Below are 122,205 nucleotides of genomic sequence, written 5' to 3'. Positions count from 1 at the left end.
GGAGCCCCCCGCCCGCTCCCCTGCCCGGGGAGGGGCCGGACACCGGGCCCAGGGGGCCCACGGGGCCGCCCGAGCCCCGCGCCCGGACGGGACGGAGCGGCGGCACCGGCCGGCACCGGCGCAGCGCCCGCGCCGCCTCTCCCGCCCGCCGGCCGGCAAAGCTCCCCTCGGTCCGCACACGCTCGCTCCGGCGCGGCTCCGGCAGTCCCGCGCCAGCCCGGCCGCGCCCCAGTCCCTTCACCTCGGAGCTCCCCCGGGCAACGCCAGCAGCTCCCGCGCCCAGCCTGGCTGCCGGGCCAGGGGCACAAGAAGCGCCCTCCAATGCAGCGGCACAGCCCCATTCCAACCCTTCAAACGCGCGAGAGCTGCAGCCTCTTCAATTCAACCCCCGGAACTGACGCCACACTCAGGTGCTCGGCCTCACTTCAACAAGGGCAAATTAAATGTGGTTCTCCCCTTCAGTTTCAGCCCCTGTAAGAGCAGAAAAGAAGGGCTTGTCCTCAAATGAAATCCCTCAAGTTGTGGAATCTTTCAAACCAGAGGGTTTGGAAAGCTGCAAAAGGCAGGCCTCAGAAAACAGCAGAACTGCGATTCGAGCTAAGCATAAGATTTGTCAGCAGAAAAATTATATAAGAAGTAGAGGTGAACTACAAATAGAACAATGGGCTGTGTATTGTCGATTCCCTGACACCCCTGGGATACCCCTAACATCCTGGAAAAGGCAGGTTTTCCTTCAATCAATACCCTCAAAACCACACGTGAAAGGGATCCCCACCAGTTCAGACACGGTCAATAATGGAAGACAAGTCGCTACCCTCAATTTGAATTTCTTTCCTACTCAAAATACTTTTTTTTCTTTTCTTTTTTTCTTTTTTTTTTTTTTTCTGGGAGCACGGGGAGGGATTGGCAAGATGAAATTTAAAAGGGAAAGGAGAAATGTCCCCGCTACAAATGCACATGGGCTCACCTGTTTGGCTGCCGCTACCTGGCACAAAGGTTTGTCCCTCGGCACCTCCTCTGAGCAATGCTCCAGGTATCCAAGTGCGTATCCAGGTGATCCCCCAGACCCTGTCCGAAGCTGTCACCGTCCTTCCAAGGACAGCCCCAGGAGCCGCCATAAACTCCTCTTCTCCAGCAGCTCCCTGTAAAATCAGCTGAGGCAAAGCCCCTAAAACAGCCGCCGGCAGGAGCCGGCCCCTCCTTATCCTCACAGTTCACACCTGGGGCTGCTCTGGCTTTCTTTCCAAATGAATTTAGAGACAAATTCCTATTTTTACCAATACCTATAAAAACGAAGCACTTGACAGGATGTAGTATTCTACACACCCCCCTCGGGGGGACGGCACCCGGCATGACCCCCCTCATTCGCCACCCACCTGCTCCTCCGCCGCAGCGTGCCTCCCTCTCCTAGGGACCTTAGGGTGCCCCAAATGACACCAGAGCCCCGAGTCTTCACCCCTTTTTCCTGGCCCCCAAAGAAGGCACAGAACGAGTCTTAACTGCCCTGGACAGCAGCCCAGCACTTGCTTCCATCCCTTTCCACATGTACATTCCCCGCGAAAGGGACTCTGCCGCAACAAGAAAAGGGGGCAGCCCCCAGAAGGGTCGAAGCTCCTGCCCAGCCTCGCTGTCACGGGCGAGGGGCAGAGAGAGGGAGCGGCAGAGACGGCGGGGACGCGGCACGGACGGCACGGCACAGAGCGGGGGCCGCTCTCAGCGCGATGCCGGCAAAGCCGCAGGTCCGGCGGGGCCGGGCGGGGTTTGACCGGCACGGGGGGATCCGCCGAGAGCCTCCGGCCCCGTGCGGGACTCCCGCAAGGGCCCAGGGGCGCCGGGCTCCGGCCCTCTGGGCTTTATTCTCCGGCGCCCCCCGGCCCCGCGGCTGCGGGGAAAGAAGGAACGGGGCGACGGGAAGAGAAGAGGGCTAGCAGGGCATGAGAAAGGGTAGGGAGGGAGGTCGGGCTGTGGAGGAAAGCGGGAGGGCAAGGGAAAGGCCGGGAGCGGGGAAGAGGGATGGTGCACAGAGGAGGGAGAGAAGAGGAATAGAACGGAGGAGCGGGATAGGGACAGAGCAGGAAGGAGTGGGGGGGGGGGGGGCGCGGGGTGTCGGGTTTGCGAGGGAGAGGAGGGGAGGGTCTGCGGACAAAGAACAGGAATACGGGGAGGAGGAAGGAAGGATGGAGGGGGGGACGAGAGGGGAGGCCGAAAAGGGAGAGAAAGGGGTCGGCTTTGGGGAGAGCGGGAAATGGGGGAAAGAGAGAAAGAAGAGGAATACGGGGAGGAAGAAGGAGGGGTAGAGAGCGGGACAGGACGGGGAGCCTCAGAGAGCCCCGACTCCACCCGAGCCCGCCCCGGCGGCCCGCCCTGCTCGGGATGCTGCGCTCGGCGGAGCTCGGCTCGGTTCGGCCCCGCTCGGCTCCTCCCCTACACTCGGGCTGTTCTCCGCTAGACTCGGCTGGATTCGCCTCTTCGGCGCAGCTCGGCTCGGCTCAACTCGGAGCCGCTCGCTCCGTTCGCCTCCATTCGCCTCGGCTCGGCTCCATTCACCTCCGCTCGGCTCCGCTCGGCTCCGCTCGACTCGGCTCCGCTCGGCTCCGCTCGGCTCCCCGCGGCAGCGCGCCTCCCGCGCACGCGCACAGCTCGCCGCTCTCCTGCCGCCGAGCCCCGCGCCCGGCCCGGCCGGCGCACGGAAACCCCCGCGCCACATTAGACCCAGCAGTTTCTGCGCTAAACCCTTTCTGTCCTAGAAGGAGATAACTTCTCTACCTCCTTCGTCTCCTCACTTTTCTTCTTTGATTTCAAAATCAGAGTTACAAAAACCTACTCACAACTACAAGATTTAGTAAGTAGCCAATAATGTAGTCCCGTCAATTTCATAACCTACAGAACACGTTATACTTATGTTTCCACAATTAAAAAAAAAAAAAAATCATCACACAAGAGTCCTACTCACTGTGTCAAGCCTCATTTAAAACACACCAAAGAAAAAAAAAAAAAAAAAAAACCCAACCCCGAAAGAAATAGTTCCACAACCAAAACAGAACAAACAAGTAACACTAACTAAAACCCCACGTCCAAATACGCTCTGTTTATCAGTCACCAACCCGAAAAATCTCTTTTCTACGTAGCTCGTTTGTATACCTCCTCACAACTAACCTTATCCTTTACAAACACTAAATTGCAAATCAAAAAACTTACACGTAACATAAACTCTTCAAATAACATTTATACACTCATACCCCAAATGACAGGTAAACCACCAAAAGTAAAATTACTCAAATCATTACAAACAAATACTTGTACAATATTTAGTTACAAAACAACCCCCAAACCACACCAAACCACAAAGAAGTTACCTCAAAACAGCAAACCTACAATTTAAAACAATTAACCCACTAAGACCAAACATAACAATAATACATATAAAAAAAAAAAAAAAAAAAACACCAAAAAAAAAGAACACCCACCCAAAAATACCCAATCACTCCAACACAAATTTACTTCTCAGGATCAAAATCGTACAACCTTTTAACAACCTAATTCTATTAGTTCTACATCTCTTTTAACACCTAAAATAACTACAACTCACACTTGAAGCACATCAAATGAACTTACTTATTAACTAACCAAATCAAACAATAACACATGTATAACGTTAAATAAATTACTGCCAAATATGAACATCTTTAAACATACTACCTTACAAAATAAAACAACTGTTCATTTTTTATTATTCACACACAATCATAAATAGAAAACATTTTTAAAAATATATAAATTGATGAAATCACAAGAAATCAATTTACAAAAACATTACTAATTTTTTTTTAAAAAATTAATCAATCACACATAAAAAATAACTAAATAATATTTTCAAAAATTAAAACATCGCTGAATAACTTAAATCATTATTAAAAACTAAAATACTCATCTTATTAATAATTACTGCTTTTTATCTCCCCTACCGATTTAAATTTTTACATAGAACTCTACAAAAATCCTTAACAAGTAGATTTATAACTTACATTTTAAAACATATATAGATAAACATACTTAACAGGAGTGATCTACACACCAAACAAGTAAACTAACCAAAAAAACCCATAATAAAATACTAATATATTCATAACACAAAACCCAAAATCATTAACATAAAAACCCGTACGAACACATGAAAATACCTACAGTAAAAAAAAGACGTACCTTAATGAACAATATTCACACCTTAATAATTCATTATAAACTCTTACCAATTAATGATTAACATGACTTGATACCAATAAAATACAAGAAAATGTTACTTTAGCCAATAAGCAGAATAAAATGTTATACCTAATAACTTAAAATCACACTTTATTAAAAATAGAAGACAGTAAAGCAACGTATCATAAAAACTCCCATTATTATCACTACACAGATATACAGAGATACGCATATATCTATATACAGGTAGATCATATACCCATCTCAACAGCAGCATCTGGGACCGATTCCTGTTTTCTCTCTTGTCTCCTAAATTTATTAGCCACAGAGGATGGAGTAAGGAAATCATTTTATTTATCACCTTGTTCTCCAGAAACCTGAAAAACAAAATGAAACAGAACAAAAAGAAAAAAAAAGAAAAGAAAACCACATTTGAAAGGCAGATCCTCACCAGCAGCTGCTCCATCTCCTACGGGGGACCATATTCTAGGGCACTTTTGGTGCACTTGCCTGAACCTGTCAGGGCACTCTGTGCTTGCAGAAGAGATTTTTTTGTCAGGGAGAGGCAAGGGGAGGAGAAGTAACGTTCTAGACAGCTCAAATCCATTGCTGTGCCACTTCCTGTGCAGCAGGTCCTGTGACAGGATGGGAACTGAGGCTGCTTGAAATTTCAAAGCTAAAGACACCAGCACAAGGTGTCCTTTTGCTTTGTCAAGGAAGTGATTCCCAAATCACACAGCCCCCCCACCATCGTCCCTCCCACCACCACCTGAAAGCCTCTTGATTCTCTTCTCAAAAACACAAGGGACACCTCAGCGTTCAGCAAGTTCTGCCAGTGCAGCCCTCGGTGCCCCCGTCTCCAGGTCTGTCCCCCTTGCTTTCATCCTCAGCCACGTCATTCTTCAGCCGTGGACAGGAAATTGTCCCCATGTCTCCCGTACTTGGCTGGTTACCTTTTCTCTAAGCCGTGCAGGACCCACGAGAGGAGGCTGTGATCCTCTATCGGCTCATGGGCAGCTCTAGAGGTGACACGGGCAGCACTCTGTCGTATCTCCAGAATGCGACTCTGAAACAGAAAATGCAACTTGTTCTTTTACAGCCAAGATCTGATTATCTAACTTAAAATGAGCAATTTGGCTGGTACCCGATCAACTTCCAGCTAAAATGAACACCGCCTGTTCTCAGCAACTCCAGAGAAGGAAAGACATTCTCCCTTCAACGCTTCACACCACTGGTGCTGCTCTTACAAGAAGTATTCAGGTAGCAAGACAATTTTCTCTTTTTGTCCGAGGTTTTGATACCTGAAATCCTCAGGGTGGATGCTCCCAAACCTGAGAGCTCCCGGCAGGCGAGTTTCCCTCCTGCCGAAGCACTGTGCAGGTGACAAACGTGCTGGCTGGGGAAATAGAGACCTCAAAAAGAAAAGGCCCCGACTGCAGGAGCAAAACCACGGCACCCACGTGAGGCTCCACGACGGCAGGAACCGGTCCCAGTTTCAGGGGATAAGGATGGGACTGGTTTAGACACAACCTAAATTATTTCCCCCTCCACACATCCACAAAACCAACAAGGAACAGATTTTCAAGAGGACCAAGGCAGAATCAGCTGCTCCTTTCTGCTTTGTACTTGAGATCTTGAGGCCATACAAGCTTTTGTGGTTTGGGGTATTTGGGAACTGTTCTTTTTCAATTCTTACCTGGGAGCCCTGGTCACACAAAGGACTGCTGAGAAAGGAAAGAATGACCCGGAAAATCCTCTGGTAGACATAGAGCTCACAGCAATGTTTGTCACGCAGCCCTTCCCCAAGAAATCTGAGGATCCACTCGTGCTGTTTTGTACTGGAAGCCATAAAGAAAAATACCACCGTCAGACATTCAGACATTTCCAAAGGATACATGCTCCTAAGAGCACAAAACCCCGGTTCCCTCTGAGTGCCAGCTCAGGAATTACCACAGCTTCTTCTGGACTTCTCAATTTTCCATTCCTATCAAATTTAATCGCTAACATCCATTGGGAACAGTCAGTCTGCAGCCCAAACATGCAGTGGAAATGGAATTTTAGAAGTTGCTGTTTCTAAAATACTTCAGTTGAACTCCAAGTTACTCACCTAAACTCAAAGAGGAATTGTAGCTAGCCGGGGCAGAACATTCTTTTCTTGTGCTCACAGAGCATACGCAGCACAACTCCTTGTGCGCTAGTATTAAGAAGACAACAAAAACCCCACAGAAATAACATTTTGAATTCCTACATGAAACATAAGAAAGACGCTTCTAATTAACTACCCGTGGGAGAATGAGGTTTCATTGTATTTTTGCGGCTGTTTCTAATACATTTCTGAAGAATTACTGGGTACCTAAAGTGGGACTCTTACCTCAAAATCAAAACTGTAGAAAAGCTGGAGAAAACCTGGTACCTTCCTCAGGTCCAAATACCGGTGTGACAGAAGGAATCTCTTTACCCTTATGTACACGTGCTCCTCTGTAAAGAGAAAAGGTTGGCATGGTGGAGGAGGACAGCGCTCCCAATCCACAAGCACGGACGACAATTCCTGGAAGCTGCAGTCAGTGAGCGTGCAGCGCTCCGAGCTGGGAGAACAGCCCGGCAACTGCAGAAGGCCTTTGCTCTGAGGCGCATTCCCATTGCTGCCCACCCTCCCCTTCTCTTGCCCAGGAGGAAAAGCTCAGGCAAGAGCGCACGAGCACAGAGCAGGTGAGGGGATCGACACTCCCCAGGGCTCTGTTTTTCACCCCAGCAGTGACACACGCAGCACATCCCAGTACCTGGCTTCAGGATCTGCTGTGCCACACGAGCAGCGCAGAGGGTGAGGGAGAAGGCGAACCTGAGGCTTGGCTGCCTGATTCCGTTCTGCACGGCATCCAAGAGATACGGCAACGGCAAGGGCCCAGGGAGAGAAGCCTGAAGCACAGCCCAAATGAACACAGCGGGAGCAGGAAGACATCGATCAGCTTCCGGGACATTTCACGGGTCACACAGGTAAGAGCCCCAATTCAGCAAACCTGAGGCTTTGGCGACGTCAGGATCAAAACACCCGGAAACCTGTGAGAAAGAAACCGAACTGCAGCCGGCTAAAAGCCGTCCCTGCCTCAAACTCCTTCAAACAACTTGCTCACGAGGAGGCAGGGATTGATTCAATACTCACCAGCCCATCTGGCCGAGGTCAGAGCTCTGTGCCCACCCAGGACACGGCAGCCAGCAGGGACCCTTCTCCCACTCTCCAGCACGGACCTGTGAAGCCAGGGAGAAGTTTACAGAACAGAAGCAGCCAGAAGATGCTCTCTACTTCCATACGCTCTCTGATCGATCACTCCCAAGGAAAGTCCCCACGGATCGGAAGCAACCACCTCTCATTTCTCCTCCGCAATCATCACTGCCTTGCCTTTCTGTGCGTTTCCTCCCGTGCCCGTCCCCAGAGCACCTTTAGTCCATCTTTTGTTCCCAACCGCAGCTCTCCAGCACAAATGCCACTCCTCACACACACAAAGCAAACGGTCATCTGCTTCAGCTTTTGGCTTAGAAAGTAAAAACCTCAGCGCGTCCGGCTACGTGATTAAAACACAGAGACGCACGGGTGGACATAGATGGAAAGCTTTTCAGGAGAGAAAAGAGCTGATTCGCTAGCACGCTTCCATACAGCTTCAGAAAAATCAGAATCCATAGCAACTCCTAAGACCCCTGCTGAGGAACCCAGCCCTCCTGGGGACACCCAATGCAGCAGCTACGGGAAAAGCATGGGAAAAGCCAAACTCGGGGTGAAAAAAAGATGACATCAATACAGCAGCCTGTAAAAAGCCTTCACACAGCAACAGTGGGAACCAGTCCCATTTGCTCCGTCCCTGCTTTTTGGGATGACACAAACAGGAAATGAGAACACGTGAAACACAAGGCACACCTATAGGGTGTACCAGGTGCTCCTTTTGGCAGCGTGGATGACAAAGGTCTCTCTGCGCACTTACAGGCAGCCCGGTTGCAATCCATCCTTAGCCCAAGCCTTCCTCGCCTCCCATTCGCCAGCGCTCTGCTCTGGCCTTTGGAGCGCTGGCCCCGTCCTCCCGCAGCAGCACGGCACCGGAACACAGCGAGGCAAAGCGTGTGCCGGAGCCGCCCGTGCTGTCAGCGTACCTGTCAGCTGCCGGCGGTGGGCAACTCCGGCCCTGCGGGCAAGGGGGAGACGGCTCGGGCACCTCCAGCGGCTGCTCTGCCCCGATGCTTTCGCGTTCTCCTGCATTTCCCTGCAGCGGAGGGGGTCCGGGACGGGGGCGGATCGTGTCAGAGTGGAGACGGCGGGGAAGCACGGGGAGGCGGCGGGAACGCGGCGGGACGAGACAGCGACGCGGCGGGACGGGGACGGCTCGCTTGACCTTCCAAAGATGGCGGCAGGAGGGGCGGGGAAAGCCGGGGCCCCGCTCCGCCGCCTGCGCGCCGCCCCGGCGGCATTTTCCGGCACGCGGTCGCTTCCAGCGTCTAGAGAGGGACGCGCGCGGGGATCGGGAAAGGGGAGTGCAGCCCTGTTCCGACGCCGCTCGCCCCCCGCCCGCCGCCCCCGGCCCGTGAGCGCTGCGACCGCGCCTCCGCCGCCCGCCGAAAGCGGCCCCGCCGGGCCGCCCTCGCCGCTGCCGTTCTTCTCAGTCATCGGGTCCCTTTGCTGTCCCGAATCTCCTTCACCCCTCCCCTCTATTTACAGACACCGCCCCGCTTGCCGCTCGCTCGCTCCCGCGCCTCGCCCTTCCCACGCTCGGCAGCCGTCCGTCCCCCCTCAGCCGGCACCCAGCGGCGAGGGGCAGGGCGCTGGCTGGGGGGGGCTGCAGTACCGCTCTCTGTCCACAAGGCGGCAGCACCGCCGCCGGCCACAGCCGGGGGCTGCCGCTCGCCCGGGGGGAAGGGAGGCAGAAAAGAGCAGGGGCGATCCCCTTGGAAAAATCCTGAAAAATAAATGGCCCAAAAACACCCGCACACAAACTAAAACACACTGCCTCTAACCCAATAAAACCCCTCCAAAATCCTTTTCTTTTAAACTCTCTAGAACTATCTTTCATATTTATACTTTTCACATTCCCATTTATCATGTATATTGATGCATGATGTTATTTCGATTCTATATTAAATATCTTCTTCCTATGACTTCTATTTATTTATATTTTATCTTTTTATATATCCAGATATATGAATATACATTTCTATATTTCTATTGCAAAAATAGTTCTGTTATTTAAAATAAAAGCCCTGCCTGTAAGCAAATTCTAGCTCTATGATATTAATATTAACGATCTCTTATTTAAAAGAAAAATGCTGCCTGAAACCCACCCGCCCGCGGCGCAAGTGCGGCAACAGCCCGTGTCCGCAGTACTGGCAAGGCCGCGGGAAATCCCGGCGGGGCGGCCCCTGCGTGGCGCGCGGGCAGTGCAGCACGCGGACCACGATTTTCCCGCGCTTTTTTTTTTTTTTTTTTTTCCTATCCGCCATATTGAGAAGGTCAAGAGTGTCCCGGCCGCCGCGACACTTTCAAGATGGCGGCCGCGTGAGGCCCTCGGAAGGGAGAGGCGTTTTTGCCGATGCCTGTCGGCGCCCGCTCAAAACCTGACCGCCCGCGCAGCCGCTGAGCTCACAGTCCGTGGCCACGACACGGGAAAAAGCGAAAAAAAATCCCGCGGGGCGGCGCCGGCGTCAGGGTACCGTGCAGGCAGTGCAGTAGACAGACCGAGGTCCTCCTTTTTCCCGCCTTTTTTGCCGCCATATTGGGAAGGTCAAGCGAGTCCGCGACAACCCACTCCCAAGGTGGCGGCCGCGGGAGGACCTCGGGCGAGGGCTGCAGTACTGCACTCTGGCCACAAGGCGGCGGCACTGCCGCCCGCCCTGGGGCTGCAGGCGGGGAAGGCGCGCAAAGAAGAACAGGCGCGACCCCCTTCAAAACATCCTCTGCAATAAATGCCCCTAAACATCCCGCACGAAACCGAAAAACACCGACAAAAAAAAAAAAAAAAAAAAAAAAAACCTGCCTCTAACCCAATAAGAACCAAAATAAAAAATCTTTTCTTTTAAGCTATATTTCAATCTATATTATTTTTATATTTTTTATATTTATATTCACATTTTGATTTAAAATGTATACTGATGTATAATGATAATTTGATAACTTCTTACATTCATTCATATTACTTAAAGTTTATTTTATTTTCTATTTTTATGCATGTCTTAATATATTGATTACATATTTCTATATTTAGATTGATATTTCTAAAAGGTTTATGTTGTTTATAATAAAACCCCTGCCTCTACCCAAGTCAAAACCTAAAAAAAAACCCCTTTCTTCTAAACTGTGTTTAAATTTATCTATGTTTTTCGCATTTCTATTGAAATTTGCATTGTAAATGTAGATTGATGGATGGTGTTATTTATATTCTATATCTTCCTATTACTTATTTTTATTTACACTTTATATTTTTTATCTATCTTTATACATTGATTATCTATTTCTATTTTTAGAATTATATCAAAATAAAATGTATATTCATATTTTTTAAAATAAAAACCCTGCCTCTAACCAAATAAAAACCAAAGAAGCCCTTTCTAATTTATTTTATTTCTATTTTTAATTTTTATAATAAAAGCCCTGCCTACTACCAAATAGAAAATTTTTAAAAACCCCTTTATTTTAAACTATATTTGAGTATTTTTCTATTTATGCTTTTGATATTTACATTTATAGTTTCTTACATATTATATTACAGTATATTGATGTACTATATTTAGATATATAAAATATATGACATGTCATGTGGTATAATAAGACATATACAGTATCATATCCATTATGTATTGTATCAATTTCTATGATTTTGGATTTTATATCTATCTACATATATTAATTATACATTTCTAGATTGATATTTTCTATGGATTTGATTTATATGTATAATCTATGTTCAGATGTACTTATATAAACGTACTCTAAAATACTCTATAGAGTATAAAATACTCTATATCAAACATTAGAACATCTTACGGTGATAGATAATATTATTTATGTTACATGTTCTATTTATATGTATTCTATTTATATTTAAAATGGAAATTTTATAGTCCCATTTTTATATTTCTAGATTTGTTTTCTTACATTATAGTTATAGTTATAATTTTGCATTTAAGATCCAATACCTAAAACTAAAATGCCAATACAAACAGCAACAAATTCCCACCCATACCGTCCAAAAATATTAGAATGGCTCCACCAGCCAACCAACTACCAGCAAAAAAAAACCCACACTACACTCTTTTCACTAACAATTCTTATCACATCACAAAAATTAAACAAAAATGAAAAAAAACCCTATACAAACCCACACAGCAAATCACAAAAACCACAAAAAAAAAAAAAAAAAAAAATCCAACTAACTTACTAAACTCCAAACCCTACAACAGACCCTGAACGTTACTAAAAAAAAAAAAAACCAAAAAAAAAACTCTACCTCAACACTAACTCATAAAGAGAACCCAATACGCTATAAAATAAACTTAAAAAACCACCAAACCAATTACCGATATAAAAAAATCTAAACCACTAAGAAACAAAAAAATCACCACCCAAATAAAATAACTACCAAAAAAAATCCACCATATAAACAACCATGTTCCCAAAAATAAAACGAATAAAAACCAGCAACCAAATACATCAAACTACAAAAAAAAAAAAAAAAAAAAAAAAAAAAAAAAAAAACTTCAATTAACAACAACAAAAAAATGATTCCTAACTCAATAAACCCATAATGCCTCAAACCATCATCAAAACTAAAATACCACCTGGAAATAAACACCAAGCCAAAAGATAAATGGAACCATAAACAATATCTCCCAGATTCTCTGCAACAACAAAACATACACGACAATCAAACATACCAAATGAATAAAACCTCTATAATACAATCAACAATAATGCAATGACCAATATTACAAAAACCTCACTAATTAACTACAGGACACTGCCTCAAACCCACCAAAACGAACACTACATACTCACGCTAATAAAAGCCACCACAATCCAATTAAAAACCTAACCGCTACTTCATGCCACGACCCATAAAAAACATTGTAAACCTTAAAATATAGAATTTTAAATTATCTTTTTATAATATAAAAATATTATTTAAAAACCCAACCAAAAAAATCAAAACAAACCAAATCAAAACCAAAAAAAATCCAACAAATTCCACAAAAATGAAATCCAACAACAAAACTCAATCCAAATAAATCCTTGCCATCAGCACCTGAACCAAGAACCATAACATTCAAGAAGTACACCATGTCCCTTAGCATACACCAAGCACGAACAAAAGAAAACGATACAATCAATTCCTAAGAACCACCTCCAAAGCGCTACACCAAGGACCTTCGGAAAATGAAAAGCCGCGCTGCCGGCACCGGGCGGAGCGCGGCTCCCGGCAGGAAAAGCGGCTCCTGCGGCAGGCAGAGGCGGCGCCGCGCCGGGAGCCCCCCGCCCGCTCCCCCTGCCCGGCGGGGCCGGCACCGGGCCCAGGGGGCCCCGGCGGCGCCCGAGCCCCGCGCCCGGAGCGGACGGAGCGGCCGGCACCGGCCGGCACCGGCGCAGCGCCCGCGCCGCCTCTCCCGCCCGCCGGCCCGGCAAAGCTCCCCTCGGCTCCGCACGCCTCGCTCCGGCGCGGCTCCGGCAGTCCCGCGCCAGCCCGGCCGCGCCCAAGTCCCCTTCCACCTCGGCAGCTCCCCGGGCAACGCCAGCAGCTCCCGCGCCACAGCCTTGGCTGCCGGGCCAGGGGCACAAGAAGCGCCCTCCAATGCAGCGGCACAGCCCCATTCCAACCCTTCAAACGCTGCGAGAGCTGCAGCCTCCTTCAATTCAACCCCCGGAACTGACGCCACACTCAGGTGCTCGCCTCACTTCAACAAGGGCAAATAAATGTGTTCTCCCCTTCAGTTTCAGCCCCTGTAAGAGCAGAAAAGAAGGGCTTGTCCTCAAATGAAATGCCTCAAGTTGTGGCAATCTTTCAAACCAGAGGGTTTTGGGAAAGCTGCAAAAGGCAGGCCTCAGAAACAGCAGAACTGCGATTCGAGCTAAGCATAAGATTTGTCAGCAGAAAAATTATATAAGAAGTAGAGGTGAACTACAAATAGAACAATGGGCTGTGTATTGTCGATTCCCTGACACCCCTGGGATACCCCTAACATCCTGGAAAAGGCAGGTTTTCCTTCAATCAATACCCTCAAAACCACACGTGAAAGGGGATCCCCCACCAGTTCAGACACGGTCAATAATGGAAGACAAGTCGCTACCCTCAATTTGAATTTCTTTCCTACTCAAGATACTTTTTTTTCTTTTCTTTTTTTTCTTTTTTTTTTTTTTTCTGGGAGCACCGGGGAGGGATTGGCAAGATGAAATTTAAAAGGGAAAGGAGAAATGTCCCCGCTACAAATGCACATGGGCTCACCTGTTTGGCTGCCGCTACCTGGCACAAAGGTTTGTCCCTCGGCACCTCCTCTGAGCAATGCTCCAGGTATCCAAGTGCGTATCCAGGTGATCCCCCAGACCCTGTCCGAAGCTGTCACCGTCCTTCCAAGGACAGCCCCAGGAGCCGCCCATAAACTCCTCTTCTCCAGCAGCTCCCTGTAAAATCAGCTGAGGCAAAGCCCCTAAAACAGCCGCCGGCAGGAGCCGGCCCCTCCTTATCCTCACAGTTCACACCTGGGGCTGCTCTGGCTTTCTTTCCAAATGAATTTAGAGACAAATTCCTATTTTTACCAATACCTATAAAAACGAAGCACTTGACAGGATGTAGTATTCTACACACCCCCCTCGGGGGGACGGCACCCGGCATGACCCCCCTCATTCGCCACCCACCTGCTCCTCCGCCGCAGCGTGCCTCCCTCTCCTAGGGACCTTAGGGTGCCCCAAATGACACCAGAGCCCCGAGCCTTCACCCCTTTTTCCTGGCCCCCAAAGAAGGCACAGAACGAGTCTTAACTGCCCTGGACAGCAGCCCAGCACTTGCTTCCATCCCTTTCCACATGTACATTCCCCGCGAAAGGGACTCTGCCGCAACAAGAAAAGGGGGCAGCCCCCAGAAGGGTCGAAGCTCCTGCCCAGCCTCGCTGTCACGGGCGAGGGGCAGAGAGAGGGAGCGGCAGAGACGGCGGGGACGCGGCACGGACGGCACGGCACAGAGCGGGGGCCGCTCTCAGCGCGATGCCGGCAAAGCCGCAGGTCCGGCGGGGCCGGGCGGGGTTTGACCGGCACGGGGGGATCCGCCGAGAGCCTCCGGCCCCGTGCGGAGACTCCCGCAAGGGCCCAGGGGCGCCGGGCTCCGGCCCTCTGGGCTTTATTCTCCGGCGCCCCCGGCCCCGCGGCTGCGGGGAAAGAAGGAACGGGGCGACGGGAAGAGAAGAGGGCTAGCAGGGCATGAGAAAGGGTAGGGAGGGAGGTCGGGCTGTGGAGGAAAGCGGGAGGGCAAGGGAAAGGCCGGGAGCGGGGAAGAGGGATGGTGCACAGAGGAGGGAGAGAAGAGGAATAGAACGGAGGAGCGGGATAGGGACAGAGCAGGAAGGAGTGGGGGGGGAGTGGGGGGCGGGGTGTCGGGTTTGCGAGGGAGAGGAGGGGAGGGTCTGCGGACAAAGAACAGGAATACGGGGAGGAGGAAGGAAGGATGGAGGGGGGGACGAGAGGGGAGGCCGAAAAGGGAGAGAAAGGGGTCGGCTTTGGGGAGAGCGGGAAATGGGGGAAAGAGAGAAAGAAGAGGAATACAGGGAGGAAGAAGGAGGGGTAGAGAGCGGGACAGGACGGGGAGCCTCAGAGAGCCCCGACTCCACCCGAGCCCGCCCCGGCGGCCCGCCCTGCTCGGGATGCTGCGCTCGGCGGAGCTCGGCTCGGTTCGGCCCCGCTCGGCTCCTCCCCTACACTCGGGCTGTTCTCCGCTAGACTCGGCTGGATCGCCTCTTCGGCGCAGCTCGGCTCGGCTCAACTCGGAGCCGCTCGCTCCGTTCGCCTCCATTCGCCTCGGCTCGGCTCCATTCACCTCCGCTCGGCTCCGCTCGGCTCCGCTCGACTCGGCTCCGCTCGGCTCCGCTCGACTCCGCTCGGCTCCCCGCGGCAGCGCGCCTCCCGCGCACGCGCACAGCTCGCCGCTCTCCTGCCGCCGAGCCCCGCGCCCGGCCCGGCCGGCGCACGGAAACCCCCGCGCCACATTAGACCCAGCAGTTTCTGCGCTAAACCCTTTCTGTCCTAGAAGGAGATAACTTCTCTACCTCCTTCGTCTCCTCACTTTTCTTCTTTGATTTCAAAATCAGAGTTACAAAAACCTACTCACAACTACAAGATTTAGTAAGTAGCCAATAATGTAGTCCCGTCAATTTCATAACCTACAGAACATGTTATACTTATGTTTCCACAATTAAAAAAAAAAAAAAAAAAATCACACAAGAGTCCTACTCACTGTGTCAAGCCTTATTTAAAACACACCAAAGAAAAAAAAAACCAAAAAAACCCAACCCCGAAAGAAATAGTTCCACAACCAAAACAGAACAAACAAGTAACACTAACTAAAACCCCACGTCCAAATACGCTCTGTTTATCAGTCACCAACCCGAAAAATCTCTTTTCTACGTAGCTCGTTTGTATACCTCCTCACAACTAACCTTATCCTTTACAAACACTAAATGGCAAATCAAAAAACTTACACGTAACATAAACTCTTCAAATAACATTTATACACTCATACCCCAAATGACAGGTAAACCACCAAAAGTAAAATTACTCAAATCATTACAAACAAATACTTGTACAATATTTAGTTACAAAACAACCCCCAAACCACACCAAACCACAAAGAAGTTACCTCAAAACAGCAAACCTACAATTTAAAACAATTAACCCACTAAGACCAAACAGAACAATAATACATATAAAAAAAAAAAAAAAAAAAAACACCAAAAAAAAGAACACCCACCCAAAAATACCCAATCACTCCAACACAAATTTACTTCTCAGGATCAAAATCGTACAACCTTTTAACAACCTAATTCTATTAGTTCTACATCTCTTTTAACACCTAAAATAACTACAACTCACACTTGAAGCACATCAAATGAACTTACTTATTAACTAACCAAATCAAACAATAACACATGTATAACGTTAAATAAATTACTGCCAAATATGAACATCTTTAAACATACTACCTTACAAAATAAAACAACTGTTCATTTTTTATTATTCACACACAATCATAAATAGAAAACATTTTTAAAAATATATAAATTGATGAAATCACAAGAAATCAATTTACAAAAACATTACTAATTTTTTTTTTAAAAATTAATCAATCACACATAAAAAATAACTAAATAATATTTTCAAAAATTAAAACATCGCTGAATAACTTAAATCATTATTAAAAACTAAAATACTCATCTTATTAATAATTACTGCTTTTTATCTCCCCTACCGATTTAAATTTTTACATAGAACTCTACAAAAATCCTTAACAAGTAGATTTATAACTTACATTTTAAAACATATATAGATAAACATACTTAACAGGAGTGATCTACACACCAAACAAGTAAACTAACCAAAAAAACCCATAATAAAATACTAATATATTCATAACACAAAAACCCAAAATCATTAACATAAAAACCCGTACGAACACATGAAAATACCTACAGTAAAAAAAAGACGTACCTTAATGAACAATATTCACACCTTAATAATTCATTATAAACTCTTACCAATTAATGATTAACATGACTTGATACCAATAAAATACAAGAAAATGTTACTTTAGCCAATAAGCAGAATAAAATGTTATACCTAATAACTTAAAATCACACTTTATTAAAAATAGAAGACAGTAAAGCAACGTATCATAAAAACTCCCATTATTATCACTACACAGATATACAGAGATACGCATATATCTATATACAGGTAGATCATATACCCATCTCAACAGCAGCATCTGGGACCGATTCCTGTTTTCTCTCTTGTCTCCTAAATTTATTAGCCACAGAGGATGGAGTAAGGAAATCATTTTATTTATCACCTTGTTCTCCAGAAACCTGAAAAACAAAATGAAACAGAACAAAAAGAAAAAAAAGAAAAGAAAACCACATTTGAAAGGCAGATCCTCACCAGCAGCTGCTCCATCTCCTACGGGGGACCATATTCTAGGGCACTTTTGGTGCACTTGCCTGAACCTGTCAGGGCACTCTGTGCTTGCAGAAGAGATTTTTTTGTCAGGGAGAGGCAAGGGGAGGAGAAGTAACGTTCTAGACAGCTCAAATCCATTGCTGTGCCACTTCCTGTGCAGCAGGTCCTGTGACAGGATGGGAACTGAGGCTGCTTGAAATTTCAAAGCTAAAGACACCAGCACAAGGTGTCCTTTTGCTTTGTCAAGGAAGTGATTCCCAAATCACACAGCCCCCCCACCATCGTCCCTCCCACCACCACCTGAAAGCCTCTTGATTCTCTTCTCAAAAACACCAGGGACACCTCAGCGTTCAGCAAGTTCTGCCAGTGCAGCCCTCGGTGCCCCCGTCTCCAGGTCTGTCCCCCTTGCTTTCATCCTCAGCCACGTCATTCTTCAGCCGTGGACAGGAAATTGTCCCCATGTCTCCCGTACTTGGCTGGTTACCTTTTCTCTAAGCCGTGCAGGACCCACGAGAGGAGGCTGTGATCCTCTATCGGCTCATGGGCAGCTCTAGAGGTGACACGGGCAGCACTCTGTCGTATCTCCAGAATGCGACTCTGAAACAGAAAATGCAACTTGTTCTTTTACAGCCAAGATCTGATTATCTAACTTAAAATGAGCAATTTGGCTGGTACCCGATCAACTTCCAGCTAAAATGAACACCGCCTGTTCTCAGCAACTCCAGAGAAGGAAAGACATTCTCCCTTCAACGCTTCACACCACTGGTGCTGCTCTTACAAGAAGTATTCAGGTAGCAAGACAATTTTCTCTTTTTGTCCGAGGTTTTGATACCTGAAATCCTCAGGGTGGATGCTCCCAAACCCGAGAGCTCCCGGCAGGCGAGTTTCCCTCCTGCCGAAGCACTGTGCAGGTGACAAACGTGCTGGCTGGGGAAATAGAGACCTCAAAAAGAAAAGGCCCCGACTGCAGGAGCAAAACCACGGCACCCACGTGAGGCTCCACGACGGCAGGAACCGGTCCCAGTTTCAGGGGATAAGGATGGGACTGGTTTAGACACAACCTAAATTATTTCCCCCTCCACACATCCACAAAACCAACAAGGAACAGATTTTCAAGAGGACCAAGGCAGAATCAGCTGCTCCTTTCTGCTTTGTACTTGAGATCTTGAGGCCATACAAGCTTTTGTGGTTTGGGGTATTTGGGAACTGTTCTTTTTCAATTCTTACCTGGGAGCCCTGGTCACACAAAGGACTGCTGAGAAAGGAAAGAATGACCCGGAAAATCCTCTGGTAGACATAGAGCTCACAGCAATGTTTGTCACGCAGCCCTTCCCCAAGAAATCTGAGGATCCACTCGTGCTGTTTTGTACTGGAAGCCATAAAGAAAAATACCACCGTCAGACATTCAGACATTTCCAAAGGATACATGCTCCTAAGAGCACAAAACCCCGGTTCCCTCTGAGTGCCAGCTCAGGAATTACCACAGCTTCTTCTGGACTTCTCAATTTTCCATTCCTATCAAATTTAATCGCTAACATCCATTGGGAACAGTCAGTCTGCAGCCCAAACATGCAGTGGAAATGGAATTTTAGAAGTTGCTGTTTCTAAAATACTTCAGTTGAACTCCAAGTTACTCACCTAAACTCAAAGAGGAATTGTAGCTAGCCGGGGCAGAACATTCTTTTCTTGTGCTCACAGAGCATACGCAGCACAACTCCTTGTGCGCTAGTATTAAGAAGACAACAAAAACCCCACAGAAATAACATTTTGAATTCCTACATGAAACATAAGAAAGACGCTTCTAATTAACTACCCGTGGGAGAATGAGGTTTCATTGTATTTTTGCGGCTGTTTCTAATACATTTCTGAAGAATTACTGGGTACCTAAAGTGGGACTCTTACCTCAAAATCAAAACTGTAGAAAAGCTGGAGAAAACCTGGTACCTTCCTCAGGTCCAAATACCGGTGTGACAGAAGGAATCTCTTTACCCTTATGTACACGTGCTCCTCTGTAAAGAGAAAAGGTTGGCATGGTGGAGGAGGACAGCGCTCCCAATCCACAAGCACGGACGACAATTCCTGGAAGCTGCAGTCAGTGAGCGTGCAGCGCTCCGAGCTGGGAGAACAGCCCGGCAACTGCAGAAGGCCTTTGCTCTGAGGCGCATTCCCATTGCTGCCCACCCTCCCCTTCTCTTGCCCAGGAGGAAAAGCTCAGGCAAGAGCGCACGAGCACAGAGCAGGTGAGGGGATCGACACTCCCCAGGGCTCTGTTTTTCACCCCAGCAGTGACACACGCAGCACATCCCAGTACCTGGCTTCAGGATCTGCTGTGCCACACGAGCAGCGCAGAGGGTGAGGGAGAAGGCGAACCTGAGGCTTGGCTGCCTGATTCCGTTCTGCACGGCATCCAAGAGATACGGCAACGGCAAGGGCCCAGGGAGAGAAGCCTGAAGCACAGCCCAAATGAACACAGCGGGAGCAGGAAGACATCGATCAGCTTCCGGGACATTTCACGGGTCACACAGGTAAGAGCCCCAATTCAGCAAACCTGAGGCTTTGGCGACGTCAGGATCAAAACACCCGGAAACCTGTGAGAAAGAAACCGAACTGCAGCCGGCTAAAAGCCGTCCCTGCCTCAAACTCCTTCAAACAACTTGCTCACGAGGAGGCAGGGATTGATTCAATACTCACCAGCCCATCTGGCCGAGGTCAGAGCTCTGTGCCCACCCAGGACACGGCAGCCAGCAGGGACCCTTCTCCCACTCTCCAGCACGGACCTGTGAAGCCAGGGAGAAGTTTACAGAACAGAAGCAGCCAGAAGATGCTCTCTACTTCCATACGCTCTCTGATCGATCACTCCCAAGGAAAGTCCCCACGGATCGGAAGCAACCACCTCTCATTTCTCCTCCGCAATCATCACTGCCTTGCCTTTCTGTGCGTTTCCTCCCGTGCCCGTCCCCAGAGCACCTTTAGTCCATCTTTTGTTCCCAACCGCAGCTCTCCAGCACAAATGCCACTCCTCACACACACAAAGCAAACGGTCATCTGCTTCAGCTTTTGGCTTAGAAAGTAAAAACCTCAGCGCGTCCGGCTACGTGATTAAAACACAGAGACGCACGGGTGGACATAGATGGAAAGCTTTTCAGGAGAGAAAAGAGCTGATTCGCTAGCACGCTTCCATACAGCTTCAGAAAAATCAGAATCCATAGCAACTCCTAAGACCCCTGCTGAGGAACCCAGCCCTCCTGGGGACACCCAATGCAGCAGCTACGGGAAAAGCATGGGAAAAGCCAAACTCGGGGTGAAAAAAAGATGACATCAATACAGCAGCCTGTAAAAAGCCTTCACACAGCAACAGTGGGAACCAGTCCCATTTGCTCCGTCCCTGCTTTTTGGGATGACACAAACAGGAAATGAGAACACGTGAAACACAAGGCACACCTATAGGGTGTACCAGGTGCTCCTTTTGGCAGCGTGGATGACAAAGGTCTCTCTGCGCACTTACAGGCAGCCCGGTTGCAATCCATCCTTAGCCCAAGCCTTCCTCGCCTCCCATTCGCCAGCGCTCTGCTCTGGCCTTTGGAGCGCTGGCCCCGTCCTCCCGCAGCAGCACGGCACCGGAACACAGCGAGGCAAAGCGTGTGCCGGAGCCGCCCGTGCTGTCAGCGTACCTGTCAGCTGCCGGCGGTGGGCAACTCCGGCCCTGCGGGCAAGGGGGAGACGGCTCGGGCACCTCCAGCGGCTGCTCTGCCCCGATGCTTTCGCGTTCTCCTGCATTTCCCTGCAGCGGAGGGGGTCCGGGACGGGGGCGGATCGTGTCAGAGTGGAGACGGCGGGGAAGCACGGGGAGGCGGCGGGAACGCGGCGGGAACGCGGCGGGACGAGACAGCGACGCGGCGGGACGGGGACGGCTCGCTTGACCTTCCAAAGATGGCGGCAGGAGGGGCGGGGAAAGCCGGGGCCCCGCTCCGCCGCCTGCGCGCCGCCCCGGCGGCATTTTCCGGCACGCGGCCGCTTCCAGCGTCTAGACAGGGACGCGCGCGGGGATCGGGAAAGGGGAGTGCAGCCCTGTTCCGACGCCGCTCGCCCCCCGCCCGCCGCCCCCGGCCCGTGAGCGCTGCGACCGCGCCTCCGCCGCCCGCCGAAAGCGGCCCCGCCGGGCCGCCCTCGCCGCTGCCGTTCTTCTCAGTCATCGGGTCCCTTTGCTGTCCCGAATCTCCTTCACCCCTCCCCTCTATTTACAGACACCGCCCCGCTTGCCGCTCGCTCGCTCCCGCGCCTCGCCCTTCCCACGCTCGGCAGCCGTCCGTCCCCCCTCAGCCGGCACCCAGCGGCGAGGGGCAGGGCGCTGGCTGGGGGGGGCTGCAGTACCGCTCTCTGTCCACAAGGCGGCAGCACCGCCGCCGGCCACAGCCGGGGGCTGCCGCTCGCCCGGGGGGAAGGGAGGCAGAAAAGAGCAGGGGCGATCCCCTTGGAAAAATCCTGAAAAATAAATGGCCCAAAAACACCCGCACACAAACTAAAACACACTGCCTCTAACCCAATAAAACCCCTCCAAAATCCTTTTCTTTTAAACTCTCTAGAACTATCTTTCATATTTATACTTTTCACATTCCCATTTATCATGTATATTGATGCATGATGTTATTTCGATTCTATATTAAATATCTTCTTCCTATGACTTCTATTTATTTATATTTTATCTTTTTATATATCCAGATATATGAATATACATTTCTATATTTCTATTGCAAAAATAGTTCTGTTCTTTAAAATAAAAGCCCTGCCTGTAAGCAAATTCTAGCTCTATGATATTAATATTAACGATCTCTTATTTAAAAGAAAAATGCTGCCTGAAACCCACCCGCCCGCGGCGCAAGTGCGGCAACAGCCCGTGTCCGCAGTACTGGCAAGGCCGCGGGAAATCCCGGCGGGGCGGCCCCTGCGTGGCGCGCGGGCAGTGCAGCACGCGGACCACGATTTTCCCGCGCTTTTTTTTTTTTTTTTTTTTCCCATCCGCCATATTGAGAAGGTCAAGAGTGTCCCGGCCGCCGCGACACTTTCAAGATGGCGGCCGCGTGAGGCCCTCGGAAGGGAGAGGCGTTTTTGCCGATGCCTGTCGGCGCCCGCTCAAAACCTGACCGCCCGCGCAGCCGCTGAGCTCACAGTCCGTGGCCACGACACGGGAAAAAGCGAAAAAAAATCCCGCGGGGCGGCGCCGGCGTCAGGGTACCGTGCAGGCAGTGCAGTAGACAGACCGAGGTCCTCCTTTTTCCCGCCTTTTTTGCCGCCATATTGGGAAGGTCAAGCGAGTCCGCGACAACCCACTCCCAAGGTGGCGGCCGCGGGAGGACCTCGGGCGAGGGCTGCAGTACTGCACTCTGGCCACAAGGCGGCGGCACTGCCGCCCGCCCTGGGGCTGCAGGCGGGGAAGGCGCGCAAAGAAGAACAGGCGCGACCCCCTTCAAAACATCCTCTGCAATAAATGCCCCTAAACATCCCGCACGAAACCGAAAAACACCGACAAAAAAAAAAAAAAAAAAACAAAAAAACCTGCCTCTAACCCAATAAGAACCAAAATAAAAAATCTTTTCTTTTAAGCTATATTTCAATCTATATTATTTTTATATTTTTTATATTTATATTCACATTTTGATTTAAAATGTATACTGATGTATAATGATAATTTGATAACTTCTTACATTCATTCATATTACTTAAAGTTTATTTTATTTTCTATTTTTATGCATGTCTTAATATATTGATTACATATTTCTATATTTAGATTGATATTTCTAAAAGGTTTATGTTGTTTATAATAAAACCCCTGCCTCTACCCAAGTCAAAACCTAAAAAAAAAACCCTTTCTTCTAAACTGTGTTTAAATTTATCTATGTTTTTCGCATTTCTATTGAAATTTGCATTGTAAATGTAGATTGATGGATGGTGTTATTTATATTCTATATCTTCCTATTACTTATTTTTATTTACACTTTATATTTTTTATCTATCTTTATACATTGATTATCTATTTCTATTTTTAGAATTATATCAAAATAAAATGTATATTCATATTTTTTAAAATAAAAACCCTGCCTCTAACCAAATAAAAACCAAAGAAGCCCTTTCTAATTTATTTTATTTCTATTTTTAATTTTTATAATAAAAGCCCTGCCTACTACCAAATAGAAAATTTTTAAAAACCCCTTTATTTTAAACTATATTTGAGTATTTTTCTATTTATGCTTTTGATATTTACATTTATAGTTTCTTACATATTATATTACAGTATATTGATGTACTATATTTAGATATATAAAATATATGACATGTCATGTGGTATAATAAGACATATACAGTATCATATCCATTATGTATTGTATCAATTTCTATGATTTTGGATTTTATATCTATCTACATATATTAATTATACATTTCTAGATTGATATTTTCTATGGATTTGATTTATATGTATAATCTATGTTCAGATGTACTTATATAAACGTACTCTAAAATACTCTATAGAGTATAAAATACTCTATATCAAACATTAGAACATCTTACGGTGATAGATAATATTATTTATGTTACATGTTCTATTTATATGTATTCTATTTATATTTAAAATGGAAATTTTATAGTCCCATTTTTATATTTCTAGATTTGTTTTCTTACATTATAGTTATAGTTATAATTTTGCATTTAAGATCCAATACCTAAAACTAAAATGCCAATACAAACAGCAACAAATTCCCACCCATACCGTCCAAAAATATTAGAATGGCTCCACCAGCCAACCAACTACCAGCAAAAAAAACCCACACTACACTCTTTTCACTAACAATTCTTATCACATCACAAAAATTAAACAAAAATGAAAAAAAACCCTATACAATCCCACACAGCAAATCACAAAAACCACTAAAAAGAAAAAAAAAAAAAAACCAACTAACTTACTAAACCCCAAACCCTACAACAGACCCTGAACGTTACTAAAAAAAAAAAAAAACCAAAAAAAAAAACTCTACCTCAACACTAACTCATAAAGAGAACCCAATACGCTATAAAATAAACTTAAAAAACCACCAAACCAATTACCGATATAAAAAAATCTAAACCACTAAGAAACAAAAAAAATCACCACCCAAATAAAATAACTACCAAAAAAAATCCACCATATAAACAACCATGTTCCCAAAAATAAAACGAATAAAAACCAGCAACCAAATACATCAAACTACAAAAAAAAAAAAAAAAAAAAAAAAAAAAAAAAAAAAAACTTCAATTAACAACAACAAAAAAATGATTCCTAACTCAATAAACCCATAATGCCTCAAACCATCATCAAAACTAAAATACCACCTGGAAATAAACACCAAGCCAAAAGATAAATGGAACCATAAACAATATCTCCCAGATTCTCTGCAACAACAAAACATACACGACAATCAAACATACCAAATGAATAAAACCTCTATAATACAATCAACAATAATGCAATGACCAATATTACAAAAACCTCACTAATTAACTACAGGACACTGCCTCAAACCCACCAAAACGAACACTACATACTCACGCTAATAAAAGCCACCACAATCCAATTAAAAACCTAACCGCTACTTCATGCCACGACCCATAAAAAACATTGTAAACCTTAAAATATAGAATTTTAAATTATCTTTTTATAATATAAAAATATTATTTAAAAACCCAACCAAAAAAATCAAAACAAACCAAATCAAAACCAAAAAAAATCCACCAAATTCCACAAAAATGAAATCCAACAACAAAACTCAATCCAAATAAATCCTTGCCATCAGCACCTGAACCAAGAACCATAACATTCAAGAAGTACACCATGTCCCTTAGCATACACCAAGCACGAACAAAAGAAAACGATACAATCAATTCCTAAGAACCACCTCCAAAGCGCTACACCAAGGACCTTCGGAAAATGAAAAGCCGCGCTGCCGGCACCGGGCGGAGCGCGGCTCCCGGCAGGAAAAGCGGCTCCTGCGGCAGGCAGAGGCGGCGCCGCGCCGGGAGCCCCCCGCCCGCTCCCCCTGCCCGGCGGGGCCGGCACCGGGCCCAGGGGGCCCCGGCGGCGCCCGAGCCCCGCGCCCGGAGCGGACGGAGCGGCCGGCACCGGCCGGCACCGGCGCAGCGCCCGCGCCGCCTCTCCCGCCCGCCGGCCCGGCAAAGCTCCCCTCGGCTCCGCACGCCTCGCTCCGGCGCGGCTCCGGCAGTCCCGCGCCAGCCCGGCCGCGCCCAAGTCCCCTTCCACCTCGGCAGCTCCCCGGGCAACGCCAGCAGCTCCCGCGCCACAGCCTTGGCTGCCGGGCCAGGGGCACAAGAAGCGCCCTCCAATGCAGCGGCACAGCCCCATTCCAACCCTTCAAACGCTGCGAGAGCTGCAGCCTCCTTCAATTCAACCCCCGGAACTGACGCCACACTCAGGTGCTCGCCTCACTTCAACAAGGGCAAATAAATGTGTTCTCCCCTTCAGTTTCAGCCCCTGTAAGAGCAGAAAAGAAGGGCTTGTCCTCAAATGAAATGCCTCAAGTTGTGGCAATCTTTCAAACCAGAGGGTTTTGGGAAAGCTGCAAAAGGCAGGCCTCAGAAACAGCAGAACTGCGATTCGAGCTAAGCATAAGATTTGTCAGCAGAAAAATTATATAAGAAGTAGAGGTGAACTACAAATAGAACAATGGGCTGTGTATTGTCGATTCCCTGACACCCCTGGGATACCCCTAACATCCTGGAAAAGGCAGGTTTTCCTTCAATCAATACCCTCAAAACCACACGTGAAAGGGGATCCCCCACCAGTTCAGACACGGTCAATAATGGAAGACAAGTCGCTACCCTCAATTTGAATTTCTTTCCTACTCAAGATACTTTTTTTTCTTTTCTTTTTTTTTTTTTTTTTTTTTTTCTGGGAGCACCGGGGAGGGATTGGCAAGATGAAATTTAAAAGGGAAAGGAGAAATGTCCCCGCTACAAATGCACATGGGCTCACCTGTTTGGCTGCCGCTACCTGGCACAAAGGTTTGTCCCTCGGCACCTCCTCTGAGCAATGCTCCAGGTATCCAAGTGCGTATCCAGGTGATCCCCCAGACCCTGTCCGAAGCTGTCACCGTCCTTCCAAGGACAGCCCCAGGAGCCGCCCATAAACTCCTCTTCTCCAGCAGCTCCCTGTAAAATCAGCTGAGGCAAAGCCCCTAAAACAGCCGCCGGCAGGAGCCGGCCCCTCCTTATCCTCACAGTTCACACCTGGGGCTGCTCTGGCTTTCTTTCCAAATGAATTTAGAGACAAATTCCTATTTTTACCAATACCTATAAAAACGAAGCACTTGACAGGATGTAGTATTCTACACACCCCCCTCGGGGGGACGGCACCCGGCATGACCCCCCTCATTCGCCACCCACCTGCTCCTCCGCCGCAGCGTGCCTCCCTCTCCTAGGGACCTTAGGGTGCCCCAAATGACACCAGAGCCCCGAGCCTTCACCCCTTTTTCCTGGCCCCCAAAGAAGGCACAGAACGAGTCTTAACTGCCCTGGACAGCAGCCCAGCACTTGCTTCCATCCCTTTCCACATGTACATTCCCCGCGAAAGGGACTCTGCCGCAACAAGAAAAGGGGGCAGCCCCCAGAAGGGTCGAAGCTCCTGCCCAGCCTCGCTGTCACGGGCGAGGGGCAGAGAGAGGGAGCGGCAGAGACGGCGGGGACGCGGCACGGACGGCACGGCACAGAGCGGGGGCCGCTCTCAGCGCGATGCCGGCAAAGCCGCAGGTCCGGCGGGGCCGGGCGGGGTTTGACCGGCACGGGGGGATCCGCCGAGAGCCTCCGGCCCCGTGCGGAGACTCCCGCAAGGGCCCAGGGGCGCCGGGCTCCGGCCCTCTGGGCTTTATTCTCCGGCGCCCCCGGCCCCGCGGCTGCGGGGAAAGAAGGAACGGGGCGACGGGAAGAGAAGAGGGCTAGCAGGGCATGAGAAAGGGTAGGGAGGGAGGTCGGGCTGTGGAGGAAAGCGGGAGGGCAAGGGAAAGGCCGGGAGCGGGGAAGAGGGATGGTGCACAGAGGAGGGAGAGAAGAGGAATAGAACGGAGGAGCGGGATAGGGACAGAGCAGGAAGGAGTGGGGGGGGAGGGGGGTGCGGGGTGTCGGGTTTGCGAGGGAGAGGAGGGGAGGGTCTGCGGACAAAGAACAGGAATACGGGGAGGAGGAAGGAAGGATGGAGGGGGGGACGAGAGGGGAGGCCGAAAAGGGAGAGAAAGGGGTCGGCTTTGGGGAGAGCGGGAAATGGGGGAAAGAGAGAAAGAAGAGGAATACAGGGAGGAAGAAGGAGGGGTAGAGAGCGGGACAGGACGGGGAGCCTCAGAGAGCCCCGACTCCACCCGAGCCCGCCCCGGCGGCCCGCCCTGCTCGGGATGCTGCGCTCGGCGGAGCTCGGCTCGGTTCGGCCCCGCTCGGCTCCTCCCCTACACTCGGGCTGTTCTCCGCTAGACTCGGCTGGATCGCCTCTTCGGCGCAGCTCGGCTCGGCTCAACTCGGAGCCGCTCGCTCCGTTCGCCTCCATTCGCCTCGGCTCGGCTCCATTCACCTCCGCTCGGCTCCGCTCGGCTCCGCTCGACTCGGCTCCGCTCGGCTCCGCTCGACTCCGCTCGGCTCCCCGCGGCAGCGCGCCTCCCGCGCACGCGCACAGCTCGCCGCTCTCCTGCCGCCGAGCCCCGCGCCCGGCCCGGCCGGCGCACGGAAACCCCCGCGCCACATTAGACCCAGCAGTTTCTGCGCTAAACCCTTTCTGTCCTAGAAGGAGATAACTTCTCTACCTCCTTCGTCTCCTCACTTTTCTTCTTTGATTTCAAAATCAGAGTTACAAAAACCTACTCACAACTACAAGATTTAGTAAGTAGCCAATAATGTAGTCCCGTCAATTTCATAACCTACAGAACATGTTATACTTATGTTTCCACAATTAAAAAAAAAAAAAAAAAAATCACACAAGAGTCCTACTCACTGTGTCAAGCCTTATTTAAAACACACCAAAGAAAAAAAAAACCAAAAAAAACCCAACCCCGAAAGAAATAGTTCCACAACCAAAACAGAACAAACAAGTAACACTAACTAAAACCCCACGTCCAAATACGCTCTGTTTATCAGTCACCAACCCGAAAAATCTCTTTTCTACGTAGCTCGTTTGTATACCTCCTCACAACTAACCTTATCCTTTACAAACACTAAATGGCAAATCAAAAAACTTACACGTAACATAAACTCTTCAAATAACATTTATACACTCATACCCCAAATGACAGGTAAACCACCAAAAGTAAAATTACTCAAATCATTACAAACAAATACTTGTACAATATTTAGTTACAAAACAACCCCCAAACCACACCAAACCACAAAGAAGTTACCTCAAAACAGCAAACCTACAATTTAAAACAATTAACCCACTAAGACCAAACAGAACAATAATACATATAAAAAAAAAAAAAAAAAAAAAACACCAAAAAAAAAGAACACCCACCCAAAAATACCCAATCACTCCAACACAAATTTACTTCTCAGGATCAAAATCGTACAACCTTTTAACAACCTAATTCTATTAGTTCTACATCTCTTTTAACACCTAAAATAACTACAACTCACACTTGAAGCACATCAAATGAACTTACTTATTAACTAACCAAATCAAACAATAACACATGTATAACGTTAAATAAATTACTGCCAAATATGAACATCTTTAAACATACTACCTTACAAAATAAAACAACTGTTCATTTTTTATTATTCACACACAATCATAAATAGAAAACATTTTTAAAAATATATAAATTGATGAAATCACAAGAAATCAATTTACAAAAACATTACTAATTTTTTTTTTAAAAATTAATCAATCACACATAAAAAATAACTAAATAATATTTTCAAAAATTAAAACATCGCTGAATAACTTAAATCATTATTAAAAACTAAAATACTCATCTTATTAATAATTACTGCTTTTTATCTCCCCTACCGATTTAAATTTTTACATAGAACTCTACAAAAATCCTTAACAAGTAGATTTATAACTTACATTTTAAAACATATATAGATAAACATACTTAACAGGAGTGATCTACACACCAAACAAGTAAACTAACCAAAAAAACCCATAATAAAATACTAATATATTCATAACACAAAAACCCAAAATCATTAACATAAAAACCCGTACGAACACATGAAAATACCTACAGTAAAAAAAAGACGTACCTTAATGAACAATATTCACACCTTAATAATTCATTATAAACTCTTACCAATTAATGATTAACATGACTTGATACCAATAAAATACAAGAAAATGTTACTTTAGCCAATAAGCAGAATAAAATGTTATACCTAATAACTTAAAATCACACTTTATTAAAAATAGAAGACAGTAAAGCAACGTATCATAAAAACTCCCATTATTATCACTACACAGATATACAGAGATACGCATATATCTATATACAGGTAGATCATATACCCATCTCAACAGCAGCATCTGGGACCGATTCCTGTTTTCTCTCTTGTCTCCTAAATTTATTAGCCACAGAGGATGGAGTAAGGAAATCATTTTATTTATCACCTTGTTCTCCAGAAACCTGAAAAACAAAATGAAACAGAACAAAAAGAAAAAAAAGAAAAGAAAACCACATTTGAAAGGCAGATCCTCACCAGCAGCTGCTCCATCTCCTACGGGGGACCATATTCTAGGGCACTTTTGGTGCACTTGCCTGAACCTGTCAGGGCACTCTGTGCTTGCAGAAGAGATTTTTTTTGTCAGGGAGAGGCAAGGGGAGGAGAAGTAACGTTCTAGACAGCTCAAATCCATTACTGTGCCACTTCCTGTGCAGCAGGTCCTGTGACAGGATGGGAACTGAGGCTGCTTGAAATTTCAAAGCTAAAGACACCAGCACAAGGTGTCCTTTTGCTTTGTCAAGGAAGTGATTCCCAAATCACACAGCCCCCCCACCATCGTCCCTCCCACCACCACCTGAAAGCCTCTTGATTCTCTTCTCAAAAACACCAGGGACACCTCAGCGTTCAGCAAGTTCTGCCAGTGCAGCCCTCGGTGCCCCCGTCTCCAGGTCTGTCCCCCTTGCTTTCATCCTCAGCCACGTCATTCTTCAGCCGTGGACAGGAAATTGTCCCCATGTCTCCCGTACTTGGCTGGTTACCTTTTCTCTAAGCCGTGCAGGACCCACGAGAGGAGGCTGTGATCCTCTATCGGCTCATGGGCAGCTCTAGAGGTGACACGGGCAGCACTCTGTCGTATCTCCAGAATGCGACTCTGAAACAGAAAATGCAACTTGTTCTTTTACAGCCAAGATCTGATTATCTAACTTAAAATGAGCAATTTGGCTGGTACCCGATCAACTTCCAGCTAAAATGAACACCGCCTGTTCTCAGCAACTCCAGAGAAGGAAAGACATTCTCCCTTCAACGCTTCACACCACAGGTGCTGCTCTTACAAGAAGTATTCAGGTAGCAAGACAATTTTCTCTTTTTGTCCGAGGTTTTGATACCTGAAATCCTCAGGGTGGATGCTCCCAAACCCGAGAGCTCCCGGCAGGCGAGTTTCCCTCCTGCCGAAGCACTGTGCAGGTGACAAACGTGCTGGCTGGGGAAATAGAGACCCCAAAAAGAAAAGGCCCCGACTGCAGGAGCAAAACCACGGCACCCACGTGAGGCTCCACGACGGCAGGAACCGGTCCCAGTTTCAGGGGATAAGGATGGGACTGGTTTAGACACAACCTAAATTATTTCCCCCTCCACACATCCACAAAACCAACAAGGAACAGATTTTCAAGAGGACCAAGGCAGAATCAGCTGCTCCTTTCTGCTTTGTACTTGAGATCTTGAGGCCATACAAGCTTTTGTGGTTTGGGGTATTTGGGAACTGTTCTTTTTCAATTCTTACCTGGGAGCCCTGGTCACACAAAGGACTGCTGAGAAAGGAAAGAATGACCCGGAAAATCCTCTGGTAGACATAGAGCTCACAGCAATGTTTGTCACGCAGCCCTTCCCCAAGAAATCTGAGGATCCACTCGTGCTGTTTTGTACTGGAAGCCATAAAGAAAAATACCACCGTCAGACATTCAGACATTTCCAAAGGATACATGCTCCTAAGAGCACAAAACCCCGGTTCCCTCCGAGTGCCAGCTCAGGAATTACCACAGCTTCTTCTGGACTTCTCAATTTTCCATTCCTATCAAATTTAATCGCTAACATCCATTGGGAACAGTCAGTCTGCAGCCCAAACATGCAGTGGAAATGGAATTTTAGAAGTTGCTGTTTCTAAAATACTTCAGTTGAACTCCAAGTTACTCACCTAAACTCAAAGAGGAATTGTAGCTAGCCGGGGCAGAACATTCTTTTCTTGTGCTCACAGAGCATACGCAGCACAACTCCTTGTGCGCTAGTATTAAGAAGACAACAAAAACCCCACAGAAATAACATTTTGAATTCCTACATGAAACATAAGAAAGACGCTTCTAATTAACTACCCGTGGGAGAATGAGGTTTCATTGTATTTTTGCGGCTGTTTCTAATACATTTCTGAAGAATTACTGGGTACCTAAAGTGGGACTCTTACCTCAAAATCAAAACTGTAGAAAAGCTGGAGAAAACCTGGTACCTTCCTCAGGTCCAAATACCGGTGTGACAGAAGGAATCTCTTTACCCTTATGTACACGTGCTCCTCTGTAAAGAGAAAAGGTTGGCATGGTGGAGGAGGACAGCGCTCCCAATCCACAAGCACGGACGACAATTCCTGGAAGCTGCAGTCAGTGAGCGTGCAGCGCTCCGAGCTGGGAGAACAGCCCGGCAACTGCAGAAGGCCTTTGCTCTGAGGCGCATTCCCATTGCTGCCCACCCTCCCCTTCTCTTGCCCAGGAGGAAAAGCTCAGGCAAGAGCGCACGAGCACAGAGCAGGTGAGGGGATCGACACTCCCCAGGGCTCTGTTTTTCACCCCAGCAGTGACACACGCAGCACATCCCAGTACCTGGCTTCAGGATCTGCTGTGCCACACGAGCAGCGCAGAGGGTGAGGGAGAAGGCGAACATGAGGCTTGGCTGCCTGATTCCGTTCTGCACGGCATCCAAGAGATACGGCAACGGCAAGGGCCCAGGGAGAGAAGCCTGAAGCACAGCCCAAATGAACACAGCGGGAGCAGGAAGACATCGATCAGCTTCCGGGACATTTCACGGGTCACACAGGTAAGAGCCCCAATTCAGCAAACCTGAGGCTTTGGCGACGTCAGGATCAAAACACCCGGAAACCTGTGAGAAAGAAACCGAACTGCAGCCGGCTAAAAGCCGTCCCTGCCTCAAACTCCTTCAAACAACTTGCTCACGAGGAGGCAGGGATTGATTCAATACTCACCAGCCCATCTGGCCGAGGTCAGAGCTCTGTGCCCACCCAGGACACGGCAGCCAGCAGGGACCCTTCTCCCACTCTCCAGCACGGACCTGTGAAGCCAGGGAGAAGTTTACAGAACAGAAGCAGCCAGAAGATGCTCTCTACTTCCATACGCTCTCTGATCGATCACTCCCAAGGAAAGTCCCCACGGATCGGAAGCAACCACCTCTCATTTCTCCTCCGCAATCATCACTGCCTTGCCTTTCTGTGCGTTTCCTCCCGTGCCCGTCCCCAGAGCACCTTTAGTCCATCTTTTGTTCCCAACCGCAGCTCTCCAGCACAAATGCCACTCCTCACACACACAAAGCAAACGGTCATCTGCTTCAGCTTTTGGCTTAGAAAGTAAAAACCTCAGCGCGTCCGGCTACGTGATTAAAACACAGAGACGCACGGGTGGACATAGATGGAAAGCTTTTCAGGAGAGAAAAGAGCTGATTCGCTAGCACGCTTCCATACAGCTTCAGAAAAATCAGAATCCATAGCAACTCCTAAGACCCCTGCTGAGGAACCCAGCCCTCCTGGGGACACCCAATGCAGCAGCTACGGGAAAAGCATGGGAAAAGCCAAACTCGGGGTGAAAAAAAGATGACATCAATACAGCAGCCTGTAAAAAGCCTTCACACAGCAACAGTGGGAACCAGTCCCATTTGCTCCGTCCCTGCTTTTTGGGATGACACAAACAGGAAATGAGAACACGTGAAACACAAGGCACACCTATAGGGTGTACCAGGTGCTCCTTTTGGCAGCGTGGATGACAAAGGTCTCTCTGCGCACTTACAGGCAGCCCGGTTGCAATCCATCCTTAGCCCAAGCCTTCCTCGCCTCCCATTCGCCAGCGCTCTGCTCTGGCCTTTGGAGCGCTGGCCCCGTCCTCCCGCAGCAGCACGGCACCGGAACACAGCGAGGCAAAGCGTGTGCCGGAGCCGCCCGTGCTGTCAGCGTACCTGTCAGCTGCCGGCGGTGGGCAACTCCGGCCCTGCGGGCAAGGGGGAGACGGCTCGGGCACCTCCAGCGGCTGCTCTGCCCCGATGCTTTCGCGTTCTCCTGCATTTCCCTGCAGCGGAGGGGGTCCGGGACGGGGGCGGATCGTGTCAGAGTGGAGACGGCGGGGAAGCACGGGGAGGCGGCGGGAACGCGGCGGGAACGCGGCGGGACGAGACAGCGACGCGGCGGGACGGGGACGGCTCGCTTGACCTTCCAAAGATGGCGGCAGGAGGGGCGGGGAAAGCCGGGGCCCCGCTCCGCCGCCTGCGCGCCGCCCCGGCGGCATTTTCCGGCACGCGGCCGCTTCCAGCGTCTAGACAGGGACGCGCGCGGGGATCGGGAAAGGGGAGTGCAGCCCTGTTCCGACGCCGCTCGCCCCCCGCCCGCCGCCCCCGGCCCGTGAGCGCTGCGACCGCGCCTCCGCCGCCCGCCGAAAGCGGCCCCGCCGGGCCGCCCTCGCCGCTGCCGTTCTTCTCAGTCATCGGGTCCCTTTGCTGTCCCGAATCTCCTTCACCCCTCCCCTCTATTTACAGACACCGCCCCGCTTGCCGCTCGCTCGCTCCCGCGCCTCGCCCTTCCCACGCTCGGCAGCCGTCCGTCCCCCCTCAGCCGGCACCCAGCGGCGAGGGGCAGGGCGCTGGCTGGGGGGGGCTGCAGTACCGCTCTCTGTCCACAAGGCGGCAGCACCGCCGCCGGCCACAGCCGGGGGCTGCCGCTCGCCCGGGGGGAAGGGAGGCAGAAAAGAGCAGGGGCGATCCCCTTGGAAAAATCCTGAAAAATAAATGGCCCAAAAACACCCGCACACAAACTAAAACACACTGCCTCTAACCCAATAAAACCCCTCCAAAATCCTTTTCTTTTAAACTCTCTAGAACTATCTTTCATATTTATACTTTTCACATTCCCATTTATCATGTATATTGATGCATGATGTTATTTCGATTCTATATTAAATATCTTCTTCCTATGACTTCTATTTATTTATATTTTATCTTTTTATATATCCAGATATATGAATATACATTTCTATATTTCTATTGCAAAAATAGTTCTGTTCTTTAAAATAAAAGCCCTGCCTGTAAGCAAATTCTAGCTCTATGATATTAATATTAACGATCTCTTATTTAAAAGAAAAATGCTGCCTGAAACCCACCCGCCCGCGGCGCAAGTGCGGCAACAGCCCGTGTCCGCAGTACTGGCAAGGCCGCGGGAAATCCCGGCGGGGCGGCCCCTGCGTGGCGCGCGGGCAGTGCAGCACGCGGACCACGATTTTCCCGCGCTTTTTTTTTTTTTTTTTTTTTTCCTATCCGCCATATTGAGAAGGTCAAGAGTGTCCCGGCCGCCGCGACACTTTCAAGATGGCGGCCGCGTGAGGCCCTCGGAAGGGAGAGGCGTTTTTGCCGATGCCTGTCGGCGCCCGCTCAAAACCTGACCGCCCGCGCAGCCGCTGAGCTCACAGTCCGTGGCCACGACACGGGAAAAAGCGAAAAAAAATCCCGCGGGGCGGCGCCGGCGTCAGGGTACCGTGCAGGCAGTGCAGTAGACAGACCGAGGTCCTCCTTTTTCCCGCCTTTTTTGCCGCCATATTGGGAAGGTCAAGCGAGTCCGCGACAACCCACTCCCAAGGTGGCGGCCGCGGGAGGACCTCGGGCGAGGGCTGCAGTACTGCACTCTGGCCACAAGGCGGCGGCACTGCCGCCCGCCCTGGGGCTGCAGGCGGGGAAGGCGCGCAAAGAAGAACAGGCGCGACCCCCTTCAAAACATCCTCTGCAATAAATGCCCCTAAACATCCCGCACGAAACCGAAAAACACCGACAAAAAAAAAAAAAAAAAAACAAAAAAACCTGCCTCTAACCCAATAAGAACCAAAATAAAAAATCTTTTCTTTTAAGCTATATTTCAATCTATATTATTTTTATATTTTTTATATTTATATTCACATTTTGATTTAAAATGTATACTGATGTATAATGATAATTTGATAACTTCTTACATTCATTCATATTACTTAAAGTTTATTTTATTTTCTATTTTTATGCATGTCTTAATATATTGATTACATATTTCTATATTTAGATTGATATTTCTAAAAGGTTTATGTTGTTTATAATAAAACCCCTGCCTCTACCCAAGTCAAAACCTAAAAAAAAAACCCTTTCTTCTAAACTGTGTTTAAATTTATCTATGTTTTTCGCATTTCTATTGAAATTTGCATTGTAAATGTAGATTGATGGATGGTGTTATTTATATTCTATATCTTCCTATTACTTATTTTTATTTACACTTTATATTTTTTATCTATCTTTATACATTGATTATCTATTTCTATTTTTAGAATTATATCAAAATAAAATGTATATTCATATTTTTTAAAATAAAAACCCTGCCTCTAACCAAATAAAAACCAAAGAAGCCCTTTCTAATTTATTTTATTTCTATTTTTAATTTTTATAATAAAAGCCCTGCCTACTACCAAATAGAAAATTTTTAAAAACCCCTTTATTTTAAACTATATTTGAGTATTTTTCTATTTATGCTTTTGATATTTACATTTATAGTTTCTTACATATTATATTACAGTATATTGATGTACTATATTTAGATATATAAAATATATGACATGTCATGTGGTATAATAAGACATATACAGTATCATATCCATTATGTATTGTATCAATTTCTATGATTTTGGATTTTATATCTATCTACATATATTAATTATACATTTCTAGATTGATATTTTCTATGGATTTGATTTATATGTATAATCTATGTTCAGATGTACTTATATAAACGTACTCTAAAATACTCTATAGAGTATAAAATACTCTATATCAAACATTAGAACATCTTACGGTGATAGATAATATTATTTATGTTACATGTTCTATTTATATGTATTCTATTTATATTTAAAATGGAAATTTTATAGTCCCATTTTTATATTTCTAGATTTGTTTTCTTACATTATAGTTATAGTTATAATTTTGCATTTAAGATCCAATACCTAAAACTAAAATGCCAATACAAACAGCAACAAATTCCCACCCATACCGTCCAAAAATATTAGAATGGCTCCACCAGCCAACCAACTACCAGCAAAAAAAACCCACACTACACTCTTTTCACTAACAATTCTTATCACATCACAAAAATTAAACAAAAATGAAAAAAAAACCCTATACAATCCCACACAGCAAATCACAAAAACCACTAAAAAGAAAAAAAAAAAAATCCAACTAACTTACTAAACTCCAAACCCTACAACAGACCCTGAACGTTACTAAAAAAAAAAAAAAAACCAAAAAAAAAAACTCTACCTCAACACTAACTCATAAAGAGAACCCAATACGCTATAAAATAAACTTAAAAAACCACCAAACCAATTACCGATATAAAAAAATCTAAACCACTAAGAAACAAAAAAATCACCACCCAAATAAAATAACTACCAAAAAAAATCCACCATATAAACAACCATGTTCCCAAAAATAAAACGAATAAAAACCAGCAACCAAATACATCAAACTACAAAAAAAAAAAAAAAAAAAAAAAAAAAAAAAAAAAAAAAAACTTCAATTAACAACAACAAAAAAATTATTCCTAACTCAATAAACCCATAATGCCTCAAACCATCATCAAAACTAAAATACCACCTGGAAATAAACACCAAGCCAAAAGATAAATGGAACCATAAACAATATCTCCCAGATTCTCTGCAACAACAAAACATACACGACAATCAAACATACCAAATGAATAAAACCTCTATAATACAATCAACAATAATGCAATGACCAATATTACAAAAACCTCACTAATTAACTACAGGACACTGCCTCAAACCCACCAAAACGAACACTACATACTCACGCTAATAAAAGCCACCACAATCCAATTAAAAACCTAACCGCTACTTCATGCCACGACCCATAAAAAACATTGTAAACCTTAAAATATAGAATTTTAAATTATCTTTTTATAATATAAAAATATTATTTAAAAACCCAACCAAAAAAATCAAAACAAACCAAATCAAAACCAAAAAAAATATCCAACAAATTCCACAAAAATGAAATCCAACAACAAAACTCAATCCAAATAAATCCTTGCCATCAGCACCTGAACCAAGAACCATAACATTCAAGAAGTACACCATGTCCCTTAGCATACACCAAGCACGAACAAAAGAAAACGATACAATCAATTCCTAAGAACCACCTCCAAAGCGCTACACCAAGGACCTTCGGAAAATGAAAAGCCGCGCTGCCGGCACCGGGCGGAGCGCGGCTCCCGGCAGGAAAAGCGGCTCCTGCGGCAGGCAGAGGCGGCGCCGCGCCGGGAGCCCCCCGCCCGCTCCCCCTGCCCGGCGGGGCCGGCACCGGGCCCAGGGGGCCCCGGCGGCGCCCGAGCCCCGCGCCCGGAGCGGACGGAGCGGCCGGCACCGGCCGGCACCGGCGCAGCGCCCGCGCCGCCTCTCCCGCCCGCCGGCCCGGCAAAGCTCCCCTCGGCTCCGCACGCCTCGCTCCGGCGCGGCTCCGGCAGTCCCGCGCCAGCCCGGCCGCGCCCAAGTCCCCTTCCACCTCGGCAGCTCCCCGGGCAACGCCAGCAGCTCCCGCGCCACAGCCTTGGCTGCCGGGCCAGGGGCACAAGAAGCGCCCTCCAATGCAGCGGCACAGCCCCATTCCAACCCTTCAAACGCTGCGAGAGCTGCAGCCTCCTTCAATTCAACCCCCGGAACTGACGCCACACTCAGGTGCTCGCCTCACTTCAACAAGGGCAAATAAATGTGTTCTCCCCTTCAGTTTCAGCCCCTGTAAGAGCAGAAAAGAAGGGCTTGTCCTCAAATGAAATGCCTCAAGTTGTGGCAATCTTTCAAACCAGAGGGTTTTGGGAAAGCTGCAAAAGGCAGGCCTCAGAAACAGCAGAACTGCGATTCGAGCTAAGCATAAGATTTGTCAGCAGAAAAATTATATAAGAAGTAGAGGTGAACTACAAATAGAACAATGGGCTGTGTATTGTCGATTCCCTGACACCCCTGGGATACCCCTAACATCCTGGAAAAGGCAGGTTTTCCTTCAATCAATACCCTCAAAACCACACGTGAAAGGGGATCCCCCACCAGTTCAGACACGGTCAATAATGGAAGACAAGTCGCTACCCTCAATTTGAATTTCTTTCCTACTCAAGATACTTTTTTTTCTTTTCTTTTTTTTTTTTTTTTTTTTTTTCTGGGAGCACCGGGGAGGGATTGGCAAGATGAAATTTAAAAGGGAAAGGAGAAATGTCCCCGCTACAAATGCACATGGGCTCACCTGTTTGGCTGCCGCTACCTGGCACAAAGGTTTGTCCCTCGGCACCTCCTCTGAGCAATGCTCCAGGTATCCAAGTGCGTATCCAGGTGATCCCCCAGACCCTGTCCGAAGCTGTCACCGTCCTTCCAAGGACAGCCCCAGGAGCCGCCCATAAACTCCTCTTCTCCAGCAGCTCCCTGTAAAATCAGCTGAGGCAAAGCCCCTAAAACAGCCGCCGGCAGGAGCCGGCCCCTCCTTATCCTCACAGTTCACACCTGGGGCTGCTCTGGCTTTCTTTCCAAATGAATTTAGAGACAAATTCCTATTTTTACCAATACCTATAAAAACGAAGCACTTGACAGGATGTAGTATTCTACACACCCCCCTCGGGGGGACGGCACCCGGCATGACCCCCCTCATTCGCCACCCACCTGCTCCTCCGCCGCAGCGTGCCTCCCTCTCCTAGGGACCTTAGGGTGCCCCAAATGACACCAGAGCCCCGAGCCTTCACCCCTTTTTCCTGGCCCCCAAAGAAGGCACAGAACGAGTCTTAACTGCCCTGGACAGCAGCCCAGCACTTGCTTCCATCCCTTTCCACATGTACATCCCCCCGAAAGGGACTCTGCCGCAACAAGAAAAGGGGGCAGCCCCCAGAAGGGTCGAAGCTCCTGCCCAGCCTCGCTGTCACGGGCGAGGGGCAGAGAGAGGGAGCGGCAGAGACGGCGGGGACGCGGCACGGACGGCACGGCACAGAGCGGGGGCCGCTCTCAGCGCGATGCCGGCAAAGCCGCAGGTCCGGCGGGGCCGGGCGGGGTTTGACCGGCACGGGGGGATCCGCCGAGAGCCTCCGGCCCCGTGCGGAGACTCCCGCAAGGGCCCAGGGGCGCCGGGCTCCGGCCCTCTGGGCTTTATTCTCCGGCGCCCCCGGCCCCGCGGCTGCGGGGAAAGAAGGAACGGGGCGACGGGAAGAGAAGAGGGCTAGCAGGGCATGAGAAAGGGTAGGGAGGGAGGTCGGGCTGTGGAGGAAAGCGGGAGGGCAAGGGAAAGGCCGGGAGCGGGGAAGAGGGATGGTGCACAGAGGAGGGAGAGAAGAGGAATAGAACGGAGGAGCGGGATAGGGACAGAGCAGGAAGGAGTGGGGGGGGAGGGGGGTGCGGGGTGTCGGGTTTGCGAGGGAGAGGAGGGGAGGGTCTGCGGACAAAGAACAGGAATACGGGGAGGAGGAAGGAAGGATGGAGGGGGGGACGAGAGGGGAGGCCGAAAAGGGAGAGAAAGGGGTCGGCTTTGGGGAGAGCGGGAAATGGGGGAAAGAGAGAAAGAAGAGGAATACAGGGAGGAAGAAGGAGGGGTAGAGAGCGGGACAGGACGGGGAGCCTCAGAGAGCCCCGACTCCACCCGAGCCCGCCCCGGCGGCCCGCCCTGCTCGGGATGCTGCGCTCGGCGGAGCTCGGCTCGGTTCGGCCCCGCTCGGCTCCTCCCCTACACTCGGGCTGTTCTCCGCTAGACTCGGCTGGATCGCCTCTTCGGCGCAGCTCGGCTCGGCTCAACTCGGAGCCGCTCGCTCCGTTCGCCTCCATTCGCCTCGGCTCGGCTCCATTCACCTCCGCTCGGCTCCGCTCGACTCGGCTCCGCTCGGCTCCGCTCGGCTCCATTCACCTCCGCTCGGCTCCGCTCGGCTCCGCTCGACTCGGCTCCGCTCGGCTCCGCTCGACTCCGCTCGGCTCCCCGCGGCAGCGCGCCTCCCGCGCACGCGCACAGCTCGCCGCTCTCCTGCCGCCGAGCCCCGCGCCCGGCCCGGCCGGCGCACGGAAACCCCCGCGCCACATTAGACCCAGCAGTTTCTGCGCTAAACCCTTTCTGTCCTAGAAGGAGATAACTTCTCTACCTCCTTCGTCTCCTCACTTTTCTTCTTTGATTTCAAAATCAGAGTTACAAAAACCTACTCACAACTACAAGATTTAGTAAGTAGCCAATAATGTAGTCCCGTCAATTTCATAACCTACAGAACATGTTATACTTATGTTTCCACAATTAAAAAAAAAAAAAAAAAAATCACACAAGAGTCCTACTCACTGTGTCAAGCCTTATTTAAAACACACCAAAGAAAAAAAAAACCAAAAAAACCCAACCCCGAAAGAAATAGTTCCACAACCAAAACAGAACAAACAAGTAACACTAACTAAAACCCCACGTCCAAATACGCTCTGTTTATCAGTCACCAACCCGAAAAATCTCTTTTCTACGTAGCTCGTTTGTATACCTCCTCACAACTAACCTTATCCTTTACAAACACTAAATGGCAAATCAAAAAACTTACACGTAACATAAACTCTTCAAATAACATTTATACACTCATACCCCAAATGACAGGTAAACCACCAAAAGTAAAATTACTCAAATCATTACAAACAAATACTTGTACAATATTTAGTTACAAAACAACCCCCAAACCACACCAAACCACAAAGAAGTTACCTCAAAACAGCAAACCTACAATTTAAAACAATTAACCCACTAAGACCAAACATAACAATAATACATATAAAAAAAAAAAAAAACAAAAAACAAAACAAAAAAAAAAAAAAAAAAACAAAAAAAAACAAAAAAAAAAAAAAAAAAAAAAAAAAACAAACAAAAAAAAAAAACCAAAAAAAGAACACCCACCTAAAAATACCCAATCACTCCAACACAAATTTACTTCTCAGGATCAAAATCGTACAACCTTTTAACAACCTAATTCTATTAGTTCTACATCTCTTTTAACACCTAAAATAACTACAACTCACACTTGAAGCACATCAAATGAACTTACTTATTAACTAACCAAATCAAACAATAACACATGTATAACGTTAAATAAATTACTGCCAAATATGAACATCTTTAAACATACTACCTTACAAAATAAAACAACTGTTCATTTTTTATTATTCACACACAATCATAAATAGAAAACATTTTTAAAAATATATAAATTGATGAAATCACAAGAAATCAATTTACAAAAACATTACTAATTTTTTTTTTAAAAATTAATCAATCACACATAAAAAATAACTAAATAATATTTTCAAAAATTAAAACATCGCTGAATAACTTAAATCATTATTAAAAACTAAAATACTCATCTTATTAATAATTACTGCTTTTTATCTCCCCTACCGATTTAAATTTTTACATAGAACTCTACAAAAATCCTTAACAAGTAGATTTATAACTTACATTTTAAAACATATATAGATAAACATACTTAACAGGAGTGATCTACACACCAAACAAGTAAACTAACCAAAAAAACCCATAATAAAATACTAATATATTCATAACACAAAAACCCAAAATCATTAACATAAAAACCCGTACGAACACATGAAAATACCTACAGTAAAAAAAAGACGTACCTTAATGAACAATATTCACACCTTAATAATTCATTATAAACTCTTACCAATTAATGATTAACATGACTTGATACCAATAAAATACAAGAAAATGTTACTTTAGCCAATAAGCAGAATAAAATGTTATACCTAATAACTTAAAATCACACTTTATTAAAAATAGAAGACAGTAAAGCAACGTATCATAAAAACTCCCATTATTATCACTACACAGATATACAGAGATACGCATATATCTATATACAGGTAGATCATATACCCATCTCAACAGCAGCATCTGGGACCGATTCCTGTTTTCTCTCTTGTCTCCTAAATTTATTAGCCACAGAGGATGGAGTAAGGAAATCATTTTATTTATCACCTTGTTCTCCAGAAACCTGAAAAACAAAATGAAACAGAACAAAAAGAAAAAAAAGAAAAGAAAACCACATTTGAAAGGCAGATCCTCACCAGCAGCTGCTCCATCTCCTACGGGGGACCATATTCTAGGGCACTTTTGGTGCACTTGCCTGAACCTGTCAGGGCACTCTGTGCTTGCAGAAGAGATTTTTTTTGTCAGGGAGAGGCAAGGGGAGGAGAAGTAACGTTCTAGACAGCTCAAATCCATTACTGTGCCACTTCCTGTGCAGCAGGTCCTGTGACAGGATGGGAACTGAGGCTGCTTGAAATTTCAAAGCTAAAGACACCAGCACAAGGTGTCCTTTTGCTTTGTCAAGGAAGTGATTCCCAAATCACACAGCCCCCCCACCATCGTCCCTCCCACCACCACCTGAAAGCCTCTTGATTCTCTTCTCAAAAACACCAGGGACACCTCAGCGTTCAGCAAGTTCTGCCAGTGCAGCCCTCGGTGCCCCCGTCTCCAGGTCTGTCCCCCTTGCTTTCATCCTCAGCCACGTCATTCTTCAGCCGTGGACAGGAAATTGTCCCCATGTCTCCCGTACTTGGCTGGTTACCTTTTCTCTAAGCCGTGCAGGACCCACGAGAGGAGGCTGTGATCCTCTATCGGCTCATGGGCAGCTCTAGAGGTGACACGGGCAGCACTCTGTCGTATCTCCAGAATGCGACTCTGAAACAGAAAATGCAACTTGTTCTTTTACAGCCAAGATCTGATTATCTAACTTAAAATGAGCAATTTGGCTGGTACCCGATCAACTTCCAGCTAAAATGAACACCGCCTGTTCTCAGCAACTCCAGAGAAGGAAAGACATTCTCCCTTCAACGCTTCACACCACAGGTGCTGCTCTTACAAGAAGTATTCAGGTAGCAAGACAATTTTCTCTTTTTGTCCGAGGTTTTGATACCTGAAATCCTCAGGGTGGATGCTCCCAAACCCGAGAGCTCCCGGCAGGCGAGTTTCCCTCCTGCCGAAGCACTGTGCAGGTGACAAACGTGCTGGCTGGGGAAATAGAGACCCCAAAAAGAAAAGGCCCCGACTGCAGGAGCAAAACCACGGCACCCACGTGAGGCTCCACGACGGCAGGAACCGGTCCCAGTTTCAGGGGATAAGGATGGGACTGGTTTAGACACAACCTAAATTATTTCCCCCTCCACACATCCACAAAACCAACAAGGAACAGATTTTCAAGAGGACCAAGGCAGAATCAGCTGCTCCTTTCTGCTTTGTACTTGAGATCTTGAGGCCATACAAGCTTTTGTGGTTTGGGGTATTTGGGAACTGTTCTTTTTCAATTCTTACCTGGGAGCCCTGGTCACACAAAGGACTGCTGAGAAAGGAAAGAATGACCCGGAAAATCCTCTGGTAGACATAGAGCTCACAGCAATGTTTGTCACGCAGCCCTTCCCCAAGAAATCTGAGGATCCACTCGTGCTGTTTTGTACTGGAAGCCATAAAGAAAAATACCACCGTCAGACATTCAGACATTTCCAAAGGATACATGCTCCTAAGAGCACAAAACCCCGGTTCCCTCCGAGTGCCAGCTCAGGAATTACCACAGCTTCTTCTGGACTTCTCAATTTTCCATTCCTATCAAATTTAATCGCTAACATCCATTGGGAACAGTCAGTCTGCAGCCCAAACATGCAGTGGAAATGGAATTTTAGAAGTTGCTGTTTCTAAAATACTTCAGTTGAACTCCAAGTTACTCACCTAAACTCAAAGAGGAATTGTAGCTAGCCGGGGCAGAACATTCTTTTCTTGTGCTCACAGAGCATACGCAGCACAACTCCTTGTGCGCTAGTATTAAGAAGACAACAAAAACCCCACAGAAATAACATTTTGAATTCCTACATGAAACATAAGAAAGACGCTTCTAATTAACTACCCGTGGGAGAATGAGGTTTCATTGTATTTTTGCGGCTGTTTCTAATACATTTCTGAAGAATTACTGGGTACCTAAAGTGGGACTCTTACCTCAAAATCAAAACTGTAGAAAAGCTGGAGAAAACCTGGTACCTTCCTCAGGTCCAAATACCGGTGTGACAGAAGGAATCTCTTTACCCTTATGTACACGTGCTCCTCTGTAAAGAGAAAAGGTTGGCATGGTGGAGGAGGACAGCGCTCCCAATCCACAAGCACGGACGACAATTCCTGGAAGCTGCAGTCAGTGAGCGTGCAGCGCTCCGAGCTGGGAGAACAGCCCGGCAACTGCAGAAGGCCTTTGCTCTGAGGCGCATTCCCATTGCTGCCCACCCTCCCCTTCTCTTGCCCAGGAGGAAAAGCTCAGGCAAGAGCGCACGAGCACAGAGCAGGTGAGGGGATCGACACTCCCCAGGGCTCTGTTTTTCACCCCAGCAGTGACACACGCAGCACATCCCAGTACCTGGCTTCAGGATCTGCTGTGCCACACGAGCAGCGCAGAGGGTGAGGGAGAAGGCGAACATGAGGCTTGGCTGCCTGATTCCGTTCTGCACGGCATCCAAGAGATACGGCAACGGCAAGGGCCCAGGGAGAGAAGCCTGAAGCACAGCCCAAATGAACACAGCGGGAGCAGGAAGACATCGATCAGCTTCCGGGACATTTCACGGGTCACACAGGTAAGAGCCCCAATTCAGCAAACCTGAGGCTTTGGCGACGTCAGGATCAAAACACCCGGAAACCTGTGAGAAAGAAACCGAACTGCAGCCGGCTAAAAGCCGTCCCTGCCTCAAACTCCTTCAAACAACTTGCTCACGAGGAGGCAGGGATTGATTCAATACTCACCAGCCCATCTGGCCGAGGTCAGAGCTCTGTGCCCACCCAGGACACGGCAGCCAGCAGGGACCCTTCTCCCACTCTCCAGCACGGACCTGTGAAGCCAGGGAGAAGTTTACAGAACAGAAGCAGCCAGAAGATGCTCTCTACTTCCATACGCTCTCTGATCGATCACTCCCAAGGAAAGTCCCCACGGATCGGAAGCAACCACCTCTCATTTCTCCTCCGCAATCATCACTGCCTTGCCTTTCTGTGCGTTTCCTCCCGTGCCCGTCCCCAGAGCACCTTTAGTCCATCTTTTGTTCCCAACCGCAGCTCTCCAGCACAAATGCCACTCCTCACACACACAAAGCAAACGGTCATCTGCTTCAGCTTTTGGCTTAGAAAGTAAAAACCTCAGCGCGTCCGGCTACGTGATTAAAACACAGAGACGCACGGGTGGACATAGATGGAAAGCTTTTCAGGAGAGAAAAGAGCTGATTCGCTAGCACGCTTCCATACAGCTTCAGAAAAATCAGAATCCATAGCAACTCCTAAGACCCCTGCTGAGGAACCCAGCCCTCCTGGGGACACCCAATGCAGCAGCTACGGGAAAAGCATGGGAAAAGCCAAACTCGGGGTGAAAAAAAGATGACATCAATACAGCAGCCTGTAAAAAGCCTTCACACAGCAACAGTGGGAACCAGTCCCATTTGCTCCGTCCCTGCTTTTTGGGATGACACAAACAGGAAATGAGAACACGTGAAACACAAGGCACACCTATAGGGTGTACCAGGTGCTCCTTTTGGCAGCGTGGATGACAAAGGTCTCTCTGCGCACTTACAGGCAGCCCGGTTGCAATCCATCCTTAGCCCAAGCCTTCCTCGCCTCCCATTCGCCAGCGCTCTGCTCTGGCCTTTGGAGCGCTGGCCCCGTCCTCCCGCAGCAGCACGGCACCGGAACACAGCGAGGCAAAGCGTGTGCCGGAGCCGCCCGTGCTGTCAGCGTACCTGTCAGCTGCCGGCGGTGGGCAACTCCGGCCCTGCGGGCAAGGGGGAGACGGCTCGGGCACCTCCAGCGGCTGCTCTGCCCCGATGCTTTCGCGTTCTCCTGCATTTCCCTGCAGCGGAGGGGGTCCGGGACGGGGGCGGATCGTGTCAGAGTGGAGACGGCGGGGAAGCACGGGGAGGCGGCGGGAACGCGGCGGGAACGCGGCGGGACGAGACAGCGACGCGGCGGGACGGGGACGGCTCGCTTGACCTTCCAAAGATGGCGGCAGGAGGGGCGGGGAAAGCCGGGGCCCCGCTCCGCCGCCTGCGCGCCGCCCCGGCGGCATTTTCCGGCACGCGGCCGCTTCCAGCGTCTAGACAGGGACGCGCGCGGGGATCGGGAAAGGGGAGTGCAGCCCTGTTCCGACGCCGCTCGCCCCCCGCCCGCCGCCCCCGGCCCGTGAGCGCTGCGACCGCGCCTCCGCCGCCCGCCGAAAGCGGCCCCGCCGGGCCGCCCTCGCCGCTGCCGTTCTTCTCAGTCATCGGGTCCCTTTGCTGTCCCGAATCTCCTTCACCCCTCCCCTCTATTTACAGACACCGCCCCGCTTGCCGCTCGCTCGCTCCCGCGCCTCGCCCTTCCCACGCTCGGCAGCCGTCCGTCCCCCCTCAGCCGGCACCCAGCGGCGAGGGGCAGGGCGCTGGCTGGGGGGGGCTGCAGTACCGCTCTCTGTCCACAAGGCGGCAGCACCGCCGCCGGCCACAGCCGGGGGCTGCCGCTCGCCCGGGGGGAAGGGAGGCAGAAAAGAGCAGGGGCGATCCCCTTGGAAAAATCCTGAAAAATAAATGGCCCAAAAACACCCGCACACAAACTAAAACACACTGCCTCTAACCCAATAAAACCCCTCCAAAATCCTTTTCTTTTAAACTCTCTAGAACTATCTTTCATATTTATACTTTTCACATTCCCATTTATCATGTATATTGATGCATGATGTTATTTCGATTCTATATTAAATATCTTCTTCCTATGACTTCTATTTATTTATATTTTATCTTTTTATATATCCAGATATATGAATATACATTTCTATATTTCTATTGCAAAAATAGTTCTGTTCTTTAAAATAAAAGCCCTGCCTGTAAGCAAATTCTAGCTCTATGATATTAATATTAACGATCTCTTATTTAAAAGAAAAATGCTGCCTGAAACCCACCCGCCCGCGGCGCAAGTGCGGCAACAGCCCGTGTCCGCAGTACTGGCAAGGCCGCGGGAAATCCCGGCGGGGCGGCCCCTGCGTGGCGCGCGGGCAGTGCAGCACGCGGACCACGATTTTCCCGCGCTTTTTTTTTTTTTTTTTTTTTCCTATCCGCCATATTGAGAAGGTCAAGAGTGTCCCGGCCGCCGCGACACTTTCAAGATGGCGGCCGCGTGAGGCCCTCGGAAGGGAGAGGCGTTTTTGCCGATGCCTGTCGGCGCCCGCTCAAAACCTGACCGCCCGCGCAGCCGCTGAGCTCACAGTCCGTGGCCACGACACGGGAAAAAGCGAAAAAAAATCCCGCGGGGCGGCGCCGGCGTCAGGGTACCGTGCAGGCAGTGCAGTAGACAGACCGAGGTCCTCCTTTTTCCCGCCTTTTTTGCCGCCATATTGGGAAGGTCAAGCGAGTCCGCGACAACCCACTCCCAAGGTGGCGGCCGCGGGAGGACCTCGGGCGAGGGCTGCAGTACTGCACTCTGGCCACAAGGCGGCGGCACTGCCGCCCGCCCTGGGGCTGCAGGCGGGGAAGGCGCGCAAAGAAGAACAGGCGCGACCCCCTTCAAAACATCCTCTGCAATAAATGCCCCTAAACATCCCGCACGAAACCGAAAAACACCGACAAAAAAAAAAAAAAAAAAACAAAAAAACCTGCCTCTAACCCAATAAGAACCAAAATAAAAAATCTTTTCTTTTAAGCTATATTTCAATCTATATTATTTTTATATTTTTTATATTTATATTCACATTTTGATTTAAAATGTATACTGATGTATAATGATAATTTGATAACTTCTTACATTCATTCATATTACTTAAAGTTTATTTTATTTTCTATTTTTATGCATGTCTTAATATATTGATTACATATTTCTATATTTAGATTGATATTTCTAAAAGGTTTATGTTGTTTATAATAAAACCCCTGCCTCTACCCAAGTCAAAACCTAAAAAAAAAACCCTTTCTTCTAAACTGTGTTTAAATTTATCTATGTTTTTCGCATTTCTATTGAAATTTGCATTGTAAATGTAGATTGATGGATGGTGTTATTTATATTCTATATCTTCCTATTACTTATTTTTATTTACACTTTATATTTTTTATCTATCTTTATACATTGATTATCTATTTCTATTTTTAGAATTATATCAAAATAAAATGTATATTCATATTTTTTAAAATAAAAACCCTGCCTCTAACCAAATAAAAACCAAAGAAGCCCTTTCTAATTTATTTTATTTCTATTTTTAATTTTTATAATAAAAGCCCTGCCTACTACCAAATAGAAAATTTTTAAAAACCCCTTTATTTTAAACTATATTTGAGTATTTTTCTATTTATGCTTTTGATATTTACATTTATAGTTTCTTACATATTATATTACAGTATATTGATGTACTATATTTAGATATATAAAATATATGACATGTCATGTGGTATAATAAGACATATACAGTATCATATCCATTATGTATTGTATCAATTTCTATGATTTTGGATTTTATATCTATCTACATATATTAATTATACATTTCTAGATTGATATTTTCTATGGATTTGATTTATATGTATAATCTATGTTCAGATGTACTTATATAAACGTACTCTAAAATACTCTATAGAGTATAAAATACTCTATATCAAACATTAGAACATCTTACGGTGATAGATAATATTATTTATGTTACATGTTCTATTTATATGTATTCTATTTATATTTAAAATGGAAATTTTATAGTCCCATTTTTATATTTCTAGATTTGTTTTCTTACATTATAGTTATAGTTATAATTTTGCATTTAAGATCCAATACCTAAAACTAAAATGCCAATACAAACAGCAACAAATTCCCACCCATACCGTCCAAAAATATTAGAATGGCTCCACCAGCCAACCAACTACCAGCAAAAAAAACCCACACTACACTCTTTTCACTAACAATTCTTATCACATCACAAAAATTAAACAAAAATGAAAAAAAACCCTATACAATCCCACACAGCAAATCACAAAAACCACTAAAAAGAAAAAAAAAAAAAAATCCAACTAACTTACTAAACTCCAAACCCTACAACAGACCCTGAACGTTACTAAAAAAAAAAAAAAAACAAAAAAAAAACTCTACCTCAACACTAACTCATAAAGAGAACCCAATACGCTATAAAATAAATTTAAAAAACCACCAAACCAATTACCGATATAAAAAAATCTAAACCACTAAGAAACAAAAAAATCACCACCCAAATAAAATAACTACCAAAAAAAATCCACCATATAAACAACCATGTTCCCAAAAATAAAACGAATAAAAACCAGCAACCAAATACATCAAACTACAAAAAAAAAAAAAAAAAAAAAAAAAAAAAAAAAAAAAAAACTTCAATTAACAACAACAAAAAAATTATTCCTAACTCAATAAACCCATAATGCCTCAAACCATCATCAAAACTAAAATACCACCTGGAAATAAACACCAAGCCAAAAGATAAATGGAACCATAAACAATATCTCCCAGATTCTCTGCAACAACAAAACATACACGACAATCAAACATACCAAATGAATAAAACCTCTATAATACAATCAACAATAATGCAATGACCAATATTACAAAAACCTCACTAATTAACTACAGGACACTGCCTCAAACCCACCAAAACGAACACTACATACTCACGCTAATAAAAGCCACCACAATCCAATTAAAAACCTAACCGCTACTTCATGCCACGACCCATAAAAAACATTGTAAACCTTAAAATATAGAATTTTAAATTATCTTTTTATAATATAAAAATATTATTTAAAAACCCAACCAAAAAAATCAAAACAAACCAAATCAAAACCAAAAAAAATCCAACAAATTCCACAAAAATGAAATCCAACAACAAAACTCAATCCAAATAAATCCTTGCCATCAGCACCTGAACCAAGAACCATAACATTCAAGAAGTACACCATGTCCCTTAGCATACACCAAGCACGAACAAAAGAAAACGATACAATCAATTCCTAAGAACCACCTCCAAAGCGCTACACCAAGGACCTTCGGAAAATGAAAAGCCGCGCTGCCGGCACCGGGCGGAGCGCGGCTCCCGGCAGGAAAAGCGGCTCCTGCGGCAGGCAGAGGCGGCGCCGCGCCGGGAGCCCCCCGCCCGCTCCCCCTGCCCGGCGGGGCCGGCACCGGGCCCAGGGGGCCCCGGCGGCGCCCGAGCCCCGCGCCCGGAGCGGACGGAGCGGCCGGCACCGGCCGGCACCGGCGCAGCGCCCGCGCCGCCTCTCCCGCCCGCCGGCCCGGCAAAGCTCCCCTCGGCTCCGCACGCCTCGCTCCGGCGCGGCTCCGGCAGTCCCGCGCCAGCCCGGCCGCGCCCAAGTCCCCTTCCACCTCGGCAGCTCCCCGGGCAACGCCAGCAGCTCCCGCGCCACAGCCTTGGCTGCCGGGCCAGGGGCACAAGAAGCGCCCTCCAATGCAGCGGCACAGCCCCATTCCAACCCTTCAAACGCTGCGAGAGCTGCAGCCTCCTTCAATTCAACCCCCGGAACTGACGCCACACTCAGGTGCTCGCCTCACTTCAACAAGGGCAAATAAATGTGTTCTCCCCTTCAGTTTCAGCCCCTGTAAGAGCAGAAAAGAAGGGCTTGTCCTCAAATGAAATGCCTCAAGTTGTGGCAATCTTTCAAACCAGAGGGTTTTGGGAAAGCTGCAAAAGGCAGGCCTCAGAAACAGCAGAACTGCGATTCGAGCTAAGCATAAGATTTGTCAGCAGAAAAATTATATAAGAAGTAGAGGTGAACTACAAATAGAACAATGGGCTGTGTATTGTCGATTCCCTGACACCCCTGGGATACCCCTAACATCCTGGAAAAGGCAGGTTTTCCTTCAATCAATACCCTCAAAACCACACGTGAAAGGGGATCCCCCACCAGTTCAGACACGGTCAATAATGGAAGACAAGTCGCTACCCTCAATTTGAATTTCTTTCCTACTCAAGATACTTTTTTTTCTTTTCTTTTTTTTTTTTTTTTTTTTTTTTCTGGGAGCACCGGGGAGGGATTGGCAAGATGAAATTTAAAAGGGAAAGGAGAAATGTCCCCGCTACAAATGCACATGGGCTCACCTGTTTGGCTGCCGCTACCTGGCACAAAGGTTTGTCCCTCGGCACCTCCTCTGAGCAATGCTCCAGGTATCCAAGTGCGTATCCAGGTGATCCCCCAGACCCTGTCCGAAGCTGTCACCGTCCTTCCAAGGACAGCCCCAGGAGCCGCCCATAAACTCCTCTTCTCCAGCAGCTCCCTGTAAAATCAGCTGAGGCAAAGCCCCTAAAACAGCCGCCGGCAGGAGCCGGCCCCTCCTTATCCTCACAGTTCACACCTGGGGCTGCTCTGGCTTTCTTTCCAAATGAATTTAGAGACAAATTCCTATTTTTACCAATACCTATAAAAACGAAGCACTTGACAGGATGTAGTATTCTACACACCCCCCTCGGGGGGACGGCACCCGGCATGACCCCCCTCATTCGCCACCCACCTGCTCCTCCGCCGCAGCGTGCCTCCCTCTCCTAGGGACCTTAGGGTGCCCCAAATGACACCAGAGCCCCGAGCCTTCACCCCTTTTTCCTGGCCCCCAAAGAAGGCACAGAACGAGTCTTAACTGCCCTGGACAGCAGCCCAGCACTTGCTTCCATCCCTTTCCACATGTACATTCCCCGCGAAAGGGACTCTGCCGCAACAAGAAAAGGGGGCAGCCCCCAGAAGGGTCGAAGCTCCTGCCCAGCCTCGCTGTCACGGGCGAGGGGCAGAGAGAGGGAGCGGCAGAGACGGCGGGGACGCGGCACGGACGGCACGGCACAGAGCGGGGGCCGCTCTCAGCGCGATGCCGGCAAAGCCGCAGGTCCGGCGGGGCCGGGCGGGGTTTGACCGGCACGGGGGGATCCGCCGAGAGCCTCCGGCCCCGTGCGGAGACTCCCGCAAGGGCCCAGGGGCGCCGGGCTCCGGCCCTCTGGGCTTTATTCTCCGGCGCCCCCGGCCCCGCGGCTGCGGGGAAAGAAGGAACGGGGCGACGGGAAGAGAAGAGGGCTAGCAGGGCATGAGAAAGGGTAGGGAGGGAGGTCGGGCTGTGGAGGAAAGCGGGAGGGCAAGGGAAAGGCCGGGAGCGGGGAAGAGGGATGGTGCACAGAGGAGGGAGAGAAGAGGAATAGAACGGAGGAGCGGGATAGGGACAGAGCAGGAAGGAGTGGGGGGGGGGGGGGGGCGGGGTGTCGGGTTTGCGAGGGAGAGGAGGGGAGGGTCTGCGGACAAAGAACAGGAATACGGGGAGGAGGAAGGAAGGATGGAGGGGGGGACGAGAGGGGAGGCCGAAAAGGGAGAGAAAGGGGTCGGCTTTGGGGAGAGCGGGAAATGGGGGAAAGAGAGAAAGAAGAGGAATACAGGGAGGAAGAAGGAGGGGTAGAGAGCGGGACAGGACGGGGAGCCTCAGAGAGCCCCGACTCCACCCGAGCCCGCCCCGGCGGCCCGCCCTGCTCGGGATGCTGCGCTCGGCGGAGCTCGGCTCGGTTCGGCCCCGCTCGGCTCCTCCCCTACACTCGGGCTGTTCTCCGCTAGACTCGGCTGGATCGCCTCTTCGGCGCAGCTCGGCTCGGCTCAACTCGGAGCCGCTCGCTCCGTTCGCCTCCATTCGCCTCGGCTCGGCTCCATTCACCTCCGCTCGGCTCCGCTCGGCTCCGCTCGACTCGGCTCCGCTCGGCTCCGCTCGACTCCGCTCGGCTCCCCGCGGCAGCGCGCCTCCCGCGCACGCGCACAGCTCGCCGCTCTCCTGCCGCCGAGCCCCGCGCCCGGCCCGGCCGGCGCACGGAAACCCCCGCGCCACATTAGACCCAGCAGTTTCTGCGCTAAACCCTTTCTGTCCTAGAAGGAGATAACTTCTCTACCTCCTTCGTCTCCTCACTTTTCTTCTTTGATTTCAAAATCAGAGTTACAAAAACCTACTCACAACTACAAGATTTAGTAAGTAGCCAATAATGTAGTCCCGTCAATTTCATAACCTACAGAACATGTTATACTTATGTTTCCACAATTAAAAAAAAAAAAAAAAAAATCACACAAGAGTCCTACTCACTGTGTCAAGCCTTATTTAAAACACACCAAAGAAAAAAAAAAAAAAAAAAACCCAACCCCGAAAGAAATAGTTCCACAACCAAAACAGAACAAACAAGTAACACGAACTAAAACCCCACGTCCAAATACGCTCTGTTTATCAGTCACCAACCCGAAAAATCTCTTTTCTACGTAGCTCGTTTGTATACCTCCTCACAACTAACCTTATCCTTTACAAACACTAAATGGCAAATCAAAAAACTTACACGTAACATAAACTCTTCAAATAACATTTATACACTCATACCCCAAATGACAGGTAAACCACCAAAAGTAAAATTACTCAAATCATTACAAACAAATACTTGTACAATATTTAGTTACAAAACAACCCCCAAACCACACCAAACCACAAAGAAGTTACCTCAAAACAGCAAACCTACAATTTAAAACAATTAACCCACTAAGACCAAACAGAACAATAATACATAAAAAAAAAAAAAAAAAAAAAAAAAAAAAAAAAAGAACACCCACCCAAAAATACCCAATCACTCCAACACAAATTTACTTCTCAGGATCAAAATCGTACAACCTTTTAACAACCTAATTCTATTAGTTCTACATCTCTTTTAACACCTAAAATAACTACAACTCACACTTGAAGCACATCAAATGAACTTACTTATTAACTAACCAAATCAAACAATAACACATGTATAACGTTAAATAAATTACTGCCAAATATGAACATCTTTAAACATACTACCTTACAAAATAAAACAACTGTTCATTTTTTATTATTCACACACAATCATAAATAGAAAACATTTTTAAAAATATATAAATTGATGAAATCACAAGAAATCAATTTACAAAAACATTACTAATTTTTTTTTAAAAAATTAATCAATCACACATAAAAAATAACTAAATAATATTTTCAAAAATTAAAACATCGCTGAATAACTTAAATCATTATTAAAAACTAAAATACTCATCTTATTAATAATTACTGCTTTTTATCTCCCCTACCGATTTAAATTTTTACATAGAACTCTACAAAAATCCTTAACAAGTAGATTTATAACTTACATTTTAAAACATATATAGATAAACATACTTAACAGGAGTGATCTACACACCAAACAAGTAAACTAACCAAAAAAACCCATAATAAAATACTAATATATTCATAACACAAAAACCCAAAATCATTAACATAAAAACCCGTACGAACACATGAAAATACCTACAGTAAAAAAAAGACGTACCTTAATGAACAATATTCACACCTTAATAATTCATTATAAACTCTTACCAATTAATGATTAACATGACTTGATACCAATAAAATACAAGAAAATGTTACTTTAGCCAATAAGCAGAATAAAATGTTATACCTAATAACTTAAAATCACACTTTATTAAAAATAGAAGACAGTAAAGCAACGTATCATAAAAACTCCCATTATTATCACTACACAGATATACAGAGATACGCATATATCTATATACAGGTAGATCATATACCCATCTCAACAGCAGCATCTGGGACCGATTCCTGTTTTCTCTCTTGTCTCCTAAATTTATTAGCCACAGAGGATGGAGTAAGGAAATCATTTTATTTATCACCTTGTTCTCCAGAAACCTGAAAAACAAAATGAAACAGAACAAAAAGAAAAAAAAGAAAAGAAAACCACATTTGAAAGGCAGATCCTCACCAGCAGCTGCTCCATCTCCTACGGGGGACCATATTCTAGGGCACTTTTGGTGCACTTGCCTGAACCTGTCAGGGCACTCTGTGCTTGCAGAAGAGATTTTTTTTGTCAGGGAGAGGCAAGGGGAGGAGAAGTAACGTTCTAGACAGCTCAAATCCATTACTGTGCCACTTCCTGTGCAGCAGGTCCTGTGACAGGATGGGAACTGAGGCTGCTTGAAATTTCAAAGCTAAAGACACCAGCACAAGGTGTCCTTTTGCTTTGTCAAGGAAGTGATTCCCAAATCACACAGCCCCCCCACCATCGTCCCTCCCACCACCACCTGAAAGCCTCTTGATTCTCTTCTCAAAAACACCAGGGACACCTCAGCGTTCAGCAAGTTCTGCCAGTGCAGCCCTCGGTGCCCCCGTCTCCAGGTCTGTCCCCCTTGCTTTCATCCTCAGCCACGTCATTCTTCAGCCGTGGACAGGAAATTGTCCCCATGTCTCCCGTACTTGGCTGGTTACCTTTTCTCTAAGCCGTGCAGGACCCACGAGAGGAGGCTGTGATCCTCTATCGGCTCATGGGCAGCTCTAGAGGTGACACGGGCAGCACTCTGTCGTATCTCCAGAATGCGACTCTGAAACAGAAAATGCAACTTGTTCTTTTACAGCCAAGATCTGATTATCTAACTTAAAATGAGCAATTTGGCTGGTACCCGATCAACTTCCAGCTAAAATGAACACCGCCTGTTCTCAGCAACTCCAGAGAAGGAAAGACATTCTCCCTTCAACGCTTCACACCACAGGTGCTGCTCTTACAAGAAGTATTCAGGTAGCAAGACAATTTTCTCTTTTTGTCCGAGGTTTTGATACCTGAAATCCTCAGGGTGGATGCTCCCAAACCCGAGAGCTCCCGGCAGGCGAGTTTCCCTCCTGCCGAAGCACTGTGCAGGTGACAAACGTGCTGGCTGGGGAAATAGAGACCCCAAAAAGAAAAGGCCCCGACTGCAGGAGCAAAACCACGGCACCCACGTGAGGCTCCACGACGGCAGGAACCGGTCCCAGTTTCAGGGGATAAGGATGGGACTGGTTTAGACACAACCTAAATTATTTCCCCCTCCACACATCCACAAAACCAACAAGGAACAGATTTTCAAGAGGACCAAGGCAGAATCAGCTGCTCCTTTCTGCTTTGTACTTGAGATCTTGAGGCCATACAAGCTTTTGTGGTTTGGGGTATTTGGGAACTGTTCTTTTTCAATTCTTACCTGGGAGCCCTGGTCACACAAAGGACTGCTGAGAAAGGAAAGAATGACCCGGAAAATCCTCTGGTAGACATAGAGCTCACAGCAATGTTTGTCACGCAGCCCTTCCCCAAGAAATCTGAGGATCCACTCGTGCTGTTTTGTACTGGAAGCCATAAAGAAAAATACCACCGTCAGACATTCAGACATTTCCAAAGGATACATGCTCCTAAGAGCACAAAACCCCGGTTCCCTCCGAGTGCCAGCTCAGGAATTACCACAGCTTCTTCTGGACTTCTCAATTTTCCATTCCTATCAAATTTAATCGCTAACATCCATTGGGAACAGTCAGTCTGCAGCCCAAACATGCAGTGGAAATGGAATTTTAGAAGTTGCTGTTTCTAAAATACTTCAGTTGAACTCCAAGTTACTCACCTAAACTCAAAGAGGAATTGTAGCTAGCCGGGGCAGAACATTCTTTTCTTGTGCTCACAGAGCATACGCAGCACAACTCCTTGTGCGCTAGTATTAAGAAGACAACAAAAACCCCACAGAAATAACATTTTGAATTCCTACATGAAACATAAGAAAGACGCTTCTAATTAACTACCCGTGGGAGAATGAGGTTTCATTGTATTTTTGCGGCTGTTTCTAATACATTTCTGAAGAATTACTGGGTACCTAAAGTGGGACTCTTACCTCAAAATCAAAACTGTAGAAAAGCTGGAGAAAACCTGGTACCTTCCTCAGGTCCAAATACCGGTGTGACAGAAGGAATCTCTTTACCCTTATGTACACGTGCTCCTCTGTAAAGAGAAAAGGTTGGCATGGTGGAGGAGGACAGCGCTCCCAATCCACAAGCACGGACGACAATTCCTGGAAGCTGCAGTCAGTGAGCGTGCAGCGCTCCGAGCTGGGAGAACAGCCCGGCAACTGCAGAAGGCCTTTGCTCTGAGGCGCATTCCCATTGCTGCCCACCCTCCCCTTCTCTTGCCCAGGAGGAAAAGCTCAGGCAAGAGCGCACGAGCACAGAGCAGGTGAGGGGATCGACACTCCCCAGGGCTCTGTTTTTCACCCCAGCAGTGACACACGCAGCACATCCCAGTACCTGGCTTCAGGATCTGCTGTGCCACACGAGCAGCGCAGAGGGTGAGGGAGAAGGCGAACATGAGGCTTGGCTGCCTGATTCCGTTCTGCACGGCATCCAAGAGATACGGCAACGGCAAGGGCCCAGGGAGAGAAGCCTGAAGCACAGCCCAAATGAACACAGCGGGAGCAGGAAGACATCGATCAGCTTCCGGGACATTTCACGGGTCACACAGGTAAGAGCCCCAATTCAGCAAACCTGAGGCTTTGGCGACGTCAGGATCAAAACACCCGGAAACCTGTGAGAAAGAAACCGAACTGCAGCCGGCTAAAAGCCGTCCCTGCCTCAAACTCCTTCAAACAACTTGCTCACGAGGAGGCAGGGATTGATTCAATACTCACCAGCCCATCTGGCCGAGGTCAGAGCTCTGTGCCCACCCAGGACACGGCAGCCAGCAGGGACCCTTCTCCCACTCTCCAGCACGGACCTGTGAAGCCAGGGAGAAGTTTACAGAACAGAAGCAGCCAGAAGATGCTCTCTACTTCCATACGCTCTCTGATCGATCACTCCCAAGGAAAGTCCCCACGGATCGGAAGCAACCACCTCTCATTTCTCCTCCGCAATCATCACTGCCTTGCCTTTCTGTGCGTTTCCTCCCGTGCCCGTCCCCAGAGCACCTTTAGTCCATCTTTTGTTCCCAACCGCAGCTCTCCAGCACAAATGCCACTCCTCACACACACAAAGCAAACGGTCATCTGCTTCAGCTTTTGGCTTAGAAAGTAAAAACCTCAGCGCGTCCGGCTACGTGATTAAAACACAGAGACGCACGGGTGGACATAGATGGAAAGCTTTTCAGGAGAGAAAAGAGCTGATTCGCTAGCACGCTTCCATACAGCTTCAGAAAAATCAGAATCCATAGCAACTCCTAAGACCCCTGCTGAGGAACCCAGCCCTCCTGGGGACACCCAATGCAGCAGCTACGGGAAAAGCATGGGAAAAGCCAAACTCGGGGTGAAAAAAAGATGACATCAATACAGCAGCCTGTAAAAAGCCTTCACACAGCAACAGTGGGAACCAGTCCCATTTGCTCCGTCCCTGCTTTTTGGGATGACACAAACAGGAAATGAGAACACGTGAAACACAAGGCACACCTATAGGGTGTACCAGGTGCTCCTTTTGGCAGCGTGGATGACAAAGGTCTCTCTGCGCACTTACAGGCAGCCCGGTTGCAATCCATCCTTAGCCCAAGCCTTCCTCGCCTCCCATTCGCCAGCGCTCTGCTCTGGCCTTTGGAGCGCTGGCCCCGTCCTCCCGCAGCAGCACGGCACCGGAACACAGCGAGGCAAAGCGTGTGCCGGAGCCGCCCGTGCTGTCAGCGTACCTGTCAGCTGCCGGCGGTGGGCAACTCCGGCCCTGCGGGCAAGGGGGAGACGGCTCGGGCACCTCCAGCGGCTGCTCTGCCCCGATGCTTTCGCGTTCTCCTGCATTTCCCTGCAGCGGAGGGGGTCCGGGACGGGGGCGGATCGTGTCAGAGTGGAGACGGCGGGGAAGCACGGGGAGGCGGCGGGAACGCGGCGGGACGAGACAGCGACGCGGCGGGACGGGGACGGCTCGCTTGACCTTCCAAAGATGGCGGCAGGAGGGGCGGGGAAAGCCGGGGCCCCGCTCCGCCGCCTGCGCGCCGCCCCGGCGGCATTTTCCGGCACGCGGCCGCTTCCAGCGTCTAGACAGGGACGCGCGCGGGGATCGGGAAAGGGGAGTGCAGCCCTGTTCCGACGCCGCTCGCCCCCCGCCCGCCGCCCCCGGCCCGTGAGCGCTGCGACCGCGCCTCCGCCGCCCGCCGAAAGCGGCCCCGCCGGGCCGCCCTCGCCGCTGCCGTTCTTCTCAGTCATCGGGTCCCTTTGCTGTCCCGAATCTCCTTCACCCCTCCCCTCTATTTACAGACACCGCCCCGCTTGCCGCTCGCTCGCTCCCGCGCCTCGCCCTTCCCACGCTCGGCAGCCGTCCGTCCCCCCTCAGCCGGCACCCAGCGGCGAGGGGCAGGGCGCTGGCTGGGGGGGGCTGCAGTACCGCTCTCTGTCCACAAGGCGGCAGCACCGCCGCCGGCCACAGCCGGGGGCTGCCGCTCGCCCGGGGGGAAGGGAGGCAGAAAAGAGCAGGGGCGATCCCCTTGGAAAAATCCTGAAAAATAAATGGCCCAAAACCACCCGCACACAAACTAAAACACACTGCCTCTAACCCAATAAAACCCCTCCAAAATCCTTTTCTTTTAAACTCTCTAGAACTATCTTTCATATTTATACTTTTCACATTCCCATTTATCATGTATATTGATGCATGATGTTATTTCGATTCTATATTAAATATCTTCTTCCTATGACTTCTATTTATTTATATTTTATCTTTTTATATATCCAGATATATGAATATACATTTCTATATTTCTATTGCAAAAATAGTTCTGTTCTTTAAAATAAAAGCCCTGCCTGTAAGCAAATTCTAGCTCTATGATATTAATATTAACGATCTCTTATTTAAAAGAAAAATGCTGCCTGAAACCCACCCGCCCGCGGCGCAAGTGCGGCAACAGCCCGTGTCCGCAGTACTGGCAAGGCCGCGGGAAATCCCGGCGGGGCGGCCCCTGCGTGGCGCGCGGGCAGTGCAGCACGCGGACCACGATTTTCCCGCGCTTTTTTTTTTTTTTTTTTTTTTTCCCATCCGCCATATTGAGAAGGTCAAGAGTGTCCCGGCCGCCGCGACACTTTCAAGATGGCGGCCGCGTGAGGCCCTCGGAAGGGAGAGGCGTTTTTGCCGATGCCTGTCGGCGCCCGCTCAAAACCTGACCGCCCGCGCAGCCGCTGAGCTCACAGTCCGTGGCCACGACACGGGAAAAAGCGAAAAAAAATCCCGCGGGGCGGCGCCGGCGTCAGGGTACCGTGCAGGCAGTGCAGTAGACAGACCGAGGTCCTCCTTTTTCCCGCCTTTTTTGCCGCCATATTGGGAAGGTCAAGCGAGTCCGCGACAACCCACTCCCAAGGTGGCGGCCGCGGGAGGACCTCGGGCGAGGGCTGCAGTACTGCACTCTGGCCACAAGGCGGCGGCACTGCCGCCCGCCCTGGGGCTGCAGGCGGGGAAGGCGCGCAAAGAAGAACAGGCGCGACCCCCTTCAAAACATCCTCTGCAATAAATGCCCCTAAACATCCCGCACGAAACCGAAAAACACCGACAAAAAAAAAAAAAAAAAAAACCCTGCCTCTAACCCAATAAGAACCAAAATAAAAAATCTTTTCTTTTAAGCTATATTTCAATCTATATTATTTTTATATTTTTTATATTTATATTCACATTTTGATTTAAAATGTATACTGATGTATAATGATAATTTGATAACTTCTTACATTCATTCATATTACTTAAAGTTTATTTTATTTTCTATTTTTATGCATGTCTTAATATATTGATTACATATTTCTATATTTAGATTGATATTTCTAAAAGGTTTATGTTGTTTATAATAAAACCCCTGCCTCTACCCAAGTCAAAACCTAAAAAAAAAACCCTTTCTTCTAAACTGTGTTTAAATTTATCTATGTTTTTCGCATTTCTATTGAAATTTGCATTGTAAATGTAGATTGATGGATGGTGTTATTTATATTCTATATCTTCCTATTACTTATTTTTATTTACACTTTATATTTTTTATCTATCTTTATACATTGATTATCTATTTCTATTTTTAGAATTATATCAAAATAAAATGTATATTCATATTTTTTAAAATAAAAACCCTGCCTCTAACCAAATAAAAACCAAAGAAGCCCTTTCTAATTTATTTTATTTCTATTTTTAATTTTTATAATAAAAGCCCTGCCTACTACCAAATAGAAAATTTTTAAAAACCCCTTTATTTTAAACTATATTTGAGTATTTTTCTATTTATGCTTTTGATATTTACATTTATAGTTTCTTACATATTATATTACAGTATATTGATGTACTATATTTAGATATATAAAATATATGACATGTCATGTGGTATAATAAGACATATACAGTATCATATCCATTATGTATTGTATCAATTTCTATGATTTTGGATTTTATATCTATCTACATATATTAATTATACATTTCTAGATTGATATTTTCTATGGATTTGATTTATATGTATAATCTATGTTCAGATGTACTTATATAAACGTACTCTAAAATACTCTATAGAGTATAAAATACTCTATATCAAACATTAGAACATCTTACGGTGATAGATAATATTATTTATGTTACATGTTCTATTTATATGTATTCTATTTATATTTAAAATGGAAATTTTATAGTCCCATTTTTATATTTCTAGATTTGTTTTCTTACATTATAGTTATAGTTATAATTTTGCATTTAAGATCCAATACCTAAAACTAAAATGCCAATACAAACAGCAACAAATTCCCACCCATACCGTCCAAAAATATTAGAATGGCTCCACCAGCCAACCAACTACCAGCAAAAAAAAACCCACACTACACTCTTTTCACTAACAATTCTTATCACATCACAAAAATTAAACAAAAATGAAAAAAAACCCTATACAATCCCACACAGCAAATCACAAAAACCACTAAAAAGAAAAAAAAAAAAAATCCAACTAACTTACTAAACTCCAAACCCTACAACAGACCCTGAACGTTACTAAAAAAAAAAAAAAAACAAAAAAAAAACTCTACCTCAACACTAACTCATAAAGAGAACCCAATACGCTATAAAATAAACTTAAAAAACCACCAAACCAATTACCGATATAAAAAAATCTAAACCACTAAGAAACAAAAAAATCACCACCCAAATAAAATAACTACCAAAAAAAATCCACCATATAAACAACCATGTTCCCAAAAATAAAACGAATAAAAACCAGCAACCAAATACATCAAACTACAAAAAAAAAAAAAAAAAAAAAAAAAAAAAAAAAAAAAAAAAACTTCAATTAACAACAACAAAAAAATTATTCCTAACTCAATAAACCCATAATGCCTCAAACCATCATCAAAACTAAAATACCACCTGGAAATAAACACCAAGCCAAAAGATAAATGGAACCATAAACAATATCTCCCAGATTCTCTGCAACAACAAAACATACACGACAATCAAACATACCAAATGAATAAAACCTCTATAATACAATCAACAATAATGCAATGACCAATATTACAAAAACCTCACTAATTAACTACAGGACACTGCCTCAAACCCACCAAAACGAACACTACATACTCACGCTAATAAAAGCCACCACAATCCAATTAAAAACCTAACCGCTACTTCATGCCACGACCCATAAAAAACATTGTAAACCTTAAAATATAGAATTTTAAATTATCTTTTTATAATATAAAAATATTATTTAAAAACCCAACCAAAAAAATCAAAACAAACCAAATCAAAACCAAAAAAAATATCCAACAAATTCCACAAAAATGAAATCCAACAACAAAACTCAATCCAAATAAATCCTTGCCATCAGCACCTGAACCAAGAACCATAACATTCAAGAAGTACACCATGTCCCTTAGCATACACCAAGCACGAACAAAAGAAAACGATACAATCAATTCCTAAGAACCACCTCCAAAGCGCTACACCAAGGACCTTCGGAAAATGAAAAGCCGCGCTGCCGGCACCGGGCGGAGCGCGGCTCCCGGCAGGAAAAGCGGCTCCTGCGGCAGGCAGAGGCGGCGCCGCGCCGGGAGCCCCCCGCCCGCTCCCCCTGCCCGGCGGGGCCGGCACCGGGCCCAGGGGGCCCCGGCGGCGCCCGAGCCCCGCGCCCGGAGCGGACGGAGCGGCCGGCACCGGCCGGCACCGGCGCAGCGCCCGCGCCGCCTCTCCCGCCCGCCGGCCCGGCAAAGCTCCCCTCGGCTCCGCACGCCTCGCTCCGGCGCGGCTCCGGCAGTCCCGCGCCAGCCCGGCCGCGCCCAAGTCCCCTTCCACCTCGGCAGCTCCCCGGGCAACGCCAGCAGCTCCCGCGCCACAGCCTTGGCTGCCGGGCCAGGGGCACAAGAAGCGCCCTCCAATGCAGCGGCACAGCCCCATTCCAACCCTTCAAACGCTGCGAGAGCTGCAGCCTCCTTCAATTCAACCCCCGGAACTGACGCCACACTCAGGTGCTCGCCTCACTTCAACAAGGGCAAATAAATGTGTTCTCCCCTTCAGTTTCAGCCCCTGTAAGAGCAGAAAAGAAGGGCTTGTCCTCAAATGAAATGCCTCAAGTTGTGGCAATCTTTCAAACCAGAGGGTTTTGGGAAAGCTGCAAAAGGCAGGCCTCAGAAACAGCAGAACTGCGATTCGAGCTAAGCATAAGATTTGTCAGCAGAAAAATTATATAAGAAGTAGAGGTGAACTACAAATAGAACAATGGGCTGTGTATTGTCGATTCCCTGACACCCCTGGGATACCCCTAACATCCTGGAAAAGGCAGGTTTTCCTTCAATCAATACCCTCAAAACCACACGTGAAAGGGGATCCCCCACCAGTTCAGACACGGTCAATAATGGAAGACAAGTCGCTACCCTCAATTTGAATTTCTTTCCTACTCAAAATACTTTTTTTTCTTTTCTTTTTTTTTTTTTTTTTTTTTTTTCTGGGAGCACCGGGGAGGGATTGGCAAGATGAAATTTAAAAGGGAAAGGAGAAATGTCCCCGCTACAAATGCACATGGGCTCACCTGTTTGGCTGCCGCTACCTGGCACAAAGGTTTGTCCCTCGGCACCTCCTCTGAGCAATGCTCCAGGTATCCAAGTGCGTATCCAGGTGATCCCCCAGACCCTGTCCGAAGCTGTCACCGTCCTTCCAAGGACAGCCCCAGGAGCCGCCCATAAACTCCTCTTCTCCAGCAGCTCCCTGTAAAATCAGCTGAGGCAAAGCCCCTAAAACAGCCGCCGGCAGGAGCCGGCCCCTCCTTATCCTCACAGTTCACACCTGGGGCTGCTCTGGCTTTCTTTCCAAATGAATTTAGAGACAAATTCCTATTTTTACCAATACCTATAAAAACGAAGCACTTGACAGGATGTAGTATTCTACACACCCCCCTCGGGGGGACGGCACCCGGCATGACCCCCCTCATTCGCCACCCACCTGCTCCTCCGCCGCAGCGTGCCTCCCTCTCCTAGGGACCTTAGGGTGCCCCAAATGACACCAGAGCCCCGAGCCTTCACCCCTTTTTCCTGGCCCCCAAAGAAGGCACAGAACGAGTCTTAACTGCCCTGGACAGCAGCCCAGCACTTGCTTCCATCCCTTTCCACATGTACATTCCCCGCGAAAGGGACTCTGCCGCAACAAGAAAGGGGGCAGCCCCCAGAAGGGTCGAAGCTCCTGCCCAGCCTCGCTGTCACGGGCGAGGGGCAGAGAGAGGGAGCGGCAGAGACGGCGGGGACGCGGCACGGACGGCACGGCACAGAGCGGGGGCCGCTCTCAGCGCGATGCCGGCAAAGCCGCAGGTCCGGCGGGGCCGGGCGGGGTTTGACCGGCACGGGGGGATCCGCCGAGAGCCTCCGGCCCCGTGCGGAGACTCCCGCAAGGGCCCAGGGGCGCCGGGCTCCGGCCCTCTGGGCTTTATTCTCCGGCGCCCCCGGCCCCGCGGCTGCGGGGAAAGAAGGAACGGGGCGACGGGAAGAGAAGAGGGCTAGCAGGGCATGAGAAAGGGTAGGGAGGGAGGTCGGGCTGTGGAGGAAAGCGGGAGGGCAAGGGAAAGGCCGGGAGCGGGGAAGAGGGATGGTGCACAGAGGAGGGAGAGAAGAGGAATAGAACGGAGGAGCGGGATAGGGACAGAGCAGGAAGGAGTGGGGGGGGGGTGGGGTGCGGGGTGTCGGGTTTGCGAGGGAGAGGAGGGGAGGGTCTGCGGACAAAGAACAGGAATACGGGGAGGAGGAAGGAAGGATGGAGGGGGGGACGAGAGGGGAGGCCGAAAAGGGAGAGAAAGGGGGCGGCTTTGGGGAGAGCGGGAAATGGGGGAAAGAGAGAAAGAAGAGGAATACAGGGAGGAAGAAGGAGGGGTAGAGAGCGGGACAGGACGGGGAGCCTCAGAGAGCCCCGACTCCACCCGAGCCCGCCCCGGCGGCCCGCCCTGCTCGGGATGCTGCGCTCGGCGGAGCTCGGCTCGGTTCGGCCCCGCTCGGCTCCTCCCCTACACTCGGGCTGTTCTCCGCTAGACTCGGCTGGATCGCCTCTTCGGCGCAGCTCGGCTCGGCTCAACTCGGAGCCGCTCGCTCCGTTCGCCTCCATTCGCCTCGGCTCGGCTCCATTCACCTCCGCTCGGCTCCGCTCGACTCGGCTCCGCTCGGCTCCGCTCGGCTCCGCTCGGCTCCGCTCGGCTCCGCTCGACTCGGCTCCGCTCGGCTCCGCTCGGCTCCCCGCGGCAGCGCGCCTCCCGCGCACGCGCACAGCTCGCCGCTCTCCTGCCGCCGAGCCCCGCGCCCGGCCCGGCCGGCGCACGGAAACCCCCGCGCCACATTAGACCCAGCAGTTTCTGCGCTAAACCCTTTCTGTCCTAGAAGGAGATAACTTCTCTACCTCCTTCGTCTCCTCACTTTTCTTCTTTGATTTCAAAATCAGAGTTACAAAAACCTACTCACAACTACAAGATTTAGTAAGTAGCCAATAATGTAGTCCCGTCAATTTCATAACCTACAGAACATGTTATACTTATGTTTCCACAATTAAAAAAAAAAAAAAAAAAAAATCACACAAGAGTCCTACTCACTGTGTCAAGCCTTATTTAAAACACACCAAAGAAAAAAAAAACCAAAAAAACCCAACCCCGAAAGAAATAGTTCCACAACCAAAACAGAACAAACAAGTAACACTAACTAAAACCCCACGTCCAAATACGCTCTGTTTATCAGTCACCAACCCGAAAAATCTCTTTTCTACGTAGCTCGTTTGTATACCTCCTCACAACTAACCTTATCCTTTACAAACACTAAATGGCAAATCAAAAAACTTACACGTAACATAAACTCTTCAAATAACATTTATACACTCATACCCCAAATGACAGGTAAACCACCAAAAGTAAAATTACTCAAATCATTACAAACAAATACTTGTACAATATTTAGTTACAAAACAACCCCCAAACCACACCAAACCACAAAGAAGTTACCTCAAAACAGCAAACCTACAATTTAAAACAATTAACCCACTAAGACCAAACATAAAAATAATACATATAAAAAAAACAAAACAAACAAACAAAAAAACACAAACAAACAAAAAACAAAAAAACAAACAAAAAAAAAAAAAACAAACCCACACCCACCTAAAAATACCCAATCACTCCAACACAAATTTACTTCTCAGGATCAAAATCGTACAACCTTTTAACAACCTAATTCTATTAGTTCTACATCTCTTTTAACACCTAAAATAACTACAACTCACACTTGAAGCACATCAAATGAACTTACTTATTAACTAACCAAATCAAACAATAACACATGTATAACGTTAAATAAATTACTGCCAAATATGAACATCTTTAAACATACTACCTTACAAAATAAAACAACTGTTCATTTTTTATTATTCACACACAATCATAAATAGAAAACATTTTTAAAAATATATAAATTGATGAAATCACAAGAAATCAATTTACAAAAACATTACTAATTTTTTTTTAAAAATTAATCAATCACACATAAAAAATAACTAAATAATATTTTCAAAAATTAAAACATCGCTGAATAACTTAAATCATTATTAAAAACTAAAATACTCATCTTATTAATAATTACTGCTTTTTATCTCCCCTACCGATTTAAATTTTTACATAGAACTCTACAAAAATCCTTAACAAGTAGATTTATAACTTACATTTTAAAACATATATAGATAAACATACTTAACAGGAGTGATCTACACACCAAACAAGTAAACTAACCAAAAAAACCCTAATAAAATACTAATATATTCATAACACAAAAACCCAAAATCATTAACATAAAAACCCATACGAACACATGAAAATACCTACAGTAAAAAAAAGACGTACCTTAATGAACAATATTCACACCTTAATAATTCATTATAAACTCTTACCAATTAATGATTAACATGACTTGATACCAATAAAATACAAGAAAATGTTACTTTAGCCAATAAGCAGAATAAAATGTTATACCTAATAACTTAAAATCACACTTTATTAAAAATAGAAGACAGTAAAGCAACGTATCATAAAAACTCCCATTATTATCACTACACAGATATACAGAGATACGCATATATCTATATACAGGTAGATCATATACCCATCTCAACAGCAGCATCTGGGACCGATTCCTGTTTTCTCTCTTGTCTCCTAAATTTATTAGCCACAGAGGATGGAGTAAGGAAATCATTTTATTTATCACCTTGTTCTCCAGAAACCTGAAAAACAAAATGAAACAGAACAAAAAGAAAAAAAAGAAAAGAAAACCACATTTGAAAGGCAGATCCTCACCAGCAGCTGGTCCATCTCCTACGGGGGACCATATTCTAGGGCACTTTTGGTGCACTTGCCTGAACCTGTCAGGGCACTCTGTGCTTGCAGAAGAGATTTTTTTTGTCAGGGAGAGGCAAGGGGAGGAGAAGTAACGTTCTAGACAGCTCAAATCCATTACTGTGCCACTTCCTGTGCAGCAGGTCCTGTGACAGGATGGGAACTGAGGCTGCTTGAAATTTCAAAGCTAAAGACACCAGCACAAGGTGTCCTTTTGCTTTGTCAAGGAAGTGATTCCCAAATCACACAGCCCCCCCACCATCGTCCCTCCCACCACCACCTGAAAGCCTCTTGATTCTCTTCTCAAAAACACAAGGGACACCTCAGCGTTCAGCAAGTTCTGCCAGTGCAGCCCTCGGTGCCCCCGTCTCCAGGTCTGTCCCCCTTGCTTTCATCCTCAGCCACGTCATTCTTCAGCCGTGGACAGGAAATTGTCCCCATGTCTCCCGTACTTGGCTGGTTACCTTTTCTCTAAGCCGTGCAGGACCCACGAGAGGAGGCTGTGATCCTCTATCGGCTCATGGGCAGCTCTAGAGGTGACACGGGCAGCACTCTGTCGTATCTCCAGAATAGGACTCTGAAACAGAAAATGCAACTTGTTCTTTTACAGCCAAGATCTGATTATCTAAAATAAAATGAGCAATTTGGCTGGTACCCGATCAACTTCCAGCTAAAATGAACACCGCCTGTTCTCAGCAACTCCAGAGAAGGAAAGACATTCTCCCTTCAACGCTTCACACCACAGGTGCTGCTCTTACAAGAAGTATTCAGGTAGCAAGACAATTTTCTCTTTTTGTCCGAGGTTTTGATACCTGAAATCCTCAGGGTGGATGCTCCCAAACCCGAGAGCTCCCGGCAGGCGAGTTTCCCTCCTGCCGAAGCACTGTGCAGGTGACAAACGTGCTGGCTGGGGAAATAGAGACCCCAAAAAGAAAAGGCCCCGACTGCAGGAGCAAAACCACGGCACCCACGTGAGGCTCCACGATGGCAGGAACCGGTCCCAGTTTCAGGGGATAAGGATGGGACTGGTTTAGACACAACCTAAATTATTTCCCCCTCCACACATCCACAAAACCAACAAGGAACAGATTTTCAAGAGGACCAAGGCAGAATCAGCTGCTCCTTTCTGTTTTGTACTTGAGATCTTGAGGCCATACAAGCTTTTGTGGTTTGGGGTATTTGGGAACTGTTCTTTTTCAATTCTTACCTGGGAGCCCTGGTCACACAAAGGACTGCTGAGAAAGGAAAGAATGACCCGGAAAATCCTCTGGTAGACATAGAGCTCACAGCAATGTTTGTCACGCAGCCCTTCCCCAAGAAATCTGAGGATCCACTCGTGCTGTTTTGTACTGGAAGCCATAAAGAAAAATACCACCGTCAGACATTCAGACATTTCCAAAGGATACATGCTCCTAAGAGCACAAAACCCCGGTTCCCTCTGAGTGCCAGCTCAGGAATTACCACAGCTTCTTCTGGACTTCTCAATTTTCCATTCCTATCAAATTTAATCGCTAACATCCATTGGGAACAGTCAGTCTGCAGCCCAAACATGCAGTGGAAATGGAATTTTAGAAGTTGCTGTTTCTAAAATACTTCAGTTGAACTCCAAGTTACTCACCTAAACTCAAAGAGGAATTGTAGCTAGCCGGGGCAGAACATTCTTTTCTTGTGCTCACAGAGCATACGCAGCACAACTCCTTGTGCGCTAGTATTAAGAAGACAACAAAAACCTCACAGAAATAACATTTTGAATTCCTACATGAAACATAAGAAAGACGCTTCTAATTAACTACCCGTGGGAGAATGAGGTTTCATTGTATTTTTGCGGCTGTTTCTAATACATTTCTGAAGAATTACTGGGTACCTAAAATGGGACTCTTACCTCAAAATCAAAACTGTAGAAAAGCTGGAGAAAACCTGGTACCTTCCTCAGGTCCAAATACCGGTGTGACAGAAGGAATCTCTTTACCCTTATGTACACGTGCTCCTCTGTAAAGAGAAAAGGTTGGCATGGTGGAGGAGGACAGCGCTCCCAATCCACAAGCACGGACGACAATTCCTGGAAGCTGCAGTCAGTGAGCGTGCAGCGCTCCGAGCTGGGAGAACAGCCCGGCAACTGCAGAAGGCCTTTGCTCTGAGGCGCATTCCCATTGCTGCCCACCCTCCCCTTCTCTTGCCCAGGAGGAAAAGCTCAGGCAAGAGCGCACGAGCACAGAGCAGGTGAGGGGATCGACACTCCCCAGGGCTCTGTTTTTCACCCCAGCAGTGACACACGCAGCACGTCCCAGTACCTGGCTTCAGGATCTGCTGTGCCACACGAGCAGCGCAGAGGGTGAGGGAGAAGGTGAACCTGAGGCTTGGCTGCCTGATTCCGTTCTGCACGGCATCCAAGAGATACGGCAACGGCAAGGGCCCAGGGAGAGAAGCCTGAAGCACAGCCCAAATGAACACAGCGGGAGCAGGAAGACATCGATCAGCTTCCGGGACATTTCACGGGTCACACAGGTAAGAGCCCCAATTCAGCAAACCTGAGGCTTTGGCGACGTCAGGATCAAAACACCCGGAAACCTGTGAGAAAGAAACCGAACTGCAGCCGGCTAAAAGCCGTCCCTGCCTCAAACTCCTTCAAACAACTTGCTCACGAGGAGGCAGGGATTGATTCAATACTCACCAGCCCATCTGGCCGAGGTCAGAGCTCTGTGCCCACCCAGGACACGGCAGCCAGCAGGGACCCTTCTCCCACTCTCCAGCACGGACCTGTGAAGCCAGGGAGAAGTTTACAGAACAGAAGCAGCCAGAAGATGCTCTCTACTTCCATACGCTCTCTGATCGATCACTCCCAAGGAAAGTCCCCACGGATCGGAAGCAACCACCTCTCATTTCTCCTCCGCAATCATCACTGCCTTGCCTTTCTGTGCGTTTCCTCCCGTGCCCGTCCCCAGAGCACCTTTAGTCCATCTTTTGTTCCCAACCGCAGCTCTCCAGCACAAATGCCACTCCTCACACACACAAAGCAAACGGTCATCTGCTTCAGCTTTTGGCTTAGAAAGTAAAAACCTCAGCGCGTCCGGCTACGTGATTAAAACACAGAGACGCACGGGTGGACATAGATGGAAAGCTTTTCAGGAGAGAAAAGAGCTGATTCGCTAGCACGCTTCCATACAGCTTCAGAAAAATCAGAATCCATAGCAACTCCTAAGACCCCTGCTGAGGAACCCAGCCCTCCTGGGGACACCCAATGCAGCAGCTACGGGAAAAGCATGGGAAAAGCCAAACTTGGGGTGAAAAAAAGATGACATCAATACAGCAGCCTGTAAAAAGCCTTCACACAGCAACAGTGGGAACCAGTCCCATTTGCTCCGTCCCTGCTTTTTGGGATGACACAAACAGGAAATGAAAACACGTGAAACACAAGGCACACCTATAGGGTGTACCAGGTGCTCCTTTTGGCAGCGTGGATGACAAAGGTCTCTCTGCGCACTTACAGGCAGCCCGGTTGCAATCCATCCTTAGCCCAAGCCTTCCTCGCCTCCCATTCGCCAGCGCTCTGCTCTGGCCTTTGGAGCGCTGGCCCCGTCCTCCCGCAGCAGCACGGCACCGGAACACAGCGAGGCAAAGCGTGTGCCGGAGCCGCCCGTGCTGTCAGCGTACCTGTCAGCTGCCGGCGGTGGGCAACTCCGGCCCTGCGGGCAAGGGGGAGACGGCTCGGGCACCTCCAGCGGCTGCTCTGCCCCGATGCTTTCGCGTTCTCCTGCATTTCCCTGCAGCGGAGGGGGTCCGGGACGGGGGCGGATCGTGTCAGAGTGGAGACGGCGGGGAAGCACGGGGAGGCGGCGGGAACGCGGCGGCGCGGCGGGACGAGACAGCGACGCGGCGGGACGGGGACGGCTCGCTTGACCTTCCAAAGATGGCGGCAGGAGGGGCGGGGAAAGCCGGGGCCCCGCTCCGCCGCCTGCGCGCCGCCCCGGCGGCATTTTCCGGCACGCGGTCGCTTCCAGCGTCTAGAGAGGGACGCGCGCGGGGATCGGGAAAGGGGAGTGCAGCCCTGTTCCGACGCCGCTCGCCCCCCGCCCGCCGCCCCCGGCCCGTGAGCGCTGCGACCGCGCCTCCGCCGCCCGCCGAAAGCGGCCCCGCCGGGCCGCCCTCGCCGCTGCCGTTCTTCTCGGTCATCGGGTCCCTTTGCTCTCCCGAATCTCCTTCACCCCTCCCCTCTATTTACAGACACCGCCCCGCTTGCCGCTCGCTCGCTCCCGCGCCTCGCCCTTCCCACGCTCGGCAGCCGTCCTTCCCCCCTCAGCCGGCACCCAGCGGCGAGGGGCAGGGCGCTGGCTGGGGGGGGCTGCAGTACCGCTCTCTGTCCACAAGGCGGCAGCACCGCCGCCGGCCACAGCCGGGGGCTGCCGCTCGCCCGGAGGGAAGGGAGGCAGAAAAGAACAGGGGCGATCCCCTTGGAAAAATCCTGAAAAATAAATGGCCCAAAACCACCCGCACACAAACTAAAACACACTGCCTCTAACCCAATAAAACCCCTCCAAAATCCTTTTCTTTTAAACTCTCTAGAACTATCTTTCATATTTATACTTTTCACATTCCCATTTATCATGTATATTGATGCATGATGTTATTTCGATTCTATATTAAATATCTTCTTCCTATGACTTCTATTTATTTATATTTTATCTTTTTATATATCCAGATATATTAATATACATTTCTATATTTCTATTGCAAAAATAGTTCTGTTCTTTAAAATAAAAGCCCTGCCTGTAAGCAAATTCTAGCTCTATGATATTAATATTAACGATCTCTTATTTAAAAGAAAAATGCTGCCTGAAACCCACCCGCCCGCGGCGCAAGTGCGGCAACAGCCCGTGTCCGCAGTACTGGCAAGGCCGCGGGAAATCCCGGCGGGGCGGCCCCTGCGTGGCGCGCGGGCAGTGCAGCACGCGGACCACGATTTTCCCGCGCTTTTTTTTTTTTTTTTTTTTTTTCATCCGCCATATTGAGAAGGTCAAGAGTGTCCCGGCCGCCGCGACACTTTCAAGATGGCGGCCGCGTGAGGCCCTCGGAAGGGAGAGGCGTTTTTGCCGATGCCTGTCGGCGCCCGCTCAAAACCTGACCGCCCGCGCAGCCGCTGAGCTCACAGTCCGTGGCCACGACACGGGAAAAAGCGAAAAAAAATCCCGCGGGGCGGCGCCGGCGTCAGGGTGCCGTGCAGGCAGTGCAGTAGACAGACCGAGGTCCTCCTTTTTCCCGCCTTTTTTGCCGCCATATTGGGAAGGTCAAGCGAGTCCGCGACAACCCACTCCCAAGGTGGCGGCCGCGGGAGGACCTCGGGCGAGGGCTGCAGTACTGCACTCTGGCCACAAGGCGGCGGCACTGCCGCCCGCCCTGGGGCTGCAGGCGGGGAAGGCGCGCAAAGAAGAACAGGCGCGACCCCCTTCAAAACATCCTCTGCAATAAATGCCCCTAAACATCCCGCACGAAACCGAAAAACACCGACAAAAAAAAAAAAAAAAAAAAAAAACCTGCCTCTAACCCAATAAGAACCAAAATAAAAAATCTTTTCTTTTAAGCTATATTTCAATCTATATTATTTTTATATTTTTTATATTTATATTCACATTTTGATTTAAAATGTATACTGATGTATAATGATAATTTGATAATTTCTTACATTCATTCATATTACTTAAAGTTTATTTTATTTTCTATTTTTATGCATGTCTTAATATATTGATTACATATTTCTATATTTAGATTGATATTTCTAAAAGGTTTATATTGTTTATAATAAAACCCCTGCCTCTACCCAAGTCAAAACCTAAAAAAAAAACCCTTTCTTCTAAACTGTGTTTAAATTTATCTATGTTTTTCGCATTTCTATTGAAATTTGCATTGTAAATGTAGATTGATGGATGGTGTTATTTATATTCTATATCTTCCTATTACTTATTTTTATTTACACTTTATATTTTTTATCTATCTTTATACATTGATTATCTATTTCTATTTTTAGAATTATATCAAAATAAAATGTATATTCATATTTTTTAAAATAAAAACCCTGCCTCTAACCAAATAAAAACCAAAGAAGCCCTTTCTAATTTATTTTATTTCTATTTTTAATTTTTATAATAAAAGCCCTGCCTACTACCAAATAGAAAATTTTAAAAACCCCTTTATTTTAAACTATATTTGAATATTTTTCTATTTATGCTTTTGATATTTACATTTATAGTTTCTTACATATTATATTACAGTATATTGATGTACTATATTTAGATATATAAAATATATGACATGTCATGTGGTATAATAAGACATATACAGTATCATATCCATTATGTATTGTATCAATTTCTATGATTTTGGATTTTATATCTATCTACATATATTAATTATACATTTCTAGATTGATATTTTCTATGGATTTGATTTATATGTATAATCTATGTTCATATGTACTTATATAAACATACTCTAAAATACTCTATAGAGTATAAAATACTCTATATCAAACATTAGAACATCTTACGGTGATAGATAATATTATTTATGTTACATGTTCTATTTATATGTATTCTATTTATATTTAAAATGGAAGTTTTATATTCCCATTTTTATATTTCTAGATTTGTTTTCTTACATTATAGTTATAGTTATAATTTTGCATTTAAGATCCAATACCTAAAACTAAAATGCCAATACAAACAGCAACAAATTCCCACCCATACCGTCCAAAAATATTAGAATGGCTCCACCAGCCAACCAACTACCAGCAAAAAAAACCCACACTACACTCTTTTCACTAACAATTCTTATCACATCACAAAAATTAAAAAAAAATAAAAAAAAACCCTATACAATCCCACACAGCAAATCACAAAAACCACTAAAAAGAAAAAAAAAAAAAATCCAACTAACTTACTAAACTCCAAACCCTACAACAGACCCTGAACGTTACTAAAAAAAAAAAAAAACAAAAAAAAAACTCTACCTCAACACTAACTCATAAAGAGAACCCAATACGCTATAAAATAAATTTAAAAAACCACCAAACCAATTACCGATATAAAAAAATCTAAACCACTAAGAAACAAAAAAATCACCACCCAAATAAAATAACTACCAAAAAAAATCCACCATATAAACAACCATGTTCCCAAAAATAAAACGAATAAAAACCAGCAACCAAATACATCAAACTACAAAAAAAAAAAAAAAAAAAAAAAAAAAAAAAAAAAAAAACTTCAATTAACAACAACAAAAAAATGATTCCTAACTCAATAAACCCATAATGCCTCAAACCATCATCAAAACTAAAATACCACCTGGAAATAAACACCAAGCCAAAAGATAAATGGAACCATAAACAATATCTCCCAGATTCTCTGCAACAACAAAACATACACGACAATCAAACATACCAAATGAATAAAACCTCTATAATACAATCAACAATAATGCAATGACCAATATTACAAAAACCTCACTAATTAACTACAGGACACTGCCTCAAACCCACCAAAACGAACACTACATACTCACGCTAATAAAAGCCACCACAATCCAATTAAAAACCTAACCGCTACTTCATGCCACGACCCATAAAAAACATTGTAAACCTTAAAATATAGAATTTTAAATTATCTTTTTATAATATAAAAATATTATTTAAAAACCCAACCAAAAAAATCAAATCAAAACAAAAAAAATCCACCAAATTCCACAAAAATGAAATCCAACAACAAAACTCAATCCAAATAAATCCTTGCCATCAGCACCTGAACCAAGAACCATAACATTCAAGAAGTACACCATGTCCCTTAGCATACACCAAGCACGAACAAAAGAAAACGATACAATCAATTCCTAAGAACCACCTCCAAAGCGCTACACCAAGGACCTTCGGAAAATGAAAAGCCGCGCTGCCGGCACCGGGCGGAGCGCGGCTCCCGGCAGGAAAGCGGCTCCTGCGGCAGGCAGAGGCGGCGCCGCGCCGGGAGCCCCCCGCCCGCTCCCCCTGCCCGGCGGGGCCGGCACCGGGCCCAGGGGGCCCCGGCGGCGCCCGAGCCCCGCGCCCGGAGCGGACGGAGCGGCCGGCACCGGCCGGCACCGGCGCAGCGCCCGCGCCGCCTCTCCCGCCCGCCGGCCCGGCAAAGCTCCCCTCGGCTCCGCACGCCTCGCTCCGGCGCGGCTCCGGCAGTCCCGCGCCAGCCCGGCCGCGCCCAAGTCCCCTTCCACCTCGGCAGCTCCCCGGGCAACGCCAGCAGCTCCCGCGCCACAGCCTTGGCTGCCGGGCCAGGGGCACAAGAAGCGCCCTCCAATGCAGCGGCACAGCCCCATTCCAACCCTTCAAACGCTGCGAGAGCTGCAGCCTCCTTCAATTCAACCCCCGGAACTGACGCCACACTCAGGTGCTCGCCTCACTTCAACAAGGGCAAATAAATGTGTTCTCCCCTTCAGTTTCAGCCCCTGTAAGAGCAGAAAAGAAGGGCTTGTCCTCAAATGAAATGCCTCAAGTTGTGGCAATCTTTCAAACCAGAGGGTTTTGGGAAAGCTGCAAAAGGCAGGCCTCAGAAACAGCAGAACTGCGATTCGAGCTAAGCATAAGATTTGTCAGCAGAAAAATTATATAAGAAGTAGAGGTGAACTACAAATAGAACAATGGGCTGTGTATTGTCGATTCCCTGACACCCCTGGGATACCCCTAACATCCTGGAAAAGGCAGGTTTTCCTTCAATCAATACCCTCAAAACCACACGTGAAAGGGGATCCCCCACCAGTTCAGACACGGTCAATAATGGAAGACAAGTCGCTACCCTCAATTTGAATTTCTTTCCTACTCAAGATACTTTTTTTTCTTTTCTTTTTTTTCTTTTTTTTTTTTTTTCTGGGAGCACCGGGGAGGGATTGGCAAGATGAAATTTAAAAGGGAAAGGAGAAATGTCCCCGCTACAAATGCACATGGGCTCACCTGTTTGGCTGCCGCTACCTGGCACAAAGGTTTGTCCCTCGGCACCTCCTCTGAGCAATGCTCCAGGTATCCAAGTGCGTATCCAGGTGATCCCCCAGACCCTGTCCGAAGCTGTCACCGTCCTTCCAAGGACAGCCCCAGGAGCCGCCCATAAACTCCTCTTCTCCAGCAGCTCCCTGTAAAATCAGCTGAGGCAAAGCCCCTAAAACAGCCGCCGGCAGGAGCCGGCCCCTCCTTATCCTCACAGTTCACACCTGGGGCTGCTCTGGCTTTCTTTCCAAATGAATTTAGAGACAAATTCCTATTTTTACCAATACCTATAAAAACGAAGCACTTGACAGGATGTAGTATTCTACACACCCCCCTCGGGGGGACGGCACCCGGCATGACCCCCCTCATTCGCCACCCACCTGCTCCTCCGCCGCAGCGTGCCTCCCTCTCCTAGGGACCTTAGGGTGCCCCAAATGACACCAGAGCCCCGAGTCTTCACCCCTTTTTCCTGGCCCCCAAAGAAGGCACAGAACGAGTCTTAACTGCCCTGGACAGCAGCCCAGCACTTGCTTCCATCCCTTTCCACATGTACATTCCCCCCGAAAGGGACTCTGCCGCAACAAGAAAAGGGGGCAGCCCCCAGAAGGGTCGAAGCTCCTGCCCAGCCTCGCTGTCACGGGCGAGGGGCAGAGAGAGGGAGCGGCAGAGACGGCGGGGACGCGGCACGGACGGCACGGCACAGAGCGGGGGCCGCTCTCAGCGCGATGCCGGCAAAGCCGCAGGTCCGGCGGGGCCGGGCGGGGTTTGACCGGCACGGGGGGATCCGCCGAGAGCCTCCGGCCCCGTGCGGGGACTCCCGCAAGGGCCCAGGGGCGCCGGGCTCCGGCCCTCTGGGCTTTATTCTCCGGCGCCCCCGGCCCCGCGGCTGCGGGGAAAGAAGGAACGGGGCGACGGGAAGAGAAGAGGGCTAGCAGGGCATGAGAAAGGGTAGGGAGGGAGGTCGGGCTGTGGAGGAAAGCGGGAGGGCAAGGGAAAGGCCGGGAGCGGGGAAGAGGGATGGTGCACAGAGGAGGGAGAGAAGAGGAATAGAACGGAGGAGCGGGATAGGGACAGAGCAGGAAGGAGTGGGGGGGGGGGGGGGCGGGGTGTCGGGTTTGCGAGGGAGAGGAGGGGAGGGTCTGCGGACAAAGAACAGGAATACGGGGAGGAGGAAGGAAGGATGGAGGGGGGGACGAGAGGGGAGGCCGAAAAGGGAGAGAAAGGGGTCGGCTTTGGGGAGAGCGGGAAATGGGGGAAAGAGAGAAAGAAGAGGAATACGGGGAGGAAGAAGGAGGGGTAGAGAGCGGGACAGGACGGGGAGCCTCAGAGAGCCCCGACTCCACCCGAGCCCGCCCCGGCGGCCCGCCCTGCTCGGGATGCTGCGCTCGGCGGAGCTCGGCTCGGTTCGGCCCCGCTCGGCTCCTCGCCTACACTCGGGCTGTTCTCCGCTAGACTCGGCTGGATCGCCTCTTCGGCGCAGCTCGGCTCGGCTCAACTCGGAGCCGCTCGCTCCGTTCGCCTCCATTCGCCTCGGCTCGGCTCCATTCACCTCCGCTCGGCTCCGCTCGACTCGGCTCCGCTCGGCTCCGCTCGGCTCCATCACGCTCGGCTCCGCTCGGCTCACTCGGCTCCGCTCGGCTCCGCTCGGCTCCCCGCGGCAGCGCGCCTCCCGCGCACGCGCACAGCTCGCCGCTCTCCTGCCGCCGAGCCCCGCGCCCGGCCCGGCCGGCGCACGGAAACCCCCGCGCCACATTAGACCCAGCAGTTTCTGCGCTAAACCCTTTCTGTCCTAGAAGGAGATAACTTCTCTACCTCCTTCGTCTCCTCACTTTTCTTCTTTGATTTCAAAATCAGAGTTACAAAAACCTACTCACAACTACAAGATTTAGTAAGTAGCCAATAATGTAGTCCCGTCAATTTCATAACCTACAGAACACGTTATACTTATGTTTCCACAATTAAAAAAAAAAAAAAAAAAATCACACAAGAGTCCTACTCACTGTGTCAAGCCTTATTTAAAACACACCAAAGAAAAAAAAAAACAAAAAAACCCAACCCCGAAAGAAATAGTTCCACAACCAAAACAGAACAAACAAGTAACACTAACTAAAACCCCACGTCCAAATACGCTCTGTTTATCAGTCACCAACCCGAAAAATCTCTTTTCTACGTAGCTCGTTTGTATACCTCCTCACAACTAACCTTATCCTTTACAAACACTAAATTGCAAATCAAAAAACTTACACGTAACATAAACTCTTCAAATAACATTTATACACTCATACCCCAAATGACAGGTAAACCACCAAAAGTAAAATTACTCAAATCATTACAAACAAATACTTGTACAATATTTAGTTACAAAACAACCCCCAAACCACACCAAACCACAAAGAAGTTACCTCAAAACAGCAAACCTACAATTTAAAACAATTAACCCACTAAGACCAAACATAACAATAATACACAAACAAAAAACAAACAAACAAAAAAAAAAAAAAAAAAACAAAAAACAAAAAAAAAAAAAAAAGAACACCCACCTAAAAATACCCAATCACTCCAACACAAATTTACTTCTCAGGATCAAAATCGTACAACCTTTTAACAACCTAATTCTATTAGTTCTACATCTCTTTTAACACCTAAAATAACTACAACTCACACTTGAAGCACATCAAATGAACTTACTTATTAACTAACCAAATCAAACAATAACACATGTATAACGTTAAATAAATTACTGCCAAATATGAACATCTTTAAACATACTACCTTACAAAATAAAACAACTGTTCATTTTTTATTATTCACACACAATCATAAATAGAAAACATTTTTAAAAATATATAAATTGATGAAATCACAAGAAATCAATTTACAAAAACATTACTAATTTTTTTTTAAAAATTAATCAATCACACATAAAAAATAACTAAATAATATTTTCAAAAATTAAAACATCGCTGAATAACTTAAATCATTATTAAAAACTAAAATACTCATCTTATTAATAATTACTGCTTTTTATCTCCCCTACCGATTTAAATTTTTACATAGAACTCTACAAAAATCCTTAACAAGTAGATTTATAACTTACATTTTAAAACATATATAGATAAACATACTTAACAGGAGTGATCTACACACCAAACAAGTAAACTAACCAAAAAAAACCCTAATAAAATACTAATATATTCATAACACAAAAACCCAAAATCATGAACATAAAAACCCGTACGAACACATGAAAATACCTACAGTAAAAAAAAGACGTACCTTAATGAACAATATTCACACCTTAATAATTCATTATAAACTCTTACCAATTAATGATTAACATGACTTGATACCAATAAAATACAAGAAAATGTTACTTTAGCCAATAAGCAGAATAAAATGTTATACCTAATAACTTAAAATCACACTTTATTAAAAATAGAAGACAGTAAAGCAACGTATCATAAAAACTCCCATTATTATCACTACACAGATATACAGAGATACGCATATATCTATATACAGGTAGATCATATACCCATCTCAACAGCAGCATCTGGGATCGATTCCTGTTTTCTCTCTTGTCTCCTAAATTTATTAGCCACAGAGGATGGAGTAAGGAAATCATTTTATTTATCACCTTGTTCTCCAGAAACCTGAAAAACAAAATGAAACAGAACAAAAAGAAAAAAAAGAAAAGAAAACCACATTTGAAAGGCAGATCCTCACCAGCAGCTGGTCCATCTCCTACGGGGGACCATATTCTAGGGCACTTTTGGTGCACTTGCCTGAACCTGTCAGGGCACTCTGTGCTTGCAGAAGAGATTTTTTTTGTCAGGGAGAGGCAAGGGGAGGAGAAGTAACGTTCTAGACAGCTCAAATCCATTACTGTGCCACTTCCTGTGCAGCAGGTCCTGTGACAGGATGGGAACTGAGGCTGCTTGAAATTTCAAAGCTAAAGACACCAGCACAAGGTGTCCTTTTGCTTTGTCAAGGAAGTGATTCCCAAATCACACAGCCCCCCCACCATCGTCCCTCCCACCACCACCTGAAAGCCTCTTGATTCTCTTCTCAAAAACACAAGGGACACCTCAGCGTTCAGCAAGTTCTGCCAGTGCAGCCCTCGGTGCCCCCGTCTCCAGGTCTGTCCCCCTTGCTTTCATCCTCAGCCACGTCATTCTTCAGCCGTGGACAGGAAATTGTCCCCATGTCTCCCGTACTTGGCTGGTTACCTTTTCTCTAAGCCGTGCAGGACCCACGAGAGGAGGCTGTGATCCTCTATCGGCTCATGGGCAGCTCTAGAGGTGACACGGGCAGCACTCTGTCGTATCTCCAGAATAGGACTCTGAAACAGAAAATGCAACTTGTTCTTTTACAGCCAAGATCTGATTATCTAAAATAAAATGAGCAATTTGGCTGGTACCCGATCAACTTCCAGCTAAAATGAACACCGCCTGTTCTCAGCAACTCCAGAGAAGGAAAGACATTCTCCCTTCAACGCTTCACACCACAGGTGCTGCTCTTACAAGAAGTATTCAGGTAGCAAGACAATTTTCTCTTTTTGTCCGAGGTTTTGATACCTGAAATCCTCAGGGTGGATGCTCCCAAACCCGAGAGCTCCCGGCAGGCGAGTTTCCCTCCTGCCGAAGCACTGTGCAGGTGACAAACGTGCTGGCTGGGGAAATAGAGACCCCAAAAAGAAAAGGCCCCGACTGCAGGAGCAAAACCACGGCACCCACGTGAGGCTCCACGATGGCAGGAACCGGTCCCAGTTTCAGGGGATAAGGATGGGACTGGTTTAGACACAACCTAAATTATTTCCCCCTCCACACATCCACAAAACCAACAAGGAACAGATTTTCAAGAGGACCAAGGCAGAATCAGCTGCTCCTTTCTGTTTTGTACTTGAGATCTTGAGGCCATACAAGCTTTTGTGGTTTGGGGTATTTGGGAACTGTTCTTTTTCAATTCTTACCTGGGAGCCCTGGTCACACAAAGGACTGCTGAGAAAGGAAAGAATGACCCGGAAAATCCTCTGGTAGACATAGAGCTCACAGCAATGTTTGTCACGCAGCCCTTCCCCAAGAAATCTGAGGATCCACTCGTGCTGTTTTGTACTGGAAGCCATAAAGAAAAATACCACCGTCAGACATTCAGACATTTCCAAAGGATACATGCTCCTAAGAGCACAAAACCCCGGTTCCCTCTGAGTGCCAGCTCAGGAATTACCACAGCTTCTTCTGGACTTCTCAATTTTCCATTCCTATCAAATTTAATCGCTAACATCCATTGGGAACAGTCAGTCTGCAGCCCAAACATGCAGTGGAAATGGAATTTTAGAAGTTGCTGTTTCTAAAATACTTCAGTTGAACTCCAAGTTACTCACCTAAACTCAAAGAGGAATTGTAGCTAGCCGGGGCAGAACATTCTTTTCTTGTGCTCACAGAGCATACGCAGCACAACTCCTTGTGCGCTAGTATTAAGAAGACAACAAAAACCCACAGAAATAACATTTTGAATTCCTACATGAAACATAAGAAAGACGCTTCTAATTAACTACCCGTGGGAGAATGAGGTTTCATTGTATTTTTGCGGCTGTTTCTAATACATTTCTGAAGAATTACTGGGTACCTAAAATGGGACTCTTACCTCAAAATCAAAACTGTAGAAAAGCTGGAGAAAACCTGGTACCTTCCTCAGGTCCAAATACCGGTGTGACAGAAGGAATCTCTTTACCCTTATGTACACGTGCTCCTCTGTAAAGAGAAAAGGTTGGCATGGTGGAGGAGGACAGCGCTCCCAATCCACAAGCACGGACGACAATTCCTGGAAGCTGCAGTCAGTGAGCGTGCAGCGCTCCGAGCTGGGAGAACAGCCCGGCAACTGCAGAAGGCCTTTGCTCTGAGGCGCATTCCCATTGCTGCCCACCCTCCCCTTCTCTTGCCCAGGAGGAAAAGCTCAGGCAAGAGCGCACGAGCACAGAGCAGGTGAGGGGATCGACACTCCCCAGGGCTCTGTTTTTCACCCCAGCAGTGACACACGCAGCACGTCCCAGTACCTGGCTTCAGGATCTGCTGTGCCACACGAGCAGCGCAGAGGGTGAGGGAGAAGGTGAACCTGAGGCTTGGCTGCCTGATTCCGTTCTGCACGGCATCCAAGAGATACGGCAACGGCAAGGGCCCAGGGAGAGAAGCCTGAAGCACAGCCCAAATGAACACAGCGGGAGCAGGAAGACATCGATCAGCTTCCGGGACATTTCACGGGTCACACAGGTAAGAGCCCCAATTCAGCAAACCTGAGGCTTTGGCGACGTCAGGATCAAAACACCCGGAAACCTGTGAGAAAGAAACCGAACTGCAGCCGGCTAAAAGCCGTCCCTGCCTCAAACTCCTTCAAACAACTTGCTCACGAGGAGGCAGGGATTGATTCAATACTCACCAGCCCATCTGGCCGAGGTCAGAGCTCTGTGCCCACCCAGGACACGGCAGCCAGCAGGGACCCTTCTCCCACTCTCCAGCACGGACCTGTGAAGCCAGGGAGAAGTTTACAGAACAGAAGCAGCCAGAAGATGCTCTCTACTTCCATACGCTCTCTGATCGATCACTCCCAAGGAAAGTCCCCACGGATCGGAAGCAACCACCTCTCATTTCTCCTCCGCAATCATCACTGCCTTGCCTTTCTGTGCGTTTCCTCCCGTGCCCGTCCCCAGAGCACCTTTAGTCCATCTTTTGTTCCCAACCGCAGCTCTCCAGCACAAATGCCACTCCTCACACACACAAAGCAAACGGTCATCTGCTTCAGCTTTTGGCTTAGAAAGTAAAAACCTCAGCGCGTCCGGCTACGTGATTAAAACACAGAGACGCACGGGTGGACATAGATGGAAAGCTTTTCAGGAGAGAAAAGAGCTGATTCGCTAGCACGCTTCCATACAGCTTCAGAAAAATCAGAATCCATAGCAACTCCTAAGACCCCTGCTGAGGAACCCAGCCCTCCTGGGGACACCCAATGCAGCAGCTACGGGAAAAGCATGGGAAAAGCCAAACTTGGGGTGAAAAAAAGATGACATCAATACAGCAGCCTGTAAAAAGCCTTCACACAGCAACAGTGGGAACCAGTCCCATTTGCTCCGTCCCTGCTTTTTGGGATGACACAAACAGGAAATGAAAACACGTGAAACACAAGGCACACCTATAGGGTGTACCAGGTGCTCCTTTTGGCAGCGTGGATGACAAAGGTCTCTCTGCGCACTTACAGGCAGCCCGGTTGCAATCCATCCTTAGCCCAAGCCTTCCTCGCCTCCCATTCGCCAGCGCTCTGCTCTGGCCTTTGGAGCGCTGGCCCCGTCCTCCCGCAGCAGCACGGCACCGGAACACAGCGAGGCAAAGCGTGTGCCGGAGCCGCCCGTGCTGTCAGCGTACCTGTCAGCTGCCGGCGGTGGGCAACTCCGGCCCTGCGGGCAAGGGGGAGACGGCTCGGGCACCTCCAGCGGCTGCTCTGCCCCGATGCTTTCGCGTTCTCCTGCATTTCCCTGCAGCGGAGGGGGTCCGGGACGGGGGCGGATCGTGTCAGAGTGGAGACGGCGGGGAAGCACGGGGAGGCGGCGGGAACGCGGCGGGACGAGGCGACGCGGCGGGACGGGGACGGCTCGCTTGACCTTCCAAAGATGGCGGCAGGAGGGGCGGGGAAAGCCGGGGCCCCGCTCCGCCGCCTGCGCGCCGCCCCGGCGGCATTTTCCGGCACGCGGTCGCTTCCAGCGTCTAGAGAGGGACGCGCGCGGGGATCGGGAAAGGGGAGTGCAGCCCTGTTCCGACGCCGCTCGCCCCCCGCCCGCCGCCCCCGGCCCGTGAGCGCTGCGACCGCGCCTCCGCCGCCCGCCGAAAGCGGCCCCGCCGGGCCGCCCTCGCCGCTGCCGTTCTTCTCGGTCATCGGGTCCCTTTGCTCTCCCGAATCTCCTTCACCCCTCCCCTCTATTTACAGACACCGCCCCGCTTGCCGCTCGCTCGCTCCCGCGCCTCGCCCTTCCCACGCTCGGCAGCCGTCCTTCCCCCCTCAGCCGGCACCCAGCGGCGAGGGGCAGGGCGCTGGCTGGGGGGGGCTGCAGTACCGCTCTCTGTCCACAAGGCGGCAGCACCGCCGCCGGCCACAGCCGGGGGCTGCCGCTCGCCCGGGGGAAGGGAGGCAGAAAAGAACAGGGGCGATCCCCTTGGAAAAATCCTGAAAAATAAATGGCCCAAAAACACCCGCACACAAACTAAAACACACTGCCTCTAACCCAATAAAACCCCTCCAAAATCCTTTTCTTTTAAACTCTCTAGAACTATCTTTCATATTTATACTTTTCACATTCCCATTTATCATGTATATTGATGCATGATGTTATTTCGATTCTATATTAAATATCTTCTTCCTATGACTTCTATTTATTTATATTTTATCTTTTTATATATCCAGATATATTAATATACATTTCTATATTTCTATTGCAAAAATAGTTCTGTTCTTTAAAATAAAAGCCCTGCCTGTAAGCAAATTCTAGCTCTATGATATTAATATTAACGATCTCTTATTTAAAAGAAAAATGCTGCCTGAAACCCACCCGCCCGCGGCGCAAGTGCGGCAACAGCCCGTGTCCGCAGTACTGGCAAGGCCGCGGGAAATCCCGGCGGGGCGGCCCCTGCGTGGCGCGCGGGCAGTGCAGCACGCGGACCACGATTTTCCCGCGCTTTTTTTTTTTTTTTTTTTTTTCATCCGCCATATTGAGAAGGTCAAGAGTGTCCCGGCCGCCGCGACACTTTCAAGATGGCGGCCGCGTGAGGCCCTCGGAAGGGAGAGGCGTTTTTGCCGATGCCTGTCGGCGCCCGCTCAAAACCTGACCGCCCGCGCAGCCGCTGAGCTCACAGTCCGTGGCCACGACACGGGAAAAAGCGAAAAAAAATCCCGCGGGGCGGCGCCGGCGTCAGGGTGCCGTGCAGGCAGTGCAGTAGACAGACCGAGGTCCTCCTTTTTCCCGCCTTTTTTGCCGCCATATTGGGAAGGTCAAGCGAGTCCGCGACAACCCACTCCCAAGGTGGCGGCCGCGGGAGGACCTCGGGCGAGGGCTGCAGTACTGCACTCTGGCCACAAGGCGGCGGCACTGCCGCCCGCCCTGGGGCTGCAGGCGGGGAAGGCGCGCAAAGAAGAACAGGCGCGACCCCCTTCAAAACATCCTCTGCAATAAATGCCCCTAAACATCCCGCACGAAACCGAAAAACATCGACAAAAAAAAAAAAAAAAAAACCTGCCTCTAACCCAATAAGAACCAAAATAAAAAATCTTTTCTTTTAAGCTATATTTCAATCTATATTATTTTTATATTTTTTATATTTATATTCACATTTTGATTTAAAATGTATACTGATGTATAATGATAATTTGATAATTTCTTACATTCATTCATATTACTTAAAGTTTATTTTATTTTCTATTTTTATGCATGTCTTAATATATTGATTACATATTTCTATATTTAGATTGATATTTCTAAAAGGTTTATATTGTTTATAATAAAACCCCTGCCTCTACCCAAGTCAAAACCTAAAAAAAAAACCCTTTCTTCTAAACTGTGTTTAAATTTATCTATGTTTTTCGCATTTCTATTGAAATTTGCATTGTAAATGTAGATTGATGGATGGTGTTATTTATATTCTATATCTTCCTATTACTTATTTTTATTTACACTTTATATTTTTTATCTATCTTTATACATTGATTATCTATTTCTATTTTTAGAATTATATCAAAATAAAATGTATATTCATATTTTTTAAAATAAAAACCCTGCCTCTAACCAAATAAAAACCAAAGAAGCCCTTTCTAATTTATTTTATTTCTATTTTTAATTTTTATAATAAAAGCCCTGCCTACTACCAAATAGAAAATTTTAAAAACCCCTTTATTTTAAACTATATTTGAATATTTTTCTATTTATGCTTTTGATATTTACATTTATAGTTTCTTACATATTATATTACAGTATATTGATGTACTATATTTAGATATATAAAATATATGACATGTCATGTGGTATAATAAGACATATACAGTATCATATCCATTATGTATTGTATCAATTTCTATGATTTTGGATTTTATATCTATCTACATATATTAATTATACATTTCTAGATTGATATTTTCTATGGATTTGATTTATATGTATAATCTATGTTCATATGTACTTATATAAACATACTCTAAAATACTCTATAGAGTATAAAATACTCTATATCAAACATTAGAACATCTTACGGTGATAGATAATATTATTTATGTTACATGTTCTATTTATATGTATTCTATTTATATTTAAAATGGAAGTTTTATATTCCCATTTTTATATTTCTAGATTTGTTTTCTTACATTATAGTTATAGTTATAATTTTGCATTTAAGATCCAATACCTAAAACTAAAATGCCAATACAAACAGCAACAAATTCCCACCCATACCGTCCAAAAATATTAGAATGGCTCCACCAGCCAACCAACTACCAGCAAAAAAAACCCACACTACACTCTTTTCACTAACAATTCTTATCACATCACAAAAATTAAACAAAAATGAAAAAAAACCCTATACAATCCCACACAGCAAATCACAAAAACCACTAAAAAGAAAAAAAAAAAAATCCAACTAACTTACTAAACTCCAAACCCTACAACAGACCCTGAACGTTACTAAAAAAAAAAAAAAACCAAAAAAAAAACTCTACCTCAACACTAACTCATAAAGAGAACCCAATACGCTATAAAATAAATTTAAAAAACCACCAAACCAATTACCGATATAAAAAAATCTAAACCACTAAGAAACAAAAAAATCACCACCCAAATAAAATAACTACCAAAAAAAATCCACCATATAAACAACCATGTTCCCAAAAATAAAACGAATAAAAACCAGCAACCAAATACATCAAACTACAAAAAAAAAAAAAAAAAAAAAAAAAAAAAAAAAAAACTTCAATTAACAACAACAAAAAAATGATTCCTAACTCAATAAACCCATAATGCCTCAAACCATCATCAAAACTAAAATACCACCTGGAAATAAACACCAAGCCAAAAGATAAATGGAACCATAAACAATATCTCCCAGATTCTCTGCAACAACAAAACATACACGACAATCAAACATACCAAATGAATAAAACCTCTATAATACAATCAACAATAATGCAATGACCAATATTACAAAAACCTCACTAATTAACTACAGGACACTGCCTCAAACCCACCAAAACGAACACTACATACTCACGCTAATAAAAGCCACCACAATCCAATTAAAAACCTAACCGCTACTTCATGCCACGACCCATAAAAAAACATTGTAAACCTTAAAATATAGAATTTTAAATTATCTTTTTATAATATAAAAATATTATTTAAAAACCCAACCAAAAAAATCAAAACAAAAAAATCAAAACCAAAAAAAATCCACCAAATTCCACAAAAATGAAATCCAACAACAAAACTCAATCCAAATAAATCCTTGCCATCAGCACCTGAACCAAGAACCATAACATTCAAGAAGTACACCATGTCCCTTAGCATACACCAAGCACGAACAAAAGAAAACGATACAATCAATTCCTAAGAACCACCTCCAAAGCGCTACACCAAGGACCTTCGGAAAATGAAAAGCCGCGCTGCCGGCACCGGGCGGAGCGCGGCTCCCGGCAGGAAAGCGGCTCCTGCGGCAGGCAGAGGCGGCGCCGCGCCGGGAGCCCCCCGCCCGCTCCCCCTGCCCGGCGGGGCCGGCACCGGGCCCAGGGGGCCCCGGCGGCGCCCGAGCCCCGCGCCCGGAGCGGACGGAGCGGCCGGCACCGGCCGGCACCGGCGCAGCGCCCGCGCCGCCTCTCCCGCCCGCCGGCCCGGCAAAGCTCCCCTCGGCTCCGCACGCCTCGCTCCGGCGCGGCTCCGGCAGTCCCGCGCCAGCCCGGCCGCGCCCAAGTCCCCTTCCACCTCGGCAGCTCCCCGGGCAACGCCAGCAGCTCCCGCGCCACAGCCTTGGCTGCCGGGCCAGGGGCACAAGAAGCGCCCTCCAATGCAGCGGCACAGCCCCATTCCAACCCTTCAAACGCTGCGAGAGCTGCAGCCTCCTTCAATTCAACCCCCGGAACTGACGCCACACTCAGGTGCTCGCCTCACTTCAACAAGGGCAAATAAATGTGTTCTCCCCTTCAGTTTCAGCCCCTGTAAGAGCAGAAAAGAAGGGCTTGTCCTCAAATGAAATCCCTCAAGTTGTGGCAATCTTTCAAACCAGAGGGTTTTGGGAAAGCTGCAAAAGGCAGGCCTCAGAAACAGCAGAACTGCGATTCGAGCTAAGCATAAGATTTGTCAGCAGAAAAATTATATAAGAAGTAGAGGTGAACTACAAATAGAACAATGGGCTGTGTATTGTCGATTCCCTGACACCCCTGGGATACCCCTAACATCCTGGAAAAGGCAGGTTTTCCTTCAATCAATACCCTCAAAACCACACGTGAAAGGGGATCCCCCACCAGTTCAGACACGGTCAATAATGGAAGACAAGTCGCTACCCTCAATTTGAATTTCTTTCCTACTCAAAATACTTTTTTTTCTTTTCTTTTTTTTTTTTTTTTTTTTTTTTCTGGGAGCACCGGGGAGGGATTGGCAAGATGAAATTTAAAAGGGAAAGGAGAAATGTCCCCGCTACAAATGCACATGGGCTCACCTGTTTGGCTGCCGCTACCTGGCACAAAGGTTTGTCCCTCGGCACCTCCTCTGAGCAATGCTCCAGGTATCCAAGTGCGTATCCAGGTGATCCCCCAGACCCTGTCCGAAGCTGTCACCGTCCTTCCAAGGACAGCCCCAGGAGCCGCCCATAAACTCCTCTTCTCCAGCAGCTCCCTGTAAAATCAGCTGAGGCAAAGCCCCTAAAACAGCCGCCGGCAGGAGCCGGCCCCTCCTTATCCTCACAGTTCACACCTGGGGCTGCTCTGGCTTTCTTTCCAAATGAATTTAGAGACAAATTCCTATTTTTACCAATACCTATAAAAACGAAGCACTTGACAGGATGTAGTATTCTACACACCCCCCTCGGGGGGACGGCACCCGGCATGACCCCCCTCATTCGCCACCCACCTGCTCCTCCGCCGCAGCGTGCCTCCCTCTCCTAGGGACCTTAGGGTGCCCCAAATGACACCAGAGCCCCGAGTCTTCACCCCTTTTTCCTGGCCCCCAAAGAAGGCACAGAACGAGTCTTAACTGCCCTGGACAGCAGCCCAGCACTTGCTTCCATCCCTTTCCACATGTACATCCCCCCGAAAGGGACTCTGCCGCAACAAGAAAAGGGGGCAGCCCCCAGAAGGGTCGAAGCTCCTGCCCAGCCTCGCTGTCACGGGCGAGGGGCAGAGAGAGGGAGCGGCAGAGACGGCGGGGACGCGGCACGGACGGCACGGCACAGAGCGGGGGCCGCTCTCAGCGCGATGCCGGCAAAGCCGCAGGTCCGGCGGGGCCGGGCGGGGTTTGACCGGCACGGGGGGATCCGCCGAGAGCCTCCGGCCCCGTGCGGGGACTCCCGCAAGGGCCCAGGGGCGCCGGGCTCCGGCCCTCTGGGCTTTATTCTCCGGCGCCCCCGGCCCCGCGGCTGCGGGGAAAGAAGGAACGGGGCGACGGGAAGAGAAGAGGGCTAGCAGGGCATGAGAAAGGGTAGGGAGGGAGGTCGGGCTGTGGAGGAAAGCGGGAGGGCAAGGGAAAGGCCGGGAGCGGGGAAGAGGGATGGTGCACAGAGGAGGGAGAGAAGAGGAATAGAACGGAGGAGCGGGATAGGGACAGAGCAGGAAGGAGTGGGGGGGGGGGGGGCGCGGGGTGTCGGGTTTGCGAGGGAGAGGAGGGGAGGGTCTGCGGACAAAGAACAGGAATACGGGGAGGAGGAAGGAAGGATGGAGGGGGGGACGAGAGGGGAGGCCGAAAAGGGAGAGAAAGGGGTCGGCTTTGGGGAGAGCGGGAAATGGGGGAAAGAGAGAAAGAAGAGGAATACAGGGAGGAAGAAGGAGGGGTAGAGAGCGGGACAGGACGGGGAGCCTCAGAGAGCCCCGACTCCACCCGAGCCCGCCCCGGCGGCCCGCCCTGCTCGGGATGCTGCGCTCGGCGGAGCTCGGCTCGGTTCGGCCCCGCTCGGCTCCTCGCCTACACTCGGGCTGTTCTCCGCTAGCCTCGGCTGGATTCGCCTCTTCGGCGCAGCTCGGCTCGGCTCAACTCGGAGCCGCTCGCTCCGTTCGCCTCCATTCGCCTCGGCTCGGCTCCATTCACCTCCGCTCGGCTCCGCTCGACTCGGCTCCGCTCGGCTCCGCTCGGCTCCATTCACCTCCGCTCGGCTCCGCTCGACTCGGCTCGGCTCCGCTCGGCTCCCCGCGGCAGCGCGCCTCCCGCGCACGCGCACAGCTCGCCGCTCTCCTGCCGCCGAGCCCCGCGCCCGGCCCGGCCGGCGCACGGAAACCCCCGCGCCACATTAGACCCAGCAGTTTCTGCGCTAAACCCTTTCTGTCCTAGAAGGAGATAACTTCTCTACCTCCTTCGTCTCCTCACTTTTCTTCTTTGATTTCAAAATCAGAGTTACAAAAACCTACTCACAACTACAAGATTTAGTAAGTAGCCAATAATGTAGTCCCGTCAATTTCATAACCTACAGAACACGTTATACTTATGTTTCCACAATTAAAAAAAAAAAAAAAAAAAATCACACAAGAGTCCTACTCACTGTGTCAAGCCTTATTTAAAACACACCAAAGAAAAAAAAAAAAAAAAAAAACCCAACCCCGAAAGAAATAGTTCCACAACCAAAACAGAACAAACAAGTAACACTAACTAAAACCCCACGTCCAAATACGCTCTGTTTATCAGTCACCAACCCGAAAAATCTCTTTTCTACGTAGCTCGTTTGTATACCTCCTCACAACTAACCTTATCCTTTACAAACACTAAATGGCAAATCAAAAAACTTACACGTAACATAAACTCTTCAAATAACATTTATACACTCATACCCCAAATGACAGGTAAACCACCAAAAGTAAAATTACTCAAATCATTACAAACAAATACTTGTACAATATTTAGTTACAAAACAACCCCCAAACCACACCAAACCACAAAGAAGTTACCTCAAAACAGCAAACCTACAATTTAAAACAATTAACCCACTAAGACCAAACATAACAATAATACATATTAAAAAAACAAAACAAACAAAAAAAAAACAAACAAAAAAAAAAAACAAACCCACCTAAAAATACCCAATCACTCCAACACAAATTTACTTCTCAGGATCAAAATCGTACAACCTTTTAACAACCTAATTCTATTAGTTCTACATCTCTTTTAACACCTAAAATAACTACAACTCACACTTGAAGCACATCAAATGAACTTACTTATTAACTAACCAAATCAAACAATAACACATGTATAACGTTAAATAAATTACTGCCAAATATGAACATCTTTAAACATACTACCTTACAAAATAAAACAACTGTTCATTTTTTATTATTCACACACAATCATAAATAGAAAACATTTTTAAAAATATATAAATTGATGAAATCACAAGAAATCAATTTACAAAAACATTACTAATTTTTTTTTAAAAATTAATCAATCACACATAAAAAATAACTAAATAATATTTTCAAAAATTAAAACATCGCTGAATAACTTAAATCATTATTAAAAACTAAAATACTCATCTTATTAATAATTACTGCTTTTTATCTCCCCTACCGATTTAAATTTTTACATAGAACTCTACAAAAATCCTTAACAAGTAGATTTATAACTTACATTTTAAAACATATATAGATAAACATACTTAACAGGAGTGATCTACACACCAAACAAGTAAACTAACCAAAAAAACCCTAATAAAATACTAATATATTCATAACACAAAAACCCAAAATCATTAACATAAAAACCCATACGAACACATGAAAATACCTACAGTAAAAAAAAGACGTACCTTAATGAACAATATTCACACCTTAATAATTCATTATAAACTCTTACCAATTAATGATTAACATGACTTGATACCAATAAAATACAAGAAAATGTTACTTTAGCCAATAAGCAGAATAAAATGTTATACCTAATAACTTAAAATCACACTTTATTAAAAATAGAAGACAGTAAAGCAACGTATCATAAAAACTCCCATTATTATCACTACACAGATATACAGAGATACGCATATATCTATATACAGGTAGATCATATACCCATCTCAACAGCAGCATCTGGGATCGATTCCTGTTTTCTCTCTTGTCTCCTAAATTTATTAGCCACAAAGGATGGAGTAAGGAAATCATTTTATTTATCACCTGGTTCTCCAGAAACCTGAAAAACAAAATGAAACAGAACAAAAAGAAAAAAAAGAAAAGAAAACCACATTTGAAAGGCAGATCCTCACCAGCAGCTGGTCCATCTCCTACGGGGGACCATATTCTAGGGCACTTTTGGTGCACTTGCCTGAACCTGTCAGGGCACTCTGTGCTTGCAGAAGAGATTTTTTTTGTCAGGGAGAGGCAAGGGGAGGAGAAGTAACGTTCTAGACAGCTCAAATCCATTACTGTGCCACTTCCTGTGCAGCAGGTCCTGTGACAGGATGGGAACTGAGGCTGCTTGAAATTTCAAAGCTAAAGACACCAGCACAAGGTGTCCTTTTGCTTTGTCAAGGAAGTGATTCCCAAATCACACAGCCCCCCCACCATCGTCCCTCCCACCACCACCTGAAAGCCTCTTGATTCTCTTCTCAAAAACACAAGGGACACCTCAGCGTTCAGCAAGTTCTGCCAGTGCAGCCCTCGGTGCCCCCGTCTCCAGGTCTGTCCCCCTTGCTTTCATCCTCAGCCACGTCATTCTTCAGCCGTGGACAGGAAATTGTCCCCATGTCTCCCGTACTTGGCTGGTTACCTTTTCTCTAAGCCGTGCAGGACCCACGAGAGGAGGCTGTGATCCTCTATCGGCTCATGGGCAGCTCTAGAGGTGACACGGGCAGCACTCTGTCGTATCTCCAGAATAGGACTCTGAAACAGAAAATGCAACTTGTTCTTTTACAGCCAAGATCTGATTATCTAAAATAAAATGAGCAATTTGGCTGGTACCCGATCAACTTCCAGCTAAAATGAACACCGCCTGTTCTCAGCAACTCCAGAGAAGGAAAGACATTCTCCCTTCAACGCTTCACACCACAGGTGCTGCTCTTACAAGAAGTATTCAGGTAGCAAGACAATTTTCTCTTTTTGTCCGAGGTTTTGATACCTGAAATCCTCAGGGTGGATGCTCCCAAACCTGAGAGCTCCCGGCAGGCGAGTTTCCCTCCTGCCGAAGCACTGTGCAGGTGACAAACGTGCTGGCTGGGGAATAGAGACCCCAAAAAGAAAAGACCCCGACTGCAGGAGCAAAACCACGGCACCCACGTGAGGCTCCACGATGGCAGGAACCGGTCCCAGTTTCAGGGGATAAGGATGGGACTGGTTTAGACACAACCTAAATTATTTCCCCCTCCACACATCCACAAAACCAACAAGGAACAGATTTTCAAGAGGACCAAGGCAGAATCAGCTGCTCCTTTCTGTTTTGTACTTGAGATCTTGAGGCCATACAAGCTTTTGTGGTTTGGGGTATTTGGGAACTGTTCTTTTTCAATTCTTACCTGGGAGCCCTGGTCACACAAAGGACTGCTGAGAAAGGAAAGAATGACCCGGAAAATCCTCTGGTAGACATAGAGCTCACAGCAATGTTTGTCACGCAGCCCTTCCCCAAGAAATCTGAGGATCCACTCGTGCTGTTTTGTACTGGAAGCCATAAAGAAAAATACCACCGTCAGACATTCAGACATTTCCAAAGGATACATGCTCCTAAGAGCACAAAACCCCGGTTCCCTCTGAGTGCCAGCTCAGGAATTACCACAGCTTCTTCTGGACTTCTCAATTTTCCATTCCTATCAAATTTAATCGCTAACATCCATTGGGAACAGTCAGTCTGCAGCCCAAACATGCAGTGGAAATGGAATTTTAGAAGTTGCTGTTTCTAAAATACTTCAGTTGAACTCCAAGTTACTCACCTAAACTCAAAGAGGAATTGTAGCTAGCCGGGGCAGAACATTCTTTTCTTGTGCTCACAGAGCATACACAGCACAACTCCTTGTGCGCTAGTATTAAGAAGACAACAAAAACCTCACAGAAATAACATTTTGAATTCCTACATGAAACATAAGAAAGACGCTTCTAATTAACTACCCGTGGGAGAATGAGGTTTCATTGTATTTTTGCGGCTGTTTCTAATACATTTCTGAAGAATTACTGGGTACCTAAAATGGGACTCTTACCTCAAAATCAAAACTGTAGAAAAGCTGGAGAAAACCTGGTACCTTCCTCAGGTCCAAATACCGGTGTGACAGAAGGAATCTCTTTACCCTTATGTACACGTGCTCCTCTGTAAAGAGAAAAGGTTGGCATGGTGGAGGAGGACAGCGCTCCCAATCCACAAGCACGGACGACAATTCCTGGAAGCTGCAGTCAGTGAGCGTGCAGCGCTCCGAGCTGGGAGAACAGCCCGGCAACTGCAGAAGGCCTTTGCTCTGAGGCGCATTCCCATTGCTGCCCACCCTCCCCTTCTCTTGCCCAGGAGGAAAAGCTCAGGCAAGAGCGCACGAGCACAGAGCAGGTGAGGGGATCGACACTCCCCAGGGCTCTGTTTTTCACCCCAGCAGTGACACACGCAGCACGTCCCAGTACCTGGCTTCAGGATCTGCTGTGCCACACGAGCAGCGCAGAGGGTGAGGGAGAAGGTGAACCTGAGGCTTGGCTGCCTGATTCCGTTCTGCACGGCATCCAAGAGATACGGCAACGGCAAGGGCCCAGGGAGAGAAGCCTGAAGCACAGCCCAAATGAACACAGCGGGAGCAGGAAGACATCGATCAGCTTCCGGGACATTTCACGGGTCACACAGGTAAGAGCCCCAATTCAGCAAACCTGAGGCTTTGGCGACGTCAGGATCAAAACACCCGGAAACCTGTGAGAAAGAAACCGAACTGCAGCCGGCTAAAAGCCGTCCCTGCCTCAAACTCCTTCAAACAACTTGCTCACGAGGAGGCAGGGATTGATTCAATACTCACCAGCCCATCTGGCCGAGGTCAGAGCTCTGTGCCCACCCAGGACACGGCAGCCAGCAGGGACCCTTCTCCCACTCTCCAGCACGGACCTGTGAAGCCAGGGAGAAGTTTACAGAACAGAAGCAGCCAGAAGATGCTCTCTACTTCCATACGCTCTCTGATCGATCACTCCCAAGGAAAGTCCCCACGGATCGGAAGCAACCACCTCTCATTTCTCCTCCGCAATCATCACTGCCTTGCCTTTCTGTGCGTTTCCTCCCGTGCCCGTCCCCAGAGCACCTTTAGTCCATCTTTTGTTCCCAACCGCAGCTCTCCAGCACAAATGCCACTCCTCACACACACAAAGCAAACGGTCATCTGCTTCAGCTTTTGGCTTAGAAAGTAAAAACCTCAGCGCGTCCGGCTACGTGATTAAAACACAGAGACGCACGGGTGGACATAGATGGAAAGCTTTTCAGGAGAGAAAAGAGCTGATTCGCTAGCACGCTTCCATACAGCTTCAGAAAAATCAGAATCCATAGCAACTCCTAAGACCCCTGCTGAGGAACCCAGCCCTCCTGGGGACACCCAATGCAGCAGCTACGGGAAAAGCATGGGAAAAGCCAAACTTGGGGTGAAAAAAAGATGACATCAATACAGCAGCCTGTAAAAAGCCTTCACACAGCAACAGTGGGAACCAGTCCCATTTGCTCCGTCCCTGCTTTTTGGGATGACACAAACAGGAAATGAAAACACGTGAAACACAAGGCACACCTATAGGGTGTACCAGGTGCTCCTTTTGGCAGCGTGGATGACAAAGGTCTCTCTGCGCACTTACAGGCAGCCCGGTTGCAATCCATCCTTAGCCCAAGCCTTCCTCGCCTCCCATTCGCCAGCGCTCTGCTCTGGCCTTTGGAGCGCTGGCCCCGTCCTCCCGCAGCAGCACGGCACCGGAACACAGCGAGGCAAAGCGTGTGCCGGAGCCGCCCGTGCTGTCAGCGTACCTGTCAGCTGCCGGCGGTGGGCAACTCCGGCCCTGCGGGCAAGGGGGAGACGGCTCGGGCACCTCCAGCGGCTGCTCTGCCCCGATGCTTTCGCGTTCTCCTGCATTTCCCTGCAGCGGAGGGGGTCCGGGACGGGGGCGGATCGTGTCAGAGTGGAGACGGCGGGGAAGCACGGGGAGGCGGCGGGAACGCGGCGGGACGAGACAGCGACGCGGCGGGACGGGGACGGCTCGCTTGACCTTCCAAAGATGGCGGCAGGAGGGGCGGGGAAAGCCGGGGCCCCGCTCCGCCGCCTGCGCGCCGCCCCGGCGGCATTTTCCGGCACGCGGTCGCTTCCAGCGTCTAGAGAGGGACGCGCGCGGGGATCGGGAAAGGGGAGTGCAGCCCTGTTCCGACGCCGCTCGCCCCCCGCCCGCCGCCCCCGGCCCGTGAGCGCTGCGACCGCGCCTCCGCCGCCCGCCGAAAGCGGCCCCGCCGGGCCGCCCTCGCCGCTGCCGTTCTTCTCGGTCATCGGGTCCCTTTGCTCTCCCGAATCTCCTTCACCCCTCCCCTCTATTTACAGACACCGCCCCGCTTGCCGCTCGCTCCCGCGCCTCGCCCTTCCCACGCTCGGCAGCCGTCCTTCCCCCCTCAGCCGGCACCCAGCGGCGAGGGGCAGGGCGCTGGCTGGGGGGGGCTGCAGTACCGCTCTCTGTCCACAAGGCGGCAGCACCGCCGCCGGCCACAGCCGGGGGCTGCCGCTCGCCCGGAGGGAAGGGAGGCAGAAAAGAACAGGGGCGATCCCCTTGGAAAAATCCTGAAAAATAAATGGCCCAAAACCACCCGCACACAAACTAAAACACACTGCCTCTAACCCAATAAAACCCCTCCAAAATCCTTTTCTTTTAAACTCTCTAGAACTATCTTTCATATTTATACTTTTCACATTCCCATTTATCATGTATATTGATGCATGATGTTATTTCGATTCTATATTAAATATCTTCTTCCTATGACTTCTATTTATTTATATTTTATCTTTTTATATATCCAGATATATTAATATACATTTCTATATTTCTATTGCAAAAATAGTTCTGTTCTTTAAAATAAAAGCCCTGCCTGTAAGCAAATTCTAGCTCTATGATATTAATATTAACGATCTCTTATTTAAAAGAAAAATGCTGCCTGAAACCCACCCGCCCGCGGCGCAAGTGCGGCAACAGCCCGTGTCCGCAGTACTGGCAAGGCCGCGGGAAATCCCGGCGGGGCGGCCCCTGCGTGGCGCGCGGGCAGTGCAGCACGCGGACCACGATTTTCCCGCGCTTTTTTTTTTTTTTTTTTTTTTATCCGCCATATTGAGAAGGTCAAGAGTGTCCCGGCCGCCGCGACACTTTCAAGATGGCGGCCGCGTGAGGCCCTCGGAAGGGAGAGGCGTTTTTGCCGATGCCTGTCGGCGCCCGCTCAAAACCTGACCGCCCGCGCAGCCGCTGAGCTCACAGTCCGTGGCCACGACACGGGAAAAAGCGAAAAAAATCCCGCGGGGCGGCGCCGGCGTCAGGGTGCCGTGCAGGCAGTGCAGTAGACAGACCGAGGTCCTCCTTTTTCCCGCCTTTTTTGCCGCCATATTGGGAAGGTCAAGCGAGTCCGCGACAACCCACTCCCAAGGTGGCGGCCGCGGGAGGACCTCGGGCGAGGGCTGCAGTACTGCACTCTGGCCACAAGGCGGCGGCACTGCCGCCCGCCCTGGGGCTGCAGGCGGGGAAGGCGCGCAAAGAAGAACAGGCGCGACCCCCTTCAAAACATCCTCTGCAATAAATGCCCCTAAACATCCCGCACGAAACCGAAAAACACCGACAAAAAAAAAAAAAAAAAAAACCTGCCTCTAACCCAATAAGAACCAAAATAAAAAATCTTTTCTTTTAAGCTATATTTCAATCTATATTATTTTTATATTTTTTATATTTATATTCACATTTTGATTTAAAATGTATACTGATGTATAATGATAATTTGATAATTTCTTACATTCATTCATATTACTTAAAGTTTATTTTATTTTCTATTTTTATGCATGTCTTAATATATTGATTACATATTTCTATATTTAGATTGATATTTCTAAAAGGTTTATATTGTTTATAATAAAACCCCTGCCTCTACCCAAGTCAAAACCTAAAAAAAAACCCCTTTCTTCTAAACTGTGTTTAAATTTATCTATGTTTTTCGCATTTCTATTGAAATTTGCATTGTAAATGTAGATTGATGGATGGTGTTATTTATATTCTATATCTTCCTATTACTTATTTTTATTTACACTTTATATTTTTTATCTATCTTTATACATTGATTATCTATTTCTATTTTTAGAATTATATCAAAATAAAATGTATATTCATATTTTTTAAAATAAAAACCCTGCCTCTAACCAAATAAAAACCAAAGAAGCCCTTTCTAATTTATTTTATTTCTATTTTTAATTTTTATAATAAAAGCCCTGCCTACTACCAAATAGAAAATTTTAAAAACCCCTTTATTTTAAACTATATTTGAATATTTTTCTATTTATGCTTTTGATATTTACATTTATAGTTTCTTACATATTATATTACAGTATATTGATGTACTATATTTAGATATATAAAATATATGACATGTCATGTGGTATAATAAGACATATACAGTATCATATCCATTATGTATTGTATCAATTTCTATGATTTTGGATTTTATATCTATCTACATATATTAATTATACATTTCTAGATTGATATTTTCTATGGATTTGATTTATATGTATAATCTATATTCATATGTACTTATATAAACATACTCTAAAATACTCTATAGAGTATAAAATACTCTATATCAAACATTAGAACATCTTACGGTGATAGATAATATTATTTATGTTACATGTTCTATTTATATGTATTCTATTTATATTTAAAATGGAAGTTTTATATTCCCATTTTTATATTTCTAGATTTGTTTTCTTACATTATAGTTATAGTTATAATTTTGCATTTAAGATCCAATACCTAAAACTAAAATGCCAATACAAACAGCAACAAATTCCCACCCATACCGTCCAAAAATATTAGAATGGCTCCACCAGCCAACCAACTACCAGCAAAAAAAACCCACACTACACTCTTTTCACTAACAATTCTTATCACATCACAAAAATTAAACAAAAATGAAAAAAAAACCCTATACAATCCCACACAGCAAATCACAAAACCCACTAAAAAGAAAAAAAAAAAATCCAACTAACTTACTAAACTCCAAACCCTACAACAGACCCTGAACGTTACTAAAAAAAAAAAAAAAACCAAAAAAAAAACTCTACCTCAACACTAACTCATAAAGAGAACCCAATACGCTATAAAATAAACTTAAAAAACCACCAAACCAATTACCGATATAAAAAAATCTAAACCACTAAGAAACAAAAAAATCACCACCCAAATAAAATAACTACCGAAAAAAATCCACCATATAAACAACCATGTTCCCAAAAATAAAACGAATAAAAACCAGCAACCAAATACATCAAACTACAAAAAAAAAAAAAAAAAAAAAAAAAAAAAAAAAAAAAAAAACTTCAATTAACAACAACAAAAAAATGATTCCTAACTCAATAAACCCATAATGCCTCAAACCATCATCAAAACTAAAATACCACCTGGAAATAAACACCAAGCCAAAAGATAAATGGAACCATAAACAATATCTCCCAGATTCTCTGCAACAACAAAACATACACGACAATCAAACATACCAAATGAATAAAACCTCTATAATACAATCAACAATAATGCAATGACCAATATTACAAAAACCTCACTAATTAACTACAGGACACTGCCTCAAACCCACCAAAACGAACACTACATACTCACGCTAATAAAAGCCACCACAATCCAATTAAAAACCTAACCGCTACTTCATGCCACGACCCATAAAAAAACATTGTAAACCTTAAAATATAGAATTTTAAATTATCTTTTTATAATATAAAAATATTATTTAAAAACCCAACCAAAAAAATCAAATCAAAACAAAAAAAAATCCACCAAATTCCACAAAAATGAAATCCAACAACAAAACTCAATCCAAATAAATCCTTGCCATCAGCACCTGAACCAAGAACCATAACATTCAAGAAGTACACCATGTCCCTTAGCATACACCAAGCACGAACAAAAGAAAACGATACAATCAATTCCTAAGAACCACCTCCAAAGCGCTACACCAAGGACCTTCGGAAAATGAAAAGCCGCGCTGCCGGCACCGGGCGGAGCGCGGCTCCCGGCAGGAAAGCGGCTCCTGCGGCAGGCAGAGGCGGCGCCGCGCCGGGAGCCCCCCGCCCGCTCCCCCTGCCCGGCGGGGCCGGCACCGGGCCCAGGGGGCCCCGGCGGCGCCCGAGCCCCGCGCCCGGAGCGGACGGAGCGGCCGGCACCGGCCGGCACCGGCGCAGCGCCCGCGCCGCCTCTCCCGCCCGCCGGCCCGGCAAAGCTCCCCTCGGCTCCGCACGCCTCGCTCCGGCGCGGCTCCGGCAGTCCCGCGCCAGCCCGGCCGCGCCCAAGTCCCCTTCCACCTCGGCAGCTCCCCGGGCAACGCCAGCAGCTCCCGCGCCACAGCCTTGGCTGCCGGGCCAGGGGCACAAGAAGCGCCCTCCAATGCAGCGGCACAGCCCGATCCCAACCCTTCAAACGCTGCGAGAGCTGCAGCCTCCTTCAATTCAACCCCCGGAACTTACGCCACACTCAGGTGCTCGCCTCACTTCAACAAGGGCAAATAAATGTGTTCTCCCCTTCAGTTTCAGCCCCTGTAAGAGCAGAAAAGAAGGGCTTGTCCTCAAATGAAATCCCTCAAGTTGTGGGAATCTTTCAAACCAGAGGGTTTTGGGAAAGCTGCAAAAGGCAGGCCTCAGAAACAGCAGAACTGCGATTCGAGCTAAGCATAAGATTTGTCAGCAGAAAAATTATATAAGAAGTAGAGGTGAACTACAAATAGAACAATGGGCTGTGTATTGTCGATTCCCTGACACCCCTGGGATACCCCTAACATCCTGGAAAAGGCAGGTTTTCCTTCAATCAATACCCTCAAAACCACACGTGAAAGGGGATCCCCCACCAGTTCAGACACGGTCAATAATGGAAGACAAGTCGCTACCCTCAATTTGAATTTCTTTCCTACTCAAAATACTTTTTTTTCTTTTCTTTTTTTTTTTTTTTTTTTTTTTTCTGGGAGCACCGGGGAGGGATTGGCAAGATGAAATTTAAAAGGGAAAGGAGAAATGTCCCCGCTACAAATGCACATGGGCTCACCTGTTTGGCTGCCGCTACCTGGCACAAAGGTTTGTCCCTCGGCACCTCCTCTGAGCAATGCTCCAGGTATCCAAGTGCGTATCCAGGTGATCCCCCAGACCCTGTCCGAAGCTGTCACCGTCCTTCCAAGGACAGCCCCAGGAGCCGCCCATAAACTCCTCTTCTCCAGCAGCTCCCTGTAAAATCAGCTGAGGCAAAGCCCCTAAAACAGCTGCCGGCAGGAGCCGGCCCCTCCTTATCCTCACAGTTCACACCTGGGGCTGCTCTGGCTTTCTTTCCAAATGAATTTAGAGACAAATTCCTATTTTTACCAATACCTATAAAAACGAAGCACTTGACAGGATGTAGTATTCTACACACCCCCCTCGGGGGGACGGCACCCGGCATGACCCCCCTCATTCGCCACCCACCTGCTCCTCCGCCGCAGCGTGCCTCCCTCTCCTAGGGACCTTAGGGTGCCCCAAATGACACCAGAGCCCCGAGTCTTCACCCCTTTTTCCTGGCCCCCAAAGAAGGCACAGAACGAGTCTTAACTGCCCTGGACAGCAGCCCAGCACTTGCTTCCATCCCTTTCCACATGTACATCCCCCCGAAAGGGACTCTGCCGCAACAAGAAAAGGGGGCAGCCCCCAGAAGGGTCGAAGCTCCTGCCCAGCCTCGCTGTCACGGGCGAGGGGCAGAGAGAGGGAGCGGCAGAGACGGCGGGGACGCGGCACGGACGGCACGGCACAGAGCGGGGGCCGCTCTCAGCGCGATGCCGGCAAAGCCGCAGGTCCGGCGGGGCCGGGCGGGGTTTGACCGGCACGGGGGGATCCGCCGAGAGCCTCCGGCCCCGTGCGGGGACTCCCGCAAGGGCCCAGGGGCGCCGGGCTCCGGCCCTCTGGGCTTTATTCTCCGGCGCCCCCGGCCCCGCGGCTGCGGGGAAAGAAGGAACGGGGCGACGGGAAGAGAAGAGGGCTAGCAGGGCATGAGAAAGGGTAGGGAGGGAGGTCGGGCTGTGGAGGAAAGCGGGAGGGCAAGGGAAAGGCCGGGAGCGGGGAAGAGGGATGGTGCACAGAGGAGGGAGAGAAGAGGAATAGAACGGAGGAGCGGGATAGGGACAGAGCAGGAAGGAGTGGGGGGGGGGGGGGGCGCGGGGTGTCGGGTTTGCGAGGGAGAGGAGGGGAGAGGGTCTGCGGACAAAGAACAGGAATACGGGGAGGAGGAAGGAAGGATGGAGGGGGGGACGAGAGGGGAGGCCGAAAAGGGAGAGAAAGGGGTCGGCTTTGGGGAGAGCGGGAAATGGGGGAAAGAGAGAAAGAAGAGGAATACGGGGAGGAAGAAGGAGGGGTAGAGAGCGGGACAGGACGGGGAGCCTCAGAGAGCCCCGACTCCACCCGAGCCCGCCCCGGCGGCCCGCCCTGCTCGGGATGCTGCGCTCGGCGGAGCTCGGCTCGGTTCGGCCCCGCTCGGCTCCTCGCCTACACTCGGGCTGTTCTCCGCTAGACTCGGCTGGATTCGCCTCTTCGGCGCAGCTCGGCTCGGCTCAACTCGGAGCCGCTCGCTCCGTTCGCCTCCATTCGCCTCGGCTCGGCTCCATTCACCTCCGCTCGGCTCCGCTCGACTCCGCTCGACTCGGCTCCGCTCGGCTCCGCTCGGCTCCATTCACCTCCGCTCGGCTCCGCTCGGCTCCCCGCGGCAGCGCGCCTCCCGCGCACGCGCACAGCTCGCCGCTCTCCTGCCGCCGAGCCCCGCGCCCGGCCCGGCCGGCGCACGGAAACCCCCGCGCCACATTAGACCCAGCAGTTTCTGCGCTAAACCCTTTCTGTCCTAGAAGGAGATAACTTCTCTACCTCCTTCGTCTCCTCACTTTTCTTCTTTGATTTCAAAATCAGAGTTACAAAAACCTACTCACAACTACAAGATTTAGTAAGTAGCCAATAATGTAGTCCCGTCAATTTCATAACCTACAGAACACGTTATACTTATGTTTCCACAATTAAAAAAAAAAAAAAAAAAAAAAAAATCACACAAGAGTCCTACTCACTGTGTCAAGCCTTATTTAAAACACACCAAAGAAAAAAAAAAAAAACAAAAAAACCCAACCCCGAAAGAAATAGTTCCACAACCAAAACAGAACAAACAAGTAACACTAACTAAAACCCCACGTCCAAATACGCTCTGTTTATCAGTCACCAACCCGAAAAATCTCTTTTCTACGTAGCTCGTTTGTATACCTCCTCACAACTAACCTTATCCTTTACAAACACTAAATTGCAAATCAAAAAACTTACACGTAACATAAACTCTTCAAATAACATTTATACACTCATACCCCAAATGACAGGTAAACCACCAAAAGTAAAATTACTCAAATCATTACAAACAAATACTTGTACAATATTTAGTTACAAAACAACCCCCAAACCACACCAAACCACAAAGAAGTTACCTCAAAACAGCAAACCTACAATTTAAAACAATTAACCCACTAAGACCAAACATAACAATAATACATAAAAACAAACAAAAAACAAAAAAAACAAACACAAAAAAAAAGAACACCCACACCAAAAATACCCAATCACTCCAACACAAATTTACTTCTCAGGATCAAAATCGTACAACCTTTTAACAACCTAATTCTATTAGTTCTACATCTCTTTTAACACCTAAAATAACTACAACTCACACTTGAAGCACATCAAATGAACTTACTTATTAACTAACCAAATCAAACAATAACACATGTATAACGTTAAATAAATTACTGCCAAATATGAACATCTTTAAACATACTACCTTACAAAATAAAACAACTGTTCATTTTTTATTATTCACACACAATCATAAATAGAAAACATTTTTAAAAATATATAAATTGATGAAATCACAAGAAATCAATTTACAAAAACATTACTAATTTTTTTTTAAAAATTAATCAATCACACATAAAAAATAACTAAATAATATTTTCAAAAATTAAAACATCGCTGAATAACTTAAATCATTATTAAAAACTAAAATACTCATCTTATTAATAATTACTGCTTTTTATCTCCCCTACCGATTTAAATTTTTACATAGAACTCTACAAAAATCCTTAACAAGTAGATTTATAACTTACATTTTAAAACATATATAGATAAACATACTTAACAGGAGTGATCTACACACCAAACAAGTAAACTAACCAAAAAAACCCTAATAAAATACTAATATATTCATAACACAAAAACCCAAAATCATTAACATAAAAACCCATACGAACACATGAAAATACCTACAGTAAAAAAAGACGTACCTTAATGAACAATATTCACACCTTAATAATTCATTATAAACTCTTACCAATTAATGATTAACATGACTTGATACCAATAAAATACAAGAAAATGTTACTTTAGCCAATAAGCAGAATAAAATGTTATACCTAATAACTTAAAATCACACTTTATTAAAAATAGAAGACAGTAAAGCAACGTATCATAAAAACTCCCATTATTATCACTACACAGATATACAGAGATACGCATATATCTATATACAGGTAGATCATATACCCATCTCAACAGCAGCATCTGGGATCGATTCCTGTTTTCTCTCTTGTCTCCTAAATTTATTAGCCACAAAGGATGGAGTAAGGAAATCATTTTATTTATCACCTGGTTCTCCAGAAACCTGAAAAACAAAATGAAACAGAACAAAAAGAAAAAAAAGAAAAGAAAACCACATTTGAAAGGCAGATCCTCACCAGCAGCTGGTCCATCTCCTACGGGGGACCATATTCTAGGGCACTTTTGGTGCACTTGCCTGAACCTGTCAGGGCACTCTGTGCTTGCAGAAGAGATTTTTTTTGTCAGGGAGAGGCAAGGGGAGGAGAAGTAACGTTCTAGACAGCTCAAATCCATTACTGTGCCACTTCCTGTGCAGCAGGTCCTGTGACAGGATGGGAACTGAGGCTGCTTGAAATTTCAAAGCTAAAGACACCAGCACAAGGTGTCCTTTTGCTTTGTCAAGGAAGTGATTCCCAAATCACACAGCCCCCCACCATCGTCCCTCCCACCACCACCTGAAAGCCTCTTGATTCTCTTCTCAAAAACACAAGGGACACCTCAGCGTTCAGCAAGTTCTGCCAGTGCAGCCCTCGGTGCCCCCGTCTCCAGGTCTGTCCCCTTGCTTTCATCCTCAGCCACGTCATTCTTCAGCCGTGGACAGGAAATTGTCCCCATGTCTCCCGTACTTGGCTGGTTACCTTTTCTCTAAGCCGTGCAGGACCCACGAGAGGAGGCTGTGATCCTCTATCGGCTCATGGGCAGCTCTAGAGGTGACACGGGCAGCACTCTGTCGTATCTCCAGAATAGGACTCTGAAACAGAAAATGCAACTTGTTCTTTTACAGCCAAGATCTGATTATCTAAAATAAAATGAGCAATTTGGCTGGTACCCGATCAACTTCCAGCTAAAATGAACACCGCCTGTTCTCAGCAACTCCAGAGAAGGAAAGACATTCTCCCTTCAACGCTTCACACCACAGGTGCTGCTCTTACAAGAAGTATTCAGGTAGCAAGACAATTTTCTCTTTTTGTCCGAGGTTTTGATACCTGAAATCCTCAGGGTGGATGCTCCCAAACCTGAGAGCTCCCGGCAGGCGAGTTTCCCTCCTGCCGAAGCACTGTGCAGGTGACAAACGTGCTGGCTGGGGAATAGAGACCCCAAAAGAAAAGGCCCCGACTGCAGGAGCAAAACCACGGCACCCACGTGAGGCTCCACGATGGCAGGAACCGGTCCCAGTTTCAGGGGATAAGGATGGGACGGTTTAGACACAACCTAAATTATTTCCCCCTCCACACATCCACAAAACCAACAAGGAACAGATTTTCAAGAGGACCAAGGCAGAATCAGCTGCTCCTTTCTGTTTTGTACTTGAGATCTTGAGGCCATACAAGCTTTTGTGGTTTGGGGTATTTGGGAACTGTTCTTTTTCAATTCTTACCTGGGAGCCCTGGTCACACAAAGGACTGCTGAGAAAGGAAAGAATGACCCGGAAAATCCTCTGGTAGACATAGAGCTCACAGCAATGTTTGTCACGCAGCCCTTCCCAAGAAATCTGAGGATCCACTCGTGCTGTTTTGTACTGGAAGCCATAAAGAAAAATACCACCGTCAGACATTCAGACATTCCAAAGGATACATGCTCCTAAGAGCACAAAACCCCGGTTCCCTCTGAGTGCCAGCTCAGGAATTACCACAGCTTCTTCTGGACTTCTCAATTTTCATTCCTATCAAATTTAATCGCTAACATCCATTGGGAACAGTCAGTCTGCAGCCCAAACATGCAGTGGAAATGGAATTTTAGAAGTTGCTGTTTCTAAAATACTTCAGTTGAACTCCAAGTTACTCACCTAAACTCAAAGAGGAATTGTAGCTAGCGGGGCAGAACATTCTTTTCTTGTGCTCACAGAGCATACACAGCACAACTCCTTGTGCGCTAGTATTAAGAAGACAACAAAAACCTCACAGAAATAACATTTTGAATTCCTACATGAAACATAAGAAAGACGCTTCTAATTAACTACCCGTGGAGAATGAGGTTTCATTGTATTTTTGCGGCTGTTTCTAATACATTTCTGAAGAATTACTGGGTACCTAAAATGGGACTCTTACCTCTCAAAATGTAAAAAGCTGGAGAAACCCGGTACCTTCCTCAGGTCCAAATACCGGTGTGACAGAAGGAATCTCTTTACCCTTATGTACACGTGCTCCTCTGTAAAGAGAAAAGGTTGGCATGGTGGAGGAGGACAGCGCTCCCAATCCACAAGCACGGACGACAATTCCTGGAAGCTGCAGTCAGTGAGCGTGCAGCGCTCCGAGCTGGGAGAACAGCCCGGCAACTGCAGAAGGCCTTTGCTCTGAGGCGCATTCCCATTGCTGCCCACCCTCCCCTTCTCTTGCCAGGAGGAAAAGCTCAGGCAAGAGCGCACGAGCACAGAGCAGGTGAGGGGATCGACACTCCCCAGGGCTCTGTTTTCACCCCAGCAGTGACACACGCAGCACGTCCCAGTACCTGGCTTCAGGATCTGCTGTGCCACACGAGCAGCGCAGAGGGTGAGGGAGAAGGCGAACCTGAGGCTTGGCTGCCTGATTCGTTCTGCACGGCATCCAAGAGATACGGCAACGGCAAGGGCCCAGGGAGAGAAGCCTGAAGCACAGCCCAATGAACACAGCGGGAGCAGGAAGACATCGATCAGCTTCCGGGACATTTCACGGGTCACACAGGTAGGAGCCCCAATTCAGCAAACCTGAGGCTTTGGCGACGTCAGGATCAAAACACCGGAAACCTGTGAGAAAGAAACCGAACTGCAGCCGGCTAAAAGCCGTCCCTGCCTCAAACTCCTTCAAACAACTTGCTCACGAGGAGGCAGGGATTGATTCAATACTCACCAGCCCATCTGGCCAAGGTCAGAGCTCTGTGCCCACCCAGGACACGGCAGCCAGCAGGGACCCTTCTCCCACTCTCCAGCACGGACCTGTGAAGCCAGGGAGAAGTTTACAGAACAGAAGCAGCCAGAAGATGCTCTCTACTTCCATACGCTCTCTGATCGATCACTCCCAAGGAAAGTCCCCACGGATCGGAAGCAACCACCTCTCATTTCTCCTCCGCAATCATCACTGCCTTGCCTTTCTGTGCGTTTCCTCCCGTGCCCGTCCCCAGAGCACATTAAGTCCATCTTTTGTTCCCAACCGCAGCTCTCCAGCACAAATGCCACTCCTCACACACACAAAGCAAACGGTCATCTGCTTCAGCTTTTGGCTTAGAAAGTAAGAACCTCAGCGCGTCCGGCTACGTGATTAAAACACAGAGACGCACGGGTGGACATAGATGGAAAGCTTTTCAGGAGAGAAAAGAGCTGATTCGCTAGCACACTTCCATACAGCTTCAGAAAAATCAGAATCCATAGCAACTCCTAAGACCCCTGCTGAGGAACCCAGCCCTCCTGGGGACACCCAATGCAGCAGCTACGGGAAAAGCATGGGAAAAGCCAAACTTGGGGTGAAAAAAAGATGACATCAATACAGCAGCCTGTAAAAAGCCTTCACCCAGCAACAGTGGGAACCAGTCCCATTTGCTCCGTCCCTGCTTTTTGGGATGACACAAACAGGAAATGAAAACACGTGAAACACAAGGCACGCCTATAGGGTGTACCAGGTGCTCCTTTTGGCAGCGTGGATGACAAAGGTCTCTCTGCGCACTTACAGGCAGCCCGGTTTGCAATCCATCCTTAGCCCAAGCCTTCCTCGCCTCCCATTCGCCAGCGCTCTGCTCTGGCCTTTGGAGCGCTGGCCCCGTCCTCCCGCAGCAGCACGGCACCGGAACACAGCGAGGCAAAGCGTGCCGGAGCCGCCCGTGCTGTCAGCGTACCTGTCAGCTGCCGGCGGTGGGCAACTCCGGCCCTGCGGGCAAGGGGGAGACGGCTCGGGCACCTCCAGCGGCTGCTCTGCCCCGATGCTTTCGCGTTCTCCTGCATTTCCCTGCAGCGGAGGGGGTCCGGGACGGGGGCGGATCGTGTCAGAGTGGAGACGGCGGGGAAGCACGGGGAGGCGGCGGGGAACGCGGACGGGACGCGGCGGGGGGGACGGCTCGCTTGACCTTCCAAAGATGGCGGCAGGAGGGGCGGGGAAAGCCGGGCCCCGCTCCGCCGCCTGCGCGCCGCCCCGGCGGCATTTCCGGCACGCGGTCGCTTCCAGCGTCTAGAGAGGGACGCGCGCGGGGATCGGGAAAGGGGAGTGCAGCCTGTTCCGACGCCGCTCGCCCCCGCCCGCCGCCCCCGGCCCGTGAGCGCTGCGACCGCGCCTCCGCCGCCCGCCGAAAGCGGCCCCGCCGGGCCGCCCTCGCCGCTGCCGTTCTTCTCGGTCATCGGGTCCCTTTGCTCTCCCGAATCTCCTTCACCCTCCCCTCTATTTACAGACACCGCCCCGCTTGCCGCTCGCTCCCTCCCGCGCCTCGCCCTTCCCACGCTCGGCAGCCGTCCTTCCCCCCTCAGCCGGCACCCAGCGGCGAGGGGCGGGCGCTGGCTGGGGGGGGCTGCAGTACCGCTCTCTGTCCACAAGGCGGCAGCACCGCCGCCGGCCACAGCCGGGGGCTGCCGCTCGCCCGGAGGGAAGGGAGGCAGAAAAGAACAGGGGCGATCCCCTTGGAAAAATCCTGAAAAATAAATGGCCCAAAAACCACCCGCACACAAACTAAAACACACTGCCTCTAACCCAATAAACCCCTCCAAAATCCTTTTCTTTTAAACTCTCTAGAACTATCTTCATATTTATACTTTTCACATTCCCATTTTACATGTATATTGATGCATGATGTTATTTCGATTCTATATTAAATATCTTCTTCCTATGACTTCTATTTATTTATATTTTATCTTTTTATATATCCAGATATATTAATATACATTTCTATATTTCTATTGCAAAAATAGTTCTGTTCTTTAAATAAAAGCCCTGCCTGTAACCAAATTCTAGCTCTATGATATTAATATTAACGATCTCTTATTTAAAAGAAAATGCTGCCTGAAACCCACCCGCCCGCGGCGCAAGTGCGGCAACAGCCCGTGTCCGCAGTACTGGCAAGGCCGCGGAAATCCCGGCGGGGCGGCCCTGCGTGGCGCGCGGGCAGTGCAGCACGCGGACCACGATTTCCCGCGCTTTTTTTTTTTTTTTTTTTTTTTTTTTTTCTATCCGCCATATGAGAAGGTCAAGAGTGTCCCGGCCGCCGCGACACTTTCAAGATGGCGGCCCGCGTGAGGCCCTCGGAAGGGAGAGGCGTTTTTGCCGATGCCTGTCGGCGCCCGCTCAAAACCTGACCGCCCGCGCAGCCGCTGAGCTCACAGTCCGTGGCCACGACACGGGAAAAAAGCGAAAAAAATCCCGCGGGGCGGCGCCGGCGTCAGGGTGCCGTGCAGGCAGTGCAGTAGACAGACCGAGGTCCTCCTTTTTCCCGCCTTTTTTGCCGCCATATTGGGAAGGTCAAGCGATGTCCGCGACAACCCACTCCCAAGGTGGCGGCCGCGGGAGGACCTCGGGCGAGGGCTGCAGTACTGCACTCTGGCCACAAGGCGGCGGCACTGCCGCCCGCCCTGGGGTGCACAGGGAAGGCCTCAAAGCAGAACAGGCCGACCCCCCAAAACATCCTCAGCAATAAATGTTTCTTTTCCATTTTCACTCACGATCCCAGCCCCGCAGTCCATTTCCCAGGCCCACAGTGATTTTGGCTCCAGCCCTAGAGGTACCATCAGAGACCAAGGCAATATCACTGCATCACCAGCTTTTTCAGGCACACAGTTAGAGCCCCGATTTCCACACTACACATCCTGTTCTAGTTTCAGTCCCAACAGCCAGCGCCCCAGCATCGCTGTCACAGGCCTACAATAATTTCAGTGCACAAAGCCCACAGTCTCTGCGTCAGCCATTTGGTTCCTATGCCCTGTGCAGTCCCTTTCCCAGCCCTGCGGTGATTACAGCTCCAGCCCTACAAATCCCCTTTCCCAGCCCCAGTGATTTCAGCTCTTGACCCACAAGCTTTATTTCTCTGCCAGCTCTCTTCTGCCAGCTCCAGCTGCGCGCTTCTCCAGCTTCAAAGGGCAGCATCTTGGTCTTGCCTCCAGCTCTGCAGCAGTTCAGCTCCTGCCCGGCGGTTCCTAAGCCCATCCCACCACCAATGTCCCAGCCCCGCAGCGATTTCAGCTCCCTCCCAACAGTGCACAGTCACTATGCCAGTCCCTGCACCATTTCACCTCGAGGCCCCCAGCCCAGTTCGCAGGAATACTGTTTCTTTTCCATTTTCACTCACGATCCCAGCCCCGCAGTCCATTTCCCAGGCCCACAGTGATTTTGGCTCCAGCCCTAGAGGTACCATCAGAGACCAAGGCAATATCACTGCATCACCAGCTTTTTCAGGCACACAGTTAGAGCCCCGATTTCCACACTACACATCCTGTTCTAGTTTCAGTCCCAACAGCCAGCGCCCCAGCATCGCTGTCACAGGCCTACAATAATTTCAGTGCACAAAGCCCACAGTCTCTGCGTCAGCCATTTGGTTCCTATGCCCTGTGCAGTCCCTTTCCCAGCCCTGCGGTGATTACAGCTCCAGCCCTACAAATCCCCTTTCCCAGCCCCAGTGATTTCAGCTCTTGACCCACAAGCTTTATTTCTCTGCCAGCTCTCTTCTTCCAGCTCCAGCTGCGCGCTTCTCCAGCTTCAAAGGGCAGCATCTTGGTCTTGCCTCCAGCTCTGCAGCAGTTCAGCTCCTGCCCGGCGGTCCCTAAGCCCATCCCACCACCAATATCCCAGCCCCGCAGCGATTTCAGCTCCCTCCCAACAGTGCACAGTCACTATGCCAGTCCCTGCACCATTTCACCTCGAGGCCCCCAGCCCAGTTCGCAGGAATACTGTTTCTTTTCCATTTTCACTCACGATCCCAGCCCCGCAGTCCATTTCCCAGGCCCACAGTGATTTTGGCTCCAGCCCTAGAGGTACCATCAGAGACCAAGGCAATATCACTGCATCACCAGCTTTTTCAGGCACACAGTTAGAGCCCCGATTTCCACACTACACATCCTGTTCTAGTTTCAGTCCCAACAGCCAGCGCCCCAGCATCGCTGTCACAGGCCTACAATAATTTCAGTGCACAAAGCCCACAGTCTCTGCGTCAGCCATTTGGTTCCTATGCCCTGTGCAGTCCCTTTCCCAGCCCTGCGGTGATTACAGCTCCAGCCCTACAAATCCCCTTTCCCAGCCCCAGTGATTTCAGCTCTTGACCCACAAGCTTTATTTCTCTGCCAGCTCTCTTCTTCCAGCTCCAGCTGCGCGCTTCTCCAGCTTCAAAGGGCAGCATCTTGGTCTTGCCTCCAGCTCTGCAGCAGTTCAGCTCCTGCCCGGCGGTCCCTAAGCCCATCCCACCACCAATATCCCAGCCCCGCAGCGATTTCAGCTCCCTCCCAACAGTGCACAGTCACTATGCCAGTCCCTGCACCATTTCACCTCGAGGCCCCCAGCCCAGTTCGCAGGAATACTGTTTCTTTTCCATTTTCACTCACGATCCCAGCCCCGCAGTCCATTTCCCAGGCCCACAGTGATTTTGGCTCCAGCCCTAGAGGTACCATCAGAGACCAAGGCAATATCACTGCATCACCAGCTTTTTCAGGCACACAGTTAGAGCCCCGATTTCCACACTACACATCCTGTTCTAGTTTCAGTCCCAACAGCCAGCGCCCCAGCATCGCTGTCACAGGCCTACAATAATTTCAGTGCACAAAGCCCACAGTCTCTGCGTCAGCCATTTGGTTCCTATGCCCTGTGCAGTCCCTTTCCCAGCCCTGCGGTGATTACAGCTCCAGCCCTACAAATCCCCTTTCCCAGCCCCAGTGATTTCAGCTCTTGACCCACAAGCTTTATTTCTCTGCCAGCTCTCTTCTTCCAGCTCCAGCTGCGCGCTTCTCCAGCTTCAAAGGGCAGCATCTTGGTCTTGCCTCCAGCTCTGCAGCAGTTCAGCTCCTGCCCGGCGGTCCCTAAGCCCATCCCACCACCAATATCCCAGCCCCGCAGCGATTTCAGCTCCCTCCCAACAGTGCACAGTCACTATGCCAGTCCCTGCACCATTTCACCTCGAGGCCCCCAGCCCAGTTCGCAGGAATACTGTTTCTTTTCCATTTTCACTCACGATCCCAGCCCCGCAGTCCATTTCCCAGGCCCACAGTGATTTTGGCTCCAGCCCTAGAGGTACCATCAGAGACCAAGGCAATATCACTGCATCACCAGCTTTTTCAGGCACACAGTTAGAGCCCCGATTTCCACACTACACATCCTGTTCTAGTTTCAGTCCCAACAGCCAGCGCCCCAGCATCGCTGTCACAGGCCTACAATAATTTCAGTGCACAAAGCCCACAGTCTCTGCGTCAGCCATTTGGTTCCTATGCCCTGTGCAGTCCCTTTCCCAGCCCTGCGGTGATTACAGCTCCAGCCCTACAAATCCCCTTTCCCAGCCCCAGTGATTTCAGCTCTTGACCCACAAGCTTTATTTCTCTGCCAGCTCTCTTCTTCCAGCTCCAGCTGCGCGCTTCTCCAGCTTCAAAGGGCAGCATCTTGGTCTTGCCTCCAGCTCTGCAGCAGTTCAGCTCCTGCCCGGCGGTCCCTAAGCCCATCCCACCACCAATATCCCAGCCCCGCAGCGATTTCAGCTCCCTCCCAACAGTGCACAGTCACTATGCCAGTCCCTGCACCATTTCACCTCGAGGCCCCCAGCCCAGTTCGCAGGAATACTGTTTCTTTTCCATTTTCACTCACGATCCCAGCCCCGCAGTCCATTTCCCAGGCCCACAGTGATTTTGGCTCCAGCCCTAGAGGTACCATCAGAGACCAAGGCAATATCACTGCATCACCAGCTTTTTCAGGCACACAGTTAGAGCCCCGATTTCCACACTACACATCCTGTTCTAGTTTCAGTCCCAACAGCCAGCGCCCCAGCATCGCTGTCACAGGCCTACAATAATTTCAGTGCACAAAGCCCACAGTCTCTGCGTCAGCCATTTGGTTCCTATGCCCTGTGCAGTCCCTTTCCCAGCCCTGCGGTGATTACAGCTCCAGCCCTACAAATCCCCTTTCCCAGCCCCAGTGATTTCAGCTCTTGACCCACAAGCTTTATTTCTCTGCCAGCTCTCTTCTTCCAGCTCCAGCTGCGCGCTTCTCCAGCTTCAAAGGGCAGCATCTTGGTCTTGCCTCCAGCTCTGCAGCAGTTCAGCTCCTGCCCGGCGGTCCCTAAGCCCATCCCACCACCAATATCCCAGCCCCGCAGCGATTTCAGCTCCCTCCCAACAGTGCACAGTCACTATGCCAGTCCCTGCACCATTTCACCTCGAGGCCCCCAGCCCAGTTCGCAGGAATACTGTTTCTTTTCCATTTTCACTCACGATCCCAGCCCCGCAGTCCATTTCCCAGGCCCACAGTGATTTTGGCTCCAGCCCTAGAGGTACCATCAGAGACCAAGGCAATATCACTGCATCACCAGCTTTTTCAGGCACACAGTTAGAGCCCCGATTTCCACACTACACATCCTGTTCTAGTTTCAGTCCCAACAGCCAGCGCCCCAGCATCGCTGTCACAGGCCTACAATAATTTCAGTGCACAAAGCCCACAGTCTCTGCGTCAGCCATTTGGTTCCTATGCCCTGTGCAGTCCCTTTCCCAGCCCTGCGGTGATTACAGCTCCAGCCCTACAAATCCCCTTTCCCAGCCCCAGTGATTTCAGCTCTTGACCCACAAGCTTTATTTCTCTGCCAGCTCTCTTCTTCCAGCTCCAGCTGCGCGCTTCTCCAGCTTCAAAGGGCAGCATCTTGGTCTTGCCTCCAGCTCTGCAGCAGTTCAGCTCCTGCCCGGCGGTCCCTAAGCCCATCCCACCACCAATATCCCAGCCCCGCAGCGATTTCAGCTCCCTCCCAACAGTGCACAGTCACTATGCCAGTCCCTGCACCATTTCACCTCGAGGCCCCCAGCCCAGTTCGCAGGAATACTGTTTCTTTTCCATTTTCACTCACGATCCCAGCCCCGCAGTCCATTTCCCAGGCCCACAGTGATTTTGGCTCCAGCCCTAGAGGTACCATCAGAGACCAAGGCAATATCACTGCATCACCAGCTTTTTCAGGCACACAGTTAGAGCCCCGATTTCCACACTACACATCCTGTTCTAGTTTCAGTCCCAACAGCCAGCGCCCCAGCATCGCTGTCACAGGCCTACAATAATTTCAGTGCACAAAGCCCACAGTCTCTGCGTCAGCCATTTGGTTCCTATGCCCTGTGCAGTCCCTTTCCCAGCCCTGCGGTGATTACAGCTCCAGCCCTACAAATCCCCTTTCCCAGCCCCAGTGATTTCAGCTCTTGACCCACAAGCTTTATTTCTCTGCCAGCTCTCTTCTTCCAGCTCCAGCTGCGCGCTTCTCCAGCTTCAAAGGGCAGCATCTTGGTCTTGCCTCCAGCTCTGCAGCAGTTCAGCTCCTGCCCGGCGGTCCCTAAGCCCATCCCACCACCAATATCCCAGCCCCGCAGCGATTTCAGCTCCCTCCCAACAGTGCACAGTCACTATGCCAGTCCCTGCACCATTTCACCTCGAGGCCCCCAGCCCAGTTCGCAGGAATACTGTTTCTTTTCCATTTTCACTCACGATCCCAGCCCCGCAGTCCATTTCCCAGGCCCACAGTGATTTTGGCTCCAGCCCTAGAGGTACCATCAGAGACCAAGGCAATATCACTGCATCACCAGCTTTTTCAGGCACACAGTTAGAGCCCCGATTTCCACACTACACATCCTGTTCTAGTTTCAGTCCCAACAGCCAGCGCCCCAGCATCGCTGTCACAGGCCTACAATAATTTCAGTGCACAAAGCCCACAGTCTCTGCGTCAGCCATTTGGTTCCTATGCCCTGTGCAGTCCCTTTCCCAGCCCTGCGGTGATTACAGCTCCAGCCCTACAAATCCCCTTTCCCAGCCCCAGTGATTTCAGCTCTTGACCCACAAGCTTTATTTCTCTGCCAGCTCTCTTCTTCCAGCTCCAGCTGCGCGCTTCTCCAGCTTCAAAGGGCAGCATCTTGGTCTTGCCTCCAGCTCTGCAGCAGTTCAGCTCCTGCCCGGCGGTCCCTAAGCCCATCCCACCACCAATATCCCAGCCCCGCAGCGATTTCAGCTCCCTCCCAACAGTGCACAGTCACTATGCCAGTCCCTGCACCATTTCACCTCGAGGCCCCCAGCCCAGTTCGCAGGAATACTGTTTCTTTTCCATTTTCACTCACGATCCCAGCCCCGCAGTCCATTTCCCAGGCCCACAGTGATTTTGGCTCCAGCCCTAGAGGTACCATCAGAGACCAAGGCAATATCACTGCATCACCAGCTTTTTCAGGCACACAGTTAGAGCCCCGATTTCCACACTACACATCCTGTTCTAGTTTCAGTCCCAACAGCCAGCGCCCCAGCATCGCTGTCACAGGCCTACAATAATTTCAGTGCACAAAGCCCACAGTCTCTGCGTCAGCCATTTGGTTCCTATGCCCTGTGCAGTCCCTTTCCCAGCCCTGCGGTGATTACAGCTCCAGCCCTACAAATCCCCTTTCCCAGCCCCAGTGATTTCAGCTCTTGACCCACAAGCTTTATTTCTCTGCCAGCTCTCTTCTTCCAGCTCCAGCTGCGCGCTTCTCCAGCTTCAAAGGGCAGCATCTTGGTCTTGCCTCCAGCTCTGCAGCAGTTCAGCTCCTGCCCGGCGGTCCCTAAGCCCATCCCACCACCAATATCCCAGCCCCGCAGCGATTTCAGCTCCCTCCCAACAGTGCACAGTCACTATGCCAGTCCCTGCACCATTTCACCTCGAGGCCCCCAGCCCAGTTCGCAGGAATACTGTTTCTTTTCCATTTTCACTCACGATCCCAGCCCCGCAGTCCATTTCCCAGGCCCACAGTGATTTTGGCTCCAGCCCTAGAGGTACCATCAGAGACCAAGGCAATATCACTGCATCACCAGCTTTTTCAGGCACACAGTTAGAGCCCCGATTTCCACACTACACATCCTGTTCTAGTTTCAGTCCCAACAGCCAGCGCCCCAGCATCGCTGTCACAGGCCTACAATAATTTCAGTGCACAAAGCCCACAGTCTCTGCGTCAGCCATTTGGTTCCTATGCCCTGTGCAGTCCCTTTCCCAGCCCTGCGGTGATTACAGCTCCAGCCCTACAAATCCCCTTTCCCAGCCCCAGTGATTTCAGCTCTTGACCCACAAGCTTTATTTCTCTGCCAGCTCTCTTCTTCCAGCTCCAGCTGCGCGCTTCTCCAGCTTCAAAGGGCAGCATCTTGGTCTTGTCTTGCCTCCAGCTCTGCAGCAGTTCAGCTCCTGCCCGGCGGTCCCTAAGCCCATCCCACCACCAATATCCCAGCCCCGCAGCGATTTCAGCTCCCTCCCAACAGTGCACAGTCACTATGCCAGTCCCTGCACCATTTCACCTCGAGGCCCCCAGCCCAGTTCGCAGGAATACTGTTTCTTTTCCATTTTCACTCACGATCCCAGCCCCGCAGTCCATTTCCCAGGCCCACAGTGATTTTGGCTCCAGCCCTAGAGGTACCATCAGAGACCAAGGCAATATCACTGCATCACCAGCTTTTTCAGGCACACAGTTAGAGCCCCGATTTCCACACTACACATCCTGTTCTAGTTTCAGTCCCAACAGCCAGCGCCCCAGCATCGCTGTCACAGGCCTACAATAATTTCAGTGCACAAAGCCCACAGTCTCTGCGTCAGCCATTTGGTTCCTATGCCCTGTGCAGTCCCTTTCCCAGCCCTGCGGTGATTACAGCTCCAGCCCTACAAATCCCCTTTCCCAGCCCCAGTGATTTCAGCTCTTGACCCACAAGCTTTATTTCTCTGCCAGCTCTCTTCTTCCAGCTCCAGCTGCGCGCTTCTCCAGCTTCAAAGGGCAGCATCTTGGTCTTGCCTCCAGCTCTGCAGCAGTTCAGCTCCTGCCCGGCGGTCCCTAAGCCCATCCCACCACCAATATCCCAGCCCCGCAGCGATTTCAGCTCCCTCCCAACAGTGCACAGTCACTATGCCAGTCCCTGCACCATTTCACCTCGAGGCCCCCAGCCCAGTTCGCAGGAATACTGTTTCTTTTCCATTTTCACTCACGATCCCAGCCCCGCAGTCCATTTCCCAGGCCCACAGTGATTTTGGCTCCAGCCCTAGAGGTACCATCAGAGACCAAGGCAATATCACTGCATCACCAGCTTTTTCAGGCACACAGTTAGAGCCCCGATTTCCACACTACACATCCTGTTCTAGTTTCAGTCCCAACAGCCAGCGCCCCAGCATCGCTGTCACAGGCCTACAATAATTTCAGTGCACAAAGCCCACAGTCTCTGCGTCAGCCATTTGGTTCCTATGCCCTGTGCAGTCCCTTTCCCAGCCCTGCGGTGATTACAGCTCCAGCCCTACAAATCCCCTTTCCCAGCCCCAGTGATTTCAGCTCTTGACCCACAAGCTTTATTTCTCTGCCAGCTCTCTTCTTCCAGCTCCAGCTGCGCGCTTCTCCAGCTTCAAAGGGCAGCATCTTGGTCTTGCCTCCAGCTCTGCAGCAGTTCAGCTCCTGCCCGGCGGTCCCTAAGCCCATCCCACCACCAATATCCCAGCCCCGCAGCGATTTCAGCTCCCTCCCAACAGTGCACAGTCACTATGCCAGTCCCTGCACCATTTCACCTCGAGGCCCCCAGCCCAGTTCGCAGGAATACTGTTTCTTTTCCATTTTCACTCACGATCCCAGCCCCGCAGTCCATTTCCCAGGCCCACAGTGATTTTGGCTCCAGCCCTAGAGGTACCATCAGAGACCAAGGCAATATCACTGCATCACCAGCTTTTTCAGGCACACAGTTAGAGCCCCGATTTCCACACTACACATCCTGTTCTAGTTTCAGTCCCAACAGCCAGCGCCCCAGCATCGCTGTCACAGGCCTACAATAATTTCAGTGCACAAAGCCCACAGTCTCTGCGTCAGCCATTTGGTTCCTATGCCCTGTGCAGTCCCTTTCCCAGCCCTGCGGTGATTACAGCTCCAGCCCTACAAATCCCCTTTCCCAGCCCCAGTGATTTCAGCTCTTGACCCACAAGCTTTATTTCTCTGCCAGCTCTCTTCTTCCAGCTCCAGCTGCGCGCTTCTCCAGCTTCAAAGGGCAGCATCTTGGTCTTGCCTCCAGCTCTGCAGCAGTTCAGCTCCTGCCCGGCGGTCCCTAAGCCCATCCCACCACCAATATCCCAGCCCCGCAGCGATTTCAGCTCCCTCCCAACAGTGCACAGTCACTATGCCAGTCCCTGCACCATTTCACCTCGAGGCCCCCAGCCCAGTTCGCAGGAATACTGTTTCTTTTCCATTTTCACTCACGATCCCAGCCCCGCAGTCCATTTCCCAGGCCCACAGTGATTTTGGCTCCAGCCCTAGAGGTACCATCAGAGACCAAGGCAATATCACTGCATCACCAGCTTTTTCAGGCACACAGTTAGAGCCCCGATTTCCACACTACACATCCTGTTCTAGTTTCAGTCCCAACAGCCAGCGCCCCAGCATCGCTGTCACAGGCCTACAATAATTTCAGTGCACAAAGCCCACAGTCTCTGCGTCAGCCATTTGGTTCCTATGCCCTGTGCAGTCCCTTTCCCAGCCCTGCGGTGATTACAGCTCCAGCCCTACAAATCCCCTTTCCCAGCCCCAGTGATTTCAGCTCTTGACCCACAAGCTTTATTTCTCTGCCAGCTCTCTTCTTCCAGCTCCAGCTGCGCGCTTCTCCAGCTTCAAAGGGCAGCATCTTGGTCTTGCCTCCAGCTCTGCAGCAGTTCAGCTCCTGCCCGGCGGTCCCTAAGCCCATCCCACCACCAATATCCCAGCCCCGCAGCGATTTCAGCTCCCTCCCAACAGTGCACAGTCACTATGCCAGTCCCTGCACCATTTCACCTCGAGGCCCCCAGCCCAGTTCGCAGGAATACTGTTTCTTTTCCATTTTCACTCACGATCCCAGCCCCGCAGTCCATTTCCCAGGCCCACAGTGATTTTGGCTCCAGCCCTAGAGGTACCATCAGAGACCAAGGCAATATCACTGCATCACCAGCTTTTTCAGGCACACAGTTAGAGCCCCGATTTCCACACTACACATCCTGTTCTAGTTTCAGTCCCAACAGCCAGCGCCCCAGCATCGCTGTCACAGGCCTACAATAATTTCAGTGCACAAAGCCCACAGTCTCTGCGTCAGCCATTTGGTTCCTATGCCCTGTGCAGTCCCTTTCCCAGCCCTGCGGTGATTACAGCTCCAGCCCTACAAATCCCCTTTCCCAGCCCCAGTGATTTCAGCTCTTGACCCACAAGCTTTATTTCTCTGCCAGCTCTCTTCTTCCAGCTCCAGCTGCGCGCTTCTCCAGCTTCAAAGGGCAGCATCTTGGTCTTGCCTCCAGCTCTGCAGCAGTTCAGCTCCTGCCCGGCGGTCCCTAAGCCCATCCCACCACCAATATCCCAGCCCCGCAGCGATTTCAGCTCCCTCCCAACAGTGCACAGTCACTATGCCAGTCCCTGCACCATTTCACCTCGAGGCCCCCAGCCCAGTTCGCA

The 122,205-nt window shown here is 48.2% G+C and overlaps 8 protein-coding genes and 2 long non-coding RNA genes across 20 annotated transcripts; all 10 read right to left on the bottom strand.

Moving 5' to 3' along the window:
* Positions 1 to 4,742: 4,742 nt before the first annotated feature.
* Positions 4,743 to 9,684, bottom strand: LOC128788517 (uncharacterized). Its single transcript, XM_053943583.1, has 8 exons — positions 9,526 to 9,684; positions 8,344 to 8,453; positions 7,364 to 7,449; positions 7,221 to 7,279; positions 6,984 to 7,119; positions 6,575 to 6,681; positions 5,900 to 6,041; positions 4,743 to 5,269 (listed from the first exon to the last, which is right to left on the bottom strand). Exons 1-7 carry the CDS (start codon positions 9,682 to 9,684, stop codon positions 5,991 to 5,993), a joined length of 708 nt encoding a protein of 235 aa, XP_053799558.1. The 3' UTR covers positions 4,743 to 5,269; positions 5,900 to 5,990.
* Positions 9,685 to 15,926: 6,242 nt separating this feature from the next.
* Positions 15,927 to 26,880, bottom strand: LOC128788546 (nucleolar pre-ribosomal-associated protein 1-like). Of its 10 annotated transcripts, none has more exons than XM_053943643.1 (9): positions 22,257 to 22,571; positions 21,064 to 21,173; positions 20,084 to 20,169; positions 19,941 to 19,999; positions 19,704 to 19,839; positions 19,295 to 19,401; positions 18,620 to 18,761; positions 17,877 to 17,989; positions 15,927 to 17,301 (listed from the first exon to the last, which is right to left on the bottom strand). In XM_053943643.1, exons 1-7 carry the CDS (start codon positions 22,413 to 22,415, stop codon positions 18,711 to 18,713), a joined length of 708 nt encoding a protein of 235 aa, XP_053799618.1. In that variant the 5' UTR covers positions 22,416 to 22,571; the 3' UTR covers positions 15,927 to 17,301; positions 17,877 to 17,989; positions 18,620 to 18,710. The 10 variants fall into 10 exon arrangements, 6 of the variants coding, with proteins under 6 accessions (XP_053799618.1, XP_053799619.1, XP_053799621.1 ...); XM_053943644.1 differs by lacking the exon at positions 15,927 to 17,301 and adding an exon at positions 17,453 to 17,558; XM_053943646.1 differs by lacking the exon at positions 15,927 to 17,301 and adding an exon at positions 19,031 to 19,117 and having other exon boundaries at positions 17,457 to 17,989; positions 22,257 to 22,598.
* A 3,169-nt stretch (positions 26,881 to 30,049) lies between these two features.
* On the bottom strand, positions 30,050 to 35,427 carry LOC128788516 (uncharacterized). Its single transcript, XM_053943582.1, has 9 exons — positions 35,392 to 35,427; positions 34,996 to 35,145; positions 33,803 to 33,912; positions 32,823 to 32,908; positions 32,680 to 32,738; positions 32,443 to 32,578; positions 32,034 to 32,140; positions 31,359 to 31,500; positions 30,050 to 30,728 (listed from the first exon to the last, which is right to left on the bottom strand). Exons 1-8 carry the CDS (start codon positions 35,425 to 35,427, stop codon positions 31,450 to 31,452), a joined length of 735 nt encoding a protein of 244 aa, XP_053799557.1. The 3' UTR covers positions 30,050 to 30,728; positions 31,359 to 31,449.
* Positions 35,428 to 42,924: 7,497 nt separating this feature from the next.
* LOC128788515 (uncharacterized) lies at positions 42,925 to 48,301 on the bottom strand. Its single transcript, XM_053943579.1, has 9 exons — positions 48,241 to 48,301; positions 47,871 to 48,019; positions 46,678 to 46,787; positions 45,698 to 45,783; positions 45,555 to 45,613; positions 45,318 to 45,453; positions 44,909 to 45,015; positions 44,234 to 44,375; positions 42,925 to 43,603 (listed from the first exon to the last, which is right to left on the bottom strand). The coding sequence occupies exons 1-8, from the start codon at positions 48,299 to 48,301 to the stop codon at positions 44,325 to 44,327; spliced, it is 759 nt and encodes a 252-aa protein (XP_053799554.1). The 3' UTR covers positions 42,925 to 43,603; positions 44,234 to 44,324.
* Positions 48,302 to 55,661: 7,360 nt separating this feature from the next.
* Positions 55,662 to 68,546, bottom strand: LOC128788514 (uncharacterized). The gene is made up of 10 exons (XM_053943578.1): positions 68,532 to 68,546; positions 64,755 to 64,865; positions 64,184 to 64,252; positions 59,415 to 59,524; positions 58,435 to 58,520; positions 58,292 to 58,350; positions 58,055 to 58,190; positions 57,646 to 57,752; positions 56,971 to 57,112; positions 55,662 to 56,340 (listed from the first exon to the last, which is right to left on the bottom strand). Exons 1-9 carry the CDS (start codon positions 68,544 to 68,546, stop codon positions 57,062 to 57,064), a joined length of 744 nt encoding a protein of 247 aa, XP_053799553.1. The 3' UTR covers positions 55,662 to 56,340; positions 56,971 to 57,061.
* Positions 68,465 to 81,321, bottom strand: LOC128788513 (uncharacterized). Its single transcript, XM_053943577.1, has 10 exons — positions 81,307 to 81,321; positions 77,551 to 77,661; positions 76,980 to 77,048; positions 72,222 to 72,331; positions 71,242 to 71,327; positions 71,099 to 71,157; positions 70,862 to 70,997; positions 70,453 to 70,559; positions 69,778 to 69,919; positions 68,465 to 69,147 (listed from the first exon to the last, which is right to left on the bottom strand). The coding sequence occupies exons 1-9, from the start codon at positions 81,319 to 81,321 to the stop codon at positions 69,869 to 69,871; spliced, it is 744 nt and encodes a 247-aa protein (XP_053799552.1). The 3' UTR covers positions 68,465 to 69,147; positions 69,778 to 69,868.
* Positions 81,240 to 94,067, bottom strand: LOC128788511 (uncharacterized). Its single transcript, XM_053943576.1, has 10 exons — positions 94,053 to 94,067; positions 90,315 to 90,425; positions 89,744 to 89,812; positions 84,996 to 85,105; positions 84,016 to 84,101; positions 83,873 to 83,931; positions 83,636 to 83,771; positions 83,227 to 83,333; positions 82,553 to 82,694; positions 81,240 to 81,922 (listed from the first exon to the last, which is right to left on the bottom strand). Exons 1-9 carry the CDS (start codon positions 94,065 to 94,067, stop codon positions 82,644 to 82,646), a joined length of 744 nt encoding a protein of 247 aa, XP_053799551.1. The 3' UTR covers positions 81,240 to 81,922; positions 82,553 to 82,643.
* Positions 93,115 to 103,443, bottom strand: LOC128788510 (uncharacterized). The gene is made up of 10 exons (XM_053943575.1): positions 103,417 to 103,443; positions 103,057 to 103,167; positions 102,486 to 102,554; positions 97,742 to 97,851; positions 96,762 to 96,847; positions 96,619 to 96,677; positions 96,382 to 96,517; positions 95,973 to 96,079; positions 95,298 to 95,439; positions 93,115 to 94,668 (listed from the first exon to the last, which is right to left on the bottom strand). Exons 1-9 carry the CDS (start codon positions 103,441 to 103,443, stop codon positions 95,389 to 95,391), a joined length of 756 nt encoding a protein of 251 aa, XP_053799550.1. The 3' UTR covers positions 93,115 to 94,668; positions 95,298 to 95,388.
* Positions 103,444 to 105,852: 2,409 nt separating this feature from the next.
* On the bottom strand, positions 105,853 to 108,133 carry LOC128788869 (uncharacterized). Its single transcript, XR_008431229.1, has 3 exons — positions 108,031 to 108,133; positions 107,291 to 107,403; positions 105,853 to 106,974 (listed from the first exon to the last, which is right to left on the bottom strand). It is a non-coding gene; the product is annotated as an uncharacterized LOC128788869 (long non-coding RNA).
* A 1,233-nt stretch (positions 108,134 to 109,366) lies between these two features.
* LOC128788870 (uncharacterized) lies at positions 109,367 to 110,639 on the bottom strand. 2 transcript variants are annotated; one of them, XR_008431230.1, is made up of 3 exons: positions 110,457 to 110,639; positions 109,478 to 109,563; positions 109,367 to 109,393 (listed from the first exon to the last, which is right to left on the bottom strand). It is a non-coding gene; the product is annotated as an uncharacterized LOC128788870 (long non-coding RNA). The 2 variants fall into 2 exon arrangements; XR_008431231.1 differs by having other exon boundaries at positions 109,368 to 109,403.
* Between the last annotated feature and the right edge of the window lie 11,566 nt (positions 110,640 to 122,205).

The sequence above is a fragment of the Vidua chalybeata genome, chromosome 5, assembly GCF_026979565.1.
Source record: "Vidua chalybeata isolate OUT-0048 chromosome 5, bVidCha1 merged haplotype, whole genome shotgun sequence".
NCBI lineage: Eukaryota > Metazoa > Chordata > Aves > Passeriformes > Viduidae > Vidua > Vidua chalybeata.
The sequence above is the reverse complement of the archived record's forward strand: the minus strand, read 5'-3'. Positions and strand labels throughout refer to the sequence as shown.

Coding starts and splice junctions, on each gene's coding strand:
- LOC128788517 (XM_053943583.1), bottom strand. CDS start 9,684: ATGGCGGATAGGAAAAAAAAAAAAAAAAAAAAGCGCGGGAAAATCGTG. Junction 7,120..7,220: donor TGACGTCGCCAAAGCCTCAG/GTTTGCTGAATT, acceptor GCTGTGCTTCAG/GCTTCTCTCCCTGGGCCCTT. Junction 6,682..6,983: donor ACAGCAGATCCTGAAGCCAG/GTACTGGGATGT, acceptor TTCTCTTTACAG/AGGAGCACGTGTACATAAGG.
- LOC128788546 (XM_053943643.1), bottom strand. CDS start 22,415: ATGGCGGATGGGAAAAAAAAAAAAAAAAAAAAGCGCGGGAAAATCGTG. Junction 21,174..22,256: donor CGCACTTGCGCCGCGGGCGG/GTGGGTTTCAGG, acceptor CCTCCGCTGCAG/GGAAATGCAGGAGAACGCGA. Junction 19,402..19,703: donor ACAGCAGATCCTGAAGCCAG/GTACTGGGATGT, acceptor TTCTCTTTACAG/AGGAGCACGTGTACATAAGG.
- LOC128788516 (XM_053943582.1), bottom strand. CDS start 35,427: ATGGCGGCAAAAAAGGCGGGAAAAAGGAGGACCTCG. Junction 32,739..32,822: donor GACCTCGGCCAGATGGGCTG/GTGAGTATTGAA, acceptor AGCCGGCTGCAG/TTCGGTTTCTTTCTCACAGG. Junction 32,141..32,442: donor ACAGCAGATCCTGAAGCCAG/GTACTGGGATGT, acceptor TTCTCTTTACAG/AGGAGCACGTGTACATAAGG.
- LOC128788515 (XM_053943579.1), bottom strand. CDS start 48,301: ATGGCGGCAAAAAAGGCGGGAAAAAGGAGGACCTCGGTCTGTCTACTG. Junction 45,784..46,677: donor CCACCGCCGGCAGCTGACAG/GTACGCTGACAG, acceptor CTGGCTTCACAG/GTCCGTGCTGGAGAGTGGGA. Junction 45,016..45,317: donor ACAGCAGATCCTGAAGCCAG/GTACTGGGATGT, acceptor TTCTCTTTACAG/AGGAGCACGTGTACATAAGG.
- LOC128788514 (XM_053943578.1), bottom strand. Junction 64,253..64,754: donor AGGTAGCGGCAGCCAAACAG/GTGAGCCCATGT, acceptor CTGCTCTTACAG/GGGCTGAAACTGAAGGGGAG. Junction 58,521..59,414: donor CCACCGCCGGCAGCTGACAG/GTACGCTGACAG, acceptor CTGGCTTCACAG/GTCCGTGCTGGAGAGTGGGA.
- LOC128788513 (XM_053943577.1), bottom strand. Junction 71,328..72,221: donor CCACCGCCGGCAGCTGACAG/GTACGCTGACAG, acceptor CTGGCTTCACAG/GTCCGTGCTGGAGAGTGGGA. Junction 70,560..70,861: donor ACAGCAGATCCTGAAGCCAG/GTACTGGGACGT, acceptor TTCTCTTTACAG/AGGAGCACGTGTACATAAGG.
- LOC128788511 (XM_053943576.1), bottom strand. Junction 85,106..89,743: donor GGCGAGCACCTGAGTGTGGC/GTCAGTTCCGGG, acceptor CCTCCGCTGCAG/GGAAATGCAGGAGAACGCGA. Junction 84,102..84,995: donor CCACCGCCGGCAGCTGACAG/GTACGCTGACAG, acceptor CTGGCTTCACAG/GTCCGTGCTGGAGAGTGGGA.
- LOC128788510 (XM_053943575.1), bottom strand. CDS start 103,443: ATGCCGGGTGCCGTCCCCCCGAGGGGG. Junction 96,518..96,618: donor TGACGTCGCCAAAGCCTCAG/GTTTGCTGAATT, acceptor GCTGTGCTTCAG/GCTTCTCTCCCTGGGCCCTT. Junction 96,080..96,381: donor ACAGCAGATCCTGAAGCCAG/GTACTGGGACGT, acceptor TTCTCTTTACAG/AGGAGCACGTGTACATAAGG.